Source organism: Leopardus geoffroyi, chromosome D3 (assembly GCF_018350155.1).
Source record: "Leopardus geoffroyi isolate Oge1 chromosome D3, O.geoffroyi_Oge1_pat1.0, whole genome shotgun sequence".
In the NCBI taxonomy this organism is placed as follows: domain Eukaryota; kingdom Metazoa; phylum Chordata; class Mammalia; order Carnivora; family Felidae; genus Leopardus; species Leopardus geoffroyi.
In genome coordinates this window covers 998,499-1,115,356 of record NC_059339.1, presented here as the reverse complement: position 1 = coordinate 1,115,356, position 116,858 = coordinate 998,499, and the positions used below count along the sequence as shown (strand labels likewise).

General features: G+C 58.5%; 2 protein-coding genes, 1 long non-coding RNA gene and 1 other non-coding gene across 6 annotated transcripts; 3 read left to right on the top strand and 1 right to left on the bottom strand.

The window, feature by feature from the left end:
* The first annotated feature begins 2,362 nt into the window (after positions 1-2,362).
* Positions 2,363-12,299, top strand: PUS1 (pseudouridine synthase 1). Of its 3 annotated transcripts, none has more exons than XM_045457813.1 (6): positions 2,363-2,473; positions 2,829-3,060; positions 4,027-4,164; positions 7,952-8,054; positions 10,120-10,811; positions 12,035-12,299. In XM_045457813.1, exons 2-6 carry the CDS (start codon positions 2,839-2,841, stop codon positions 12,062-12,064), a joined length of 1,185 nt encoding a protein of 394 aa, XP_045313769.1. In that variant the 5' UTR covers positions 2,363-2,473; positions 2,829-2,838; the 3' UTR covers positions 12,065-12,299. The 3 variants fall into 3 exon arrangements, with proteins under 3 accessions (XP_045313769.1, XP_045313771.1, XP_045313768.1); XM_045457815.1 differs by having other exon boundaries at positions 2,388-2,491; XM_045457812.1 differs by lacking the exon at positions 2,363-2,473 and adding an exon at positions 2,575-2,739.
* Positions 12,300-17,407: 5,108 nt separating this feature from the next.
* On the top strand, positions 17,408-116,420 carry EP400 (E1A binding protein p400). The gene is given in 55 exon segments (XM_045457784.1): positions 17,408-17,526; positions 28,847-29,010; positions 31,701-32,165; positions 32,168-33,060; positions 45,029-45,119; positions 46,654-46,761; positions 47,243-47,625; positions 49,558-49,848; positions 50,765-50,950; positions 52,887-53,027; positions 53,480-53,558; positions 54,264-54,313; positions 54,683-54,740; positions 55,460-55,549; positions 57,872-57,979; positions 58,993-59,177; positions 59,419-59,596; positions 61,983-62,119; positions 62,955-63,124; positions 63,378-63,552; positions 63,638-63,774; positions 65,836-66,022; positions 67,512-67,678; positions 69,073-69,242; positions 70,013-70,222; positions 72,040-72,204; positions 73,692-73,847; positions 75,266-75,360; positions 75,817-76,088; positions 79,362-79,564; positions 79,874-80,043; positions 81,245-81,441; positions 84,488-84,599; positions 84,773-84,916; positions 88,167-88,307; positions 88,516-88,599; positions 88,938-89,072; positions 89,291-89,335; positions 89,415-89,568; positions 89,774-90,015; positions 90,125-90,298; positions 92,146-92,282; positions 92,400-92,456; positions 95,141-95,219; positions 95,399-95,650; positions 96,622-96,667; positions 96,742-96,851; positions 101,484-101,691; positions 101,821-102,014; positions 103,570-103,788; positions 105,556-105,751; positions 106,208-106,332; positions 108,236-108,382; positions 112,665-112,742; positions 113,522-116,420. Coding segments are annotated over 53 exon segments (9,234 nt in total). The 5' UTR covers positions 17,408-17,526; positions 28,847-29,010; positions 31,701-31,735; the 3' UTR covers positions 113,795-116,420.
* Positions 80,890-81,020, top strand: LOC123588637. Its single transcript, XR_006707951.1, has one exon. It is a non-coding gene; the product is annotated as a small nucleolar RNA SNORA49 (small nucleolar RNA).
* LOC123587796 lies at positions 90,374-112,499 on the bottom strand. The gene is made up of 3 exons (XR_006707525.1): positions 110,552-112,499; positions 97,205-97,208; positions 90,374-90,384 (listed from the first exon to the last, which is right to left on the bottom strand). It is a non-coding gene; the product is annotated as an uncharacterized LOC123587796 (long non-coding RNA).
* Positions 116,421-116,858: the final 438 nt, after the last annotated feature.

Sequence of the window (116,858 nt, the reverse complement as noted above, 5' to 3'; positions counted from 1 at the left end):
GCAGAAGGTGGGGCCTGGAGGCCCGGGCCGGAGGCTCCCTGCAGACCCCTCGGTGCTGGTGGGGAAGGGGGCGGGCTGGCGGGAGCCATCCGCTCTGTGGGGCTCCTGGTATGTTAGTAACAGGAAGGAACACCCAGGGGATTAGGACAGTCAGGGCATTTTGTTGCTAAATTAGACTTCAGAGTGCCCACGCTCCCCACCAGCCCTCCCTCCGTTTCTCTGATTGTCCACACCTTGGGTGGGTGGGGGACATGTGGACCTACGAGGACACACGCCATCTCCCTGGGGCCATAGTACACGTTAGGGCCCACTTGCTGCCGTCCGTCTGTGGGTCGGACAGATGAACGAGGATGTGTATCTACCATCATGGCATCACACAGAGCAGCCTCACTGCCCCCTGACCCTCTGTTCTGCCCATTCCCTCCCCCCAGCCCCGGCAAACCGGGTCATTTCACTGCTGCCATAGCTTTGAGTTTTCTAGAATGTCCTAGAGTTGAAATCATATAGCCTGCAGCCTTTTCGGACTGGTTTCTTCCATTTAGTAATGCACATTTAAAGTTTCTTCACGTCTTCATGGCTCACTTCCTTCCAGCTCTGAATGTTACTCCGTTGTCTGGATGGATCACTTTATCCAGCTCCAAGTTTTAGCAGTTATAGCTAAAACTGCTATAAACATCCCCTGTGCAAGAACCTGGTGGTAAGGGGCGGGCCCAGGAGGGCTCGTCCTGGCATGCAGCAACTCTGCGGGAAGGACTGGCTCCTTTCTGTCCTAGGACCTCACGTGTCCCTGCACGTTCCGGGCACATGCACAGGGGCCCTTGGCCAGGAGGACCAGGCTCAGGCTAGCCACCGGAGCTGGTGGGGTCCGAGGAGGGAGCCGGTATGGTGGTCTGCTCCCCACACAGTGCATTGCAGGGAGCCTCTCACCTGACCTGTCACGGTGCGTACCTTCTGCCTGCTTCGCTCCTACCGGGACCCTTGGGCAGGCTCAAGGAAGGAACAGGTGCCTCCATCCTTCCCACCCGATGGCCTGGCTGGGGGCGGGCGGGGGCGGGGGGGCTCCTCAGGGGCTGCACGGGGCACAGCCTGGGGGCTTGGGCCTGCCCCTGAGACAGACCTCCACCTGGTCTGGGTCTCTGTTCCAGCACTGAGAGCCCTTGGCTCATGTGTGGCAGGGAGGCACAGCCTGCAGCCTCTGCATCCAGCCCTGCCAGGTCTGGGTTGGGTTAGTCCTGGACTCCTGTGGATGCCCTCCACCTGGGGCTGCACGGCCATCTCCTCGGTGGTGAGGGCCAGGGTGGGGCCTGTGCCCTCAGAGCTGCTAGAGCAGGGAGGGAGCATTCCCTGCAGAGGGCATCTGTGGGAGGAGGGTGGGGGTGCCCTCTGCAAAGACAGCGCAATGCTTCCTAAAGCTGCTGAGCCACTGAGTTCCCTACGTCACACATGACCGGGCCCTTCTGTCAGCCCTGGAACCTGGGGGCCCCTCTCTTCCCTCCTGCCGAGGGCGTGGGGGCTGTCCTGGGGGTTGTTCAGCACAGGTGAGCCATCCTCTGTCACCTGCATGAGCTCCTTCTCATCTTCACCTTGAAGCGTGGAGTGTGGTCCAGGAGAGACCCCTGTCAGCAACCACTAAGCCCCGCAAAACTACGAGGACCTGTGCATCCGGTTTCTTTCATTGCGGGCAGTGTTTTCAAGGTTCACTCACGTTGCGAGCGTGCGGCCGGTTCTTACGGTTCGCTTTGCACACGACACTTTTTACTTTGTGATGCCCTATTTATTTTGCCGATTGGTTGTTCCACTGTGCGTGCCCCCACTAGGACGGGAGCTTCATAGCTACTGAGCGCCTGGTCCTTCTCTTCGCTGACCCAGCGCAGGCGCTTCCTGCCGCCTCCCGAGCCCCCCGGACCGGAGATGAGGCACCTCCGCCACCGCCTCCAGCCCCCCCCCCCCCGTCCCCACAGGGCCCTACTCAAGGTTTCCCCGAGGACTGCGCTCCCTCCCCGCCCCCCCCCCCCCCCTCGTATGCCCCAAGTGCTCCCAACTGTGTCAGAACCAGCCCTGGCGCAGAGCAAACGCCTGCTACCACGGATCCGGGAGACTTGCAAAGTCTGAGGAGGCACTGGTCTGCGCACCAGGACTGCTATTGCGAGCTTCTAGGCCAGGGGCTCAGCGGGGGCCCTCTGGGGTCCCCTGGGGTCCCCCTCGGGAACGCAGGGCCCGCGGCGCTGGCTCCCTAGGGCAGGGGTGCAACCGGGATCCGAGCGTCCGCGCCCGCCCTTCTGAGCACCTGTCGGCACCTGCAGGCTCCGACGAGCCGCGCGCCGCGCTTCGCCCCGCCCTCGGGCCCTGCATCGCCCCGCCCCCGGGCCTAAGCTCCGCCCGGGGACTTTTGTCCGCGCCCGGTCGCCGTCCGCAGCGCGTTGCACTTCCGCCTTCGCCCACGTGGTCCGGCTCGGGCTCATTCCGCCGCGCCGTGAGTGGGGCCGAGCGGGTGCGCGTCCTTCTGGTTCCAGCGAGAGTGGCCGCGGCCTCCCGCACTCCGGAGGGAGAGCCGGCCGGGCGGGGCGGGAGGGTCGGGCGGGAAGGGCCGGGGAGGACCCGGGGGAGGGCCGGGGCCGGGCGCGCGCCCCCCGCCGCCCCCCGGTCGCGCATGGCGATCCGAGTCGTGCGGGCGGCGGCCGGGGCCGTGAGGAGAGCCTGCGGACCGTGCAGCCCGAGCCTGGGACCGCGTCTGCTCCGGTAATGACGGCGCGCTCGCCCGGGCCCGGTCTCCAGCCTGCGCTCCGCCGCGCGCGGCCGCGTCGCTCACGCCGTCCGTGTCTCTGCAGCTTGCCCCCCATGGCCGGGAACGTGGAGGCCCCCGCACCCGTGGGCGCCCGGCCGGAGCGCGACCCGAAGGCCCGGGGTGGCTGGCGGGGCGGGGCCAGGATCTGGGAGGAAACGGAGCAGCAGGCGAAGAAGCTCCGGAGCGCCTCGGACGCGGAGCAGCACAGGAAGCTGCCCAAGCGGAAGATCGTGCTGCTCATGGGCTATTCCGGGAAGGGCTACCACGGCATGCAGGTGTGCGGGGCCGCCGTGTGCCGGGGACAGGCAGGCAGGTCGGGTGAGTCCCCTTGGGCAGGATTTCGGTTGGAATCCAGGCGGCTCTGAGCCCTGCCCCGTCCCTGGGAGATGCCACGCTGGGGGGCTTTCACGGACCTCCCGGGCGTCCAAGGGGCCCCCTCTGCCGCTGACCATCGTGTGGCCACCGGCAAGCGATTGATTCAAACTCTTCGTGCCCTTTTCTCATCCATAGGCGGGGGGGGGGGGGGGGGGGGGGGGGGGGGGGGGGCGGCTGGAAGACTCAGTTGTCTTGTTTGTCAGATACATTGAGGGTCAGAGCCTGTGGGCAAGCAGAATTCTCTTTTCTGTGAGAATAGGAGGGCCACCTCCTTGACGTCACAGAGTCCTGCGGGCCCTGGAGTCTGGTTAGGGCAAGATCTGAGGGGCAGTATTACGGAGCTTCTCGAAGTCATGGGTGTCCTTTCTCAGCACGCATTAATACCAGGAGGTTGTTGTGCAGGCTGGTCGTGTGAACTGAAGGGTTGAGGAAAAGCTAAGGATTCCAAGTCCAGCCCTGGCTGGCAGTGTCCTGGGGTGCGCTTCTCCCTGTGTGTCCAGAGGCCTGCCTCCCTGTGGGGCTAAGACAGGGTGTCCCTCTGCACCCAGCCGCTGCAAACAGATGGGTCTCCAGCAGGAGAGGTGCTGGTTTCGGATCTGACCAGGTGGGAGGAAGCAGCGTCTCGGGTGATCCCTGCTGTTGGCTGTTTTCACCTGGCTGCCCGGGGTGGGGCGTTTCTAGAGACTGTGGGTACCCTCCGGTAACTGTCCTACCTGCCATGGGTGGGGAGTAACTGCGGTGTCCCTCCAGGGCCACAGGTGTGGACACAGCACACAGGCTCCCTGTGTGGAGCATCGCGGGCCCAGGGCTCCCACCTGTGGGCAGTGACTGAGTGAAAAAAACTGCTTTTCTATTCTTTTCTTCAGAGGAACGTTGGGTCCTCACAATTCAAGACCATCGAAGATGATTTGGTGTCTGCCCTGGTCCGGTCGGGCTGTATTCCTGAAAATCACGGTGAAGATATGAGGAAGATGTCCTTCCAGCGGTGTGCCCGCACCGACAAGGTAGGCACCGTCTCTGCGCCTCCCCCACAGGTTCGAGCAGCGCCTGAAGCTCCTGGACCGCGCTTGTCCTCGACTTCACAGCTTCGCGGCTCCCTTGTCAAGACTCACGGCTGTGAATGACCGGTGCACAAACCAGACGCGCCAAAATGGAAGGAACTGAGAAGTTCTGGAGTGTTTCCAGTCCAGGTGTGGCTGGACCTCAGTGCTCCCTGCTGCCCACACTTGGTTTGCGTCCTTTCTGTTTGTGAATCCTCCTCCCTTGTCCCTGCGGGTGGCATGGTGGCCACAACGCCTGCCTTAGATACAGGCGTCTCAGGCTTGCCAATACCTGTGGGATTGTAACATCAGATTTTCTGAAAGGGGAGAGGAAACAGGTGAAACTGGTTTTAATGGTCGGTTTTATTTGAGTCCGTATTTGCAAGATAGCCTTCTTTCAACACGTGGTCAACATAAGTACAGTTAACACAGTTCCCATTGCGTGTGTGCGTGTGTGCGCATGTGTGTGCGTTTTGGCAGTGTGCTGGGTGCTCCGTGCTCATGGCTCATCACCACCACCCTGGCCACATCTGGTGGACTGGGGAGCCTCGGTGGCCGTGGCCCGGTGCTGTCCACTCAGTCCTGAGATTGAGTCCCGCTCTGTTGTCTCATTGGCTCACGTGTCTGTCGTGGGCTCAGTCACGGCTGGCATGGCAGCTGTGCTGAGTGGTCTTGTCCTGTCGTGGGACTGGCCTGGGCAGGAGCTCCCTAAGGAGACTGGAGGGTTGCAGGGCGGGTGGGTAGGGCAGAGGGCACAGACCCCAAGCTCTTTGCTGGTAGACGTGAGACGCATAGTGTGCACCAAGCCTTTTGCCCCTGCTCCGAGACCCTGGCCCTGAGATGCCTCTGTGGCTGCCTGAGGTCACCGCGGGTCTGACACAGACACGGGTAGCTCGGGGTCCTGAGCTGCTGAATAACGCCCCCCAGGGTCCCGAGGGACCCAGATCCCCCCGGGCTTGTGCGTCAGGCCGGCGGGACCCTGGAACAGGTGCCGTTGTACAGACGGGAAAACGGAAATGGGGCCGCGGGTTCGTTTCTCGTAGGTGATGTGGAAACATTTCAGGGTCCTGGACTCCCTTATGGTTTTCCTCTTCTTTTCAACTTTTGCACTTAGGGTTCTCTGGTTGTTTTCAAGGCAGAAAACAGCAGATGTTTGCTTGAGCTGACGAAGAGCATCTCAGAGTGTGGTGCTCAATTTCCACTGTTGCTAGAGACTGCCTTGTCCGGGTGTGTTTCCTCTTACAATTTGGAGAGCCTGAAGAAACCAAACTTCTGATACTAACATCCCAACACTCGTGCCTCCAGCCCCTGGGATGAATAAATGACGACATTTTGTTGGTTTCTATTTCAGATTTTTATTTTTTTTATAGTTTTAAAAATACTTATTTGTCTTGAGAGCACGCAAGCAGAGGAGGGGCAGAGAGAGAGAGAATCCCAAGCAGGGTCCGCACTGTCAGCACAGAGCCCGATGCGGGGCTCCATCCCAGAAACCCTGAGATCCTGAACTGACCTGAAATCAAGAGTCGGACGTTTAACCAACCGAGCCATCCAGGCGCCCCTGATTTCAGATATTTAAATAAGTACCTTCGTTGAGACACAATTCACTGCTCACAGTTTGGCTACTCAAAGTGTGCGATTCAGTGGACTCGTGCGTTTGCAGAGTGGTACAGACACCCCTGCAGCTGCTGTCAGGATACTCATGTCCCTGGAAAGGAGCCCACACCCCTTGGCAGTCTCTCCTGCCCCAGCAGTGCGTCCAGAAGGTTCTCATGTCAGCATGTGACTGATACAGAAATGTAGCAGTGCGATCTGTTTTCATTCCCTTTTTTTTGTTTGTTTACTCTGGACTCCTGTCCACTTCCCTGTCCCTGCAAGAGAGCACATGGGGAGGGGCAGAAAGAGGAGACACAGGATCCCAAGCAGGCTCCCCGCTAATGGCGAGAGTCCAGTGTGGGGCCCGAACTCACAAACCGTGAGGTCGTGACCTGAGCCAAAGTCAGACGCTTAATCAACTGAGCCACACAGGCACCCCTCGTCCTTTTTTTTTTCCTGAAGACTTTATTTTATTGTAAGATTTTATTTTGAAGCAATCTCTACCTCTAATCTGGGGCTCGAACTCCCGAACCCAAGATCATGAGTCCCATGTGCTTCCAGCTGAGCCAACCGGGTGCCCCTCCTTCCCCCCCCCCCCCCCGTTTGCTTGCTTGATTTATTTAAATGTTTTTTAATGTTTTTTTTTTGGAGAGAGAAAGCGAGAGAGCGCATGAGCGGGGGAGGGGCAGTGAGAGAGAGGGAGACAGAATCAGAAGCAGGCTCCGGGTTCTGAGCCGTCAGCACAGAGCCCGACACGGGGCTCGAACTCCTGAACCTTGAGATCATGACCTGAGCTGAAGTCGGACGCTTAACCAACTGAGCCACCCAGGCGCCCCCAGCTTCCCGCTTTAAACAGAACCTTTGGAGAGTGAGTTGCAGACATTGTTCACCCTGAAATCCAGCGCCCCGGGCACCGCCTCAGTGTCCCTGTCGCTCCTGAGAACCCAACACTTACAGGATACCAATACCCGCCTGCATTGGTTTTGTTCTTGATCCAGCACCTAAACCCGGGTTCGTGCCCGGCCTGGCCTTTGAGCTCCCTTTCACCTAAAATGCCTCCTGCACCTTCCTGATGTGATGGCGTTTTGATGAATGTCCTCAATCCGGATTTGTCCGGTTGTTACGGTGGCTCAATTCGGATAAAGGTTCTGGACGGGAACGTTACACTTGCTAGAGCTGGTTTCTTCGCGTGTGTTAAGCCTTTTTGGAAAACGTGATGGGCCCACGGGTGCACGCAGCAGCGTGCGGCGAAGCGGGTGATGCTGGAGTGGACGCCCGGGTGTCTGCACTCGGGTGAGCACCCCAGAGCCCGCCCGCCCCCCAGGAGCACTCCTGTCCACTTCCCTGTCCCTGCAAGTTCTGCCGCGTTGACTCTCAGTACAGCTTTTCAGTGAAAGTGCAGAATCGGGGGGCGGGGGGGGTGCACATCTGGATCCAGTCATCTGTGCAGCTGGCACCCCTTCCCCGTCCAGTCGGTACCCCCTGCCCCGGTCCCCACAGGGTAACTGCCGTCGTGGCTTCGGTGGCGCAGTGGTCCCCCCTTGGTGGTGGAGGACACGCTCCAAGACCCTCGGGTGCCTGAACTGTGCACGGTGCGAGTCTAGCTCTGCCGGTTGCCGTGCGCGTACCCCTGCGATGGAGGGCGCGCCCCGATTCGGCCCAGCGAGGGAGGAGCAGCGGTGGCTCGGGCTCAACCAGAACCGTGCTGGCAGTGCGCCGTCCTGCGAGCCGCGTGAATGAACGGGGTCTCACGGCGCCCTGGTGTGCCACGCCACCCTCCCCGTGGGGAGGGGACGCGGGAAGTGCCCTGTGGTGAGGCGAGGGGGCGGATGGCGTGTGCGTGTGCCGGAGCGTGAGCCCCCCGCCCCCGCCACGTGCCCGAGCGAGGGTGCCCGCAGGTGCCTGGAGCAGGATGGCGGGTCTTCCTAGCTTTGCCTCGCGGTCTCCCGACTGAATCGTATCTTCTTCTTCCCCTAGTTTAGGGTCCCATCCGAGGGGGACTGTGTTTCCTACTTGCCTGCCGCGGTGCGGGTTTTGTGGGGATTGGAACTCGTTCGCACCGTTTGGGCAGCTGTGCTGCCTGCCCCTCGGTGGGTGCAGCGTCCTTTCCAAAACCGCAGCTCCCGGCCGGTGCCTGACCCCTCTGCTTCCTTTGCAGGGAGTGTCCGCGGCGGGCCAGGTCGTGTCCCTGAAGGTGTGGCTGATCGACGACATTTTAGAGAAGATCAACGGCCACCTTCCACCTCACATTCGGATACTGGGTAAGCGCTGCGCGTGCGGGGCCCTGACGTTTCACCAGGCTTCCCTGTCCTCCTGCAGGCCAGCTGCGCAGACAGACCTGGAACGACCCTTCACGTGCCGCTGCACGTGCCTCGCTTTAACCAAACGCTAGACGTGCAAGTCCCGGTTCGGGAAAGTTACAACGGGCGATCATTCCCTTTTATGACAAGCCCGGTGGGGATTTTTAGTCTGATTCTCTGCTCTTTGGTGGCCTGCACGCGCAGTTCCCGTTCGCCCTGGTGCTGGGATGGTTGGTGTAGAACTCGCCGTCTGTTTCTCTTTGTCCTGTCTGTTCTGGGTTCCCCTTTTTTTCTGTTTCTTCTTCTGGACTGACATTTTTCGTAATTCCATTTAATTAACGATCATCTCGGCTGCCCCGTTAGCTGTAACTTGCTGTGGTTCTTCAGTGGTTGCTTTGGGGCTGAGAGCGGCGGTTGTCAGACTCTGTGGAGGGCCGGGGCCGCGTGGCCCCGGGACCTCGGTCTCGGCCGCACGCGCTCCCTGACTGTACCCGCCCTACCTCCCCTGCCGGCGCCCAGGCCGAGCGGCCGTGGTGTCGTCTGTGTTCGAGCCTGCCTTGCCGCTTCCCCTCAGCCCACTTGTCGTGGGGCCCGAAAACCACAGCGGCGTGGCCCTGTCCCTTCCCTGGGCTTGGCGCCGATGGGCGTGTATGGCTCCGCCCGGACGTGCCGGCCGCCCTGCCCTGCGTGCAGCCGGCTAAATGACCGGCCGGTCGAGGTACAATCGCCAAAGGTTTAAGTATACAGGCAGGTTTAAGTATACAGTTGGGAGGTTTTGACGTACGTACCTCACGTCTGCGGAACCTTCTTGGGTGAGACCCGCCCCCCACTGCCGCTCTGCTTCCTGTCGCTGTGGGGTTCTGTCTGTGGAATCAGGCAGCACGCCTGGGGCGTGGGCGTGGGCGAGCGCGAGTCTCTTGGGCAAAGCCGCTGCGAGCTGTGGCACAAACCAGACTCTGGGCGTGAGGCGGCCAGCACCCGTCGATTGCCGAGCCCGCGTGTGCTAGCGAAGCGGGGCCCTTGTTTGTCATGGGGGGCGGGCGCTCCGCCCCCCAGGAGACGCTCCTGCGGGTGGCACCTCGTGGAGCCCATCCTCGCCAGGCCTCCCGAGGCCTCGAACAGCACGCTTCCGTGGGAGGCTCTGCGGCACCTTCCACAGACGGGCCCGTTTCGCTAAAACAAACACCGCGTCCCGTCCGGTCAGCTCAGTGGTCAGCGCTCCCTGCGTGGCATCACACACGGGGCGGCCCTGTGCACGGTGCAGCTTGGCGATGCTCGGTGTGGACGACCGTGAATTTGTAACTCAAATTCCCCCCGGAGCGGGGCACCTGGGTGGCTCGGTTGGTTGAGTGTCCGACTTCCACTCGGGTCATGATCTCACGGTTCATGGGTTCAAGCCCCAGAGCATCAGGCTCTGCGGGCAGCTCGGAGCCTGGAGCCTGCTTCGGATTCTGTGCCTCCCTCTCTCTCTGCCCCTCCCCCGCTCACGCTCTGTCTCTGTCTCTCAAAAATAATAAATAAACGTGAAAAGAAAACCTCCTCCCAGAGCAGATACAACAGCCACGCAGACGCGACCAAGAACGCGCTGGCTCCCCCACGGGACGGGTGTCTCCCACAGACCTGCTGCTTCATCCCACGATCGTTCCAGAGCATCCTGGATCTGTTTTTCTGTGGCTGGGCTTTCTAAGTTTTCTCTGTTTGTTTGTTGGTTTGTTTGTTTTTGCTGTTAAACATGCTGCTGCCTCGGTGTCTTCGCACAGAACCAACCGCTCGTAAGGGGTGGTTTCGGGTCGCGCCACGCTTCCCATCCGCAGTGTTGTGCGTCCTGTGGAGATGAGCTCCCTGCATCTTGAGGAGCCCTGGGTTTTAACACATGCCTGTGCTTTTGATGAGTGTGTGTGTGCGTGCGTGGCTGTGAGGTTGCACGCTGGGCGGGTGCAGGCTTGTGCGCGGAAGTCGGGCCGTGTGCGGTCCAGACGCTTGTCGGCGGGAAGTGTGGTCCTCATTTGCCCCTTCTCCCCTCAAGGACTGAAGAGGGTCACGGGCGGCTTCAACTCCAAGAACAAGTGTGACGCCAGGACCTACCTGTACATGCTGCCCACGTTCGCCTTCGCCCACAAGGACCACGACGTGCAGGACGAGAGCTACCGGCTGAGTGCGGACACGCTGCGGCGGGTGAACGCGCTCCTCGCCTGCTACAAGGGCACGCACAACTTCCACAACTTCACCTCGCAGAAGGGGCCCCGGGAGGCCAGCGCTCGGCGCTACATCCTGGACATGTTCTGCGAGGAGCCTTTCGTGCGGGAGGGCATGGAGTTCGCGGTGATCAAGGTGAAGGGCCAGAGCTTCATGACGCACCAGATCAGGAAGATGGTCGGCCTGGTGGTGGCCGTGATCAAGGGCTACGCCCCCGAGAGCCTGCTGGAACGCAGCTGGGGCGAGGCGAAGGTGGACGTGCCCAAGGCGCCGGGGCTCGGCCTGGTCCTGGAGCGCGTGCACTTCGACAAGTACAACCAGCGCTTTGGCAACGACGGGCTGCATGAGCCGCTGGACTGGACCCAGGAGGAGGCGGGGGTCGCGGCGTTCAAGGAGCAGCACATCTACCCCACCATCATCAGCACCGAGCGCCAGGAGCGGTCCATGGCCCGGTGGCTGGGCACCCTGCCTGTGCATGACTTCGACGCCACCGCCCACGCGGCAGCCGGCCTGGGCGCCAAGGTGGGGTGGGGACCAGGGGCTGGAGGCGGGGGCCCCGGGGCCGCCACAGGCCTTCCCTTTCGGGAGCTCGGCCGAGCTTCTAGCCTGCTCCGCACCGGTGTCCCTGTGTCCATCACGCGGACAAGCAAGCTGAGCCCCAGAGGGGGGGTCACGGGGTCACACCACTGCAGACCAGCAGAGCCGGGGCATTGGAATGGGTGGCTGGTGACCCCAAAATGTTGCTTGGTGTCCGCTCCCCGCTCTGTGCTTAGTGACCTTGGACGAAGCCTGTGCTTGGTGGCTGGCCTTCCCGTTGGTGAGAGGGAGGTGTCAGGGTGAGCCCTGCTGGGTCCTCAGCACGTGTCTGTTGTCACGCCCGCTCCCGAATGTCCCACCCGCAAGATCCTGCCGAATGTCCCACCTGCAAGATCCTGCCGGGGCCATGGCTCGGGGGGTGGCTCGTCCCTGCCAGCTGCATTTAGGAGGGGGCGTCTGTTCCAGGCCCTGGAGCTAGTGGGTCTGCGGCCGTAGGTCTCTCCCCTGCGGGGGGAGGGGTCCTGAGCCGGTGTTCTCCGGGCCGTCATCTAGGCGTCCACAGAAACACTGCTGCCTGCACGCCTGGGGTTGTAAACTGGTGCACGCAGGTGGCGTAGGCAAGGCGAGTGGGCCAGGTGTGGAAAAGCAGGTGTGCAGGTGGGGTCACAGGTGGCAGCGGTGTCTGCGTGGCGAGGGGGATGGGTGGACGCTGGCCGGCAGGAGCGCCCCTGTTCCGTCTCCCCGCCACCAGAGAGCGCCACTTCAGGTGGGGGGGGCGGTGGGCCATCTCCGGGAGAGGGCCACGTTGTGCGGGAGGGTCATGTGAGGAGGGGCGGGGAGGGCCACGTCGGGAGAGTCCCAAGTTTTTCCAAGAGAAAGTGGCATTCTGGAATTTTAAGTGAAAACTGCCACTCTAATTTGGCGGGGGGGGGTAGGAGGCGGCGCATGCGCAGATCTGATGGGGGGGTGCTGGGCCCGCCCTCTGCTCGCCATTGCTGGAACCACCTTTGGCTGCTGGCTGGCTGCACACCTTGAGAGAGACCTTCCACATCCCGTCCCTTGTTCCCCTGGGTCCCCCGCCCCCCAGGCAGGCAGGCGAGGACACGTTGGCGCTCCTCCCCGACAGGGCAGGCGGGGGGAGGGGCCCTGGTGTGGTGCGTCCCCGCGGACCGCCCCGCCCCACCCCCACTTTTGCTCTTGTTCCGCAGGCACCCAGCCCCCTGGGAGACAGCGACTGAGGCGGTGGCCGGCCCACGGGTGCAGGGCCATCTTCGCCGACCCAGGGAGCCGCGCCGCGGCCCCGCAGCCTCAGGGTCCCGAGACCTGCGTCAGGTTGGGTTCCGTCGCCGGCAGGACCTGTCGCGACTCTGTTTCCAGCTCGTGCAGTAACCGCTCACACCTCAGCACGGAAAGACACTATTTTTTTAAAAAAGCAGTTTTCTTATTAAATAAGTACAAACTTTGCCTAAGGCACCCCTTGTTTTACGTTTCTATGTGTTTTGCATCCGGAGAGGGAGGCAGTGCCGCGTGCTGTAAAGGGACAGAGTATGACGCTGGCAAGCGGAGCCCGGACCCGCGCCGAGCCCTTGGGACGGAGCTGGGCAGTGCGGCGGGGCCAGAGAAGCCGGGCAGGTGGCCCTGACCCCGGAGCTGCCCACCCGGCCTCTGCACACGGCCTTCACCCGGTCACGTCCACCCCAGTGCTGCCCACGCTCCTGCTGGGGGGACTGGGACAGAAGAGGGACAGGGCGGCCCCTCCAGGAGTGTTCCTGGCAAAAGGCCCACCAGTAGCCTTTTCTCTCGTTGGTCAAGAGCGCGTCATGCAGGCTGGTCTAACTGCAAGGGACACTGGGGGATGCATTTTACCCAGTGGTGTGCAACATGGCACGGAACACAAGTGACCTGTTAGCAAGAAGAGGGGGATCAGTTGACGGGTGGGCAGTTGGCAAGTCTGGAACAGTTCGCGTGGCGGAGGGGTGCGTTTTGTATGTGCATGCTTGTGTATGTGCGTGCATACGATGCGTGTGTACCCCTGTGTGTGTATGCACAAGTGATTGTGTGCGTGGTGCCTGTGTGTACATTCAATGTGTGCGTGTACATGATGCGTGTGCGCCCCTGTGCATGCACGTGTGATTGTGTGCTTGTGTGTGCGCGCGGTGCCCGTGTGCACGTGATGTGTGCCTGCATGTGATGCGTGTGCACTCCCGTGCGCGCACGCGTGATTGCGTGCTTGAGTGTGTGCGCGTGGCGCCCGTGTGCCCATGAGATGTGTGCATGCCTGTGATGTGTGGGGTGTGTGCATGGGCATACTTGTGCGCACAGGGGGGCTGGGCAGATATTCTTGAGGTCTTCTTGAGGGTTAATAGATGGGGTAGTTCGAGTAGGATCGGGAAGACCTTTGAGGATGCTGGTGGTGACGTGGGGAGGCCATGTGCAGAGGGTGAGTGAGGTGTGTGGGGGGCCAGGAAAGTGGTTGGGCCTCCTGCTGCCAGGTGGATGGAGGTGAGCACAGAAGGGAGGATTTGGGGCTGACTTGAGCTTAGTTTGAGCACTGATGAGCTGGGGCGATTGACAGATGGAGCCCCCGGGGAAGGTGGGTTTGGAGGACGTCTGGAGGTTGGTTTTAGGCACGTTAATGTCCCCTGTGATAGCCAGGGTTCTCTACTAAGTCATTTCTGGGGGCAGAAATTAGCCGAGTAGCTACTGGGACCTTGGGTTCTCCTGTGAAAGGACACGAGGTCTTGGTTGGAAGATCAAACCACTAGAGAAGATAACTCCCAGTTGTGACTGCAGGTAATTAGTGGGTGACCCATTTAAACCACCTTGGAGGACTCATGGGTACTGGTATTTTAAAGTAATCCATACACTTGGGGCAGCAGTGCAGAGGAGAGCGGCTGCCTTCGGTCCCTCGTTCCCAGGGCCTCTGCAGGGCCCCTGCTCCTAGTGGTTGCCGTGGCTCCTCCCAGAGAGCTCTGCATGTGTGAGCCCCTCTGACCCCTCTCTTCACACCGATGAAGGCTTACGAGGCACACTGAACTCTCACCTCGACATAGCGTGGTTTCAGAGACAGGAGCGTCTGCGTGGTCCTTGCTGGTGGCTCATCTTGTAGACGGCCCCGGGCTCCAGCCTGCTGCCGGGCGTTTGTCCGGGCATCCCTGTACCTCCTTGTCCACATGCGAGTATCCCCAGAGGCAGAATCAGCGGTCTGATGGGTCTCTGATGGCCACTTGGTTTTGATAGCTCTTGCCCTCCATGGAAGGTGTTTGACGTTGGATCCCTGCCAGTATCACATGACAGGAGCTGCCCTCTGCTCCTCCTCCAGAACCTCAGGGGAGCAAGCCTGACCTTGGGGCGAGCCTCTGACTGGGTTGCATGATCCCTGAGCGTGGGAGGCCCCAGGAAGCTAAGGTCAGAATCTGCATAGTCGGGGTATCAGATGCCAGCATTCAGATTCAAGCAGGAAAGCGGTGTTATCCCAAGGACGCAGGAAGGCAAGAACCCGCACCTCCTTTCCCTGGCCTGGCCCCTGGATGAGGCAGGCCCCAGCCGCCTGCTAGATCCCCCGTTGGCCAGCATGTGGGGTGTGCACACGAGTCAGCCACCTGGGACACGCTGGGAAGCCATTTCAGCTGTATCAAGACTGCACACGGGTTGCTGGAGGGGAGGGTGTTATGCTCTGGTTCTGTAGACTTTCTGTACAGGAAATTTGGAGCTTACAGACCGGGGGGTAAGGTGGGAGGCTCAAGGACCTGGATTTGTACTGGACCAGGTCTGGAACGGTTTCCAGAACAATACGGAACTGACCCACTGAGGCACCTTTTCCTCATGCTCCCTCTGGAGGTGGGGGGAAAGGAGTTCCCAGAGCTCCCGGCCCACGGCCACACACGTGGAGCTGCTGACAAGCTGCCCAGAGCTTTGGCCCAGGATGAGGGGTTCGTGTCAAGAAGTCACCACTGTCCACGGCTCCAAGTTGAAGGCAACCCACCACTGGGCCTCCCTTACAGGGGAGACCCAAGTTCTACAGCCCTGCTGGCAGGTAGCGAGTACAGCCAGGAGCAGTGGGAGGGACGTGGTCACCTCCCTTCTACCTCCAGTGTCACACAGATGCGGCAACAGAAGGGGGCTAACTCCGCCGGGACTCTGGCAGTGGGGGATTGTGGCAGGTACGTTGTAAGTTTCCAGCCTCACCAAGCAGGAGAGCCTCCTGAAGGTTAAAAGAGCCAGTCCCCGGGGCGCCTGGGTGGCTCAGTCAGTTAAACGTCGGACTTCGGCTCAGGTCATGATCTCACAGTTTGTGAGTTGGAGCCCCGCGTGGGGCTCTGTGCTGACAGCTCAAAGCCTGGAGCCCGCTTCGGATTCTGTGTCTCCCTCTCTCTATTCCTCCCTGACTATTGCTCTCTCTCTGTCAAAAATAAATAAATGTAAAAATAAATAAAAATTAAAAAAAAAAAAAAAAAAAAAGAGCCAGTCCCCACCCAGGCAATTCAATCTGAGGGAAGCTCTTCTTTTCCATGTGATTCTGGAACAACTGGTAAGTGCAGCTGCCCACTCTTGTCTCCTTTTTGTTATTTTTTAAATATTTATTTTGAGAGAGAGCAGGGGAGGGTCTGCGAGAGAGAAACAGAGAATCCCAAGCAGGCTCTGTACTGTCAGCACAGAGCCCGACACGGGGCTCAAACTCATGAACCATGAGATCATGACCCAAGCTGAAAAGTCGGACACTCAACCGACTGAGCCGCTCAGATGCCCCTCTTGTCTCCTTTTTATAGCCAGATTTTAGTTTTGTTTCTTCTAAGGATTTTTAGTTTAACACCAGAGGGCCTTTGCACCTGCACTTTGCCCAGGCACTTTACTGCTTTGGCCTTCATTTTTGTAAATGGGTTTTTTATTGAGATATAATTCACATACCATACACGCATCTTTTCAAAGTACACAGCTCAGTAGTTTTTAGTATATTCACAAAATTGTGCAACCATCGGCGCTACTTAATTTCACAACATTTTCATCACCCCCAAAAGGAAATCGCATGGCCGGTTGCAGTCACCCCCCACCGCCTCTCCTCAGCCTGCCGCCACCACTAACCTACTTTCCACCTCTGTGGATTTTCCCGTTCTGCACATGAAAAAAAATTTTTTTTTAATGTTTATTCTTGAGAGAGAAAGAGAGCACAAGCAGGGGTGGGACAGAGAGAGAGACACAGAATCTGATGCAGGCTCCAGGCTCCAGCCGACAGCACAGAGCCCAAGTTGGGGCTTGAACCCACAAACCGTGAGATCATGACCTGAGCCGAAGTCGGATGCTTAACTGACTGAGCCACCCAGGCGCCTCTGCACATTTTATATCAATGGAATTACACGATATGTGGCCTTCCACGTCTAGATTCTTTCGCTGGGTACTACTTTCAAGGCTCATCTATGTTGTAGCAGGTGTGCTAGACATCTGCTCCCTTTAATTGGCTGAGTAACAATCCATTGTATGGACACGGCCACATTTTATCCATTCATTTGGGTTGTTTCCATTTCTTGGCTGTAATGAGTAACACTAAGAGTATTTGTGTGCATGTTTTTGTGTGGACATGTGTTGTTAACTTTCTTGGCTATACACTAAGGGAGTGGAACCGCTGGGTCATATGTCAGCTCTGTCTTTAACTTGGAGGGGTGCCAAACTGTCTTCCGCAGAAGCCGTATCATTTGAGATCCCCGCCAGCAGCGTCCGAGGGTCCCAATTTCTGCGCATCCTCGCCAGCACTTACTTTTTCCAGGTCGTCTTAGCAAAAGAAGGGGTTTTGGTCTGGATGATGTTGAGCGAGGAGTCTGTTCTTCTGGGACATATCCACTCAAGTCTTTCTCCTGCTTAAAACTCCTTTGTCCCGGGATGCCTGGCTGGCTCCGGTCCTGGTCTCGGGGTTGTGGGTTGGAGCCCCTCACTGGGTGCAGAACTTAGTTAAAAATAAACTATGTTAGCTAACTTGACAATAAATTACGTTTAAAAAAATGGTATGAGACACAGATGTAGTCAATAAACTAATTAAAATGCAAAGAAAGAAGAAACTTTAAATTTTTTTTTTTAAGTTCAAGTTTTTGAGAGAGAGAGAGAGAGAGAGAGAGAGAGAGACAGACAGAGAGAGAGAATCCCAAGCAGCTGTCAGTGCGGAGCCAGACGGAGGGCTCAATCTCACGACCATGAGATCACAACCTGAACGGAAATCAAGAGTCGGGGTGTCAATCCACCGAGCCATCCAGGTGCCCCACAAACAAGCTCTTTAAAAATCGTTTGTTTGTTGATTGCTTGAGTTGTGAGCTCCCTGTCTGTTTTGGATCCAACTCGCTTATCAGGTGTATGCTTTGCAAATATTCTGACCCCTGCGATGCAGCGTCCCTTCTCAACAGTCTGTGGAAGCGCCAGCGTCTTGGTTCTCACGACGCGGGGTCTGGGGACGCCGCTGTAGCCCCGCCCACCCTCGGGGGCCCTCCGCCACGCCGGTCCGCCAACGGCCCGTCGGCCCGCCCCTCTCCCGACCGCTCTAGCCCTCTGGCCGTCTCGTCGCCTCCCTCCGTGCGACGTCACTTCCGGCTCGCCGTAGCGGGCGCGCCGCCGCTTCCTCCTCCCGCGGTCCCGGATGCGCCTAGCGGAGCGGCGCCGCCTCGACCGCCGCCCCCAGGCCTCAGCCGGACGCGGCCGGAGTGCGGTCCAGCCTCGGGTAGGTGAGGCCGCGGCGTGACCGGGGACGGTGGGGGTCGGGGTCGGGAGTCTTGCGGTTCGCGCCCGGCCTTCTTAGAGCCCTCCCCCGCCAGGGGCGTGTAGTCGGGGGCGCGCCGGGGTTGGGGGGAGCTGCCGGGAGTTGGGGGGCGCTGGCGCGGGGGCGCCGGGGGTGGAGGTGGCACTGGTTTGGCGCAGAGACGCGATACGCGGAGACGGGATCGCCGGGGGAGGGGCGCCGGGAGTCGGGCCTGGCGGGGGTGTGTGAGGGTCGCCGGGGCTGCGTGAGGGAGCGTTGGTGCGGCGCGGAGACGCGGCCCGCGGTGACGGGGCGCCGGGGTGGGTGGGGGGCGCTGGCGCGGCGCAGAGATGGGGCCCGCGGTGACGGGGCGCCGGGGAGGGCGTGGGGAGGGGGCGCAGAGGCGGGTGGCGGCGCTGGCGCAGGGAGGTGGCCCGCCGTGATGGGGCGCTGGTGCAAAGATGCGGCCTGAGGTGACTGGGCGCCCGGGCGCGTTGGGGGGCGCCGGCGCAGAGATGTGGCCCGCCGTGATGGGGAGACGGCGCCCGCACTGACGGGGCGCCCGGGTGGGTGGGGGACGCCGTGAGGGTGGAGGAGGCACTGGCGCGGCTCAGAGACCCCGGTGCCAGGCGGGGCGGCTCTCCAACCCTCACTGCAGGCAGGCCGCGGGGTCTCGCGTGGTCTCAGTTAGCTGTCGGCTTGGCTCGATTTTTGTTTGGTTCTGGAGTCTCCACGTCCGACATACTCAACAAGGATAGGCATTCCCCGGTGCACAGGTCCTCCTGCGCGAGGCGTCCCTCCTTCACGGATGTGGGAACAGGTGCAGAGGGAAAGTGACTTGTTCGAGTCCTTCTGTGGGGGACACCTGGGCCGATGCAAACCCAGCTCGTTTGGACGCGGCTGCGCGCTGCGCACTAGCGTAGTTGGAATGTTCGAGGCTCCACTGTGTAGCCAGCCCACTTGGGCTCCTCAGATGGCTCAGCCTTCTTACCGCCAGGCCTTTGCGCTGGTTGTCCCCTGTGCCTGAGCACTTTTCCACAGAGATCTGGAGCCCTCCGTCTCGACTCGGATGTCACCTGATCAGTAGAGAGGAAGGGTACAGCCGATGCTAGTGGGTGCCCATCCCTGCTGTTGTAGGTGTTTGAGTCTTTCTGTATTTTCTGATTGGTTTTTGAAGTGACACATGCAATAGAATGGTTTCGGTAACTTTTTTGAGTGGAGCCAATAAAACAGATATGCTCTCTGAACGGTTGCAGCAGATGGAAAAATATATTTTGAAACTGAATTATTCTGCCACCAAAAGATAAGCACAGTTGATGTTTTTTTAATGGCACTTTGTTCTGTCCGTGTGATTTTTTTTTTAGTAAGATCGTATAATGCAATTTTATGTGCTTTTATAAACACAGGGTGATGACACAGTGTTCCCTCCCGTGCTCGCTGCTGGTGGCGCTGTAGTGTTCACGGGCCGTTAGTTGCTCTCTCGTGTCGGATGCACCCTGGCTTGTGTGCTCTAGGCCACGGCTCTAATGTTGTCTTGTCTTGAGTTTATCTTCGCTCCGGCGTATTTTGTCACGACATACAAATCTTCCAGCCACCGTTTCTAGGTCTTAGTTTCCTCTTACGCCAGATTTAGAAAAAATCCTGTCCTTCCTGTCACCATTTTCTCTCCTCATTTGTCTCGAACCAAGTTCACTGAAGCTTTTGGTCCCACCTCGCCTCTGAAAGCGCTCCTGTTGGGGTCGCCCGAGCTGTTACGTTGCCAAGGCCCCTGTGGACAGCCTTTGACCCGGCTGCCCTTGGCTTCCTCCGAACTCTGTCTCCTGGTGGCGCTGAGACGCCACCCTGCTGGGTCTCCTACCTGGCGGGTCGCCGCCTCCAGTCGCTCTGCTGGCTCCTTCCCATCTGCCTCATTTTAAATGTTATAGCGCCTCAGGGCAGTCCCCAGGCCTCCTCGCTGGTCTGTACGGCCAGGCGATCCCTGTGTCACGGCCGTAGGTCCCACGCCAGCATCTCCTGAACGTGGAGGTCCTGCCTGGATGTTCCGGAGCCGAGTTCCACGCCACACTTGCGCTTGTGTGGAACCCGCCGCTGACACGCTGTGGCGTTTCATTTGGAGGCAGCTCCACATTTGTGGTTCCTCAGCTCAGGCCTCTGGCGTGCTTTGTTTTTCCTGCACATCCTACATGTGATCTGTCAGTACTTTCAAAGTAGAATTCAAACCCGGCTGCCCCTCACTGCCTTCTTGGCCACAGTCCCCCCTCTCTTACCTGGGTTATTCTCCTCCCTGCTTTACCCGCTCACCTGAGCTGTTCTGCAATTTCAGCAAAGCAGCCGGGTGACGTTTTTATTTTGTTTGTTTTTTTATGTTTATTTAACTTAATTTTAATTTTTTTTTTAAATTTTTTTTTTCAACATTTATTTATTTTTGGGACAGAGAGAGACAGAGCATGAACGGGGGAGGGGCAGAGAGAGAGGGAGACACAGAATCGGAAACAGGCTCCAGCCTCTGAGCCATCAGCCCAGAGCCCGACGCGGGGCTCGAACTCACGGACCGCGAGATCGTGACCTGGCTGAAGTCGGACGCTTAACCGACTGCGCCACCCAGGCGCCCCAATTTTAATTTTTTTTAATGTTTATTTTTGAGAAAGGGACAGACAGACAGAGGGGGAGGGGCAGTTAGACAGGGAGACACAGAATCCGAAACGGGCTCCAGGCTCCGAGCTGTCAGCACAGCGGAGAGCACGCGGGGCTCGAACTCGTGAACCACGAGATCGTGACCTGAGCCGAAGTCGGGCATTTAACCGACTAAGCCACCCAGGTGCCCCTGTTTGTTTATTTTAGAGAGAGAGAGAACGCGCACGTGCTGTGAGAGAGGGAGAGGGAGAATCCCAAGCAGGCTCCACGCTTTCAGTGAAGAGCCGGACACAGGGCTCAGACTCATGAACCGAGAGATCATGACCTGAGCCAGAGTCCGGCGCTTCACCGACCGGGCCACCCAGGCCCCCCCGAGTGACGTTTTAAAAACAAATCAGGGGCGTCTGGGTGGCCCGGTCGGTGAAGCGTCAGACTCCGGCTCGAGTCGTGATCTCTTGGTTGGTGAGTTCGAGCCCCGCCCCCATCGGGCTCTCTGTTGGCAGCGTGGAGCCTGCTTGGGATCCACCATCGTCCTCTCTCTGCCCCTCCCCTGCTCACGTGTGCCGTCTCTGTGTCTCTCTCTCTCTCAAAAATAAACATCAGGACAAGACCAAACAGGAGTGAGACTGTGCATCTCTTTTCTTGAAGCTCTCCGTGGTTTCCCGTCTCCCTCAGGAAAAAGAGCCAGAAGTTCTTCGGGCACTTTATGAAGTACCTGGTGACCAGGTCCTCACTGCTACTTCATGTCCCCCGCACCTTACTCCTTGTCCCCTGGCCCAGCCACACCTGGCTCCGGACCCGGGCATGCCCTGGCCCTGTGTGGAACGTCGCGCCCTTACGTGGTCTGACTCTTTCTTTTCAGAAGCCCCTCTTCAGACAGGCTTCTGTGGGACTCCGCACCTTGCCCACGTCACTCACTGTCCTTGTCCCTTACCTTGCCACAGCTTTGCTGTTGCGCTTGTCTGCCCGCTACAGCTTTGCGTGTCGCCTGTCCCCCTTCTGGGGGGGGACTCTTGTACCCCCAGTGATTCAAATAGTGTTTGGAGTAAGTGTGTAATAAATATTTATTGAGTAAACATATTAATGAACACATTTTTCTCTAAAGCAGGAGGATTTGGCAGGAACTAGGCATACGGGGGTAACGAAGGATTCCAGGGGGTGCCGAGGAATAGAATTCACACGCTTAGGAGAGGGAAACTGGCTCTTCCAAGAGGGACAGACACACGCAGGAGGTGACGCTTGATGCAGGGAGGGAGGAGGGGGAGAGAGTCAGGTGGGAGGTGGGGGGGCTTGGGGCGTTCAAGGAGAGAGTCTGTCACCTGACCCTGCATTCCACTGAGGTTGAATGTCCGGCCGCCCGTGGCATCGTCCGTAGCGCCTGTTCTGTGTGCGGGAAGTGAATTCTCTCCGTCCATCCCCCTGCCCCCATTTTTATGTCCCTGCTCTTGCACGGGAGGGAAGCTTTCCTTCTCTGTCAGGGGGTTTGTGGCTGCCCAGCGGGGCCTCTGGGGTCCGCCACTCGTCCGGCTCTTCCGGTGCCCGAGGCTCTGCAGTCCCAGAGACGGGGTCTCGCCTGGCCTGTTTCCTTCCTCAGGTTTTGGCTGCTGGTGGGAGAGCAGCACGTTCCTCAGGGAGCCTGGCTCTGCTCCTCAGCCTCCTGGAGAGGGACTGGGTGCCCGCTGCCTTCAGGGGCCGAGGTCTGGGCCTCAAGTGTTTTCTTCTGGGCCGAGTGTCCTTCCGGCCTGTATTCTCAGCCCCGCCCACTGTGATTGCTGCTTTATTTCTGGTCAGTGGAAACTTTTATCTTGTTTTGGTGCATTAGGGTAGAAATAAATTTTCTTTTCTTTTTTTTTTTTTTTTTCAACGTTTATTTATTTTTGGGACAGAGAGAGACAGAGCACGAACGGGGGAGGGGCAGAGAGAGAGAGGGAGACACAGAATCAGAAACAGGCTCCAGGCTCTGAGCCATCAGCCCAGAGCCTGACGCGGGGCTCGAACTCCCGGACCGCGAGATCGTGACCTGGCTGAAGTCGGACGCTTAACCGACTGCGCCACCCAGGCGCCCCGGGTAGAAATAAATTTTCAAAATCACTTCTGTACTGAGTGGGAGGGAAGGTCTTCGCATAACCTCACGGCCACTTCACTTGGCTTTCTGAGAATTTTGACAGATGTGGTGTCGTTTCCATAACAGTCAGGAGCCACAACAATGTCTTCACCCCAGACAGGTCCCCAGCGCTGCCAGCCTACCCAGCTCCTCCCGCCAGCCCTCGGCAGCCACTGATGTCTGTCCTTCCTGGGCTGGCAGTGTGGACGCTCTCGAGTCTGGCTTCTCTCTTGGCGCGTCGTGCGTCTGCGCCTGTCCCAGAGCTTCTTTCCTCCGTTGCCGAGCGGTGTGGCCGCACTTGAGCCACTCCCCTGCTGAAGGGTGTTTGGGTTGCGGCTAGTCCTCTAGCACGGGCAGTGCGTGAGTAATTCACGTTGTGTGACGTTCACGCGGCACGGAAGCTCTCACGGGTTGACAGAGTTCCCCTTCGCTCTTTCTCCCCGTTCTCGACGTCCTCCCCAGAACGGACCGATCGGGTGTCCGTTCCTCCGGGTTTCCTTCTGTGCATTAGAAGCGGGATCACGGCATACCCGAGGGCAGTGTTTCTCACAAGGGACTGAAAATGGGTGCTTGGGAGGAGGGTGAAAAAAATATTGGGACAGTGGTTCAGGCCTCACATAGGGTCAGGCGCTTCAGTGGATATGTGCTGTGGCTGCGGGATTAAAATTTCACAGGGGGTGTGGGGGGATTCGGAGAGAAATGTCTAAGCAGGGCCTTCAGGGGCTGCGGGTAAAAGATTGAGAAACGACGGCAGTACGGTGAGGCGGGGGCTCGCACCTTAGTGACTTGTGAGGGGAGGGACTTCTTCAGTTTGTCCGGACTTTTCCTCTCAAGCTGAGCTGGATCCTGTCTGCCTGGGGAGCACGGAGCTCTGTGCTCCGTCAGGTGAAGGACCTCCGCCACTGCCACGACTGCAGACCCTTGGCGTCCTGGCCTGTTAAGTTAGAAGGGACATGGAGGTCTCGGGCCCCGTTTCCGCGCTGTGGCACTGCGACACGACGCAGGGAATGCCACGTTGTTTTAAAACGCTGTTTAGCCTGCTTTATGACATTTGGAATTCACATACCTTAGGAATGAGTATGGAGCCTTCATCATCGGCTCTGATCAGGGCCAGAAAGAGTGAACGCTTTGTTAGTGTCTGGGACTCCGGTTACAGCCCTTGATTTTTTCCTGTAATATTTTACTGTGAAAATTTCAAAGAAACACGGAGGCCGAGAGGATTATACAGTCAACCACCAACATACCCATGACCTAGTTTCTGTTAACATTTTTCTGTGTGTGCTTTGTCACTCGTCCGTCCATCCATCTGCCTTTTAAAGTTTTGGGAAGCATTTCAAGGGAAATAAAATAAAAGCAGTGTCTACTATGTTTAAGCCTCACCCCCTCCTTTTTTTTTTTTTTTTTTTTTTAGCTTCCCCAGTGTTGCCTGTTATATCCTTTGTTTTTGTTTTTTTTTATATTTATTTTTAAGAGAGAGCGCAAGCAGGAGAGGGGCAGAGAGAGAGAGAGAGAGAGAGAGAGAGAATCTGAAGCAGGATCCAGGCTCTGAGCTGTTTGGCGCAGTCTGACATGGGGCTCGAACCCAGGAACCGTGAGATCATGACCTGAGCCGAAGTTGGATGCTGAACTGAGCCCCCCAGGTGCCCCCCCCTTGTTTTTGACGTTTACCAGGTTACTTAGGGGAGTACTAGCCGCCTGCTAGAAAGCACTTTTCCTGGGGGAGCAGAGAGCAGGGGACACTCTCTGCAGAAGGACGTTATGGAGCATGGCAGTGCTTTCTTGGGAGAAGAGGGAGGTTTCACGTGGCTGCAAATGGGTGTTTGTGGAAGGTCCTTGTGGCATAGCTGCTGCTACCGTGGGTTGGGGTTCCGTCTCCATCCTGGCCCTGGCTCTCCTTAAGCTGCTTCCTCACAGAACCGCAATGTGGTGGTGCTTGGATCTCCCAGGCCTCAGATCCGATCTGGCCCGCACCAAAGGAGTTCCTGTCCTGGCCTGTGGGGGCACAGCTCACCTGGAGCCCCAGCATCCTTCTTCACCCCGGTCTTTTTTTTTTCTCTTTAATTCTTTTTTTTTTTTTTTTTCCTCATATTTACTTGAGTGGGGGGGAGAGAGAGAGAGAGAGAAAGAGAGAGAATCTCAAGCAGGCTAGCATTGTCAGTGCAGAGCCTGACACAGGGCTTGAACTCACGAATGGTGAGATCATGACCTGAGCCAAGATCAAGAGTCAGACACTTAACCGACTGAGCCCCCCCAGGCACCCCCACCCCAGTCTTTCTTTTTTTTTTCCTTTTTTTTTTTTTTTTTTTTCCTTTTTTTTTTTTCAACATTTATTTATCTCCGGGACAGAGAGAGACAGAGCATGAACGGGGGAGGAGCAGAGAGAGAGGGAGACACAGAATCGGAAACAGGCTCCAGGCTCTGAGCCATCAGCCCAGAGCCCGACGCGGGGCTCGAACTCACAGACTGCGAGATCGTGACCTGGCTGAAGTCGGACGCCCAACCGACTGCGCCACCCAGGCGCCCCTTTTTTTCTTTTTTAAGTTTATGTATTTTGAGAGACAGAGCAGAAGAGGGGCAGGGAGACAGGGAGAGAGAGAGAATCCCAGGCAGGCTCTGTGCTGTCAGCACAGAGCCTGACGTGGGGCTTGAACTGACGAACCATGAGGTCATGAGCTGAGCCGAAACCAAGACTCGGACACTTGACTGACTGAGCCCCCCAGGCACCCCCACCCTGCTCTCTTTAAAAAAAAAAATTTTTTTTAATGTTTTTATTTTATTTTTAAGACAGAGAGAGACAGAGCATGAGTGGGGATGGAGCAGAGAGAGAGGGAGACACAGAATCCAAAGCAGGCTCCAGGCTCCGTGCTGTCAGCACAGAGCCCAACACGGGGCTCGGGCTCACAAACTATGAGATCACAGCCTGAAAGTCAGGCGCCCAATGCGACTGAGCCACCTAGGCGCCCCTCACCCTGCTTTTTTTTTTTTTTTTTAATGTTTATTTATTTTTGAGACAGAGACAGAGCATGAACAGGGGAGAGTCAGAGAGAGGGAGACACAGAATCCGAAACAGGCTCCAGGCTTCAAGCTGTCAGCACAGGGCCCGACGCGGGGCTCGAACTCACGGACTGCGAGATCATGACCTGAGCCGAAGTTGGACGCTTAACCGACTGAGCCACCCAGGCACCCCTCACCCTGCTCTTTCTTTTTTTTTTTTTTTTAAAATTTTTTTTTTTTCAACGTTTATTTATTTTTGGGACAGAGAGAGACAGAGTATGAACGGGGGAGGGGCAGAGAGAGAGGGAGACACAGAATTGGAAACAGGCTCCAGGCTCTGAGCCATCAGCCCAGAGCCCGACGCGGGGCTCGAACTCACAGACCGCGAGATCGTGACCTGGCTGAAGTCGGACGCTTAACCGACTGCGCCACCCAGGTGCCCCGAACCCTGCTCTTTCTTAACCCACTTGTGGCTGCCTGCTCGGCTCCCCGCCCCCCCCCCCCCCGCCCCCCGCTGGTTTTTAGGAGTGGGGGTTGGGTGCACATCAGCTTCTCTGTTTGTAGAGAGGCTGCGGTGAAAGGAGCAGCTTTTGCTAAACTTCATTGCCTCGATTTGTTTTTATTCTCAACGTTAACCTTAGTTTGAAATTCAAATAGCATTAAGTGAAGGTCTGACTACTCTTTCAAAGATGGATAAAGTTAAAACAGTCAGGAGCCCCTGTCCTAAAATCTCCTAGCCCTTTTACCCTTTGTCTTCTGTGGAGGCTGCTGCCTGCTTGCTGGTGTTGCGTGTCATCGTGTCCTGCCACCCTGCCCCTAGGGTCCTCCATTCTTTTTTTTTTTTTTCAACGTTTATTTATTTTTGGGACAGAGAGAGACAGAGCATGAACGGGGGAGGGGCAGAGAGAGAGGGAGACACAGAACCGGAAACAGGCTCCAGGCTCTGAGCCGTCAGCCCAGAGCCTGACGCGGGGCTCGAACTCGCGGACCGTGAGATCGTGACCTGGCTGAAGTCGGACGCTTAACCGACTGCGCCACCCAGGCGCCCCTAGGGTCCTCCATTCTTGAAGGGTGTCCTTGCTTGTGGGCCATTTCGGTAGCAGAACTAGATGTGTTTTAAGGGGAAAAGCCGTGTTTATACTGACTCCTGGTTCTCGTCCAGCAGCACGGAGTTGTTCCATCGTCCCCTGCCTTCCCTTTTCCATTGGTGACTGCGTTGTCCTTTCTAGAGTTCCATTGTTGTTTCTGTTTGTATGGCTTTTAGGGAGTTCTTCGTCTTTGTTGATTTAATTTTGCTTTTTGAAGATGTGACTCTTTCGCATGATTCTGAAGATCAAAGTGATACAAGATGGTGTGCGTAGGAGTGTCATTGTCTCTACTGCCTGTCACTCTGTCTACACCACCCTCGGCAGGTCATCAGCCTCCTTCATTTCTGGCTCATTCTTCACGAGTACCTGTTTTACATGAGCAGATGTTTATGGGACGTCAGTGCTTGTAGACTGTTGCAATGAACAGGACTAGGAAAGATGTCTTTCAAGAAAAAATTAGGTGTGTACAGATATGTGTGTATCTGGGGGCTTTTTTTGGTAGAAGACCGTGCAGGCAAGATGTATCTATGTGTCTCTGTCTTTTCCTCGTGGGCAAGGGTAGTGTTTCACACATGGTCTTTTGCACTTTGCTTATCTGACTCCGTGTTAGCCCTGCGTGAATGCACGAGAGCTTTCTCCTGCATTGGTGTGGCCGCGTGGTGCTGCGCTAAATGGAGGGACCGCATGGATTCAGCCCGTCTCTGAAACATGGATGGACGTGGAGCTTGGTCCTGATGTTTTGTGTTTACAAATAAAACTTTGTGCGGGCGTGTGGATGTGTTTTTGTACGGGAGGTGGATATTCAGGGCAAAGCGGAGTGCCGGCCTCAGTGCGTGCACGGGCACGTGCAGGTGTGCGCAGCGGCTCCAGGCCCGTTTGGGGGTCCCACAGCTCCCCGTGGCCTCCCCAGCAGGCTCGCCGCCTGGCTTCTGAACTGTTCGGTCTGGTAGATGAGAAGTGACGCTTCGCCTCAATTTTAATTGCCATTTTTTGACTAGGAGCGATGATATACAGGTGAAATGTGCTTGAAAAATGCAGCTCCGTATCCTGGAGTTGTACCTGGTTTTACTGGTTTTTTGTAATAGGAAATCTCGTCTCATAAGTAAGGGCTGGGAGCGAGTGGACGGAGTCACACCTGTAGTCCACTACTTGTGAGCAGCCTCGGAGAGGTACTCCGTGTTTTGATGGATCTCAAGGGCCAAGTCTAGGCTCGGTTTTTGCATTTGGAGTCTTGGACTGGCCCTTATTTTTAGCAGCTGGACTGTCTTCTGACACTCCGCGTCTGCCGCTCTGGGTCCTCACAGCCCATAGGGGGCGGTGAGCATGCTCTGTGCGCGGACACGGGTGGTGTTGCGGACGTTGAGAAACACTTCTCTGCAGGAACAGCAGTGCTCCCTGCGTGATGAATGGTGCCTGGCCCTGCTTTGGCCGGGGTGGGGCACCGTGACCATGGCAATAACACTGCAGAGCTACCCGAAGCGGGAGATGGCCCCGGCTGGATCTGGGGAAGTGTGGGGGCAGAGAGGGATGTGGGTTTGGGAAGGCAGCAAGGCTCATGGCTTGAGCTCCCGACCTGTTGAAGGGGAGGAAGAGGGGTTCTGATCCCTAGCCGCCTGGACTCTGGCTGATCCCGGATGGGAAGCTGGGAGTGGAGGGCGGGCAGCGGGAGCCATTCCAGGCCTAAGCAAGCGGGTTCGGAGCAGCTGCTGTAAGTGTCCGGTCTCCCGGGCCCTCCACCCACCCTCTGAAGGGATCTGGCCCGGGCACCCCTGCCCTCCACTGATAACTGGGCCCAGGCAGTATTCCTTAGAGTGGCATCTTCCTGGTGTCCAGATGTGCCCCTTTATGATGTCATTGCCGCCCTGACAGAGCAGCAGCAGGCACAGATGGGCCTGTGGCTGGCACCGTCCTGCCGGTGGCACCGGTGAGTGTTGCGTGCAGTGGTCTTGAGGGCTTGCACTCGTGGTCTAGCCTGGTGCCACTGACCTTGGCCTCCTCCTGAGCAGTGCCCACGTGGCCCATGCTTCAGGGTTGGCTCCAGCTCTTTTCTGATGGACCTTGAAAGTAGACACAGCCACCGTAAAAAAAAAAAAAAAAAAAATGTTGTTTTGCCATTGGTGGTAGCTTTGCTCTCCCTTGGGGTACCTATGGCACATTTTGGGGTAAAGCTGCTTTACGTAAGCAGTTTCTTTACATTGTAGTCGATTGGCTTTATTTCTGTATCTTGACCATAAGCTCACTGAAGTCAGGATTCACTTTTTCAAAAAGCTGAGGTGTAATTTACACGTAGCAAAGTTCACGCTTTAGCGTGTGGGCTCTGTGACTTGGGACAAACATGTTTGTGACCATCCTCACAAATCAAGTGGAGAAATGGATCCACACCCCCAAATTCCTTCCTCCTCCTCCTCTCAGGTCAGCTCCTGCCTCACCTGCAGCCCCCAGGGTCTGTCTAATCTCTGTCCCTTGGTTTTGCCCGTTCCAGGAAATCACGTCGTGTCAGTGACCTGCGGTACATGATCCTCGAGTCTGGCCGCTCCTTGGCGTCTCTCGACTGGTCCTGGTGTGGGCATGTCACTAGCTTGGTCCCTGCGTTGCTGAGGCTCCGCGTGTGGCTGCTCCAGTGCCGTGTGCCTTTGCCAGGTGAAGGTCAGTGTTTGTATTTGACATGTTTCACTGGATCACTGTGTAATTTATACTTTCAGCAGAGTGGTGGTTATATTACATATCGGTGTCTCACTGTTTTCACTTAACATGTTTGAACATTTTTCATTTTTATTACAGTCTCCATCTAGAACTTGGACACTGGATATTTCTGTTTTTTTTTTTTTTTTTTTTTTTTACTGAATTTTACTGCAACGAATATTTTCACGCACAATTTAAAAAAATAGGTCAGTTTTCTCAGGAGAGATTCCCAGAGATAGTATTACTGGGTCAAAGGTAATGGGGTCCGATGGGTTGCTTCTGCTTTCCCAGCACCATCGCCCACCCCGTTAGGCATGCTCTGGGCTCTGAGCCCTTTGAGATCTCCACTCCGTGTCCCCATCGGCCTCCCACACCCCCTAGCGGGTTGGCAGGGCGCCTGCTGTAGGACTTAACGTCTCGGCCAAGTGGGCCTGGGAGGTAGCGATTTCCATGCGTGTCGCATTCATGAGTAGTGAGGTTGGATGTTGTCCTTCCAGCTGCTTAAGCACATGTTTTTCTTTCGTGAACCTTTGTCCTTGGTTCATTTTTCTGTGGGGTTTGAGTGTTTTTCAGTTTGCAGGAGTGCTTTCTGTGATACTGGCCGTAGTCCTTTGTTGTAATTACCCCAAATAGTCATGATTGTGATGATTTACTTTTGCGTTTTAAACATCTTCAAATTGCGTGTTTTCAAATACATGTGTCTTTCCAGATACAGCTTCACCGCGTTAAGTTTAGGGACTTGAATTCTCTTCAGAGCTTTAGTAAGTATTCACTTTTGTGCTCTTTACTTATTTCCGTTTTGACTTTCCTACGTTTGGTAAAAAAACTTGGAACGTTAGCTTGTAAAGTGCTTCATTTATTTTGGCGAACGATTTGTGGTGACACTTTAAATGGGGTTTTCACCACGTGTCAGTGATCCGTTCCCCCTGACTCTTACCTTCCCCTGGTTTTGTGACTTGTGACACATGAGAGTCTGTTCCTGGCCTCTGTTTTCTTACTGCTCACTCTGGGGACGTATTGTAGGGAAGTAACCGCAACTGTGCTCCTGTGTGCGTGTTGACCCTGTAGTTCTGTCTTTGTGCCATTTCCGCACTGGTCTTTGGTGCGTGCTTACGAGGACCAGGCGCAGAAGCTCGTTCTGAGAGCAGCAGGCATGCCTGAGGCCCTTCTGCGGGGCGCCCGTCGGGGGGGGGGGCTGCTCGAAGCCTTCCTCCCTGTGACCCTGATTTCCCGTGTAGACGCGTGCTGCTGCTGGCCTGTGATCGTTGGGCTCTGTCTTCAGAGGTGCCCGCCGAGCACAGAGTGCCGTTTCTGCTGTTTCAATAGGCCCTGATTTTCAGCTTCCTCAGCCTTTCCTCGTGTAGCCGTACGTTCTGTGGCTTCTGATTGCATGTATCTGTCTACTCCAGCCGGGGCCTGGGGCTGTGGGGCACTCCACGCATATGTGTATCTTTGTCAGCTTGATAACTTCTGGTTTATGATGTTTGCATCCCTACTTTCTGTGAGATGAGCTATGAGGACGAGCGGGCCGGCCCTCTTGCTCGTTTTGGGGGGCAGGGATGGAAGGAACACCCAAGAAGCGGGGAGCCAGGTGGGAATTTCAAACCATGGAAGGATATTTCTGTGCCTGTGACCCTGGCACAGCAGGAAGCAGACAGCCGGTGGGGGGGGGAGGGGGGGGGAGCTGTGGGTGGCATCCTGTCCCTTGCAGACATAGACTCTCTAGCCGGGTCTGACTTGGGAGCACTTTGGGGTCCCACCTCACCACCTGCTCAGCCCTGTCCTGAGAGGTGACCCCCAGCGGGTGTCTTCCTCTCCCCCAGCACCTCCCTAGCTCTGTGCACGAAGCAGTTTTTGGGTGGGAGCCCTTTGAAGCCATCGTACCGGGCTCAGACAGTTTGCAAACCTCTGAGGGAGACTCTCCCCAAGCAAGGGCCCTAGTGCCCACCGTTCCCCTTCTCTCCCTGAGGTTTGAGGCATCTTCCTGTTTTGTCCTGGCTCCTGCAACAGGTCCGAGGCGAGGCTTTGGCCCCAGGCCTGGGCCCTCTCTTTCAGGAGCTTAGAAGAGAGTGTCTGTCTGATACGTAGTGGGTGCTTTGTGTGCTGGCAGTTGATGTAGCCCAGAAGTTGGTGGGGGCTGGTGGGGTGTTCTGTTCTGGTTATGGGGTGATGGCAGCATACAGCCCGCGCCTCTACTCGGCAGCGGTCATGCCTGCCGGTGAGCGGGGCGCCGTCCCTCCACCGTGTGTGGGAACAGAGAAGGGCCGCGAGGCCAGGGGAAGGCCTCTAGGGAGAAACGTACCCGTCACCAGTGCCAGTGCCGAGTTCAGATCCTGCTTGGCCTCGAGCTGGTGATGCCGGTTACCGTCCGTGGTAGCTGGTTGGGATCACCCACCTACAGCCAGGCTGTGCCCTGGCCCTGGGCACAACTGTGACCCCAAAGGACCTGCTCCTCGTCTGTGCTGAGGGACCTCAGCTCCAGTGCCGTCTCTTGCGTGGCTCGACAAGAATCTCAGACTCACTTGCGTCACGTGCCAGTGGGAGCATGCCTTCAGAATCTCTCTCTGGTGCTGCTTAACGGTGCTCGTAGTAAGTGCCGATCAGACGGTTACACTTGACTCAAGTAACTCGATTTTAACTTTGATTTTTTTCAGGAGAACCTTAAGTCGGATTAAAAAGGGGGGCGATAATGCACCATGGCAGCGGCCCTCCGAGCGTCCAGCACCAGCTGCAGAGGCCCCGGGCCTTCGCCAGCAGTGAAGAAGAGCAGCAGGCCCACCCAAATCCACCCCAGTCCCCGGCCACGCCCTTCGCGCCGTCGGCCAGCCCGTCCGCGCCTCAGTCGCCCGGCTACCAAGTGCAGCAGCTGATGAGTAGGAGTCCCGTGACCGGGCAGAACGTGAACCTCGCCCTTCAGAGCGTCGGACCAGTGGTGGGGGGAAACCCCCAGATCACGCTCGCCCCTCTGCCGCTCCCCAGCCCCACTTCTCCAGGTTTCCAGTTCAGTGCCCAGCAGAGGCGGTTTGAGCATGGCTCTCCGTCGTATATCCAGGTCACTTCGCCGCTGTCACAACAGGTGCAGACTCAGAGCCCCACCCAGCCCAGTCCCGGGCCGGGCCGGGCCTGCAGAGCGTGCGGGCAGGCACCCCCGGCCCCGGCCTGGGCCTCTGTAGCAGCAGTCCCACCGGGGGCTTCGTGGACGCCAGCGTGCTGGTGAGGCAGATGAGCTTGAGCCCGTCCGGGGGCGGGCACTTTGTGTTTCAGGAGAGCTCGGGCCTCGCCCAGATGGCTCCGGGCACCCAGGTGCAGCTGCAGCACGCGGGGGCTCCCATCGCGGTCCGAGAACGGAGACTGTCACAGCCCCACGCGCAGTCCGGGGGCACCGTCCACCACCTGGGACCTCAGAGCCCTGCGGCCGCGGGCGCGGCCAGCCTGCAGCCCCTGGCCAGCCCCGGCCACATCACCACCGCGAGCTTGCCCCCCCAGATCAGCAGTATCATCCAGGGGCAGCTGGTCCCGCAGCAGGTGCTGCAGGGGCCGCCACTGACCAGACCCCTGCTGCCCGGGGTCGGGGTCGGGGTCGGGGGGGCTTCGGCCTTTGGGATGACGTCCCCGCCGCCCCCCACGAGCCCTTCCAGGACCACGGTGGCCCCGGGCCTCTCCAGCCTTCCTCTCACGTCTGCGGGGAGCGCGGGGGTGAGGAAGGCTCCCAAGAAGTTGGAGGAGATTCCCCCGGCCTCTCAGGAGCTGGCCCAGATGCGGAAGCAGTGCCTGGACTATCACTACAGAGAGATGGAGGTGTTGAAGGAGGCCTTCAAGGAGTACCTGATTGAGTTGTTCTTCTTGCAACACCTCCAAGGGAACATGATGGACTTCTTGGCTTTTAAGAAGAAGCATTATGCTCCGTTGCAAGCTTATCTTAGGCAGAATGATTTGGACCTGGAGGAGGAGGAGGAGGAGGATGAGGAGGAGGAGGAGGAGGAGGAAGAGAAGTCTGAGGTTATCAACGACGAGGTGAGAAACGGCAGTGTAACAATTAGAGGACCATGCTACGCAGATTTGAGTCTAGGTGACTGTTGCTGACGCGTAACCTACGAGCCTGGGGTGTTTCTAGGATGTGGTCTCATCAGGATGTGATCCAGGAGTAGACCCGAAGACGTATTTTGTTGTTTCCTGAGGTGGGGGGGGGGGGTGGGGAGCAGTTCTGGATGCTGGCAGGAAGATGCAGGGTGGCCCCAGGAGCACTGCCGGTCCAGAACTGAGCACTTTCATCCAGAGAAAGGTGGTCCCGTTTCTCGAGGGCTACCGTGGCACGACCCAGCCTTCCCCTGTGCTCGGCTGGTGGCATGGGTCTTGGCCGGCACTGAAGCTAGAGGTGTGGAGACTTTCTGGCTGCTTGTCGGGGTTTCACATTTTACTCCTACTGGCCCACCTGTTAAAAACCCCACACGTGTGGTTTTTATATTTAAAAAAAAATTTTTTTTTTAACATTTATTTATCTTTGAGACAGAGAGAGACAGAGCATGAGCAGGGGAGGGTCAGAGAGAGAGGGAGACACAGAATCGGAAGCAGGCTCCAGGCTCTGAGCTGTCAGCCCAGAGCCCGATGCGGGGCTCGAACTCATGGACCGCGAGATCATGACCTGAGCCGAAGTCGGACGCCCAACCGACTGAGCCACCCAGGCGCCCCACATGTGGTTTTTAAAGAAGGGATTTGAATCACTAGGTTTTTATAGAATACCAGTCATGATTTTAAGTCACTAGGTATATTTGTGTGGTGCCTTCGTGATTAAAACATAGTTGTTACAGCAAAAAAAGTGAGAGTTTTTCAATTTTTAGATGTAGTCTTCATTTTGATAAATTAAACAGTTTTTTTTCAACGTTTATGTATTTTTGAGAGGAAGAGACAGAGTGTGAGTGGGAAAGGGGCAGAGAGAGAGAGGGAGGCACAGAATGTGAAGCAGGCTCCAGGCTCTGAGCTGTCAGCACAGAGCCTGACGCGGGGCTCGAACTCAAGAGCCGTGAGAGCACGACCCGAGCCAAAGTCGGACGCTGAGCCGACGGAGCCACCCAGGTGCCCCTTCAATTTGAGAAATTAAACTCCCATGTGTGTGCAAGTACCTATCGAGTAGGATCTCTTTCAGATAGGGAAGTTTTCGGGTGCCTGGAACGGTGCTTGGTGAATCCCCCAGTTGAGGTTTTTCATTTCCATAGTGATTGCTGAGACCCTTTTACTTGTACTTCCTGAAAAAGAAGCTGATGCAAACAGGGCAGTAGTGAGGGCTGCTGTAATGTGCTGTACTTTGTGCCTTTGTGTTGTGTAGTCTACAGTACGTTGGTGGGACTGACTTTGTTTTATGATACAGCTCAAGTAATCGAACTCATTGTCAGCTCTTCTCCTGCAAAGAAATCAGCCTTTGCTGACCAAAAGCTGGTCTCTTTGCTCTGCCGTCCTCGTTGAGATTTATGGACGTATCTGTGTGGCTTTGCCATTGTGTGTTTTCTTTTAACACCCTTTCCAGAAAGGACCATTTTTATGTTCCAAAAGTTTATATGATTGTTTTGAGGACGACACCTCTGTTGCCATGAAATAGTGAATTTCAGTTCTCTCTCTGGACTCCAGCATTGTCCGAAAGGATCAGCCCCCCCCCCCCCTTATCTATGCTAGCGAGGAAACAGTTCCCTTTTTGCACCTTCCTGCTGAGACAGACGCAGTAGGCCCCGGGGCGGCTGGCACGCAGCGCGGGTCGCCCGTTAGGGTCTCGGGGCTCTGGCGCCCGGACACCGCCTGCCGCTTCCCCGTTGACGGTTCGAAGCCGCAGAGGGTACGGGTGCCGCCCCGCGCTCAGACCGGAGACGCGCGGCCGAGTCAGGTTGTTATGTTGCGAGTCCACCGTGAGTCAGTTCGGTGTCCTTTTACGGGAGTTAATGCAAAAGCGTTCCGTTTTTAAACACCAGACGTCACCGAGCTTATCAGCGATAAAATTCTGACAAGATTTTGAGCAGTCTTAAAAATTATGTTGCCTTTTTTTCTCAAAATATCTCCTCTCAGGTAAAGGTTGTGACAGGAAAGGATGGGCAGACTGGTACTCCCGTTGCTATAGCAACCCAGCTTCCGCCAAATGTTTCTGCTGCTTTTTCATCCCAGCAGCAACCGTTTCAGGTACTTTTCGATGGTTCTCAAATGTAGCCTCATCCCAGACTTCCCTCCATCCAGATAATTTAACCTTCGATTTACTATTTGCTCTTCAGCATTTTTGTCCAGAGCCCATTCCTTATTTTTAAAAAGTTAAAAAGCCTTCCTGCATATAAGATGATAAAATTTGATAAAATTAAGTTGCATGAGTAAATGACAACACAGACCTTAACGCATCATCATTTTTTGTGTGTCGACTGTAACGCAGTGGTAGCGCCAGCATGCATGTCATTTAACACCGTCCCGTTGAATGTGTACTCAGGATTCCTTGTGCGCTGTGTTTTAAATGTTTGGTTCTTTCTTGTGTCTCCTATCTGTATTTTTAAGAACAGTGCAAAACAGAACAAGAGAAAAAAAGGTGTAAGCAGGTGGTAACTTGATGTTTTCTGCAGCCGGAAGAAACGCTGAAGGGAGACAGTCTGGAGTCATCAGGACCGTAGGCTCCGCACGGTGTCCACGGAGGGCGAACTGAGTAGCGTTAGTTGTCTGAGAACCAGATCTCTCAGTGTGCCATCGGCGATGCCAAGAACCCGAAAGCAGAGATCAGATTCTACTAGGACGGAGTGGGCGGTTCTTGGGTCTGAAAGTGCTTTCGTGTTTGTAGCGACACTGTTTTGTAAACAGTTTTTTTAGTTTTAATTTTGCTACAGTTTCAGACGTACGTGTGAGTTGCAGAAACAGTTTTTGAAAGAACTCCCTCTGTGTCCTTTACCTGGATTCCCCGGACGTGCACCTTTTGACCCTCTGTGGTGTCTTCGCTCTCTCCTCCGTGTGTCCGCACACGTTTCCCCCGGAAGTGGGTGACAGGCAGGTGCCCACGCCAGGTCATGCGCTTTTATCCCTAATACTCAGCATCTAGTAGGGACGTCGTTCCCTTGCTTAACACGGTACAGGTCGCATCAGTGCTACGACTAAGCCACAGCCCGCGTGCAGTTTTTGTCTCTTGCCTCGATGGTGTCCTTTATACAGCGGACTCTTAAACAGTGCAGGGGCACCGTCCCCCTCGCACAGTGGAAAATCCACATGCGGCTTTTGACTCCCCCAAAACTTAACTACCGAGAGCCTATTGTTGACCGGAAGCGTTACAGACGATATAAGTAGTCGACTAATATGTTCTGCGTGTTATGGGTTTTATATATCGTGTTCTTACAGTAAGCTGTAGAGGAGGAAACCCTAAGGAAGAAGAGAAAATAGTTGCAGCACTCTGCTGTCGTCAGCAATCTGCACAGACACGGGCCTGTGCAGTTCAAACCCGTGTTGTTCAAGGGTCAGCCGTAGTGGTTTTACCCTAGTCTTGGGTCATTGACAGGGCTTGGTTGTCATGTCTCCATTAATGTCGTGGCACGTCTTTAATCTGGGCTGACTCCTTGTCTTTTTCTTTCTTTTCTTTCTTTTTTTTTTTTTTTACTGTTTGTTTATTTTTAAAGCAGAGAGAGACAGAGTGCCAGCGGGGGAGGGGCAGAGAGAGAGGGAGACACAGAATCCCAAGCAGGCTCCAGGCTCTGAGCTGTCAGCACAGAGCCTGACGTGGGGCTCGAACTCACGAATCACAAGATCATGACCTGAGCTGAAGTCAGATGTTTAACCAACCGAGCCACCGAGGTGCCCTGCCGGCTCCTTGGTCTAACCCTAGGTCTTTCCTGACCTTCACCATTTTTAGTTGAGGCTGGCTGTTTTGTGGAATGTCCTTGGAGAGCAGGTTGTCTGACGTGGGCCGTGTAGTGTTGAGAGGAGTGCCGCAGAGGTGGCCCGTGCCTAGGTCACGGCTGTGTCGGGGCCGTGCGGTCCACGGTCCTGCAGCTGGTGATGCGCACTCTGACCGCTGGGGGAGGACGGCGTCCACCAGGCTTTTGCAGTGGAAGTTCTTCTCTTTCCTTTGGTAAATGGTGAGTAGTTTGGGGAAGATACTTTGAGACCGTGTAAATATCCTGTATCTCATTAAACTATCTTTCCAAAATCCGATTTCACCTTAAAGCTTGCAAAATGGATCGTCTAGCTCCGTTGTTCCTTCTGCACTTAGCAGTTGGCCATCTGCTGTTAACGGTGCGCTTTCTATATTTGTTATGTAGGTTTTTATTTTAATCAGTGGATTATGTCACTGATGGTATTTTTTTTTTAGCCTTATTTAATTCAGTGAAACTCGCTCTGTTTTGTCTCTAGTTCTGTTGAGTTTCTAGTTCTGTTCTGTTTTGTTTCTGGTTCTGTTGTGTGGCCACCATCGCGGTCCAGAAACCGCTCTGTCACCCTCTCTGAACCTTTGCTCTCTGCCTCTGTGGTTTTGCCGTTTCCAGAATGAAATCTAGAGGGAGCCCTACCGCATGTGGCTTCTGTCGCTGAGCGTCCACGCTATGCCATTTACCAGTAGTCTTTTCTCGGTTTGTTTATTCGTTCACCCTTTGAAGGACACTTGGCTTGTTTACTTAGCACAGCTGCTGTCACTGTTCGTATGCAGCCTTGTGTGTGTGTGAACCTAGGCCTTTGTGTCCTGTGGGTACGACGCAACCTCAGAGGAGGACTGCGGGGTGTTGCTGAGTGTGGGTTCGATCTCAGGAGAAGCTGCCAAAGTCACCCGGGGGGAGGGGGGCTGTTCCGTGCCGCGTTCCTGCCACCCCCCCGTGGCGGCTGGGCCCCGTATGTCCTCTCTGGTCGTGCTGACATGTGTGCAGTGGTTCCAGTTTGTGGGCTCAACTGGCCGCCTGGGTATCTTCTTTGGGAAAGTCTTGCGTTTCTTTGCCGAGTGTTGTAGTTGAATCGTGTGTGTCGCTGTCGCGTTTGAGAATTCTTTGTATCGTGAATGTGAGTTTCTTGTCAGGTACAAATTTGCACATGTTTTTCTCCTATTCTAAGGCTTATGCTTTTCTTCTTTTACACTATTTTTCACAGAGCAGAAGTTCTACATTTCGATGCACTGTTTTACCGTTTTTTTAATCTTATGGATTGTGCTTTTGGTGTCATATCTCAACTCCTGGTTCAGCCTGAGGTCACAGATATCGCCTGTGATTTCTCCTGGAAGTTGTATGGTCCACGGTCCCCTCTGAGTAAAGTTGTGGATGACGTGGCAGACGTACGCAGAGGTTCATTTCTCTGCGTGTTGATTTCCTGTTGTGCCCGGACCGTGTCGTGCACTCACTGTTCTGCTTCCCTTGCGCTGACTTTGCATCTTGGCTGAACACGAGCCGACTCTTGTCTGTGTGGGTCTCTTTCTAGACTCTTCGGTCTTCTCTTCGTGTGTGTGTTTTTCTGCCAGTGGCACGCGTTGTCGGCCACCGTAGCTTTGTAGGAAGGCTTGAAACCAGTGTGGGTTCAACTTGCATTTTTCAAAATTGGTCTGGTCATTCTCATAGAAATTTTAGAATCCGCTTTGTCGCTGTCTACGGAATTTAGATTGGGATTGTACTGAGTCTGTTGACCAGTTTGGGGAGGAGTAGTGTCTCGACCGTACTGAGCCTTCCAGTCTGGAATATGCTGTGTCTCTCTGTTTTGGTCATCTTTTGTTTTTGTCTGTGTTTTGTACTTTTCAGCATGCTGATTCCGTACCTATTTTGTTAGATTTGTAACCGAGTAGTCCAGTTTTTCTGCGGTACTGTAAATGGCAACCAAAAAAGAATTTGGGATGTTCCTTGCAAGTATATAAGAATACAGGTGATTTATTTGAACCTATGTTCCACAACCTTGCTGAACTCTTTTATTAGTTTTAGGAGCTTTTCTGTAGATTCCATGGGATTTTCTACATAGAGAATTGTGTCTGCAAAGGAGGCAAGATTTCTTTTTTCCCTGTCTATATGCCCTTTATTTATTTTTGTTTGTTTTGCCTTATTGCACCGGCAAGGGCTTCCAAATATGCTCTTAAATGGAGTAATAAGAGTAGACATTCTCACCTTCCTTCCGATCTTTGGGGGAAAGCATTTCGTTTCTCACTGGTGGGCCTGATATTTGCCTGCGGAGTTTATAGATGTCCTTCACCGGGTGGAGGGTTCTTTATGTCTAGTATTGATCACGAATGGCTGTTGAATTTTGTCAGATGCTCTTTGTGCATCTGTTCGTGTGATCATGTGATCTTTCTTCTTTGGCCCGCGAGGGTGGTGAGTTCCGTCACATCAAGGTGTAATCTGTTGGAAGGACGTGCGCAGATCCTGAGCGTTAGGGTTTGTGGGCTTTGTCAAGTGCCCGCGTTGCCCACCTCCGCTGGGCCTCCTTGTGCCTCCGCCATCGTCCGCTGCCCGTTCCCCTCCCCCTCTTCTATTACTGTGTGTTTTGATGGTCAAATGGCAGGTGATTTGGAGACCTTCAAGCTGGCCCTCGGGCGCCATTGATGTATTTGCGTCACTCTCTGAGCCCCTCCTTCCTTGCCAGCACAGAGCGTTTAAGGTTCATCCTGTGTATTCCTCGACCCAGCCCAGACTTCGTTTCTGCACGGTTCCGGTTCCTTCTGGTGGGGAATAGTAATTTGGCCCTCAGACGCGTAGGTGCTTCTTGTAACGAGTCTGACACGATCGAAGTTAAATTCTTTACGTTTGATACCGTGGGAACTTCTATCAGCAGTGTGTCTTTCCCGTTCATGCTTAGCAGAATGGAACGCATTATCGTGTTTATAGACGGGTTGATAAATGTTTGCCTGAGGATGGGGGGATGGGAAGGCAGGGAGTGCCCGTCAGCTTACGAGAAACCGGTGTGGTCTCCACAGTGACACAGATGATTAAACCACTCTCACCCACTACCACACTCACTAGGTTTCCAGAAGTGAAACTGGACAGAATCGGTTGACGTAGGTCAGTGGGATTCTCATCTACGTTTGGTGGGAATGTAGCATGGAGGTGCGTGGGAACATTTTGCGTGACCTGAAAAGGTGGACACGGGCAGACCCTTTGTCCCGTCAGCGTGCCGTGAGGAGTTCTCGAGTGTCTACACCAGAGACCAGCTACGGTAGTGTTCCCCGCAGCGCTGGTCCTAATCGCCCCCGCCTGGAAAGAACCGGATGTCCCCCGGCAGGAGCCCAGATCCGTGGATCGTTCACGTTCATACAGAGGAGTGCTGACGAGAGCCACCGGTGGGGAGGGGGGCGGCCGTGGTCCCGACGCCTGTGGGTGTGTGTGGGGCTCAGCTACACCTTATGGAGCGGAAGGGCTTACGGGAGGTTCTCTAGGAAGCAGAGCCCAAGGAGTACCTTGTGGGGAGGAGTCTGAGCTGACGGCGTCCCGGGAGGTGCACACTCGTGCACACTCGGCTCAGGTGGCGAGTCCCCAGGCGGGGCAGGGGGCAGGGGCGGCAGTCTGAGCCTCGTGAACAGCCCACGGGCGGTTGCTGTTACTACTCTTTTCAACTGCGTGTGTTCATTTTTCTCCTTTCCCTTCTCCATGTTTTATTATGAAGAACTTCAAACAGAAAAGTTGAACAGTGTTCAGTGAACAGCCATATCCCACTATTTAAATTCTCATCGATTTTACTATGCCTTTAAGGTCACATATGCATTTTGGGGTATTTTTTTGTGTGCGTGATATATCTTGTAATCAAATATTTAAGAGACTACGAGAGGAAGACCAGGGAGTCTCCAGTCTGAATTACAGGTCTTTGAGGCAAATATGACTGCGTGTCTCAGGAAACAGGAGAACGGAGTGTGTGGGAAAAGAGTTGAAATGAAAACACGTCCCTTGTTTTCTTTGGAAAAAACATCTCAGTTTGAGTTTTATTATTTACAGCCAGTGAGTTTTTATATTGTCTAATCTGTATCGACCAATGAAACGCTAGAAGTAAATTCAGAATTTTCTGTGTTGCATATGTATTAATTTGCTTCCAGAAAATGCCGAGGTAGCGCTATGGGTAAGAGGTGTCCGGTGCACAGTAATACGTACACGTGCGTGTATGTGCGCACACATGTTCACGAGAAGAACCCTTGTAAGTAGTAGCTCTCAGTGATTTTTCTGTTAGGAGGTGAATAATTGCCCATAATTCCGTCCTTCTGACACAAAGGTGTTGTATGATATACGTCAGTTGACGCGGTGTATTTACTCTCTTTCAACCAACTCTCCTCATGTTTTATTTATTTTCAGTTCTCATTTTGACAGCTCCAAACATGCCATCATTTGGAGGAACTGTAATTCACTAAACCGGTTTTCTAAGTGTAGGTTCTACCTTTGCCGTTTGGAAAAAACTCTCAGGCGCAGCATCAGTGAATCAGGAAAGTCTGTTTGTGCTGCTTGCCATGTGCCGTCACTTGGTTTTCCGCCGAGAGTGGACACGCAGCGGCTGGCGTTACTTGGCCGGGCCAGGACAGTTAAGCATTCTGAGAAGGGTTTAAGACGGAGTCTCAGGATGACTTTTCGTTATTTGCGCCCAGTTTGAGGATTTTTTTTTTTTTTCAACGTTTATTTATTTTTTTTTGGGACAGAGAGAGACAGAGCATGAACGGGGGAGGGGCAGAGAGAGAGGGAGACACAGAATCGGAAACAGGCTCCAGGCTCTGAGCCATCAGCCCAGAGCCTGACGTGGGGCTCGAACTCACGGACCGCGAGATCGTGACCTGGCTGAAGTCGGATGCTTAACTGACTGCGCCACCCAGGCGCCCCAGTTTGAGGATTTTTATAATAACCTGATCGGTTGCCAGTTAAACTCTCCAAACAAATACAGAGTTCTCAGTTTGTGTATTCATTCGCTTCTAGAAGAACTTGAGGCGTAATTCTATTAGAGCGCAGTTGTTTACAAGAGAATACGGTCTTATTATTTAGATTTTTTTAAAGCCTTCTAATTGGAGATTATTTTTCAGTGATGACGGTGTTAGAGAAAATGAATAATTACAGTCCCGTAACCTTACCCTACAGATGCTCTTGATTCTTCCGTGTGTGTCCATATCTTTATGTGTATCGTCACAAGCGTGTAGGTATAGACTGTGCAAAGGTTGGCAGCTTAGCGTGCTGCCACAGACATGCCGTTAGAAAGCACGAGTGCTTGTCCTGTCTGTGACGTCCTCGGTTTCCCTGGGCCACGGGTGAGCCCGGGGAGGCCGCCCGTGGAGCCTTGGGCTGAGAGAGCGGGAGCCGTCTCGTCCACGGCCCTCCTCGCTCCCAAGTCCTTACCCCATTCTGACTTAGTTTATGGTTGGTTGGTTGGTTGGTTGGTTGAAATTGCGTAGAAGTTTCCTCCCTGGGGACCGCCAGCTGCAATGACCTCTTCGTTTCTTCCTCAGAATAACTTGTGTGTTCCTTGCTCGGTGGCAGACCATCTTTTCCACAAGCTGCATTCCTGGTTCCCTCCATTGTTCTGTTTCTTGCCATAGCTTCTAGATTCCCTGCAAATTATGTTGTGTTCTATGGATACAGTCCGTTCTGATGTTTTCTCTTAAAATGGGGACTCATAATTCACTTCCATCAGAGACCGTCTCTTTTCTCTGTTTTCTGATTTTGTTTTCAAGAGTTCCAATAAGTGATTGCTAACTGAAATCAGGTTTGTATTTTAAACACCTCAGCTTCCTTCCCAGTAAAACGCCCACGAAGACAGCGTAAAAGGAAGCGAAGTCATTCCGAAAGCAAGAGTTGGTGGCAGTGAGGAAGCCGGGATGAGAGGGGCTGGCCCTTCCTGCCCGGGCCCATGAGGAGCACGGGTGGTTTTGTTTCATGACGTCCAGTTTTCCAGCTTCTTCGTGTAGACACGCAGCCTCCCGGCACCATTTTCCGGAGGACTTTCCATTCCCTCTGGGTGCTGTGTAGCCTTGAGGACGTGACCGGGTAGCATAAGTGCGCGTCTCCTGGGCTCTGTCCGGTTCTTGTTGTGCGCCACGCTGGTCCCCGGCCCTTTCCAGGGCCGCAGAGTCTGGTCCCCTCGTCTCCTCTCGGGACTGCTTTCAGTTCGCTGAACAGCCCACTCTGCTATCCAGTGAATTCTTACTCCAGATATTTTAGTTTTCAGTTCTGGAATCTCCATTTGGTTCTCTTAATAGTTTCTTTTTTTCTGGTCGAGATGTTTTCTTTCTGTCTCTGTGCATACTTGTTGAAGCCCTGTAGAATCCTTGCTGCTGATTCCGCTATTTGCGTTACGCGGGGTCTGTGTCCATGGACTGTATTCTGAGTGTGGCTCGTGTTTTCCTGTTACTTTGTGTTTTTGGGCGATTTTGAGTGTCATGAACGACAGGTTACAGACACTCGGGATGCTGTTAGGGTCTTCTGAGGAGCACTGACTGTTTTGCTTTCATAGTTACTGTGTTTGAATCTTAACCGTGAAAGCCTGTGTCCTGAGTGAGGGCCCCTGAAATCTCAGTGTGGTTTTGTCGGCCTGTGCTTGGCGTCTTTGTTTTGGCGTTGTCTTAGGAGAAAGCCAGAGATCAGCAAGAGAACTCGGGGCCTCCCTGTTTCCAGCCGTCTCCTGGGGTGATTCCCCCTTCCTTCCTTCTTCTGGGGCCTCCTGCTCTCTGTCCTGGTGGCCTTCAAGCCAGTGAGTCTCTGTGTGTCTGGTTCTGAGCTGCTCCGTACGGCACGCACTGGGGCCTGCCCTCCTGCCGCAGACCTCCTGGTTCCCTTCCCCTCTTGCAGGCGTCTGGTCCTATTCTCCAGGTTTATGTCTGTCGGGAGTACGTGTAGTCCAATAGGAAGCACTTGGCCGTTACTGGAGACACAATCCTCTATCGGTTTTTTTTATTTAACAACAACAACAATAGCATGTTTTTATTACAAAGGTAGTATATGTTCATTGTAGAACGTTTGGAACATTTAGAAAAGTACACACACATGCACACACACAAAGTACAAATTACCTGTAATCCTGTCCCCAGACGTAGCCACTGTTCACATATCGTGTGTTTTTCAAATCATTCTTTTCTTTCTTCTCCTTTCCTTCCTTCCTCCCCACATCTTCACTGAATGCAAATGGGGGTGCTACTGTCCCTTTGAGTCAGCCACTGCACCTTTCCCCACGGGAGGCCATGCCCTGCAGCGTGGCTGGTGCGGGCAGTGTGGGGCCCACCCTGGGACAGCAGGCCCCACAGCCCCCACAGGCCATCATGGGGCCCATGCCTTGTTCAGGGCATGTGTAACTTGGCCTTTAAAATGGTTGGCTAAGTAGAGTGGGCAGAGTTGAATTGTTAAAAAAAAAATTAGCAACTGGTGATTGGTGAACATTGTCCTTAGCATTTAGCGTCACTGCAAGGTTGGTGCAGAGATGTGAATGGCGTGGGCGCCCAGACTTGCCTGGTGCCTGTCTTGCTTGGCCAGTAGCTTTTCATTTGAACATCTTAAATCAGCCAGCCCTACGGTGTAGAACAGAGGAGTATCAAGCGGGGCGCTAACTTGCAAAAATGCCGTGTGAAGACCCAGGTTTATCAGATTGTTGTCTGTCGAGGAGGGTTTTAGGGTCATTTTCCAGGAGGAAGAAAATCGCAACCTTCCTTTTTGTTATTCAGCTTTTGTTTTTTGGGGGGGGGGTGTGAGTGATGGCAGGCAGTGTGATGGACAGGGAGGCCGAGCTGTCGGATTTAGGACTGGTGTTTCCCGACACTGGCCGGTCCTCTGCTGTCGCTGTTGGTGCAAAGCCCGCTCGTCTCTGGGGGAGTGTGGCCCTGCATTGATAGGAAACTCTGTTAAAACCAGAATAAGATCTGTCACAAGTCCTTTTTGTCCCTCCAGAGGTAAGTTAGAGCTTGAAGCTACTTGTTACATATAAATCTATGTCACACGCAGCGGGCAGATAATATGTTGGCAGAGACTAGTGAGGCCAGTGTGGAATAATCACGATAGTTCGGTTTATGCCCGTTCTCTGAGGCACCTACGTGATCAGAATCTCATGTTTTCATTTTCTTTTTCAGCAGCAAGCTCTCGCGGGGGCCCTTGTGGCAGGGGCCGGAAGTGTGGGCGAAGCGGACCCCTTTAAGAGGCAGCAGGCGGGGCCCCCAGCAGGTACGTCCCGGAGCCCGGGCCTGTGCGGCCTCAGGGACCCGTTAGCTTCCTGCTGTGGGAGGTGCAGCGTGACGGCCGCGTGAACGCCGACGCACGTGGCTTGGGTTCGTTTCTTTGTACTTTGAAGGTAATTTTGTTGTTTTGACGACGATCAGCTGAAGAGAACACTCACGTGGCTGTGTGTGTGTGCTGGGGGCGGAGGTGTGCCCGTTGGATTGGGCGTGTCTGTTTTGGTTCTCTGTGCCCTGGAAGGCTCTGAGTCCTTAAAAGGACTGCGGGTAAGGCCGTCTTATTTTTCGAGTCGTTACTCATTTTCTCATACGAAGTTTTGAGAGTTACAAAACTCCAGTTACAAAAGCCCACATTTTACGTGAAAAAGTTGGACAGTCGCGGAAGGCGTGACTCGAGTCTGCCTCTGCTGTGGCCACCTGCTGGCGGCGTCCCGCGTGCACGCACCTGAGGACGTGGAGGCGCGCGCTCTGTGACAGCTGACGACAGGGCCGTCGCTTCCTGGGCCGTCCTGTCCTGCCAGGGACCGCGCTCTCCCTGCCGGCTCTCGCCCTCGGGTGCACGGCAGGTCCTTTCCTCCTCAGACCTTTGCTGGCGCTCCCTTTCGTTACCACCTTTGTTCTTTTACGGTGAGCACAGTCGGACATCTAGTCCCAGATTGTTTTCGACGTGTCTGTCACTGTGTCTGAGGAGGAAACTCCCAGAAAGGGAATTGCTCCCTGAGAGTGTGTTGGGGGTACACACGGCCCCACGGCAGGCTCGGCCTTTTTCAGGTCCGTCTGCAGTTTCTGGCATGCTCACGTTTTGACCACTTAAAAAATTTTTTTAATGTTTATTTATTTTTGAGAGAGACAGAGCACGAGCAGGGGAGGGACAGAAAGAGGGAGACACAGAATCCGAAGCAGCTCCACACGCTGAGCTGTCAGCACAGAGCCGGATGCGGGGCTCGAATCCACGAACCGTGAGATCGTGCCCTGAGCCAAAGTCGGACACTCAACCGACTGATCCCCCCCAGGCGCCCCACATTTTGGCTTTTTTATGAAGTACGATTACTCCTTTGGTGTTTGTTAATCTGATGGGTGCAAACATCTTTTGTTTTTCTGTGGATCTCTTCAATGTAGCTTTTCATGTTTGTTAACCGTTCGTGAGTCCCCCTCTGCTCAGCTGTTCATGCTCTTTGCCGTTTTGTGTGTCCGGTGGCTGGCAGTTTTCCCACGAACTTGGAAGAGCTTTCCATGTGGCGGCCACATCAGCCTTTTGCCTGCACGTGTGCAGAACCCTCAGTCTCCAAGGATGTCACTCCCCCTTCGTTCACTCTTGTATGAGACTGCTTCTAATATTTGAAGAGTTTTAACGAAAAGAAATTCTATTTATCAACTGTACCTTTTCTGGCTTCTGGAGTTTGAGTCACATAGAGGAGGGCCTCCCTGTTCAAAGATTATAAAAACACTTACGTGTGGTTTTTCTACTACTTGCACGGTTTTATTTTTATATCAAATTGCACCTTTTCTGAAAATTATTCTAGAGCAGTCTAAGAGGCCTCGGCTTGAAGTGGGCCACCAGGGGGCAGTTTTCCAGCACCCGGGGGCGAATGCAGGCGTTCCTCTTCAGCAGCTAATGCCGACAGCTCAAGGTAAGGCCCGGCGCCAGATCTCCTGGCTCAGAAAAAGCGTGTGCAGAGGGGGGTCTTGTGGCCCAGCTTTGGGCCGGGATGCACACAGTCATGGCACACGGGGCAAGTGGTTCCTGGGGCCCGGCCACTGCTCTGAGCGCCGATCCCCGCAGGGAGAGGAGGCCCCACGGGCGTGCTCCCGGCCCTGGTGGAGCTGCCGTCTCCTCATCCTCGGGCCCCAGACACCTGCGCGCTCCTTGATCGCTGCTGCAGTAGGGACCCCGGTGACCGTTCTGTTCCGCCTGATGCTAGCTTGCGAAGGTCGAGCGCCCGTCTTTCCTCTCTCGCGGGCTCACTCCTGCCATTGGGTTTACGGGGCCAAGTTGCCGCCGGTCGGATCCCCCATCGGGAGTGTGTGATGGCCGAGGCGCGGGTCCGTGACGAGCAGCGGGTTGCTCGGGACTCCAAAGTCAGTGCTGCCGGGACTTCTCCTGTCTTGCAGGAGGGATGCCTCCTGCCCCTCAGGCCGCTCAGCTCGCCGGACAGAAGCAGAGCCAGCAGCAGTACGACCCAACCACAGGGCCTCCGGTGCAGAACGCCGCCAGCCTGCACACCCCGCCGCCGCAGCTCCCCGGCAGGCTGCCCCCGGCCGGCCTCCCCGCCGCGCCCCTCCCGCCGGCGCTGCAGTTTGCTCAACAGCCGCAGGCGGTGGAGCCCCACGCGCAGCTCCAAGTCCCGGCCAAGGCCCAGCCGCCCAGCGCCCCTGTGCCCGCGCCCCCACCCGGCCAGCTGCCTGCCCCGCCGCCGCAGCCCGTGCCGCAGGCCCCGCACACCCCGATGCCCGGGAAGGCTCAGATGCAGGTTGCCCCGCTCTCCCAGCCGCAGGTACTTGGTGGGCACCTGTCCTGTCGGTTAGAACAGGAGCAGAAGCTAAGCGTGCTCTGGGTGGGGCGTGCGCCACACCGCTGTCGCGGGGTCTGCCCGTGGCTCGCTGTCCCGCTCGGAGCCAGTCCCCCGCTCAGCGTCGTCTTACCCGGCTCTGGAACCACAGTCAGGTTGTTGAAACACCAGAGAACAGAACAGCTTTGGTTGCTGGTTGCGGTTTAGTGGGAGCTCAGAGGGCCGCGTGGCCGTTGTCCCGGCTGACGTGGCCAGTGGTGTGGGAAGGGTGCTGTGGTAGCGCCGGCCGGGCCTGCTGCTGGGCCCTCTGCGGTGCTCTGCGCTCCGTGAACCTGTGTTTGTGCTCCTCCTCCCCTGCGGGTTGCTGTTTCTGAAAAGCGTGTGGTGAACTGCTCACCGTGCCCGAGGGGCGGCAGGTCCCTGAAAGTGAGCGTGAACCACTGGGAGCACTGCGGGGAGCACTGCGGGGTGGCCGGTGGTGTTCTCAGGGAGCTGTCTTAGCGTGTATGATGGAGCCCCCTGGGAAGGCTTCCCCTCCCTCTCGCCATTTCCCTTACGAACAAGGGGGTTTCCTTGGTGGCTTTCGACTCAAATGCTTCGCGGCTGCTCGAGATTGATGGTGAGGTTTGACCTTGTGTGGAAATGGAGCGACAGCAGTCACGGCTGCTTTGTGCTCGCCGCGTGCCTGCCACTGTGTGCCTTGCGGAGCACTTCGTCAGCTCTACTTTCGTCTGCCGGGCAGCCCTTTGCCGTAGGATCTTTCTTGTCCCCGTTTTGCCATAAGAAGGCCCGAGGGGCCGCGTACCTGGGCGAGATCCCGCAGCCTGCGGCCGGAGGAGCTGCGGTCTGCACCCCGACTGCGTGCGGGGCCTCTCGTGTGGGCCCGTGTCACGGCTGCGCGCGCCTGGTGGAGGAGGGCGCTGCCTCCTGGGCAGCCGAGCCTCCCCGGGCCACCGCTTCCCTCGGAGCTTTGTGCAGGCCAGCCTCTGGGTTTGGAACACTTGGTCTCTCTGAGCCGCATGCTGAGGTTTCGCCTGGATTCCGCGACCCGCCCTTGTCGATGAAAGGATCAGCTCCTTACAGACCCCACGGAAACCTGTCCCTTGTGCCCTGGCTAGGGGCTGACGGACCTTCCCTGTGAGGGCCCCAAACGGCAGGGGGGAGAACACGTCAGGCCCGTGGGCTGCACGGTTTGTGCTGCAGCCTCTTTCCCCCGCCGTGGATGCTGAGTGGCCCCCGAGCACGCACGTGAGGGCCGTGGCCGGACCTCCAGCGCCTTCTCCCCACACGGTGCGGCCGGCGGCGGGAGGACGCTGGAGGCCCGCGCCTGCTTGGGTGCGGTGTTGCGGTCTGTGTCTTCCCGGGTTCCAGCGTGTAAATGTGGCGCATTGGCAGCCGTCGGCGCTCGGCCCTCTTAGGCTGTGCCGGCGCCTTGCCCACCCTGCTCCCGGCGCCCCCATGGAATTCCCGCATGAACTGGGCTTTGTCTTCGGTCCGGGAGGAGGGCCCTCTGGTTGCACACGCTTTGACGTACGGAGAGGGTGTCTCACCCGACAGCCTGCCTGCCATGACAGGGGCACAGGAGATTTGTATTTGCTTTCCAGAAAAAGGGTGCAAGGCGACCACTGGGTGGTTTTTAGTTTAGAAGAATCTTATACGATTAATCCTAAAAAAAACCCATAAAACGGGAGAAAGTGCTAGAAAAGGTAAAAACCAAAAGAAGCTCCCGTGGGATAGCCAGCGCGTGAAAGCCCACCTGTGACGTGCTGTGTGTGTTTGTGTGCATGTGTGTGTGTGCGCACACGTGTGGGGCTCGTTCGCACTCCCGCAGGAGGGGCTCCGGCACACTCGCCGATGTGGGCGCACGAGCAGGGCTCAAGTCTCCTCTTCACTCCCGGCCTGTTTTCTGCCCGCCAGGCGGTGGCGTCCACAAGACCACCCGTGGACCCCGCCCAGCCTTGTCAGCGGCCCCCACCAGCTGCCTCTTCTACCTCGTCCCTCGCTCCCGCCAGCAGCTCTGGCCCGTCGCCAGCACGGGCCTCCACAGGGAACAGACCCTCCTCGGCAGCCAGCAAGTCACTGTCTCCAGTCACCTCCCGGTCCCCAGGGGCAGCCGTGTCAGCACCCCCGAAACCGCAGAGCCCAGCTCAGAACGCCGCCCCGCCCCAGGACAGCTCTCAGGATAAGCTGGCAGAACAGATAGCACTGGTAAGTGCGCTTAAAACCATCTCAAGAAGATTGTGAAATGTGTTCCAATTTGTGAAGCGCATTTGATTTTAATTTCTAAGGATGCGGCAGTTTGAAACTGAGCGCTTGGCAGTGAGGACGGTCGAACATAGTTTGTGGTCGGTTAGAAACCAAGGTTACAAGCAGGTTGTCTTTTTTTGCGTGTTTAAAAAACTTTCTTTAATGTTTATTTCTGGGAGAGACAGAGTGTGAGCAAGGGGGTTGGGGGGTGGGGGGAGGGCAGAAAAAGAGGGAGACACAGAATCCGAAGCAGACTCCGGGCTCTGAGCCTGACGCGGGGCTTGAACCCACGAACCGTGAGATCGTGACCTGAGCCGAAGTCGGACGCCCAACCGACTGAGCCTCCCAGGCGCCCCTCGCGGAGGTCGGCTCGGGAGAGAAGGTCCATTCTGTGCCGACATCACAGCCTGTGCTCGCTGTGGGCTGCGGGTGAGGGTCAGGAGGGCTGCCCAGGACGGCGTGGCCGTGGCCCAGCGCCTAGTTAGCACTTGCCGTTTGTGGGGTGACTAAGCGGTGGTGTTGTTAGACTTTGTCAGGGGAATCTAACCCGTCAGAGTTGGCAGGATGCCGCCGCCCCGGTGCTGCCGGCTGTCCTCTGTCAACCCTGTGGCCCTGTGTGGCCAGTCTTAGGCGATCGGTTTCTCCCCTCCCCGGTGGTTTTGGAGCAAGGGCCAGACGTGTGTCGTGTCCCTTGTAAGCGCTCTGACGCGAGCGTTGGCCTGTGCCTTGTGTCCTTGATTCTGGGATGGGGCGGGAGCCTTCGACCCTCGTGTCCAGTCTTGTCTTTCTTGCTGAGGCTTCGTGGACGCGGGGTCAGAATTAGCGGAGTTCGCTTCTGATCATGTGCCGGACGCCCCCTCCCCTGCGCTCCCGGCAGGAGAACCAGATCCATCAGCGCATCGCAGATTTGAGGAAAGAAGGCCTGTGGTCCCTCCGGCGACTGCCCAAACTGCAGGAGGCCCCGCGCCCCAAGTCGCACTGGGACTACCTGCTGGAGGAGATGCAGTGGATGGCCACGGACTTCGCCCAGGAGCGGAGGTGGAAGATGGCCGCGGCCAGGAAGGTGGGCGAGGCCCGGCGGCCGCATGGCCCGGCTCGAGTATGCCGCCGTGCGTGGTGGCACCTGGACCGGGTCTCGGAGGGGGCCGGCTCCTTCGCGTGAGGAACGTTTTGCTGTTGTCTGGAAAGCGACTGCCCTGTGGCTTCTTCCCGAGGGGCCGTCTTGGGAGTCCCGGTTGGATGGCCAGGGGCCAACGCGGTCTCCCGTGGCTCTGGGATTCGCGGAACGGGATGTAGGTTCCCTTTGTGGCCGGTCTGTCCCGGCACTTGGAGCGAGGATGCCCGGGGTGAAGCGGGGTGGGCGCCAAGCAGGCTCAGGGTCGGGAGTGGGCAGAGGCTGGTGAGTTGGTGGGCAGCTTGGGTCCCGGCCCTGCCTGGTCTTGTGGTCTGGTGTCCCCCCCCGGTTCTGGCGGAGGGCGGGTCTCCTCCTCACCAGTTCCAGAGCAGGCACCCCGTCCTGGGGCGCCGCCAGTAGAAGGCATTGCCGGTACTGGGAGTGTGGACAGGGACCAGAAATGTTAGGTCTCTGCATACGAGGCAGCTGTGTCCTTGCTCACGCGTAAGTGGCACCGGGCCCTGCTCTCACGCTGCCGCATCACCGTCTGTCCCTCAGGGCCAAGCTGTTCCCTTCTTCCCGCGCCCTCAGGCCTGGGGGGTGGTCCTGTGTGCCCTGCTGTTCACCTCCGTCCCCTCTGCTGTCCCCACGTAGGTTTGGTAGAGAGAACCCGAGAGCTTTGGAAACAGTGGGATGTGAGCATAAAAGGTCTTGAGTCTCGTTAATGGAATTTCAGGGAAACCTGACTGCTCCTTGGGCACATCTCACAGAGGAGGGTGGGCCTGAGCGTGTGGGCACCAGGTGGATGGGGCAGGTGGCAAGCCACGGAGCCCTGCGCTGTGGCTACGTGCTGCCCCTCTCACACGGCCCCGTGCCGAGGGTGTGATCAGACCAGGATGTCGCCCCGAGGAGTCTGTGTGTGGGTGGCCATCTGCAGTGTCCAGCTGGCCCCCAGCTTGGGGTCCCACAGCCGGGCGTGCTGCGGCTCGTAGTGTGTCTGTTTCAGGTTCCTTATCGGCACCTTTACTTTTTTTTAACGTTTGTTCATTTTGAGAGAGAGAGAGAGGGTGCAGGCGAGAGTGCGCCCGCGTGTGAGTGAGCTCACATGGCAAGCAGGAGGGGGAGAGGGAGAATCCCAAGCAGGCTTCACGCTGTCAGCACAGAGCCTGACGTGGGGCTCGATCCCACAAAGTGTGAGATCATGACCTGGGCTGGAATCAAGAGTTGGGTGCCCAACCCACTGAGCCACCCAGGTGCCCCTCTCAGCACCTTTTTCGAGGACTGCTGGGATGATGTAAGAGCATTTGTTCTAGAAAGCAGTTTGGGATTTAAAGCAAAAGCCTCGAAAAATATGAATCACCTCCCCCCAGCATGTTTCGTGCCTTGCAATTAAATACATCTTGCTGGGGCGCCTGGGTGGCTCAGTCGGTTAGGCATCCAACTCTTAATTGGGGCTCAGGTCATGATCTCAAGGTTTGTGGGATCGAGCCCCACGTTGGACTCTGTGCTGACAACTTTCTCCCCTCTCTCAAATGACTAAACGTTTAAAATACATGAGTGTATGTTGCTGCACTCGTGCAGCGGAAGGGATGCTTTTGTTACAAACGTTACTCCACGTTTGGTGGGAAGGTGTGAATCGCATGTCAGATGACGAAAGAAGGCTGTAACACAATTTGGCGTTCTTTCTGGAGAAAAATAAGCGTGGTTAGCAAACGGCACTTTGTGGACAGTCAAGTGGGGTGTCAGCGGGGTTTTTGCTGGTGCCGTGTGTGCCCCGTGCTCTCAGATCAGACAGAATGTGTGAGCTCCCAGCTGAGAAGTTCCTGCGCTGTGCGGACGCGCCTCCTGGGGCGTGACTCCAGGCTCTTGACCTTTCGTTTGCTAGCTCGTCAGGACTGTGCTGCGCCATCATGAGGAGAAGCAGCTTCGTGAGGAAAGGGGAAGGAAGGAGGAGCAGAACCGATTGAGACGAATTGCTGCCTCGACTGCCAGGGAAATAGAGTGCTTTTGGTCAAATATTGAACAGGTGAATCCTGAAATTTAAACGAAGTTTAAGTTAAACCTGACAGCACCGACTGTGCCTTCCGAGCACGCCTGACCGAGTGGCCCAGAGACCCAGGCGGGGAGAGCCCGCGGCGTGGTTGGCCGTGAGCGTGAGCGCACGGGCCCTCGTCTGCCGCCGTGGGTGCCGTGTGCTTCGCGGGGCTCCGAGGGGCTCTGCGGCGCTGCCGGCGCGTCCATTAGCGTGGGCGCTGTCCCGGGAGACGGCTCCGCCTCGCTTCCCGTCGCGGGCAGCGGGGCTCTCGCCACCTGGTGGGACGCGGGCAGTGGGCGGCTGCAGAGCGCCCGCAGCGCTGCGCCGAGAGCTCGGTCGTCAAGTGCCTCGGGGGGAGGTTGGGACGGCTGTGCTGTCAGACGCTGTGGCAGGACCTCCAGAAGCCCCCTCAGTGCCGTCTGTGTCCCGCTCTTTGTGCCTAGGTCGTGGAGGTAAAACTGCGAGTGGAATTGGAGGAGAGAAGGAAGAAGGCCTTAAATTTGCAGAAGGTTCCCAGGAGAGGTAGGACTCTCTTTAAAAGTCTTCACCGTTCCCGGCGCCGCGCTGGGACCCCGCCGGCCCGCTGCTGGCCGACGTGGCGGCACCCAGGGCGCTTGCACATTGGTCTGAGCATCTGCTCAGCCCGACACTACACGTCTGCCTGCGTGGCCGCTCTGCAGCTTAGCTCAACGCTCTGAGGCACCCCCGGGCTGGTCCGCTTTTGGGGTGCTCTCGGGATTGAGGGTCTGAGCCAGTCACCTGGGGCTAGGCCCGGACACTGGGCTGAGTTCTCCAAGGCACTCGCCCCCGGTGGGGCCACGCTGTGGCTGCTGGGGGGTCTCCGCGGCGCTCAGAAGCGGCTGCCCTGTCATCGGGCACTGGCAGATGCGGCTGCCCTGGGGGGCAGGGTGGCACGGGTGGCGTGACGGCCCTCCTCCTGTTGATGAGGAAGTCGAGGCAGAGCGGTGGCCTCTGCTCAGTCCTACGGCCGTTAAGATTGTAGAAATCACAGAAGACAGGCTTTGCCACCTAGCCTCCCTGTCCCTCTCCAGATCAGAGACGTCCGGAGAGCGGCCAGCGCACTTTGTAGGTACAGGGGTGCGGGCTGGCTCCCAGAAGCAAGGAGCGGAACTCACTCCTGCTGTCTTCCTCCCGTGGGGAGGTGGCAACAGGGTGCAGCCTGCACAGGCAGTGTCAGTGAGAGCGACTCATGTTCCCTGTCTCTAGGAAAAGAGTCGAGACCTAAGGGGCTTGATGTTTTGCCAGAAGCTTTCCTGGTAAGTTGAGGAGGGCTGCTGTACGGGGTGAGAGTGTGGAAGCCGTGCGCGTGAGACGTGGTGCCTGGGGTTCCTCCTCTTGTCTGGAGAAACGTGGACGCCTGCGTAGCGTGCCCTTCTGTTCAGAGTCGGTTCACTTTGGGGAAGATAAATGGTTCTTCTCCTTGTTAGGCTCCCATGGGGTGTTGATCTGGGGACATGGGAAGACGCAGGTGGGACTGTGGGGTTAGTGTCACCTACCTGCTGCCCAGCGCCTTTCCTGTGCCCAGACTGCTTGTCCTGGGCTCACCAGGGCCTTCCCGGGAGCACGCGAAATGGACGTTTCTGCTTCGGTGTCCTATTCTTTGTGAATTTTATTCTGTGTTTCAGGAGTCAGCACTGTCTGGAAGGAAAAGAAAAGCTAGCACATCCCTGACCGATGACGAAGGTCTGTTCCCCGGTACTCTCTTCGCCGTCTGTGTGACGAGCCCTCAGACTGCAGGCCAGGGGCATCCTCAGTGTAGTCAGGGTGCCCGGTGGCCCAGTGACTTGTGTCACAGGACCAGGCGCCTTGGAGGGTGGGGGAGGGGACGGTGGAGGAGGCAGAGTGCAGGACCTTTTGTGGATAGTTCGTTTGCGCGGAGGAGCCAGCTGGGAAGGGCGGAAGCTGGTGGAGAGAAAGCGTCGGCCAGTGACAAGGCCCCAGGGGGGCTCGTGTGCGGGTGGCGGGTGGGCCCGCAGCCACCCAGAGCCTGCCTCTGTTGGGGGTGAGTTGCGGGGTTCACGGAACAGCAGGCTGGGCAGTGGCTGACTGTCGTCTGAAACGGGCGATGACAAACGCAGAGCGACCCCGAGCAGCAGGCTGGTGGGTTCTGCGGCGGGGTCAGCCGACAGACGAAAAGTGTGACGTCGCTCCGTGTGCCGCTGGGGAGGTCTGTCGTGTAATGAACCGGGCTGTGTTTCGCAGCCCGAGGAGGGAGGTGAAGTGCGGTCCCTGGGTTCCTGCTCACTGAGGAAGCCTGCGCTCGCTCGCCTACCTCGAGGGGTGGAAAGGCCCAGCTCTCTGCTGGCTGGGCGAGACGGTGGCGGAGCCTGGTAGCGTCTCGTGAGCAGGTGGGAAGACGCCAGGAGGTCTGTTTCCCTGACACCTGGTGGGGGCCGTTTCAGTGGAGGACGAGGAGGAGACCATAGAAGAGGAAGAAGCCAACGAGGGGGCCGTGGACCACCAGGCGGAGCTGTCCAATTTGGCCAAAGAAGGTAGGCCTTGAGCGTGGTGCTGGGGGCGCTCAGGGCGCCGGAAAATGCACGGAAGTGCGTGTAAAATCGTGTGAGACCAGCGACCCGCCGGGAAGCACGCTGTGTGCCGGCGTGGGGGTCCCGCCGGGCAGCCTCGGCCCCGCTCGCCCCTGCCGTCTGCACACGCCGCCCGGCTCGCTTGCGGGACCGTGCGTAAATGGCATCGCGCGCCGGGCCTGTCGCTTCTTCGCCCAGCTCCTCCGTTCCCGGGCCTGTCCGGTGCTCGTGTGCCGCTTACGCCTCACGGGCTCTCCCTGCCGAGCCACGGCCCCGGGCGCGAACATGTCACTGACTCCCTGCTGCGTGCTGCCGGGCGTTCCGCTTGTCCCCCGTTCTGCCTCCGCGCGCTGCGGGAGCGCCCCCGTGGCCCATGCCCACGCACGGGAGGCGGGTTGGCCGGTGCGCACCACGGTCCGCCGTGCAAGGCCGGCCGGGCTTGGGCTGCGGGTTCCTTCCAAGCCCCTCATGTCAGGGCGCCGGACGCTGTCCCGCCGGGGTGCTTCTGCCGAGCCGGTGGGCTCCTCTTTTCCGTTTTGGTTTTGGGCTTCCTTTCTCTGTCATCTTGTGGGTGGTGTTTGTTTATGGCACACGTGCGTCCTTCGTGGTTACTGTGCCGTGGGCACCTCCTGGCTCGTGTGTCTTCATTCTCCTCATGGGACCTTCTGAAGAACAGGCATTCTAAATCTTGGCGCACTTGAATTTATCTGCTTTCAAAAACCCTGTTTTAGCCTCAGGATCACGAGGACGTCTCCCTGTTTGTCTACAAGGTTCTGATTTTAGTTACGTGTTGATGTCTTTGAACCGTCAAGAATAGCATCTGTCTGTTGTGTGAAGACTGCGATTTTTTTTTTTTTTTTTTTTTTAAATCCCAAAACAGATCACAGCTGTCCTGGCGCCCTTTGCCAAGCGGGTCCTTGCTAGCCGGTTGTCCCAGTCTGCTCAGCCCACTCCCCTGCCCCGGCCCTGTGCTCCCTCTGAGAACCAGCTCCCCTGCCCCCCCCACCCCGTACCCCCCGTGAAAACTGGCCCCCGTCGCCCCCCGGCTCCGTGCCCACTCTGAGAGCCACCTGGCTCCCTCCCCGCATCCTTCTCAGGGCAGCCTCGGCTGTCTCCGGCTGATTTAGGGTACGCCTCTGATTGGCTCATCAGGCTTCAGAGGAAAATTGGTTGGGAATTTTGATACGAACGTAGTTGAGCCGGCGGGTGATGGCGGAGAACTGCATCCTTACCAAGTTGAGCGTTTCTAACCTCTGATTGTGGCGCGTCCCCGATCACACAGGTCTCGGTCAGGAGCTGCCGGGCACGTTTTACGATTGCGTGTTTTTTGTTAGATTTATTTCTAGGCGTCTTAACCTTTTTTGAAGTTGCAGCGAGGAATGCGTTTGTTGGCGTTGGGAGAGCCGCGGCCGCGTGACAGGATGTGACGTGCAGCGGCTCCGCCCGGCTCACGATCGCTCCATGGCGCGTTCCCTTCCCCGCCGCGGTGCGACCACTCTTCCTGGGGAGTCTCCGCCCCGTCTTTTCTCCTCCTGCAGTGGCACACAGAGTCGGGGGGGCTGGTGCCGGGCGCCCTGGCTCACTCGCGGTCCTAAGTGGCAGCGCCTCGCTCCACCGCGCAGTCAGGCGCTCTGGCTCTTCTCGCGTCTCCCCGGTTCCCTTCCCGCATCCTTGCTGCCGTGGCTTTCTGAGCTCGGTGTCACCTATAGCTCGGAGTCCGTGTTGGTGCCGCACCGTGGCGCCTCTGCCAGCGTGGGTGGGTCACGGGACCTGGCAGGGGTGGGGGGTGGGGTCCGTTAGGGTGAGCTCTTCCTGCAGAAGGTATCACCGCTGTTGTACCTGCTATTCAAAACGGTTTTTGCTCTATTTTTGTTTGACTTTTATTTGATGTTTCATATTTTTATGTATCGCCAGTTTTTTTCTATCAATTGTGTTTTTATAGTTACACTTACTAGTTTATAGGTTCTAGTATGTATTATTTTAGAAATTTAAAAATTTTTTTATGAATAAAAGTTGAGTTTCTTAGTCTCATTTCAAAGATTCTCATTTTTATAAAGAAAAGTGTCTTAGAGCTCGTGTCAGTAATGGGCAACAGTTACTCTTTGGAAAACATCAATGTGTCTTTAGAAAGTATGTATTTTTTTCCAAGGAGGTAAAGCCAAGAAGCGGAGAACCTGTGAAGAAGGCCCTTTCCCCTTTGCCGCGGCCCTCCCTCTGCATCTTCTTCCCAACTGCCTGTCACCCCTGATGTAAACTAACCCCTCTTCTCCCCGCAATCCTTTCCAGCCGAATTGCCCTTAATCGATTTGATGAAGTTGTACGAAGGAGCTTTCCTGCCCAGTTTCCAGTGGCCGCAGCCGAAGCCTGACAGTGAGGAGGCGAGTGAAGAAGAAGGTCTGTGTTCAACCTTTAAAAAACTGAAAAACTGAGCCTTAAAGCAAAAGCCAAAACACGTAGGGGTTTGAGTTGCCTTCGTTTTCTTTTACTCTGATGGAAGAAAAAGTTGCAAGTGTGTTTGACGTATAATTTTCTGTTGATGTGGTTTTGTTAAACTTTATGCTGTATTTAGCTTATTTATCTTGAGAGAGAGAGAGAGCGAGCGAGCGCGTGCAGGCTGGGGAGGAGCAGAGAGAGAGGGAGAGAGAATCCCTAGCAGGCTCTGCACTGTCAGCATAGAGCCCTACATGGGGCTCGATCCCACCACCTGTGAGATCGTGACCTATGCAGAAATCAAGAGTCAGCCGCTTAACTGACTGAGCCACCCAAGCCCCACTGTTTTTATTTATTAACTTGGTAAGATTTCAGAATACCCGATCGAGTTGTGAACAGCATAGAAATATTTTTCTCAGATTTGTAAAAGTCATTGTTTTATAGGCTTAGAATTCATCATATATATTCAGGCTACGCTAGTTTTGACTTTTTTTCAGTTTTATTAGACATTCCGAACAAACACACAGGCTGCACCAAAAAAAAGCCTACTTTGTCTTATTTTCATTCTACTTGCTCTGATCCACAGATACGGATTCCCGTGAGCAGAGAGGCTAGGGGTGGGCAGGACCAGAGGGAGGGCTGGTGGCCTCCTTGCTTGCTGAGTTTCCCTTTCTTGGTGGTGGGGGATGATCACTAAGCCCTTAGATACCTGTAAATCTGGTGACGCCACCTCCTAGTCGCTACAGAGACCTTCATTCTCCGTTTTCACGCAACAGCTTTCCAGAGTGGTTCTACAGCTGGTAGCGTCCTAGGAATTTCTACCCACGTATTTGGTCGGTGTTGTTAGGTAGTAGAACGGATCGAAGACAAAACATCTACTGCATTTGAAGTATTTGGATTCTGTCAGCTCGTTCCCTTTTTATTCTTTCCATCATAAAACTCTCGCAGCGGCTACAGACCCGTTTTTCTGTTCACAGATGTGGAAGACTGCCCGGCTGAGAGCCGGAAGGACGTGGTTCTCATCGACTCGCTGTTCATCATGGACCAGTTTAAGGCTGCGGAGAGAATGACTATCGGGAACCCTCACACAAAGGACATCGCGGAGGTGACCGCTGTGGCCGAAGCTGTCCTGCCCAAGGGCAGTGCCCGGGTCAGCCCCACGGTGAGGCACCGAGCTGCCCCCCGGGGGCGGTGTCTTGGTGAGGCCGAGAAAAGGCCGCGACTTCCCTGTAACTGTTCCAGATGCAGAGGTTGGCTGTCAGGCAGAGCGAACACTGCTCTTGCTTCCCTAGGTCTCCTCTGTGGTCCTCCTGTAGGCCCACCGAACGACTGATTTGACTTCACTGCGGAGAAAAGTGTCTAACGGGTAGTTTGAGGAGTATTTGGCCTGTGTGTTGCTGCAGGTGAAGTTGAACGCCCCATCTCTGTTGTATGGCGTGCTCAGAGATTACCAGAAGATCGGCCTGGACTGGCTGGCCAAGCTCTACCGGAAGAGCCTCAATGGTATATTGGCAGACGAAGCCGGGCTTGGTAAAACTGTGCAGATCATTGCTTTTTTTGCCCACCTGGCTTGCAACGAAGGTAAGATTTTGTTGTTTTGAGGACCGTGTATTCGCTAAGACCGACGGTGGGCAGTGCGTCGGGCTGGAGGGTGGGGAGTGTGGCCTGTCTTCCCCTGCTCCACTGCCTTGCGCTCCGGTCCAGGACCCAAGAGACCAGGGCTCAGAAATACGCGTCGTCTGAACAAGCAGAAAACTCGTTTGCGGTCCGCGCTAGATTGAGCAACTCACTGTACCTCAAAATCTGACACGGTGACGACCCACTGGACCGGGTGACCCCTGTGTCCCCCGCCAGTCGGGACCCGTGCCTTCCCTGGGCTGCGGTGCCTGCACCCCTGCCTCCCGACTGGGCCTGCTGCCTGGCAGTGCCTCTGCTCCCCTGCCTGAGTTCCTCAGGGAGCGGCTCACGGGCCTGGTGAGGGTTCGGGGGCCGGACCACGGCGGAGACCCCGGCCGCTTCCTCACGCCTGACTCTTTGGACTCAGACGTCACCAGTCAGGCCCCGCGGCCTCTGTAGCAGCACGTTCAGGGGCCGGCCCCCACTCACTACTCTCCACCTGGCCTGTGGGTCAGGAGCTTTCTTGTCCCCAGCTCTGTGCCTTTGAGGGGGCTGTAGAAGGGCACGTGCCTGGTGTCTTTAACATAGGACAGGGGCTTACATACAAGTGAGTCTGGGACAAACAGCGTGGTGGTCACGGGCACTAACCCCCCCCCATGCAGACAAAAACCCGTGTGTAACTTTGACTTCCCTAAAACTTCACTGAGGATATAGTTAACCGTTGATCGGGGGCTGAACCTACGAACAGACGACCAACGCTTATTTTGTGCATATGTTACGCAGCGTGTTATTAATGATAAAGTGAGCTAGAGGAAAGAAAACGTCAAGGACATCATCAGGAAGAGGAAACAAAGTATCATGTGTGTTGAGAAAGATCCGTGTGTGAGTATGTGAACCTGTGTGGTTCACGCTCAGTTCACACTCATGTTGTTCCCGGGTCGGCTGTAGTGTTTCTCTTGGAAAGGAAATGTTCTGATTCCAGACTAAACGGGGCTCCTGGATAGCGGAGCAGACATGTTCTCTTCCTCTTCACGGACCTTTGGAAGCCAGGAGGAGGCTCATTAAATTAGGGAGGTGGCGTCCTGCCGTGGGGCGCATGGAGACCTGGGGGGATGCGGGTGTGGACAGGGCTTGTTCCCTCCACTCGGGGTGGTCCCCCCGCCCCGTCTGCCTGCTTGTGGTGCACTCCCCTCACCACCACTAGTACACGCCTGTTCTTTGCCCTGTGTTTGGAAAGATTGATCCAGCTCAGTCAGGTTTTAAATACAAACGGATCGACGTCAGGGCTCCTTCCTTTCTCGCATTAATCGGTTCTGGATTTTGCCCCAGCTCCAGAGTCTCCAGCTCTCAGGTTCTGATAGCCCGCTTCCCCCTCAGCACGCCACCTGGCCTCGCTCTCTGGGCGTTGAGGTGAAAGGGGTGTTGGTTACCATGTTTGTAATAGTAAGAAATTGGAAGCAGACAGCGCTTCCAAAAACGGGCTTTTGTTCCATCGGCTGAACGAACGAACGGATCAGTCAGTCCTTTGCACGCTCGGCGTTCGCGTGGCGCCTGTGCTGCTGCGGGCGCTGGGCTGTGCGGGAAGGGCAGCAGTGAGCTGCAGTGAGCGCCCGCCCTGGGCGCCTGCAGAAAACCAGAAGTGCAACTGTATTCTGAATGCGGGTCTCTTAAAAGCTCTTGGTTCTCGCGGTGGGGAAGGGCACCCGGGGTTGACGTGCGTCTCTCCTCCTGGAGCGCGCCTGGCGCAGAGCTTTTATCCACTTCTGTGATTTCTTCGCGAAGCGGTCGTTTGCATTCTCATTCACCTTCCTCTTGGGCGGATCTTCTCGGAACCGGAGGGGACACTGTGCACGGGGCGAGCACCGGTTGCAGACATGCGCGCTGCATGCCGTTTTCTCGAGTCTTCTGTTTCCGCCTTCTGACCTGGTTTGTGTTTCGTTTGTAGCACGGAAGTTGGCGTTTGTCACGTACGTGTTATTCTAATACTTGAAAACGTTATTCGGAGGACCGAGCGGAAGCGGAGGGTTTGGGGCAGTCCAGTAGCCGGGCCGGGTCCGCACACGCCTCTCGTGTCCTGAGCAGGGTCCCCGTACAGGAGAGCTCTGCCCTGCGCCCGCAGTGCGCTCACTCTACCCGGTCCTCCTTCGGCAGCTCCCTGTCGAGTCTCCCCAGTCCAGGGGCACTGGCTGAGCGGGGGGGGGGGACGCCTGTGCGTCATGCCCGGGCACTTTGTGCGCGTGCCTGCCGTGCTTCCGTGCTCGGCACGGCGCCGGGTGCCTGCTTTCTGTTACAAAAAAAGGGTGAGGCTTTCTGTTACAGACGAAGGTTCTGTCTCTCCTCTCTCACATAGGCAATTGGGGCCCTCATCTCGTGGTCGTGAGGGGCTGTAGCATCCTCAAGTGGGAGCTCGAGCTGAAGCGCTGGTGTCCCGGGCTCAAAACCCTCTTGTACGTGGGCAGCCACCGAGAGCTGAGAGCAAAGAGACAGGTAGGTGGGTGGATGCGTGGAGTACGTCGCACAGGAGGGTCTCCGTCTGTGCGGAAGGCAGATTTTGGGGTGTCAGGCGAGCCTTCTGGCGATTCCTGATTTGGAGCCCCCTAAACGCACAGATGCCCCGTGAGGAAAGCCCCCGGGCGAACGGGCACCCTCGTGCCCGGAATCGGGGGCCGTCCCTTCCCTGCTGCCTGCACGCCCCTGAGCAGCGTAAGCCCAGCGAGAACTTGTGCCACGCACGCCCTGATGCGCGTGTGGTAAATGCTCACCGGGCTCTGCCGACAACGCGGGCCAGCTGCCGGGACACCTGCCCTGTGCCGTCTGGCACCGGATCCTGAGTGAAAGTGTACTAGACGGCACTCTCACTGAAGCTGACACGCTGCCTCGTTGTCAGACCATGACGTTGAGTAGTAGTTACTGGAAGAGTGAGTATTCTGGGATGTATTCACGTACCGTCGCTGGTCGTTAGCTCATTTTTGAAAAGCCTGTGACGCAGTCAGTTGCGGTGCGGACATGCGGACGGCCCGTGACATTTTCCGTGCGGTGTCCCCACGGATGATGGAACAGCTGGTTTCCCTCCATGGTTCTCCGTGGTGACCCGTCTTCCGGGACCGGTTGTTAACGCCTCAGAGCAGCTTCTCGGGTTGTGTCTGCAGTACGGTCGCTCCCAGAGGAAGAGCCCGGGAGGACCTGTGCCGTGTGCCGTGTGCCGTAGCGGCCGGCGGTCCGGAGGAGCGGGGTGGCGGGATGGGGCGGCGGCACGGGAGGCGCCGTGCGGGCCGTCTTCCCGCAGGGGAGGCGTGCTCGCGGCCGGGTTCTTGTGCCACAGGAGTGGACGGAGCCCAACAGCTTCAACGTGTGCGTCGCGCCCTACAAGCACTTCTTCAGGGGCTACGCGTCCTTCACGCGGGTGCGGTGGAGGTGCCTGGTCATCGACGAGATGCAGCGCGTCAAGGGCATGACTGAGAGGCACTGGGAGGCCGTGTTCACCCTGAAGAGGTGGGACCCGCCCCCGCTCCCGCCCCAGGGTTCTGGTCGCCGTGCCCGTGACGCGAAGCAGGCCGGCGGGTGCGGTCAGCTGCACGGGGGTTCCCTTCGCCCTGATGGGCGTGTGGGGCCGCGGGTCCCGAGGCGCTCGTGTCGTCCGGTCCGTCCCCGGGGCGCGCACTTACCCGGACTCCGTGACCCCGCCCTGCCTTTCCTCTCGCGTCCTCGGGGGCGGCGAGGGCTCAGCCGTGGCCTGTGCTCGCAGCCAGCAGCGCCTGCTCCTGATGGACGCGCCGCCGCACAACACCTTCCTGGAGCTGTGGACCATGGTGCACTTCCTCATCCCCGGCGTCTCCAGGCCCTACCTGCACCCGCCGCTCAAGGCCCCGAGCGAGGAGAACCAGGACTACTACCACAAAGTGGTCATCCGCCTGCACCGGGTGGGCGCCGTGGGCCGGGGGGGGGAGGGCGGCGAGGGAGACGACGGGAGGGAGACGACGCAGCGTGCTCTCGTGTCTCGTCCAGGTGACCCAGCCCTTCATCCTGAGGAGGACGAAGAGGGACGTGGAGAAGCAGCTGACGAGGAAGTACGAGCACGTGCTCAAGTGCCGGCTGTCGAGCCGGCAGAAGGCCCTGTACGAGGACGTGATCCTACAGCCCGGGTGAGCGGGCCCCCGGCCGAGAGGGCGCGCGGCCTGCACCCCGTGCCCTCCCTGCTCCCCGGGCTCACGGCAGAGGCCGGCGAGGCACGCGCGCTCCGACTGGGCGGCTCGGTCTGTGACGGCCCGAGGGGACAGGTGGTGACCGGGGTGCCGCCCTGAGGCTGCGCATGCGGGTCTCGGTGGGGCTCAGGGGGCCCAGCGGGGCACGGTGTCCCCGTGAGACCGTTGTGCGCGCCACGTCCTCGCCAGCAGAGTCTTCAGGATGGCGTCTGCGTGCAGCTTGTTCTCCCGGGCTGGTTCTGGAAAAACCCGAGGCCGGAACGTAAGCATGCGTTCTTGCGCCCCGGGACAAGGTCTTAGTCCCTGACGGGTGGCATCGGTGATGCTGCAGGGGAGAGGAGGAGCCGCAGAGTCCTCCTGCCCCGGCCGTGCCCCGGGGACCGGCCACCTTCTTTCGCGTCCGGCAGCTCCTCTCTCGGGTGTGACTTCGGGTTACGGAGAGCGGGGTCCATGGAGGGCGCTGTCACGCCCGCGGGGGGAGACCCGTCCTTCTCTGTGGGGCTCCCCTGGCATTCCTTCACCGGCAGCAGACGGTGCCCTCAGGACGTCTGGGCCGTGGGCGTGCTGGGCTCGCCTTGGCGGGGGTGGCGCCGGTCCTGCCTGCGGACGTGGGAGGATGGCGACTGCAGACCTGGGCTGTGGCGTGGCTCCTGCTCCTCGTAGAGCAGTGGGAAGTGACTCTTCCTCTTCGTGTCCGTGGACCTCTTCTTCCCTGAATCTGTCCAGTCACACGGGAGGCGTCGAGCACACCTGTGGCCAACCCCACTTTAGCTCCCGATGACGGACGTGCCTCGTTGCACGTTGACGCGACGGTCTGGGGTCCTCGAGCGGGCTCTGAGCTTTGCTCTGGTCACTCGGCGGCAGGCCGGGTCTCAGTTCTTGCCGTCTTCCGGTGCGCCCTCCCCTCGGCAGACCTCGTCTCCCCCTCTTTCCTGGGGGCCCTGCACACCTGCCCGTGTGAGCCTCTTCCGCTCCAGGGCTTTATTTCCGGGGTCCTGGGCCTCGCTTGTGCTTCGGCATTTTCTTCTGAGATACGTCCCTCGTACCGGCCCTCGTGTAGACAGGGGGCGCCTTACACGTTCTCCTCCCCCTCTCCAGACTCTGCTCTCCGGAGCCCGGCTTGCAGACCGTGTACCTGTCCCTGTCCCTGCCCGGCCGCTTTGCTGGGGCCCGTTTCTTTGTGGCCGAGAGCGGCTCGTGTGGGGTTCTGCTGACTTCCAGCACAGCCCGCCAGCTGGCCACGTTCTCCCGCGGCCGCTTCGGTTATCCCTTGAGGGATATATCCTTGAGCGCCCGGTCTCGTGAGGGCGTCCCCAGAGCACCTTTTGTCTAGACTTCCCTGTCCTCGGACGCAGTAGCCCATCACCCCGATGCCCATCTGGAAGTCTGGCATCCTCCCTGCCACTTCTTGTCCTCTGTCTTGTTGCCTCTGCTCCCGGGTCTCTGAGGACCAGCCTGCCCTCCATTCGGTCTCCACGGCTCCTTCCCACACCTCCTGGGGACACCGCGCCCTCTTCCTCACCCTGGGGGTCTCCAGCCACTGTGTTTCCCACATGGGCCTGGCCTGGCCTGCGGTTGGCCTGTGTGTCTGCCTTCATGGCTGCAGGGCCAGGGCTGCTGTCCCACCTGGGGGGCCCTTCCTCCCCCGGGTCGGGTGCTCTCGCCCTGGTGCCTGCCCTTGCTTTACGGCACTCGTGACTGTGGGGGCAGAAACACATCAACCGCTGCCCATTTAGAGTGTCATTCTCCCCTGGGAGGGGTGGCTGGGACAGCTGTGTGCCCATTCAACCCTCCCTCCTGGCGCTCTGCCTCCCGGCTGGTTTCAAGGGAACGGTGAGTGGCTCTGAGAGTCCTGACTGCCTGGAGGACAGTTGGGACGTGAGTGTTCCGGGGGGACTGCTCACCCAGACCTGGCGAGGACGTGCCGGCTGTGCTCCTGCGGTCAGCAGTGTCCATGGCGCCCACACTAATGCCCGTGCTGGTGTTTCTTCCCGAGAGCAGGACACAGGAGGCGCTGAAGAGCGGGCACTTCGTGGATGTGCTGAGCATCCTGCTGAGGCTGCAGCGTATCTGCAACCACCCGGGGCTGGTGGAGCCGCGGCTCCCGGAGTCGTCCTACACGGCGGGGCCCTTGCGGTACCGCTCCGCCTCCCTCGTTCTCCAGGCACTCGACGGAGACTCCCGGAAGGTCTGTGTCCGCTCGACACCCGCAGCAGGCGCCCTGTGCGCAGCACTGGGGCTGGGAGGTTGCTTTCGGCGTGCTCGGCCCGCGCTGGGGACTCGCCTTCCCCTGATGCACGGTCTGCGCCCTGGGTCGGCCCGGGAGGGACGAGCCCGTGGCTTGACGGCTGCAGAGGAGGGGCTCCTAGCGCCACGTGCGCTCTTGGGCCGTTTGCAGGGAACTCAGGGCACCACTACGGGTGCCCGTTGGGGATGCACGCTGGCGTCTCCTAGGCGAGCGCCTGTCACGCGCCGTCTCACGCCTCGGGTGGGTCCTGTGCCCGCGTGTGTGTGTTTGCGGGAACCTGGCGTTCTCCGCGTGCCCCCCACCCCACGCGCTGGCTGGGGGGCTTTGGGCTGAGTCTCCCTTGGTGGGGGGCGGGGAGGGGCGTGACCGTGCCCTTCCTGTGTGCGCTGTGTGTGTGGGATCCACGGGAAGAACCTGACGCTGTGCCTGGTGTCCCAAGAGCTTGGTGTAGGTCACATTTTACCATTTTCTCTCCCTTGTTCAGTGAGCACTGAGGCCTGCTAGGGGCCAAGCAGTTTTCTAATCACTGAACAGCAGCGAGCAAGACGCCAGCACCCGGTCTGCTTCCATCTTTTGTGTCTGGCTCGCTTCGCCGAGCGTACTGCTTTCAGAGTTCATCCGTCTTGTGGCGCACGTCAGAATTTCCTTCCTGCTCGAGGCTGAATCGTATTCCCTCTGCAGGTGGAGCGCGGGCTGCTCACCTGGTCGTCCGTTAAGGGACGCTTAGCTTACCTCCACGGTTTGCCCGCCGTGAGTCGTGTTACTGTGGATGCTCAAGGAGCAGCTTTGTGTGGACGCAGATTTTGTGTTTCTCGGGCACGCGTCTAGGTGTGCGGTTGTGGGGCCACGTGGCTCCTCCGCGTTAACCTTTTGAGGAGCGGCCAGGCTGTTGGCACATCCCCCTGTGTGTTTGAGGGTGCGGGGGGCTCTCCGGCACCTGCTGTCCATTCCCCTTGTCGACGTCGCGATGGGCACGAGGCCGTGTTTCCTCATTAGAGCACAGGTGAGGGGGTCTGCCCCCAGCTGGAGACTGAGGCCGTGCTCCCGCCTGTGCAATGCGTGTCTCCAGGGCTCCAGACCGAGCGGTGTGGCACGCACCCACCTCCGCTTCCCCGGTGCGCATGGTTCTCTGCCCGAAGGCTCCCCTTCTCGATGAGGGCTGGCACTCACGCTGTCTGGTCTCTCTCTCTCCTCTGCTGAGTCCGTTCTGTTCCTCAGCACTGTCTTCTCCATTCCCACTGGCACTTGAGATGGTCTTAACGGCGGGGAAACTGAGGCATGCTGGGGTCCGGTGGCCCACCTGAGCCTCGGAGTAGCTTCAGGGAGCCTCCCGGGGAGCGTGGCCACCTGGGCCTGGCAGTCCTGTTTGAGACGTGCCTGGGTTCCCATCTTTCTCCTGCCTCGTGGAGCAAAACTTTTTTTTTTCTAGGAAGCGGATCTCTCTGTATTTGATCTTATCGGTTTGGAGAATAAAATGACCCGCCACGAAGCGGAACTGCTGTGTAAGAAGAAGGTGACGCGGAAACTCATGGAGGAGCTGTTCGCCGCACCGCTCCCGTCGGGCAGGCCGGCGGCTCTCAGACTGAAGCCCAGCAGGTGTGTGGCGTGAAGCGCTGCCTCCTCACCAAAGCCCTTGCTTGGGTCCGGGCCGGCCCCCGATCAGCCATCGGGTCGGTGATGCGCCCCCCCCCCCCCCGCCGAAGGGCCCAGCCCCATCGCCCCTCAGGATGCCTGCTGTGGGTCCACACGAGGACCCGAAGGTGGCTGGGGATGAAACAGCCACGGGATGAGGATCCTCTCACTGGGTCGCCTGCTTCTGGAAGCTGGCCTGGCATCCTTAGTGTCTGTGGGGGCAGCTTGTGCACGTGGCATGCGTGGGCAGTCCGTACCCCCGGGCAGGGCAGGGCGGTGTGGCCCTTTGCTCTCCTAAGAACAACCTGGTGGCGGTTCAGCAGCATTGGGACGTGGGAGGGGACCGTGTGGAGAGGAGGTCGGGGCGGGAGGTCAGGCTGGATCTGCCCAGCGCGTACCGTGGTGGCCGCTGTTTGGGACAGAGGGTGCACCGTGGGCAGTGTGTGGTCGGGGGGGGACGTGGGGGTGGGCAGAGGGCTCCGCCCCTGGCCGCGGCACAAGGACCCCTGAAGAACATCTGAGTTGATTTTGCAGGTGCCGCGTGGCTGGGAGGGGCAGGACATGTTAGATGATGAAGTGGAAGCAAGTGGTTTAAGATGCGCTAAATCTAGCAAGTTGGAAATCCGCGAAATCTTCTACTCGGGCGGCAGATGAGAAAGAAGCGAGAAAACAGGGAGCTTAGCAAGAAAGGGACCAGTTCTGCAAAATGGCACCTGTTCTCGTTGCCTGTGGTGCACGTGCCTCCCTGGGCACCCGGAGCCCGCCCCCCTCCGCCCCCCCCCGCCCCCCTCCGCCCCCCCCCGCCCCCCTCCCTTAAATACACGACGGGCCAGCAGAGCTGCCGTCCTCGGGGGCCAGCCCGGCTTCGTTTCGTGGCTTTCTGTTGGCTGCCTCCAGCTCTTACGTTGCACAGGGGTGTAAGCGTCTAGGATTTGCGTGGTTACGGTCTTCCAGGCAAAAGGGACGTGAAGAACACATCGCGTGTGGTGGCTGTGGGAGAGGTCCCCTGTTGTGGTTTCATCCCCGTCGCCTCCAAGGCGCCCTGGCTGCTTCCACCGTGACCTGTGCTGCCTTGTCACTTGACTGTTGGAGGTGGCTCCCCCGAGCCCCTGCTCCGCTCACACTGCAAGCAGTAGCGTTGAGGCTTTTGAACGTTAGATGCACACGTTCACCGTGTCCCCCAGCCTCAGGGTAGACGGTGCCACTTTGTGTGCTGAGGGTGGTCGATGCCTCCCCGCCCCTGTGCTGAGCTGCTCGTTCCAGCCGCACCGGGAGTGGACCCTCGCCATCTCGGGGCAGGGCAGGGGGGTGGGGCGCGGGCCCTCCGTGTCTCAGCGGCACACACGCCTTCTCGCCAGGTTGTTTCAGCCAGTGCAGTACGGCCAGAAGCCCGAGGGTCGCACCGTGGCTTTCCCCAGCGTGCACCCGCCCAGGACGGCGGCTTCCGCCGCGGCCACCGCCGCTCCGCAGGGCCACGTGCGAGGACGGCCACCGATTGCTACGTTCTCTGCAAATCCGGATGCGAAAGGTAGGCCTCGTGTGCTGGCGCGCCCTCGGTGAGACCGCGGCTCTCTGTGGATGTGCTTCCTCGGCTTCCCCTGCCCCTCTGCATGGGCGGCCGTGGCTCTGGACGGGAACGGGCCGCCTGCTTCCGCTCTGCGGAGGACCTCGCGTAGCTCGCTCGTGACTTTCAGGCTTTTTGGTTTGTTGAAACTGGAGTTTCTCCCCCGCAACCCCCCCCCCCCCCCCCCGCCAACCCCGAACAAGACATCGCGGTGTCAGTCAAGTCACTGTGGGCGTGCTGACGCACATGTGCCCTGGAGAAGGCTCTCAGCCATGCGGGGAAGCGTGGGTCCAGGGTTGTGTGTGACACCTCAGGAAGGCCGCTCGTGCTCGGGGTCGCTTCCGTGGCCCGACTGTCGCCATAAAGAAGGGGCGGGTCAGCTGGCAGGAGGCGACTGTCGGTGTTGCAGCTGTAGTCACTGGGTCCTCAGCGTCTGGCCAGGGCTCACGGCTGCACTCGTGCTGGGGTGGGGGGGGGGGGTGGGCTCCTGTGGGACCAGCCGACCCCTGGCACCCCGTGTCCTGTGGCAGCAGACCTCGGCAACCAGCGCACAGCGGACACAAAGTTAGGGTTCTCTCACCCCGTAGGCCGCACCCCGCCCTCTCTGCAGGGAGGGTTTCTCCCTCCAGAGACGGTAGATGTTTGCTTTGCTCCTTCGAGACTCGGGTTTGAAAACACTGCGTTTCGTGAAGAACCTCTAACGGCTTTGCACAAACCAACCTTATCGATTGCAGTGGCGGCAGCCCCGTTTCAGACCTCCCAGGCCTCCGCCGGCGCGCCGAGACCGCCCGCCTCGACCTCCAGCGCAGCACCTAGCGCGGCCCATCCTGCGAAACCGCGGGCCCCGCCCCCGCCCCCGCCCCAGGCCCCCCCGCACCCGGCCGGGCAGAGCGCGCTGCCTCCGGGGCTGGTGCTCACCTCGCAGGCCCAGGCGCGCCTGCCCAGTAAGTGGCCTCGCCCCTCCCGTCCCGCCGCGTCCGGTCAGCGTGTGTCAGGAGCCTTGCCGTCCCCTCTGTCTCCCTGACCCCGTGCCCGGGTGCTGCCTTTCTCGCCACGCTGTCGTTTCTGGCCCTGAGTGTGCGGGGCCCGCGTCCAGGGCCCGGGCCTCCCCCTTCCTTTTGCCCGACCCCCCTGCCCCCCTTCCCCCCCGCCCCCCCCCCCAACCCCCCACCGGGTGTCGGCTCTGCTTCCGTCCTGCGCGTGCTCTGCTGCTGTGCCGGTGGCCCCGCTCCTGCTCCGCACCGGCCGGGGGCTCGCTCCCTCGGCCGCAGGGCTCAGCCCGTGAAGCGGGTGGCACCAGAGCGACAGCACGGAGGGCACTGGTGGCGGTTGCCGAAAACCAGCCTGGTTTTTACTCTCGCTTAGTGTCACCTTGAAGCCTGGCGTGAGTTACTGCTCAGCTGAGGCATCTTGTAATGATTTGGTGATGGAAATGTCACGATGTTACTTAATTTCCTTAGAACGGTTTATCGTGTTCGGTGTCGTTAACCCATTTCCAAATCTTGCACGCGTCCCTGCTCATCGTGCTGTGGGATGCGTCCTAACTGAGACAGTCGTAGGCATCATCGTTTCTCACACGCCCCGTGAGCACTTGGTGTGTGGGTGCAGCCAGTGTCGAGACCTCTCTGGGAAGCTGGGCGAGGGCACGTCGTGAGGAGGCCCCCAGTTCAGCTAGTCCCTCGTGACGAGGCCTCGTTCCGCTGCCAGCACATAGAGCGGCTGTCTTGGCGAGCCGCCTGAGGGAGGGACATTTCCGTTTGTCGGGGCCAGGCGTGCGGGGGGCCGTGCCACAGGAGCTGAGCTCGGGCAGAGTCCCCCGCCGCCCTCCTCTTTGCATGGAGCAGGGCCGGGCGTCCTGTCCACACACACTTCTCCGCGCCTCCTCCTGTCCCTCCTCTTCGCTGCTTTCCGGGGGCAGGACGTTCTCCTCCTCTTCCGCTAACTGTTCTCTGTACGGTGTCGCTAATCGTTCTGCCGTGGGCTTCCTTGGGGGCAGCGGTTAGTGTCCATCATCGACCACCGGGGGTCGGAGCCCCGTGCGCCCCGTGCCCGTTCACTGCCCGAGGGCAGCACCTCCCTGAGTTGGGTGCACAGGACTGTGTCCGAGTTACGTTTTCAGAGCCCGTGTTCTAAGCAGTGTCGAGTCTGGCATTTTTCAATCAACGTTCTGGATCGAATCCTACAGTCTAGTTCCAGTGAGCGTGAAGCTTTATACTTAACGCTACATTTGTGCGACGTATGTATGTCCTCACATGCATTCCCCAGTCGTGCAAACGTTGTGGGTGTCCTGGAAGCTAGTTACCAGCTCTCTTACGCTTGCAGGGGCGCAGTCGTGTGCCGCTGTGGACTGAATCGGACACATCCTTCTTCACGTTTTGAAAGTTCTCTGAAGAGGTTGATGTTAGAGTTTCACAGTGTATTACGAGTAGATTTCTGCCATATTTGACGTTTGCTACTCTTTGGTTGGTTACGGAGAAAAGTAAAACATTTCTCGGTAGTTTCGTTATTATATTAATATCTGATAATTTAAAATCTCTACCAGTTATAATTAAATAAGTTAACCATCGAGATCCAATGTTAGTTTTAACTTCTGTTTTCTATAAAAATATTTTCTGGAAGCGTTAGAAAGCAATACATAAGAGACATTTCTGTGACACTTCAGTGAACCACAGACGGTGGTTCTAGACCACAAGCGGTCGTCATTGGAAGAGTTGCAAGTTTCCCAGAGGCTTTAATCCCCTTTTCCTCTGCATTTCCGCAGGTGGGGAGGTGGTCAAAATAGCGCAGCTGGCGTCCCTGGCGGGACCGCAGAGCCGAGTTGCCCAGCCAGAGACCCCCGTGACGCTGCAGTTCCAAGGGAACAAGTTCACCTTGTCGCATAGCCAGCTGCGGCAGCTCACGGCCGGCCAGCCCCTGCAGCTGCAAGGTAAGGGCCTGCTGCCCGTGGTGACCGCAGACAGCTCTCCTGTCAGCCCGGGCCCCCCCTCCCGTCCCAGACTGCCGCTGGGACTCGGAGGAGCTCACGTCCGACACTAGGCGGCCTTCGTGAGTCCTTCGTTGTGGGGTGTTCAGGGCACTGGCCGGGTAACACCAAAGCACGTGCTTGCCTGGAGGTGAGGCACGCTCTGTCGCTGATCTGGGTTTTTTTGGAGGGGGGGTTTGTTTTTGTCATTGTTTTTTTGATAAAATACGCTCTTTGGAAACGTTCCCTTTTGTTTTTTGTTTTTTGTTTTTTGGTTTTTTTTTTACACTTATATTACCATTTTTTAAGTAAGTTCTACGCCCAACGTGGGCCTTGAACTCACGACCCTGAGATCAAGAGTCGCATGCGCTACTGACTGAGCCAGCCAGGTGCCCCAAATAGTCCCTATTTTAAAAATCAAAATGAAAATATCTGTTACTTTCTAATTTTGGCATGAAATAAATCGTCCTAATGCCACCAAAGAACTAGCAATTTACGTAGAAGTTACCTTCTTTCATATACAGGTTTTATGGCATTGACTCCCAGACCAAAGCCCCCCAGGCCCTTGTCTGAATGGACGTGTTCCTATGGTAACTTCTCCGTGCAGAGAACGAGGGGTGTAGTCTGAGGGGCACGCGAGGATTAGCCCGAAATGACCACGTGGCAGCAGCTCAGAGTCTGAGTCCCCCTTGCCCGTGGGTCCCGGCCACAGGTGGCGCCTGCAGCGGCCTCCTGGGACGAGGTGACCCTTGTCAGCCAGGGTTGGGGCGCTCCGTATGGGCGCTGGATGGTCAGGCGCGGGTTGGCAGAGCGGAGCCCCAGGAAGCCTGCAGAAAAGACGCCGCTTGATTGGGCTTCATTCGCTCTTCTTTTCGGTTTTCTGGCCAGAAGGGCAAGGCTGTCTGGCAGTGCCTCCAGCGTGTTGGAGCACAACGTGGGGCCGCTCCTCCAGAGTGAAAGACGTCAGAGAGTCACACAAAAGGCCGCGTGTGGCAAGCCCCTTAACCAGTGAGGAGAGCTGCGGCATTTGGGCCAGAAACCGTCTTTAGCGGTTTCTTCATCGCGCTTTCCGGACTGGCAAGCACCGGCGTGGGATCCGGGGGCTGGGGCTCGCCCCGTGAGTCGTGTGGGTCCTCAGGCTGGTGGGACACACCTTCGTGGACACCTGTTGCACCGCTGCGAGTCAGGAGCCGCATAGATGAGAGGAGTGTTTTCTTGACTTTGAGCAAAAGCGACTTTGCTCCTTCTGGTGTTCGTTCGTCGTAAATGAGATGTTCTCGTTGTTTCTCTAGTAACTAAACTCTGCGTTGCCTCATTGGGAGTAAATTTGATTTTGGATTCAGTGTTTTGCTTCATTTGTTCCCCCGTGTTTGGAAGTGAGCGTGGCCGGGAGGGAGAGGCGTGCACGGCCTGCGGCTGATGCCTCCCGCCGTCCGTGTGATTGATTGCAGGCAGCGTCCTCCAGATCGTATCCGCCCCCGGCCAGTCCTACCTGCGGCCTCCAGGCCCCGTGGTGATGCAGACCATGTCTCAGGCGGGCGCCCTCAACGCCCTGGGAAGCAAGCCCCCGGCGGGCGGCCCGGGCCCTGCACCCGTGACACCGCCAGGTAGGGTGCTCGGAGCGGGAAGACTTGGCTTCCGGAGCTTCTTTCTGTGCGACTATGCTTCCAAGTTAACCGGAAGGTGTCTGTGGTTTCCGCCTGTGGCGCCTCCGAGCCCGAGTCTGCTGGTGAGCGTCTCCGGTTTTCACAGACAGGCCGCCAGCAGCCTGGGTTGTTTTCGTGCTCTTTCCCCGCACAGCTGTCTGTGGAGTGTGACCAGTCTCCACTCAACCTCAGATTTTTTCTTTCTGTTCTAACGAGAGGCTTGAAATCATGAGAAATTTTGCCTGTCAACGTCACAAGTACGTTTAGTGAACATGCTTGAATTTCCCCTGGGACCGGTGATGGACCAGGATTCAGGCCCTTCTCTGCCTGGCCTGTCCTTGGCCTGCTTCCCCCCAGGGTCCTGCTGTCCTGGACATACTCATCTTCCTGTGGTCTGAGGCGGCCGAGCAGGCAGTCCGGCAGGGACCCCTCCCGGACCCACGGCCCTTGTCCCTGCTCAGCGCCGGTCTCTGTGTTGTCTGTGCCGAGACTGGGTGGGGTCTCTGTCCCCGCTCCCTGTCAGGCCCCGTAGTGGGGTCTGGAGGAGACCGCGGGGCTGGTGGCATTTGCGCATCCCCGCCGCGGCAGGTGTCCCCACCTGTGGCTGGTGCTGTTTCCCAGGCCTCCCTCGCCTTCCAGAACTCACTCCTGTCCCCTGTCCCCACAGGGCAGTCGCCCCCACCACACTCTTGTGCCCAGTGCCTGCCCCTGCCCCATCCCCTGAAGTGGCTTTTTTTTTTTTTTAGTTTTTTTTTTTTAAGGTTTTATTTGAGAGAGAGGGAAAGTAAGTAGAGGGGGAGGGGCAGAGAGAGAGGGAGGCACAGAATCCAAAGCAGGTTCCAGGCTCCGAGCTGTCAGCACAGAGCCCAATGTGGGGCTCGAACCCGAGAACCGTGAGGTCATGACCCGAGCCAAAGTCAGACGCTTAACCGACTGAGCCACCCAGGCGCCCCAAGGTGGCTGTCTTATCCCAGGTCGCTGTCAGTCTTCAGTGCCCCCCGTGCAAAGTCCCTGTCGGGATGTGCCGCGTGGCCTGGCTGACGGGGGCGGGCTGGTGGGGCGCAGATCCATCCAGCCTCAGTTTGGAGAGACAGGGTGGTGCTGGCTCCCTGCCTGGGGGCATGCAGGTGAACAGAGTCCCAGGGCATGCGTGCATCGTCACAGTGAGGATGACCACAGGTCTCCAGTGTGGGTGCCGCCTCTGGACACCCTGGGGGCTCTCCACACCATGCCGTTCAGCTCAGACGGGGGCCAGAGAGTGGGGGCTTTGCTGACGGCCCCAGAGGATGTGACACACTGCATAGAGCGAGCTGCTGGGGGAGGGGGTCCGCCGAGCCACCAGGAGCTCTGTTTTCCGACCCGTCCCTCTTGCTTTGCAGTTGGTGCGCCTGGGCGAGTGGCAGTCAACCCCCTGGCCACAGGAGAACCTGGCATGGCCTCAAAAGCGGCCTCCCCCGTCGGAGGGCCGGCCCAGGTATGGCGGGGCGGCTGGCGCCCGTGCTACGTGGCTGCCCGCGGGCCCCTCTTCACGCAGAAGTCGTTTCTCAGAAGCTACTTGGGGGGTGGTGGGGAGGCATGGTTTTTAACAGTGTCATCGGTATACATGCGTTCGAAAGCACATCGTCTCAATTTCAGAACTTGATTTTGTGAATACGTTTCGTAACAGATGAAACTGGGTCTTGTGATTCCAGAAATCACATTTCACGTTTTCCATGCTCCTCTGTCCGTCTTCTGGGCGTCAGAAATGCTCACCACGTTGGAGGAGAAGTGCACCCATCGGTTCTGCCTCCTTGCTGTTGCTTTTTGCCGCAGGATGGGCCGTGGGCGTCTCCGAGGACTGGCGTGTGGGAGGGACGCCGCAGGGCTTGGTGAGACCAGGCACCGGGCTTGCTGCTCTTCAGTGGCCGTTTTTGCCCTGTTTCCCATGAAGGAGGAGAAGACCAGACTTCTGAAGGAGCGACTGGACCAGATCTACTTGGTCAACGAGCGACGCTGCTCTCGAGTTCCCGTCTACGGCAGAGATCTGTTGCGGATTTGTTCTGTGGTCGGCGGAGAACAGGCACCTTGGCTCAGGGCTTCTGACAGCGGTCACCAGAAAGGGGCCGGGCCGGCCAGCGGTCACTCCTCACCCTCAAGCGGTCAGAGGGACCTGGTTTTGACACTGACCCAACGGCAAGCCTGCCTGCAGGACGTCATCGACAGGTGGGGCAACCTCTGTGTGTGCTTGCAGTCTGCTCCCCGAGACGGGCTTCCCAGGTGCCCCCAGCGGAGCGTGTCTGCCCCCCCGCCTCCCCGCTTCGTGGCTGTTGGTTTCTCCACGAACTGTCCCTCGGAAAGTCTGTTGAGAAATCATTTCCGGGGTCTCTGGCTCCGGCATCAGTCTGTCTCTTCACCTTCCGGGAAGGTGTGTGTCCTCGGGGTGCTCTCTTCTCCCTTAGGTTCCAGGCCTGTCCCCAGGGCAGCGTCCGGGTCGACGTGGGCTGGCCTGGGTGCAGAGCCACAGCACCGACCACAGCCTGGCTGTGGGGGGACTGTCCCCTGTGGCAGTGAGGAGGTTTCTCTGTTGTGCTCCCTTACGTAACATTTTACTCAAAAGCCACATGGAAAACGTAACGTTGCTTGACAGGAAGTGTGTGTTTGAGATCGAAACTCAGAAAAGAGCTATCGAAGAGAACACAATCACCCAGTTGCTGTGTGCACGGCCCCCTGGCCCCAGCCCGCAACTCTGCTTCCTCCGCCCCACCTCCGCTTCCTCCGCAGCCAGCAGGGGGGCTTGGCCCATTTGCGCTCCATCCCCTGCTTTGAGGGCTTGTCCGGTCCCACCCGGGCGCGAGTCTTCTCTCCCTCCCGCTCTGTCCGTGGGGCCGGGCGCAGGCCTCATGGTCACCGCGTGTTTCCAGCGGGGACGCGGTGACCTCCAGCAGCCTGGCTCGGGTCGGCTGTGCGGTCTCACCGCCCTGAAACCCCCTGCGCTCTGCCTGTCCGCCCCTCCCCTCAGAGCCCACCGGCCCCTTGGCTGCCCCGCCCTGCGTCCAGCAGTGGTGAGCGACCGCCCCGCTGCCCCCGTCCTCGTCACACTTCCGTGGCCGGCGTAGTGGGCTCGGGTCGCTCTGACGGGCGTGCGGTGGCGTCTCACGGGGGCCGTAATCTGCGCTTCCCTGAGGGTGTGCGACACGGAGCCTCTCTTCGTGGCTTTTTGCCGCGTTCTGCGGAGAGGTGTCCGTTGAGGTCTTTGGCCCGTCTGGTAAACGGGTTGCTCATCTTCTCGTTGTGTTTTAAGGGTTGTGTGTGTGTTAGGACCGCAGTCCTTCATCAGCCGTGTCTCTCACAGACATCTTGTCTATGGCTCGTCTCCTCGTGACGCTGGCTTTCGCAGGGCAGACTGGTTTTAGCGGAGCCCAGCTGTGTCTCCTCTCGTGGTCACGCCTTTGGGGTTGGACCTGCAAAGTCCTGGCCAGCCCCGGTCACCCGGGCTCCCCCTGCGTCATTCTGCAGGGGTGTCCCTGTCTGCGTCTCCTATTTACATCTACAGTCGGAGCTGAGCGAGTGCCAGTGAAGGGACTGGGTCTGTGTCTAGATTCAGTCTTCCCCAACCCACACACCTGCAGGGGAAGTGTTGTGGAAAGTCTTAAGATGCACACGAGCTAAAGAACGCAGCGAGTCCCATGCTCCCGGAGCCCGTCCTCGGCAGCTGTCAGCGTCTGCCCAGTCTCGAGTCACACGTCTGCTGCCCCGGAGCAAGGCCGTCCTGAGACAGGTTCCAGACAAACATGATTTTGTCGTGCTCTGAAAGCAACACGGTCGCCTGATCACAGCTAAAAAAGGAGCCGTTCCTGATGTTATTAAGTGCGTATTGAGCCTTCTCATTTTTGGTTGTCTCCTAAATCCTGTCTGTGTAGTTCAAGTCCGAATCTTGGCAGGGAGGTGCTCAGCGGTCGACAACTCTCTCTCTCGTGTGTCTTCCTTTTTTTTTTTTTTTTTTTTTTTTTAATTTTTTGTTTAACGTTTATTCATTTTTGAGAGACAGAGACAGAGCATGAGTCGGGGAGGGGCAGAGGGAGAGGGAGACACAGAATCCTAAGAAGGCTCCAGGCTCCGAGCTGTCAGCACAGAGCCCGACGCGGGCTCAAACTCACAAACTGCGAGATCGTGACCTGGGCCGAAGTCGGACGCTCAACCGCATGAGCCCCCCAGGTGCCCCTGTCTTGTGTCTTCTGATCGGGTTCTGTCGCTTCCTCTTCTTTTTCCCCCCGCTGTGGACTGTTGGTTGAGGAGACCTGGGGGTTTGCCCTGTAGGACTTCGCACAGTCTGTATTTGGCGATGGTTCCTCGAGGTGTAACTGGACGTGTTACTTTGTTCTCTGTCTCGTCTGTAAATTGCTCGATCCAGAGGCTTGATCAAGCGTACGTGGGTTGTTGCTTTGGGGTTTTTGTTTGTGAGAACGGGGGTGACCGTGAGTCCCGTTAGGAAACACGGGGTGTGCGATGCGTGTGTTTGCACACGGCTGTTGCTTGTTCCAGCAGCTTTGTCGCGAGAAGGTCTTTGCTCCATTGGGAGTGCTCAGGGGACTGTGCTGGCGTCTCTGGAGGTTCTGTCCTGTCCTCAGCACCATGGTGGCATCCTCTCCATCCCTGTGGCTTTGCAGTGAGACTTGGTGTTGGGAGGCGTCCCTCCTCCAGCTTTGTTCTTGTTTGGTGTCATGCGGGCTCTTCTGGTCGCTGCGTGCCCACGCTGACCTGGGGCCCAGGGTGCGGGCTGTCTGCAGACTGGCCGGCTGAGGTTTGCTTTGGGATCGTGCTGAGCCTTTAGGTCAGGAGCAGACGTGCTAGTCCTGTGGGCTCTTCCGACCGATGAACGTGGAATTGCTTTCCGTTGTTTTAGCTCTTTGATTTTGTCCATCAGGGTTTTGTTGATGGATGGCATTTTTGTTTACACACACTTGGTGGCAAGTCCGGGACATTCATCTGGAGCTGCCCTCCCGGCGCGGGTGGCCTCCGGAGCCCGGAGGGGTGGCACATGGCTGCTCTCTGCAGGGCCCTCTTCCTGCTGCGTCTGGCTTCCCTCCTGGTGGCACGGTGGCTCTACGGGCTCTGGGGGTCCCATCCCCTCCCCCAGCCATCCAGGAGACATGGCACCTGCATCCCCAGATGGACACGTGTACTTCATAGAGAATGGGCCGTCCCTGTTCCTGCTCCTGCGACCTCGGGGTGCCCTGCACTGCTTGTTTCCGTCCGGGGGGCCCTCATTGGCCGGCACTGGAGGGACCCACTCCCATGGTTGCTGTGACGGGTGGTGTGGGCCAGCAGCCATGTCACCCCCGTGGGGACTACAATTAGGCACTCTGGCTTCTCTGGCAACTCACTCTTAGAAGGTTCTGCCCACTTCCTTCTTGAGCCTTTGCTTCCTGGGACAGGTGCTGCCCGGTAGGGGCGCTGTGGGCACCACGTGTGATGCGTGTACTTTCTGCTTCTCAGGGTGGTGTGTGTGATCCCTCCGGTGGTGGCCGCGCCCCCCTCCTTGTGGGTGGCGAGGCCGCCGTCCCTCTACAGCCACAGGATGAGGGTCCTGAGGCACTGCCTGCGAGAGCACACGGCTCCCTACGCGCAGCAGCTGCAGCGCATGACGGCCCTGCGCTCCCTGCGGTTTCCCGAGCTGAGATTGGTGCAGTTTGACTCAGGTACGAGAAGGCTCCCTTTTGCTCTGCTCCTTGGTTTCGGTTTCGGTTGCGTTTATTTTAAGAGCGTGTGTGAGCGAGTGGGGGAGGGCGGTGAGGGTGGGTGGGGGGAGGAGACTCTCCAGCAGGCTCCACCGGCAGTGCAGAGCCCAGCGCGGGGCTCGATCTCACCAGCTTGAGATCGTAACCTGAGTGGAGATCGAGAGTCGGACGCTCCGCCGACCGAGCTGCCGAGGCGCCCCAGCTCTGTTCGTGAGGTGGGGTTCCCTTGCCCTGGGTCGTGAGAGACTCTTGATGGCGTCAATTTCATAGGCAAGCTGGAAGCTTTAGCCATCTTACTTCAGAAGTTGAAATCCGAAGGACGTCGAGTGCTGATCTTGTCGCAGATGGTTCTCATGTTGGACATTTTGGAAATGTTCTTGAACTTCCATTATCTCACCTATATCAGAATCGATGAAAACGCCAACAGTGAGCAGCGGCAGGTAAGGCAGAAAAGATCTTCTCTGTTACAGCTTATGCTTCAGCGTCGTTAACCGGTTTCGCCAGTCTCCGCCCTGGTTTCTCAGAGCCGTGGCGGCCCTTTAGTAGGTCTTTAGCACGTACACGCCGTTACTGGCTGTCTCAGCGTCAGGACAGGCGGCCTGCGGTCACGAAGAGCGGGTTGGTGGGCTCCAGGAAGCAGCGGGGCGTGGAGGTGCGGGCGCGGTCCCAACGCGGCGCACCCAGCGAGTGCCGTCTCGCGCGGCGTGCCCCTCCGTTACTCGCCAGGCCGGCTAAGCGTGTGTTGCTACAGCGGGCTCAGTGAGACAGACGTGCTCGCGTGCTCCCGGCGGGCGTGAGGCCGCGCGGCTCTGCAGGAGACGGGTCGACAGTGTGGGCGTGCGCCTGCCCGGGTAATTCCGGGTAGAGGGCTCAGCCCTTCAGCGCCTCACTCCCCTCCAGAGCGGCACGCGCGTCCAGCCGTGCGATGGGTCGGCAGATCGCGTGTGTACCGTGGTGCTTGGTGGTGTCGTGAGCACGCGCTGTCCCCCGTGGGCTGGACGACCAGGTCGTCATCAGAGCGTTCGGAACGGGAGTCGGGAGCACGGGAGAACGTTCCCGGGCGCTGGAAGGCCTGCCGCCGGATCGTGGAACGTGTCGGCCTCTTCGCGTGCTCCTGCACCCACGGGACTTTCTGCCTGTGCGCACGCTCGCTGAGGAGGGCCTAGGAGGAGACGTGGCGCGGTGTTAACCGGCAAGGTTTTCTGGCGGCGATGTCACAGGTCACACGTGGAATCTCTGGGAAGAAGAGGGGTCCCCGTGGTGGTCTCTCTGGGCCCGTCTCCCCGCTCCCTCAGCCTTACTCCGGAGCCTTTTGCCGTGAAGTGCTCCGGCATTGCCTGAGGGTACAGGACCGAGCACACGTCCCTCCCCAGGAAGACTCTGTGTTCTCGTGGGGCCCACGGGTTGAGCTGACAGTGCCCGTCAGGTGGAGTCAGACATCTTCCTCGTCGTAAAAAAGCGAGGCTCGGTGTCCCGTGAGGAGTGTGCGGAGAGGTTTGTGGTGAGCGGTGGCCGTGTGCACGTGGCAGGAGCCGGGACGACCGGGCGCTGGCTTCTAGCTGGCCGATGTCAGAGCGCGCCCACGGCATCCGGCGTTTGCCGGGGGGGGGGGGCTGACCCCAACATCTCACTTCATCTCAGGAACTGATGAGGAGTTTCAACAGAGACAGGCGGATTTTCTGTGCCATTCTGTCGACTCACAGCCGCGCCACGGGCGTGAGCCTGGTGGAGGCCGACGCGGTGGTGTTCTACGACAACGACCTGAACCCCGTGATGGACGCCAAGGCCCAGGAGTGGTGCGAGAGGATCGGGAGGCGCAAAGACGTCCACATCTACAGGTGAGGGCGGCGGTTGCCGTCAGCAAGCCGCCGAGCCCGGGGCGCGGGAGGTGCGGGGGCAGAAGCACCACATGGAGCTCGAGCGCCCGCTGCGGCTCGCACCCCGCGGTTCTGCTGTGGCCTTTGTTTTTTCTAGCGAGTTTATCTTGAGAGCAAGCGCGCGAGCACGCGCGAGAGGGGAAGGGGCAGAGAGAATCCTAAGCCGGCTCCACGCTCCGTGCAGAGCCCAACGCGGGGCTCCTTCCCAGTGACCCCCGGATCGTGACCTGAGCTGAAATCAGAGTCGGGTGCTCGGCTGGCCGAGCCACCGGGCGCTCCTTGTTTTCTCTAAGGCACTTTTCTGCTCGTGCTGCTGCGTTTTCTCTATGCCCGTTTGCTCAGTTTGTAATCTGCTTGCTCAAGATCATGACGGGGTTAGTTGCTTCGACGTAACGCGCTGTCCACGCCGTCCGTCCTAAGTAGACACGCCGCACCTCTTCTCGAGGGCCTGCGAGTTTCTCAGTTACCGTCAGGTGTGTCTGTCCTAGGACGGCTGCGGTATTCGTTACCCTCAAACGTGAGTTGTAACCGGCCAAAGCGGGAACGGAGGGAAGTGGAGAAGGTTCTACTCTGTATCCCTAAACTCCCGGCCGCATTTATCATACTTGCGTAGTGACAAGCGTCTGCGTCCCGTCGCGCGTCCTAGGCCGGGTGCGCCGGCACGCGACGGCCTTTCTCGGGTGCCCTGCCGCGTGTGTGCCGGCGTGCCTGCAGTGGCGGCCTGTGCACGGCGGTGGCGTGTGCGTGGCGCCGGTGTGCAGCCCCGTGGGGGCGGCCGGCCCGGGACTCGAGCCCGAGCCTGTGCCTGTAGCCTTGGCCGAAGCGGTCCTCCCGAGGCGGACGTTAAGGAGCCGTGTGATGCTTCTGAAAGTCCGTGAGCAGGTGCCGCTTTTACAGGTCTCGTCCCTGTAGGAGATAGAAGCGGACCACGTTTTGGCGGACGTCTCTCGACGTCTTTTTAACGTTTTCCGTGGCTCTTGCCAGCAGTCTCGTGTGTGAATCCCGTTTCTCTCATCGGCATCGGGAGCCTGTCTCCGTGCTGGTAAACGTCAGCTCGGTGCACCGTGTGCGTGTTGCGTGAGTGACGTTTTCCTGGGTGATCCTTTCCTTGTCATCGGCCCTGCGGCGGTCGTTAGCCAGAAACGGGAGAACCGTTTTACTCTCGGTAACCGTCATCCGTGAACAGTCTGGAGCAGTCTTGGCAGCAAAGGTGCAGAGTGTGTAAGGACTGAGAATAAAACCAAGACGCGGTAAGACACGAGTAGCAGGCTGTGCTGTGTCCTGGGACAGAAACACCTGGTGCATAAAAACGTGCTTTCCCCAGAGCAGTGTTGAAAAGTAACACAGTTTTAACCAAAGCCGTGGTCGTGTTTGCCTGTATTTGTTGCACGCATGTGCACACGCAGTTGGATGAGGTCAGTCGGTTTTAAAGTACATTTGGAGGGCGCCTGGGTGGCTCAGTCGGTTGAGTGTCCGGCTTCGGCTCGGGTCATGATCTCACGTTCCGTGGGATCGAGCCCCGTGTCGGGCTCTGTGCTGACAGCTCAGAGCCTGGAGCCTGCTTCAGATTCTGTGTCTCCCTCTCTCTGACCCTCCCTCGTTCATGCTCTTTCTGTCTCTCTCAAAAATAAATAAAAATGTCTAAAAAAATAAATAAAGTTCATTTGGAGGGAAAGCTGATAACAGCCAACAGATATGCTAACGAGGGTTGCAGCAGAGAGGTGCGGGAGGAGGGAAGCAGTGAACGGTGCAGGTGTGAGCCTGCGGTGGGGGGGGGGGGGGGGGGCGTCCAGCCTCATGGGAGCCTGTTCATTTAGTACATGCTGCTGACACTGTGCTGACCACGAGAAAGGTGCCTGCTTTATGGCCAGAACACCACCCCCAGGGCTAAGCACGGAGGCGTGGAAGTGAGATGGTGGTCGGGATAGTTGAAGGGACGGTATCTGTGGCTTGAAGGGATAATTTTCGCCGGACAGGGAGCTCAGAAGGAAGGAAAGATAGACATATTTGACTGCAGTCAAATGAAAACTTCAGTTTTGGGTTTGTCAAAAGATACCATAGCAAAGCTGATGCCCAGATAACAGACTGGGGGGATCGTTTGCAATCTCATAGCAGACAGCGGGTCGGATAGCTCTGACAAGGTGAGAAGTAAAGGAGCCTTTATTCAAGAAAGGCTGGGGGGTGGGGCGGGGACCTGAGAATCCAAACCAACCATTCCAGCTGCCCACACGTGTGGCGGGACGGGCTTGGCAGGCGGAGGTCCGGTGGCCGCCTGTGTGATGGCCGTCCTCACGCACCCAGATGGGAGGCAGCGGTGGGCGAAGCTGCTGGCGGTGCTGGTGAAGGCAGCTCCCACCCGGAGTGAGGAGTGGGGTCGTTGCTCTGTTTGGACAGCGATTTATCGAGGTCTGCTGAGCGGAAGGTTGTGCGTGCCCTCTGTTCCCAGCCTTACCCTCCAGGGGACCCCTGTGGTGCAGGCCGTTACTGTAGCTTGTTTACATAGCACCAAGCGGGAACCAGCATATGCCCGTGCCCAGAGTACAGCCGTACCCTGGCCGTCGAACAGCCACCGGAACCATTGCGGGGGGGGGGGGGGGTCGTCCCTGCAGCACGTCACTCAGGAAGGAAGCATAGTGTAGAGAAGTGTGCGGGGCAGCAGACACGGCCCGCCGTTGCGTGTGCACATGACCGTGTGAGCGTGCTCGCCAGGCTGTCGGCGCTGGGGGGTTGGGTGCTCCGTGTGAGGTCCCTCTGGGGGACCCAGGAGGACTTTTCTAGGTGGAGGCTGGAGGGGAAGAGGACAGAAGGGACCGCAGTCACGGAGGCGCGGGACCCTGTGCGGCAGGGGAGCAGACACGGGAGAGGTGGCCTTGGCCACCGTGTTCAGGCACGCCCCGAGCACGTGCACAGCCTTCCAGCCCCTGCCGAGCACCCGCACCCCAGCCGCTCGTGGTGTCGTGCTTCCCGGTGGCCCCGTGCTCATCGTAAGTGTGTGTCTGTCTCGTAGGCTTGTGAGCGGCAATTCCATCGAGGAGAAGCTGTTGAAAAATGGAACCAAAGACTTGATCCGAGAAGTAGCCGCTCAGGGCAACGATTATTCCATGGCGTTCCTGACGCAGGTACCCGTCACTGGTGTGTGGTCCTCGCGCCTGCCACCTGGTGACGGGGCACGTGGGTTCACCACGGACGGGTGAGGGGTCGCCGGGCGGTTTCCCTGGTGACGCGGTCTGGCGCTCCGGTCAGGCACCGATGCGGGTCCCGTGTTGGACGCTAACATGTGTCTCGTGCACAGCGTACCATCCAGGAGCTGTTTGAGGTGTGCTCTCCCACGGACGACGCTGGCTTCCCGGTGAAGGCAGAGGAGTTTGTCGTCCTTTCTCAGGAACCTTCTGCCACGGAAATCATCGCGCCCAAAATTGCAAGACCTTTCATTGAGGTGAGGACAGATCCTCCTGGAGGTGACCCGGGACGTGCCCTGCCCGCTCTGTGGGCCCCCTCGCTTGGCCCCGGCGCACCCCTCCTGCCTGCTTTCTTTCCCTTGCAGGCGCTTGGGCTGGAAAAGCAGCGAAAGGGAGCAGCGGAGAGGGTGGGGCCTCAGGCCCATGCTGCCCAGCTCAGCAGCCATCCCTGTGCCCCTCAGCTCCTCTGCTCTTCCCAAGCCACACTGCCTCCCCCAGGCCGCAGCCGGCCGTTCGGTCTGCCCGTCCCCACGGTCTGCAGTCCCAGCCCCTCTGACAGGTGCCCCGTGTGTGCGAGCATAAAACGCACACCTGATTCTGGGGACAGTGCAAAGGAGAGCATAAACGGTCTCGTTCATACCTTTTAATGTTGCTTACCGTTGAAATGGTAGTATCTGTGTATACTGGGCTGAATACGTTTTTAACTTAGCTGGAGGTTTCAGATGGCGCACGCGGCTCATGTGCTGCTGCTTTCAGGTGGTGCTGCTGTGTAGACCCCTTACAGACCTGGGGCCACGTCCCCGCCCCCCCCCCCCCCCCCCCCGCCCTGCCTCGCGCAGTGGTCTTGCTGCAGCACCCCTGGGCGCCCCCTCCCCTTGGCCCATCTTGGGAGGCCGTCCCCTGCTCCCCTCCTTCCTGGGTGTTGGTTTCCAGGCTCTCGACCTCGGAGGGACCCCCGTGTCCTGGGCCTCTTCCCGCCCTTGCCTGCGATGTAAAGTACACCGGTTCCCTTGTGGGGGCTCTCCGCCTGTGTTCCCATCCTTGTGCCCTTGGTGCCCTGAGAAATTTCCACTTGGTTATTGAGAAGTAATAAACGTGTGTGTTAAATCCTCAAGAGCTTGTAACGGAAGCAAGCGCCCCGCCCCGGGAACCCCCCCACCCCCCCGCCCCTGCTCAGAGACAAGCACTGTGTGCGGTTCCGGGAGTTTCCTACATATGATGTCCCCTGCGGGGACACCTTATAACTCTTCATCTGGGGGACAGATAGATTGACCCCATTCTCTCAAAGGTAGGGGTTATTTGCACAAGGTTAAAAAAGAAAAACAGCATGAAAGAAAATAGATCCTGTCCATGAGGTAACCGTCTCGGCATTAAAACTCTTGATTGTGTCCTGGGAGAAAAACGAGGCGGGAAAGCGTGTGTGCGAGAAACATGGTGTTTCGGGTGCCGTTGGCTTGGGGACATGTGCGTGCCGCTCCGTGCGGTGCACAGGCTGACGCACACTTGCTGTTGAAATGTCCTTGTTGGACGTCTTGCTGTGCGTTGGCTGTGTTCCAGGTGGCAGGGATCTAGTGTTGAGTAAAAGACCCGGTCTCCCCTCCCCACGGAGCTTGCATCCCGGGAGAGGAGAGACTGAAGCACGCAGGCTCTCCCTGCCGAGGCAGAGGGCCCTGTGCAGGGCGGCTGATGCCCGGTGAGGAGTGCCACGGGCAGAGGGGCGGCCGGGGGTCAGGAAGGGGGTGAGGGGTGAGGGCGGTGAGGCCTCCCGGCTCTGTGCTGAGTCTGGGTCGTGGGGGCCAGGGCGCAGGCTGATGGGAGCGGCATGGCCCCGTGAGAGCAAGAGGTGCCGGGGGGGCTTTTGAAGGTGAAATGAGCGTGGGGTCTGGGGGAGGCCCCTGCCGTCGGTGTGCTGGGGCGAGCAGCCGGCACCTTGGGCTTCCCGGCACCTCTCCAGTGGGCGTGGTGCTCTTCCGGGGACTGGTGCGGGAACATGGCTCTCCGTGGAAGTTGTGATAAAGTACGAGAATGTATGGCAGGTGTGCACGTCATAAAGAGCTTGAGAGGGTGCTACGGGGGAGGCACCCCGGGGACCGCCTGCCTCCTCACCACTCCTGTCCCTGAGGGCGGCTCGCCCTTCTGACCCTTGACCACCCTGGTGCCTGTGTGGGCCTGGCCTCTGGTTCTGGGTCACAGTGGTTCCCGTGTCTCCCAGTGATCGTGACTTCATCAGGTCCACTGTGGGACCGTGTGACTGTGTTTTGAGCCCCGCATCTGTATTTTTCTCCGTGTCTCTTGGCAGACACCCTAACTGCATCTTGGGGTGGGGCCCCTGGGTCATCAGTGAGCACGTGACTAGCAGGTGCCACTGGCGGTTTTCCAGACTGGCCGAGCCGACCTATGCTCTGTTGGCTGCATGGGACCTGAGGCGTGGGGGTGTTGTTCCGGCCACGTGCTGGCGGATGTGGGCCGTGTCTCTGGTGGTGTGTCGCTGCTGTCAGCCCATGAATTTGTGGACCTCCGTGTGCTCCCTGGCAGGGCAGGCACTTTTTTGTGAAGCGCCTGTTCGTGTCCTTCTCCCTTTTTTGTGTTAACTGGGTTATTTCTTTTTCTTAATGGTTTGTTGGCACTTTTTACGTGCTCTGGGTGAATCTGTAAAATACCTTTGTGCATTCTGTGGTTTGCTCGTCTTTCAATGAGCAGAAACCCTGGGTCCTGAAGCCAACCAGTAGCCCGTCTTTATCATGGTTGGGGCTTAAAAAACGTTCTCTTTACCCTGGGTCGTTTTACCCTGGGTCGTCTGGACGTCCTCTTTCGTTTTCCTGTAGATGCTTCAGTGGTCTTCATATTTAGATGTGCGGTCTGGAATGATTTCTGTATTGTGTGAGGTCAGATAACATTTTAAACTGCAGATTTTGCCAGATTGCCAAGAAAAGAGGTTATACAGTCGGTAATCGATACCCCGAAACCAGAGGCTGTGGGCTCATGTCCGATGCACCAGCATGCCCATCCACACCCACCCCTGTCAGGCGTGAGCTCCTGGGTGTGGGAAGGCACCTCCTTCCTCTTGCTTGGTTTCTTGATCTGTGGTGATGCTGACCGTCTCACACGCCTGTCGTCTGCGTTACCTTTTCCGTGGGCTTGGTTTTGGCAGCTGCGGCGTAGGGTTGTTTGTCCCCCGTTCGTGCTGTGGAAGGGTTGTCGTTCATCTGAGCTGTGGCCGTGCCGGGTGCCGGTTGTGAGGTTGAACGAGGTGCCCCGCGCTTCTGTGTTCTCAGGGCCGGGGAGCTTTGTGGCGCGGCAGCGCTCGGCCCTTCGCTGGGGCTTGCTGTCCGCCATGGCCGTGAGCCGCTCGTGTTCGTTGCCCTCCTCCGTCACGCTTAGTTTTCCGTCACCGCAGGGAGGCTCCGTGTGCGGCACAGGCGCGTCGGCATTTATGCGGGGCCGCTCTTTTTCAAAATGCTTTTATTTAAAAACACCTGAAAGTAATTTAAACGATAATTTGTTCAGGCCCTCAAGAGTATCGAGTACCTGGAGGACGATGCCCAGAAACCCGAGGAGGAAGCGGTGCCAGGGTCGCCCGACGGCGACGGCCCAGGGTGGAAGGAAGAGCCGTCGCAGCTGGAGGAGTTAGCAGACTTTATGGAACAGGTCTGGACGCTGTCTCCTCTGTGCTCCCCCTCACTTAGTTTCCGGACACCTAGACGTTTCAGTGCTTGACCCTTTCATGACGCTTTCCGCTGTCACTGTGACAAAGAACGATCCTTTTCTCGATCCAGGTGTTGGCGGGGGGTTATATAAGGACCTTCACCTTTTTGATTTGCTGTTAACTCCGTTCAAAACGTGATTTTTGAAACAGCTCACACCTATTGAAAAGTATGCCCTGAATTACCTGGAGTTATTCCACACGCCCGCTGGCCCGGAGAAGGAGGGCAACGGCGAGGTAAGGGCAGGTGGGCGGGCTTCTGGTCCCACCACCCACGAGGGCCTCGGCTTCAGAGGCAAATTCAGCCTGAAGTAAAGTGACTTGCCAGGAAGTCAGGGAATGAAAATCCAACCCACCGGTGTGGAAAGAGACAAAAAGGAAGTCTTGGGAAACCCCAGGGAACGCTTCTCATTCGACCGGAAGTCGCTTGATGCCGGCTGGGTCGGAGGGCTAGGTGTTGGGGGCGGGGAGGGGTCCAGAGAGCCCGCGGCCGGAGAGGGGCTCGGCCGGTGACGCGGCGAGCCGGGCCGCGGCATCGGGAGTCCCAGAGCCCCCGTGTGCGGTCTCCCCGCCAGGACGCCGTGCTGACCGCCGTGACGGAGTGGGAGGCGCGGAATGCCAGGGCCCAGCGGGAGAGGGAGGCGCGGGCGCTACAGGAGCAGGAGCACGAGGAGCTCCTCACCTACACGAGGGAGGACGCCTACAGTGCGGTACGCGGGGCGCGGGCTGCGGGGCGCTGCTGCCGGGCCGGGCCCTCCTCTGTTCCCGTGGCCGCTGCGGGAGGCCTGACCCACGGCTGCAGGTGTCCGCTTCCCGCGGGCTTCTCCCCGAGTGCGGTCAGGGCGACATCACGGGCGCAGGGTAGACGGTTGGTGGCCTGTGGCTGCGTCTCGGACCGGGTCGCCCTGAGCCTGCCCCTCACCCGCAGGAGTACGTCTGTGAAGGTGCCGACGGGCAGATGGAGGTCATGCCGGTGAGTGCCGGTGCCCCTGTGCGTCGGGGCGGCTGCCCTCCCGGAGCCGCACGGCTCAGGCTCTCCCTCCTGTGCGCAGCTCTGGACGCCGCCCACGCCCCCCCAGGACGACAACGACATCTACGTGGACCCGGTCCTGTGTCTCACGTACGAGAGCACGCCCATCCCGGAGTCCAAGCTGCCTCCCGTGTACGTGAGGAAGGAGCGCAGGCGCCACCGCACGGACCCGTCAGGTGCGCCCCGCGGCCGCGCTGGCGTGTCTTGGCTTGTGCTCACGGCTGGGGAGGAGCCCCCGTGGCCCCGCTTGGCGTGGAAGCGGGAGGGCGGGTCCGTCTCCGCCAGCGGCTCCGTGGTCACCGCCCCGCCCCGTTCCTGCCCCTCGCCCGCAGAGGCGCGGTCTCTCGTCGGCCGCCTGGCTGACGAAGGCCCTCCGTGCAGTCGCAGGCAGGAAGAAGAAGCAGCGCCACGGGGAGCCCGTCGTCCCTCCGCGCTCGCTGTTCGACCGCGCGACGCCCGGCATGTTGAAAATGCGGCGGGAAGGGAAGGAGCAGAAGAAGAACATTCTGTTGAAGCAGCAGACGCAGTTTGCCAAGCCTCTGCCAACGTTTGCCAAACCCACGGCCGAGTCGGGCCCGGACAACCCCGAGTGGCTCATCAGCGAGGACTGGGCGCTGCTGCAGGTGAGCGCGGGGCCCCTCTGGTCCACATCCCGTCGCCGTGCTCCCTCAGGAGGGCGCGCGAACCGGCCAGTGGGTCTCGCTGACCCGTGTCGCCTGGAACGTCCTCTAGGCCGTGAAGCAGCTCCTGGAGCTACCTCTGAACCTCGCCATCGTGTCCCCGGCCCACACGCCCAACTGGGACCTCGTCAGCGACGTGGTCAACTCCTGCAGCCGCATCTACCGCTCTTCCAAGCAGTGCCGGAGCCGCTACGAGAACGTACTCATTCCGAGGGAGGAGGGCAAGGTGAGCGCCCACCCCTGCTCCCCACCCCCCCTTGCACCCACGGGACTCCAGCGCCCGGCTCCACGGAGCCTGGCGAGGTGGGTCGCCTGCGCCGTCCCTGGCGCACACCCACGGCTCCGCCTTCACGGCCGCCGTCGGTGCGGGCCACGGTCCCACACCTGGAAAGTTCTGTGTGCCGTCCGCAAGCTTGGCCCACCTTCGTCTCTTTTCCTTTCCTTTCCTGAGAAGGTGTCGGGTGAACTCGAGAGCCTTTCTTTGGCTCCGTTGGCTCTACCTCAAGAGTCTGTCGGTGTCTTCCCCGCCGTGTCGTTGCCGTGCTCCCACCGGGCCTGTTGGCTGCCACGGTGGCAGGACCGGCTCTGGACCCCCGTCCCGCCGACCGTGCATGGCACGTGCCGAACGCACAGCAGCCAGGTGCTTGGCATCTTTCCTGAGAAGCCGGCCGTGGCGGCGGCCTGACCTCTCCCCACCCTACCCCCAAGAGCCGGCTGTGCGGACGAGCGTCCGCCTGCATGCTTTTTCTCGTTCCTTGAGCCGAGCGGGCTTCTTTCCGTCACCTGCTGTCTTCGCCACCTCCCGTCTTGCCGCTCGCCCGTCTGCCTCCCGTCTGCCTCCCTTCCGGAGAACGTCCCAAGGCCTGCGCCCACGCTGACCCCACAGGGCACGTGCGGCAGAGGCCCGCGCGGTCCTCGGATGAAGGGTGAAGATCACTCCATCGTCTCCGTGTTCGTTTTCCCAGAAACGTTCGTCTCAGGGCATTCGTTTGCTTTTTGTTTAAGAACAAAAAAAGCAAGTGTTTTTCACAGCACCTGTGGTGCCTTCACCGACGAGACCTCACACAATCTCGTGTTTGGTCTGATGTGTTGGAAGCGCTACAGCCGTAGCGTTAACGCGGGAAACACGATGCTGACGCTTTACTTTCCTCTGTCACACGTGAAGTTAACCCCTAGGAGAAGACAAAACACGTGTCGGGCACGAAGGTGACGTTCCAAACGAACCGTAGGCAGCGTGTGGAGGGCCACGTGTGGGGTGCAGACTCCGCCTGGAGGGTGGCGCTCACAGACGCGGGGCGGCGGCGGCGGCGTGTTGGGCGCAGCCGGGTGGGAGCGGAGCCCCTTCACCACCTGCCACGGCCGCTGGTGTTCTCGTGACGTACCTGGTCCCCAGCCTGCTCTGCCTTTCTTCCTTCCCTGTACGGTGACGTGGGAGATGAGGTCCCGCATTCGGGGCCTTCCCGCGCCCGTCTTGTCGTTCTGGCTTTCCTCTGATGCCGCCCTGCTCGATTTAATGGCGTCACTCAGACGACGCAGGGAGGTGCCCGTGCACCGCGTCTCCCAGCACGGCGCTTACTGTGTAGGGGTCTCAGTTCCCATCCCACACGCAGTGTCTGACTCCCGGTGGCAGGGCGGTCAGAGCCTGGAGCCGCAGAGGACGGTCCCAGAGAGCTCTGCTTGGTTTAACTGTAGGACACGTGAAGGGGAAGGTCGCCAGCCACACACAGTGCCGGAAGCCCCCGAGAACAGGCTCAGGCACCCGCACGCGCCTCTCCCCTCTGTGCGTGCGGGCGGAGGTCTGCCGTGGGGGCAGCCACACCGGCCCCGCCTCACGCGACGCATGCGACCGCGGGCGCCTTGCCCAGCGGCTGTCCCAGCGGAAGGGGAGTCCTCCCTCCGCGGGGCTCACACGAGCAGGCGCGTGGAGAGGCCTGGAGAGGCCTGAGGACCCGCAGCCGGCGGGTGGCAGTGCCGCCTCGGGAAGGAGGACCCGCGCGCGATCTGGGAGGCCTAGCGCCAGGCCTCCGAATCAGCCGCCGCCCGCCTGACGCGCTGCCCTCAATTTTGTCTCAGAGTAAGAACAACCGTCCCCTGCGCACGGGCCAGATGTACGCCCAGGACGAGAACGCCACGCACACCCAGCTGTACACGAGCCACTTCGACCTGATGAAGATGACGGCCGGGAAGAGGAGCCCCCCCATCAAGCCTCTGTATGCTCCCCGAGCTCCCCTTTCCGCCCGTGATGGAGCCAGCGTGCGCGGCCTGCCGCGAGCGTCCTCCCGCAGGCGGTCCTCGCTGGTAACCGTCGTCTCCTTTCTGTGCTGCAGGCTCGGCATGAATCCCTTTCAGAAAAACCCCAAGCACGCCTCCGTGTTGGCAGAAAGGTATTTTTGTATCTGTGACACGTTTTCGTCATGTGAAATGTCTTTGTTTTCACGTTCCCTTCGACTCAGCGCGGTCAGTGAATCGTGCAGACGACGCGTCCGGGCGGTGGCTGGTTATCTCCAGCGACTGCCCGCGTGGCGTTCTCGTGACAAGGGCCTGTCCCTGCCTGCAGCCTGCGGGGTACGCTGGCGGACGGGCAGGGCAGCGAGAGAGGCTTTGTCCTCTCTCAGCCATACCCGCCTCTATCCTGGCACACGTCGTGTTCTGCCTGGAAAGTACCCCGGGCGTCGGGGTGAGTGTACCTGCTCTGTGAGTGAGCAAAAGAGAACAAAGGACGGACCGAAGGGTGGGCAGGGAGACGCGCGGTTACGAGTAAGCAGGGGCGGTGAGGCCACGTCGGGGTCTGAGTGCCGGCCGGCCGGGTGTTCGGCGTAGGCTCCCCTTGCTTTCCGAGCGTTGGACGGTTTACGACGAGGGAGCACGTGTCTAGATGAAGCCTGGGTGCCCACCTGGGCCCAGCCTTCCTGGTTGTCCAGGCGACGGTCTGCAGCATACCACGGGCCCTGCTTCCTCCTTACCCGCTGTCAGCGTGGTCCCGAGCTGGCCCGTCTCCCCTGAGACCCCGGCGGCCCGTCCTGGCCGCTCTGTGGGCCTGGCCTCCGCAGGATGCTCCCCGCCTCCTGGTCCCGGGACGGTTTCCCAGAATGTCCACGTGGCTGGTGCCTGGGCCCCCCCTCGCACACCACCTTTCCCCCTTTGCCGACAGACCGTGGTCCTTTGTGTTTCTTCACGGTGCAGACCGCCTCTGCCTTCTGTACTCGAGTTATGTAGCACCCGTGTGTCTGTGGACGTAGGGGTTCTGGGGTCTGGGTTACAGAGCTGGCACACGGTATGTGTTTGTAGATTAAATTAGCAGATTAATCCCCGCGATGGACCATTTACTGACACGCTGTGTGCCTGGCACTGTGCTGGGCCCAGCGGTTCGTCAGCGAGCAGAAGGGCACGTTCTTAACTTGTTTGTTGTGCCTGCAAGACACAAACTCAGACCGATCTTTTTTTTTTTTTTTTTTTTTTTAATTTTTTTTTTTTTCAACGTTTATTTATTTTTGGGACAGAGAGAGACAGAGCATGAACGGGGGAGGGGCAGAGAGAGAGGGAGACACAGAATCCGAAACAGGCTCCAGGCTCTGAGCTATCAGCACAGAGCCCGACGCGGGGCTCGAACTCACGGACCGCGAGATCGTGACCTGGCTGAAGTCGGACGCTTAACCGACTGCGCCACCCAGGCGCCCCCAAACTCAGACCGATCTTATGGAGGTGGAAGGTCTGTCCCACAGACAGACGGCACGAAACAGCCCGGCAGAGGGGACCGGGGGTGTTCCTGCTGGATGTTGCTCCGATGCGAGGGCGTGTCAGGTCACCCATCGTGGGGCTGAGGGAGACGGGTTACGAGGCAGGTCTGCAGGACGAGCACAAGGGGGCCCGGGTGGCTCCGAGATAGGGGAGCGGGGCAAGCGGGGAGGTGGGCATTTTGGGGGCGCCCGGGCGGACGAGATTGTTCAGTGTGAAAGCCTGGCTGGGGTGAGGCAAGCACTGGCCTGGGTGTCTTGGGGGCTCAAGTTAGTTTCTGTGTCTGGCTCAGGTCAGAGGAACGGGCCCCATGTAGACAGGGCTAGAAGGTGGGGGTGAGGGGAGAGGAGAGGCCGGCATGTGGGCCCGCAGCTGGCTGTCCTCTCGGAGTCTTGTGGCAGCCGAGGGTGAGGGTCCGCAAGGAGCGCGGGCCGGGCCAGCGGCCCAGGGGGAGGACGAGCTGTGGGGGCCCTGCCTGGAGCCGGCTGGTCCAGGGAGCCCTGTGTGCAGGAGGGACCACCGCCAGAGGAAGGCCCAGGTGATCACGTGAGAGCAGGGGCAGGGCGGTGGGATCTGGTGAGACGTCCCGAGCGGGCTGGCACGAGCATGGGGGCGGTGAGGGGCTGACGTGCAGGGGACCCGATAGGTGCGGCACGGCCCGGGCCCTGCTAGGGAAGGCCCAGAAACGGGGACGGCGTCCGTGAGGCTTGAAACAAAGCTGGACTCTCTGTGACAGGCGTCGAGGAGATGGGGAGGGAATAGGAACTGGGGGGCGCCCCCCCAGGAGCAAGGCTCAGGATGGGGAGGGCTCTGAGGGGGCCCACCCTCCCCCTGGGCTCCCCTTGGGCTCCCCCTGGGCTCCCCCTGGGCTTTGCCGGTCAGCCTGGAGCCGTTGGGAGGCCAGCCGGGGGTGTTGGCGGCGCTAGGCCCTGATGTTAGTTGTCGTGGACACAGGGGCATCTGGAGGGCCAGAGTGGGGCCTGAGGACACAGGGCTACTGATGGCTCTGCTGGTTGGGGGAGGGGAGGCCCAGCCTGGAGCAGGTGGTTAGCCCTGGGGCGCACGCACACGTTTCAGTCCCCCGACGTACCGGGCGCTGTACCGGCTGCCGCTGTGGTAGACCGGACCTGCCTCCTGGAAGGTTCTCTGTGGAATGGGAACGGGAGACGTGGTCTCGGACGATTCCTGCAGCTTTTTTTCTTGCGAGGGGGCTTGACCACAGCGGCCTCCTGGCACCTGGCTGCTCGGGTGGTGAGAGCCCCCTGCCTTTCTGGAGTACTCCGCTCCCCCCGAGCGTGTCTGTTTATCTTCCTCATCTGCTCTTGTGTTTCAGCGGCATCAACTATGACAAACCGCTGCCTCCCATTCAGGTTGCATCTCTTCGAGCAGAGCGTATCGCCAAAGAGAAGAAGGTGTGGATGCCGGGGCCCCCGGGTGGGGCCAGGGTGGGGGGCGTGGGGGGCGGGCTCCTCCCCACGGCGCCTCTCCTCTCCTCTCCTCTCCTCTCTCCTCCCCTCTCCTCTCCTCTCTCCTCCCCTCTTCTCTCCTCTCCTCTCCTCTCTCCTCTCTCCTCTCCTCTCCGCCTCTGCAGGCGTTGGCCGATCAGCAGAAGGCGCAGCAGCCGCCTGTGGCGCAGCCCCCGCCGCCCCCACCGCAGCCGCAGCCCCCGCCGCCCCAGCAGCCGCCCCCGCCTCTGCCCCAGCCCCAGGCAGCGGGTGGCCAGCAGCCCCCGGGGCCACCGGCCGTCCAGCCGCAGGCCCAGGCGCAGCCCCAGGCACAGCCCGCGCAGCCCCCGCCGAAGGTGCCCCCGGCCATCACGACAGTGGGCAGCGCCGCCGTGCTGGTGAGGGGACACCTCTCCCTGGAGACGGGGTCAGTGCGGAGGGTCTGTTTAGACACAAGCACGGCTCACTCAGGAGGCGGAAGGCCCAGCTTTGCCCCGGCAGGAGCGTGCGGCCACAGGGGGCGCCCTCAGCCGCGCTCCGCCCGCGCTGGGCTCCGCGGCTGGGCTGTTGGGCAGGGTAGGAGGTGGAGGCAGCCGGGAAGTTTGGGGCTGGGCCGAGTGAGGTGTCGCTGTGAGGTCGGGCCACGGAGGCACGGGGACCATTGGTGTCACCGTGCAGACTCCCTTGTCCCGACCCTCGCGCCTCGCCTCGGTGCCCGTGTGGGCGTGTTCCCTCACACACGTGCACATGGGTCTTGGTGCCCGTCAGGGAGAGGGGTACAGTGACGCACGGAACAGGGAAAGAAAGGCTGACTCGTGATCCCACACGTCCTGTGCTGCTGTCATTGTGCCCCGGTGTGCTCCTCACCGTGTGCGCCCGCACGGCCTGTCCCCATGCGGTGTGGACGCTGGAGTCACACATGGGGAGAATGCCTGGACCTTTCTGGGAAGCGCCACTGCCGGGCGTGGGGGTCGTGGGTCCTCGTCTGTAGCTGCGTCCGCTGCAGTGGGCTTGTTGCGTGACCTGGACGGTTCCTCCGTCAGAAAGCTCACTCGCTCATGGAGCCCCTGCTCCCGTGGCCCCAAGGGCGCAGTGGTGGGTGGTTGGGGAGGGACTCTGTGTGCGGCCCTTGTGATGGCAGTCTGTGGGGAGAGAGTGGGCAGCAGCTAGCACGGAGCCTCGGGCTTGGCGATTGTGGGGGTCGGGACGGCTGGTGTGGCCGGGGCCCCGGAGGAAGGGGGCAGGAGTCGGCCGTGGGGCTGTGGAACCAGGCATGCGTTTGGATGATTCCGATGAAGTGGAAACACTCGGAGGTTTTACGCAGGGAAGAACTTGTCCTGAAATCCAGATGCTTTTCTGTTTTCAGCAGGCGGGAGCCATTAAAACGTCCGTCACGGGGACAAGCATGCCCACAGGTAAGGGGTCCGAGACGCCCCCATGAGAATTCCCTGCATCCCCGTGCTTCTGCCTCACAGGTCTCTCCCCCCAGGCACAGTGAGTGGAAACGTCATCGTGAACACCATCGCGGGTGTCCCTGCCGCCACCTTCCAGTCAATTAATAAGCGTCTTGCTTCACCCGTGGCACCGGGAGCCCTGACCGTGAGTTGTCCCTGCGCACGGGTACCTTCGGTGGCACGTGAGACTTAGGACCCCGTGGAATTTGTTTGTATTTATTTATCGTTTTAAAGTAACCTCTACACTGAATGTGGGGATCAAACTCACAGTCCCAAGATCAGGAGCTGTACTGACTAAGCCAGGGGTTGCCCCAAAAGTTGTTTGCTTTTTAAAGAAATATCCCAGTGGGGCAGAAAGTACCGACCCAGCTTGAATTTCCTAAGATGATGGGAGTGTTCAGGGAACGGCGTCCGCGGTGTGCTTGCTGAGGGCGTGTGTTGAAGTCCCTGTAGCGGTTGTGGGAGGAGAAAGGCGGGTCGTGAGGCTGGGTCGCAGACTCCACTGACGGGGGCGCCTCATGTACCATGACAGGTTTGCTTGGGGGGACGTGGGGCCGCAGAGAGGGCCACTCTTGGGGGAACCGTACGGGGGGGCACGCGAGGGCCAGGTGGGGTGCGAAGCGCAGGAGGCGTGGTCCGCTCGTGGGGCGGCCAGACCTGTGCATGGGAAGCGGGCAGAGGGAAAGCCGTGGGGCCGTGAGACCCTCTGAGCGCAGAACCGGGAGACCTTGCACTCACCAAGACACACGCCGTGTCTGGCCACCTCCTTGCCCCTGGTGCTTCACTGTAAATGACAAAAATAAACGAGACTGAGGAGGCTCAACTTACATCTCCGTTTCCAGTTTAGTCCCGTATCCAAGGACAGCACGTGCCCTGCGCGAGCAGTGCTCTGACAAGTAGAGTATCATCCCTCTTGGTTTTGAAAGTGTCTCCTATGACAGGTGCTGCTGTAGCGATCGAGACGAGGTGGCGGTGGCAGGGCAGGTACAGCTCCGCAGAATGGGGTACCGAGTCTAGAAAGAGACCCCCGTACGCTTGGGCGTTGGTTTCCATGGAGAGCGCCAGAGGATCACAAGGGGAGAGCCTGGTCTTCTCAACGAGTGGCGCTGGGAGGCCTGCGAGACCACGAGCCGGGCCCCCGCCGGGTACGAGGAGTCACCCGAGGTGATCGTACACCCAAACGTAAAACCCAAAACAGAAGGACCCGTACACGGAAACCCTGGGAGAACAGCTTTGCTCCCTTGCTTTGGACGGAGACCGAAAGTTAGCCTTTGTGAAAGTCAACATCTGGTGCCTGAAATATATTAAGAAAATGGAAAGCTTGGAAAGTGCTTGTTGGCCACGTGTGATAAAGGACCGGTTTGTAGATTGAATGAGGAGTCTGCAGTAAGAAAACAATTTCAGACAGCAGACCACAGATCTGAGCAGTCACCTCCCCGAAGAAGCAGGGACAACAGGCGTGGACAGGGGTTGGACGTTGTTAGTCCTCAGGGAAAAGCAGGCGAAGGGCCCAGTGAGGTGTGCCGGCGCGTGTCTCTGAGCGCGGCTTTAGAAACCAGACCTGGCCGCCCGCCTGGAGCTCACGCTGCTGATGGCGGAGTCTTAGCTTCGTGTGGGAAATGCGGAAGGCGGCCTGCCGCACAGCCTCGCACCTCCACGCCTAGGATTTCCCCCAGGGAAGCGAAAGCACGCTTCTGCACGGAAAGCCTGAGTGTGTGTGCAGGGGGCTTCGTTCATAGTCACTCGGAGAGGAAGCGACCCCAGGACTTTCAGCCGTGAATGGATGGGAGGGCCCGCTGGCACGTCCGCTCCCTCTAGGAACACCCCGCCGTGCACAGTGGGCTGCTGGCCCGCGTGACAAGGTTTGCCAGTGAGCAGCATTTCAGAAGGCCTCACGTTTAAATAACGTGGGAAAGGCAAAACGGTAGAGACAGGAGACAGTACGATCTGTATCTAGATTGCGGTGGCTGCTTGGCCACATGCACCTGTGAACACTCATAGGTCCGTGTACCGGAAACGGGAGAGTTGTACTGTCTGTACTACGGCATAAATGAGAAGTTTTTCTAACGTATCGTTTAGGATTATTTTACTTATTTTTCTTTATGCTTTGCAATAAAGCACTTTTGATTTAGTGTCTTAATAAATAACAGTGGCCAGTGGCTGGGCGTGTGGCATTACGAATGTCCTGCGTGGCCAGTAGCACTCCTGGTGTGAGGGTGGACACCCAAGTCGTTGCACTCGTTCTGTTTTGAAAAAGACCCGTTTCTACATTTGACGTTTATAGGAGGTAAAGTAGTCCATCCGTGACGTGTTTTTTGAGTAGCTCTCAGAGACGAGGTACTTTTTGTGGCGACGTGGGAGTAGAAATTGGAGTCCCACACGGCGTACTTCCCAGGGCTCTGAGAGTCCTGCGGCGGGACCGCCCAAGAGGGATAGGTACCAGGGAGGCCTCTCTGAGCTTCCAGAGGACGGGACGACATCGTCCATGCATGCGACTCTTCAGCACTGGGAAGGCATGTACGGGGCCCGGCGGGTGGTTCTGTTCAGGGGGCACAAACAGACGTCTGAACAGAGGCAGGAATCCCCCTCCCAGAGGGGCCCTGCGCGCTCGCACCGTGGGACGTTGAGCTCACTGGTCTTAGGGTTTGTGTGTCCGGCTGAAGGATATGGGTTTGTTCACCGGCAGCTGGGAGCCCTGGGAAGTGCCTGAGCAGAGGTGTGCTCTAGGACAGTTCCCGTGACGCTGCATGTGTCGCAGAATGGGACCCGAGAAGAAAAGGGCAGAGGGAGGACCGTCTCGAAGTCCAGGAACGGGCTTCTCTTTCTGGTAATGAGGTCAGGCCTGTTACTTACACTGCTCTCTAATGAAATGCATCAGAACCATTGGATACAGAAGACTCATCATCTCTTTAAAAGTTTTAAGGAGCTGACGAAAAATGTATTCGGGCAAAGTCTAAGGAGGAAGAAATGCAGAGAAACTGCACCGACGTGGTGTCTGCCTTGCGGTGCCTCTTACCCGTGTCGCCAGACAGGGGACCCCATGTGAGCCTGAGGCTCGCTCACCCCTGGGGTGTCTGGACAGAGGTGCTGACCCCGTGAGCCGGGAGCCCGGCGGCTCTTCCCGGGACGCGCGGCCGAGCCAGAAGTGAACCCCAGCTTCCCTCCACCCTCGTGCTGCCTGCAGGGGCGGCGCAGGGTGGGGCCTCTCTCCCTCCAGAGTTGGAGCCACAAGTCTGTTCTCTGTCAGCCGGAGGACAGTAGTCAAGTTTTAGGGCAAAGTTGTGGATTTCCAACTGTGCAGGGGCTTTGGCGCCTGTGGCCCCCACACCCGTCCGAGGTTCACCATAGAGAACGTCTGGGAATGAGAAATATGGTTACCAGGATTGAAAAAAAGAAAAACTCTGGTAACGGGCTACAGTGTGTTTACACACAGTTGGGAGAATTAGCTGGAAGAGGAGTCCCGCCCAGTGCCGTGTGGGCGACAGCAGGGAGTGCGTGGAAGAGAGCGCGTGAGGCTGCAGACCGGGAGCCTGTGGTGCATCAGAATCCAGACAGGGAGGAGGGCGGGCAAAGGCAGCATTTGAGGATGCGAGTTTTCCAGAACTGAGCGACGGCACTGATCCGTACTTACAGAAATCCCGACCGGTCCCCATGCAGCCCGATGTGGGACCACGGGACGGAGCCCGCGCCCGCACGGGGCCGGCCGCAGAGGGACGTGAAAGTAGCCCGAGCCCGGCACGCCGCCTCCGGGGGTGGTTTCCTTCTCGCCGGCCGTGAGGCCGGGAGCTGCTGGGACGACACGATGAGCTAGTGACGGTGACCACCACCTCTGGTATTCCATCTCCTCCGGAAATACCTTGAAGAACGAGGGTAACGTAGCATTCCCAGAAGACAGGTCCCAGCCGGTGGGCCCTTGCCGAATGAAACACGCTTGAGGCAGAAGGCGGCTGTTGACAGACGGAAGGTGTGAGGAACGAGGCAGACGCCGACCCGACAGCGACTCCGCGCGGGGCCAACAGCAGGGACCACGCGCGGGGCCGGCGGCGTGTGAGTCAGCGGGGGACCGAGGTGCTGGAAACGCTCTGCGGTCTCTCAGGAGGAGCACGGTGTGACGCCTTTGAGGAAACTCTAGCAAGTGTTCACGGGGTAATTTTAGCGGAGCCACCAGAGGAATACGAGCGTGACTCCCGTGCTCGGGAGGGGAGAGCAGGAGAGAGACGTGCTGTGAGGGAAGGCGGGAGAGCAGGGTCGAGGCGCGTGGAGCCGGACGGCTGCCCGGGAAGCACAGAGCGTGGTGCCGGGTCCGCGCGCGGGGATGGGGACGGGGCGGCCGTCCGCACCGAGGGGCCGGCAGGGACCAGGGGAGTCAGTGGGGCATGCCCACTGCTCGTGGCGGGACGCGGGCGGCCGTGGCTCGGAGGGTCCATGTGTGGGGCGCAGGGAGCGGCAGCGCCTGTGCGGGGGCGGGAGAAGCTCGGTGTGTCTGGGGAGTGAGCGCCGTCGTCTGGAGGATGGCCCAAACCTCACAGTGTCCCGGGGACAAGAGTCTTTGAGGACAGCGGGGACGGGAGCACCGGCGTCTCAGACTGGTTTTCTGTGGTTAACCGACCCGCTTTAGTGGAACTCGCTCCGTCGGCACGTTCAGCCTGTCAAGCCGCTGAGATCCGGAAAGCGCTCCATTTTCTTGGGTTCAGAGATTGGGGTCCTCTGCCTCCCACGACCGAGAAAAGAGAAAAGCGCCGAGTGACCTGACGGCCTCCCCCGTCGCCTCTTGCAGACCTCCGGAGGCCCTGCTCCCGCCCAGGTGGTCCACACCCAGCCGCGAGCGGTCGGCTCCCCGGCCACGGCCTCGTCCGACCTGGTGTCCCTGGCACCCACCCAGAGCGTTCGCGCGGTTACCTCTGTGACAGCCTCGGCCGTGGTCACTACCAGCCTGACCCCGGTGCAGACCCCGACCCGGTCTTTGGTGACTCAGGTGTCCCAAGGTAAAGGCGGGTTCGGTTTCCCGTGTGACCCTTCTCACCGTTAAACCGAGCCGGGACCTCGAGCGGTCGTTTGTCACGGGAGGAGGGGAGGGCCGTGTGCGTGCGAGGTCTGACGGAGCCCCTCTCCAGCCGCAGGGGTGCAGCTGCCCGGGAAGGCCATCACGCCCGCACACTTCCAGCTGCTCAGGCAGCAGCAGCAGCAGCAGCAGCAGCAGCAGCCGCAGCCACCGCCACCGCCGCCGCCCTCCCAGGTGCAGGTTCCGCAGATCCAGGGCCAGGCCCAGTCGCCGGCGCAGATCAAAGCTGTCGGCAAGCTGACCCCGGTGAGTATCTGGCAGGAAACCGCACGCACGCCATCTGATGCCTCGCGTTGTCATTTAATTCCAAGTGTGTTTTGCACGGATCCGCTGTGGTCTTTGGGGGAAGTGTGCTTGTCTCGTCTTTAACAACCACTCTCCGTACGGTGCCCCCCCACGGTCGTGTGAGCGGCCTGGTCACAGCGCTCTGGAGACGTGTCTTCCCGCTCGCTTTCTGGCGCTGTGTGCCGCAGTTCAGGCTCCGAAGTAGAGGTTCCGTCCCCAGCCAGAGAAAATGGTGACGCGTAGCACATGTGCGGTGTTGTTCCTCAAAGTGATTTGAGTCCTGACGTTCCTGATTTTTGCCGCTCTGCACCACCTGTGCAATCGTGTACAAAAATACGTTCACTTTGAAGGGAGATACTGTATCTGCCACATTGGAAAAGCGCCATTGCTTGGCACGGGTAGTGAGTAGAGAGACAGAACTGCTAGAAACAAGACAGTGTTTTAGAGTTCCAGCTAGTTCCCAGGCCTGCCACAGTAAGTACCTGACCTTGGGCCTGCCCTTTTCGCTTGCCGAGGGACAAGAGGGCATGCCGGGGCGGGGGGCGGTGTGCAAGCCCTCAGCTGAGGCTCCACTAGTGAGGCCCCAGGCGCACCAGAGAAAGGACGAGCCACCTGATAACAGCATTCACACTCGATCATAGCCAGAAGGCCCAGAAGTGATCCCAGAGAAAGCACTCAGTTCCTGTCGCGCCAGCCACGTGTCAGGGGCTCTGTGACTACCAAATGGGACAGCCCGGGTCTAGAACATGGCCGTTACTGCAGAAGTCTGGGGGACGGCCCTTAAATTAGAAAGTTAGTGGGCCCAGCTCCCTCTCCCCACCCCACCGCACTGCCTTCCCTCCTCCCCATGTCCTGCTTCTCCCCAGGACACGAGGGCCTGCCCACTGCTGCCAGGGCCTCCCGATCACTCACTTGTTTGCCTGTGCCTGGGCACAGCCTGCCCTCTCTGAGGTCGATTTCAGAGTTGTCGTCATTGTCCCCATGTAGACACAAATCTGATAGGAATTACACAGCATAAGTTCTCTAAAAAGAAAATTGACTCCTTAAAATAGTTTTTGGGCTGTTTTGGCATCTTAATGTTTTAACTTAAAGGCATGAGACTTCTTTATCGATTGTATTCATTTGGAGACACTTAGAACAAAAAGTTGAGAGCTGATGCACGTCTCCTAATAAACTTTAGAAGTTCAAAAAGGATTACGATTTATAGACTTTAAAAATTTTATAGGCTACGGATTTAAGGTCGCTTGTTTGCGAGTGAGAGAAACCAAGAAATTTTGCTGTGAATTCACTCATCTGTCAGAATTACTGTTTCTAGTTTGCGTCAATAATGCTAGTTTTTAATAAAAGAACATTTTTAAAAAATGTCAGAAAGCCCCTAGATTATGGTTTGCATATTGCGTATTAGCAACTGTCTACCTCGGTGTTTAATGGATAGTTCAACGGTAACTTGAAACCAAGATTTATGGATTTGGAATGCGGCTAATATTGATGAAAAGCTACTTTATCTGGGTTTTAGGAACATCTGATCAAAATGCAGAAGCAGAAACTGCAGCTGCCCCAGCAGGCCCCCCCACCGCAGGCCCCGCCAGGGCCCCCACAGCCCGCCACACAAGTGCAAGTGCAGGCCCCGCCACCCACGCCGCAGCAGAGCCCCCAGCTGGCCACGGTCACGGCCCCGCGGCCCGGAGCCCTGCTCACGGGCACCACCGTGGCCAACCTCCAGGTGGCCCGGCTCGTAAGTTCCAGTTGATGCATTTGTTTTTCCGAGGCAATGTCTTTGAACGTTTACGTGGACTGTTACTGCTTGCTCAGGCCGACGCTAGGCGTTCTGGCGGGCCTCCTAGGAAAGCGATAGGTGCGCTTCCCTCCCCACGCCGCCCAGAGCTTTGGCGGGCGGGGCAGCTGGAGGAGGCGGGGAGTGAGCCAGACGATGCAGGGAGGGCCAGGCTCTGTTGGGGACGAGGCCCATGTCGGGAGGTGGGCGAGGCCTGAAAACCAGGCTCTGGTGTCCCTGTGCTTTGTCGGCCCAGAGACTCTGGAGGTTTCTGAAGGGGAGCAGAAAGTCGCAGTGAAATCAGCGTCTGGGAAGAGGAGTGAGATTCGGCAAGAGCGGGTCTCATGTGCTGTGGGCCAGACACTGTCCCATCAGGCGAGCCTGTGTCCTGCTTGGGGAGCCCCCCGTTCTGGCCCTAGTGACCGCTAACGGCAGGGACCCTGCTCCGGGCCAGGCGCCGCCCTAGGCCCTGGACCTCTCACGTGATCAGTGCTCACAGGCTGCTGCTGAGGCAGGAGTAGGGGGGTTTGAGTGTGCACTCAACTGTGCAGGTGGGCAGACTGAGGCCCACAGCTCAGGTAACTTGCCCAAATCGTACTGCTAGTCGCCTGCCACTGGGCGGCTCGGGCTGGGTGCTCAGGCTCTGCTGTGTGTGTGCCTCACGCCTGCTCTAAGGCCGCAAGACGGGTGGGAGTGGACAGGAACCGGGAAGGCAAGTGTGGTTCTGCCTGTATTCACAAGAAACGTTAAGTTCAAACAAGAGTGGGGATCACGTGTGGTGGCCAGGGTGTAGGGAAGGCGGCACGTGCCCCCTGCAGGGTCGCCGGAGGGAGATCGGCTCCGACTCTGGGGGGAGTTCCAGTGATTCGGCCAAAAGCTGCTCACCAGTTTACCTCGGGGACCTGTGTCTGTTCCCTCTAAAGAACTAGTAGGAGGAGTACCACGTGCCGGGCGCACAATCCTGTCGTTTCGGGCGTGTTAGAGGAGGGACGTAGGTCCCCCTTAACTGGGGACTTTACCAAATAGCGCAGTGGCGTCCCACTCGTTGGGACAGCACGCAGCTTTGGACGATGATGTGGCAAAAGGCAGAGAAACCGACCACAAGCTACGTGCAAGTCGTCCCGCTTGCACACTTTCACAGCAAGTCACGAAGGTGAGAACGTCTCACGGGCTCAACGCTGGTTTTCACACCCACGTGTGTGTAGGTTTAGGGTTAGCCGAGTGCTTGCACGGGTGAAGTGGATCTGTTTTCCTTTCCGAAGATGCAACATAATCGACGAGCACTCGGTAGCAGCGTGATGACTGAGTAGCAACAGGTGGGATCCGTGGGAGAGCTTTCTGGAAGAGTGTGGCAGGGGCCACAGGAGGGGGCGGCAGGCCGGCCTTCAGTCGTAGCGGAAGGAGCGGGAGACGGCTTGTGTAGCAGACGCTGCAGGCCGGGGCTCCTCCGGGGATCGGGGGCGGAGAGGCACAGGTGCGAGCTGCGTGGCAGGGTCTGATCGCGAGCGTGGGTGTGCAGCACGTGGGGCTCATGGAGCCCCCGTCCCCGCGCTCGCCGGTGGCAGGTCAAGCGTAGATGAGCCCACGCCCCCGTACGTGCCTTCAGCCGACAACCACTTTTCACTTTGTGAATCGTTTCCCACCGCTTGGCCTCTTGTGGGGAAATGTTTGCACAGACGCGTGCCGTCCCGAACATCTCTGGACTCTCCCATTATTTTCATTGTTTAGACCCGGGTTCCCCCTTCGCAGCTGCAGGCGCAAGGGCAGATGCAGGCTCAGGCGCCCCAGCCGGCCCAGGTGGCGCTGGCGAAGCCTCCGGTGGTGTCCGTGCCTGCGGCCGTGGTCTCCTCGCCGGGTGTGACGACCCTGCCCATGAACGTTGCCGGGATCAGTGTGGCCATCGGGCAGCCGCAGAAAGCCGCAGGTGCCTGTCTTGTGTGGCCCCTCGCCCTCCCCCCCGCCCCCCCCCCCCCCCCGTTGCGCTTAGAGCCTCGAGCGGGGCCAGCGCGTCCTCTGGCACGATGGCCACCCGCCCTGGCGGCTTCCGTGCTGGACGCCCACGTCGAGCATGTCAGGGCAATGCACCTTCAGCCGGAGTGCCCCTCGGCTTCCCAAGTACAAGGTTTGGCCTTTCATTTAACCATTAACGTTCTGAGCTCCCCATATCTTTACGTGAACGTCCTCATGAGCCCAGAAACCACGTAAGCGTACCCGTGGGGTGGCCGCGTTTGTCCCGCACAGATCCCGCGTGAGGTTTTCTACAGGGACGGCGTCAGTCTGAACCACCCAGCGGCTCGGGGAGATGCAGGGAGCTTCAGGGAAGCCCCGAGACCCGCATCCCTCCTGAGCTCTGTGACTGAGGACTTGGTCGTGTTCACAGGACAGACGGTCGTGGCCCAGCCCGTGCACGTCCAGCAGCTGCTGAAGCTGAAGCAGCAAGCCGTGCAGCAGCAGAAAGCCATCCAGCCACAGGCTGCCCCGGGCCCAGCGGCTGTCCAGCAGAAGGTACTGGCTTCCTGCGGGGATTCTCCCGCCACCCTGTCTCCGCGCCGAGCCGGGCCCTGCCGCCGGGCACGGTGTGCGCGTGGGACGGGAGGGTCCTGTGAGCCTCGCCTCGCCTCGCCGCCTGACGACCCCGTGCCCATGCACTCAGGCTGCACGGGGGTCTCGGGGTAGGAGCTGCTGTGAGGCCTCCCGGGGAGAATGTGGTTACGGGACGGGGAGCCCCGGGTGCCAGGAGCCTGCGGGGAGCTGGGAAGCGGGCTGTGGAATTGCACGGCTGGGAAAGGGCCGGAAGGATTCAGGGGTGGAGGTGTAGCTCTCCGTGTGTGAGTGCCTGGCCCCCCAGTGTACGGGGCAGACCTTATGCTCAGATGAGCCAGGCAGGGGCCGTGTCCTCGTGTGTTTGTACACGCGTGCGTGCGTGCCGTGAGGGGAGTGACGAGCTGAGGGGAGAGGGGCCTGCCGGAAGGAGCGCTGTCCGCGTCTCGCCGACTCACAAGTGTGCGAGCACGTAGCTCTGAGCTGATTCGGGTCCCCAGGCTGTGCGCTCTGCAGGCGCCCCACTGACAGGAAGCGAGAGTGAGGTGCTGGGCTGCTCTGCGTACTCACTGGTAGCTCGCAGCCCGACGTGTAGGCGATGACGCTGGTTCTCCGAGTGCGTGTCAGACCCGCTGTTTTCCTGCACGGGAGCGGCTGTCGCTCCGGTGTCGGATTTCAGGGCAGGGCTGCGCTTGTCACCCGGAGGAAACTGAGGCTCAGAGAAAGGACATGACTTGCTCAGAGTCGCAGAGCTGACCGTCGGACCGCAGGGTCCCGCGTGCGGCACACGCGTCAGATGGACGGCTCTTCCCGGAGTGTCGCCGTCCCGCTTGCGGGGGCCTGCTGGGGGTGGAGATCCCGCCTGCCCCTGACCCCGTAGTGTCTGTGGGGACGGCAGAGGGAAGGGGCCGCGCCGGCCAGGGGCGTGGTTAGGGCGTGCCAGGGCAGACACGTTCGGGAGGGTGGAGGGGGCGTGGGTGGGGGGGTGGGGGTGATGGCTCAGGCAAGAGCCATCCTGGCAGCAGCCACTCCACGTGCCAGATGTGTGCCCTCGGGACCTCTTGCCCCTTCCTCCCGGGTGGGTGGAGCCGTTGGCCTTTGAGAAAGGTATGTCTCGTTGATTGCAGAGCCACACCCACCGCCGGGGCAGTGTCTCCCCTGTGGCAGACACTTTGAGGAGGAGACACTCCGAGTCCCCTCCCTGGTCCTTTCGGGCCATCCTGGGACTCGGCTCCATAGGCATGCAGGGCGGGGCCGCTCGCAGAGCCGGCCACGCTGGGAGGCACTGGTGCCAGGATGCCGAGGACACCGTGGTCGGGCCTGTGTCATTGTAGGGTTGGCGTACCTTGGGGCGGGGAAGAGGGGCGGGGGGCCTTAGCTGTAGCGTCGGTCTGATGTTCGTGTGGCTCGAAAGACTAAAGAATACCGTGGGTGGCCACGGCCTCCTAAACCAACCGTGTAGACTGTGTGCACGGCCTGGGGAACAGTCCTAGCTCTTCTGGCAGAGAAAACTAGAAATGAGATTAAACCTGCAAAGGTCATGCGTGTAGGTGTCTCGCCCTTTATGCCAAGTGGTTTTGGGTACGTGCCCAAATCGTAAAATTAGATTCAGGAAATTGTAGGCGGGTGTTTTTTGTATCGTGGTCAAGTTCACTCACTGACGTGAGGACGGACACGACGCCGGGCGTACAGATGGTGTAAAGGTGAGCCCCAGCCTGGTCTCCCAGGGGACTTGGGCACGGCCGGTGACACACAGGCGGGGCCGTGCCGGGAGCATGGGCTGGGGGTGCCGGGGGCCCTCCCCGCTGGCCCCGAGGAGGCAACGCCCGGCCTCGCCTGGCTCTGACCTAGGGCCGTCTCTCTCCAGATCGCCGCACAGCAGATCGCTGCTCAGGGCCAGCCACAGAAGGTCACCTATGCCACCCAGCCAGCCCTCAAGACCCAGTTTCTTACCACACCCATGTCCCAGGCCCAGAAGCTGGCCGGGGCTCAGCAGGTGCAGACCCAGATCCAGGTGAGCGGCAGCGCGTATGCGGAGACTGCGCAACACCACCGGGCGCGCACGGGCTGGTCGGATGCGTGGGGTGCGGAGTGACCGCCGGCGGATATCCCGAAGGCCGCACGATGGGCCTCTGCTCCTCGGAGGTGGCCGTGCCCTGACGTGCCTCGCTGGCTTTGCCGCCTGTGGGGTCGCAGCAGTGTGGCTTGGGGGCCGTGCTGAGGTCACGTTCCGGGGACATCCTTCATGCCTGTGAGGCTCCTCCGGGAGTTAGCGGTCAGCTTCCTGCTTCACGCATCCACACGCGCCATCACTCAGCTGCCGTCGGCCGTGTGGGCTGCTCCTGGCTTCGCCGCCGGCCCATGGCTGCTTTACAGAAGGTGGCAGGAGCCGCAGAGACGCGTGCCGGGCCTCAGCAGGGGGGCTGCTTCGCACATGTGAGCCGCGCACGTGGCCACCCGGGGTGGGGGAGCAGTGCTGTGGGGGGTGCGCGTCCATCGGGCTTCTGCAGCGGTCCCAGCCCCCCGGGCCTCCTCCTGGCCTCGGCTTGCCGGCGTGCCGCCGTGTCCCTCTGGCGGCTGCCGCGGCTCCGCCTGTCAGGACCCCGTGGACCGGCGGCTCTCGTCTTCTGTGAGCCACTGCCCGTTCCCGTGCTCTCCCAGCGCTGCTCCCACCCTGGCTGTTAGCCCTCGGGGCTCTGTACTGTTGCTGTCGGCGCCCAATCTTTGCACTCACGGTGTGGTGTCTCCGGATGAGCGAAAGTTCTTAACTTTAACGTGTCGGGACTCGTCGGTCTTCCTGTTTGTGAATCGCGCTTTCTGTGTCTTGCTTAAGAAACCCTTCCCAGACGTCCCGACGTTCCTTTCCCGTATCTTCTACAAACCTCGTAGTTTTTCATTCACACTTAGGTTTTTAACCTTGTTGGAGTTGTTTTCTCCGGGTGATAGACAAACAGGGATTCATTTTCATTTTCCCGTTAGAACACCCCGTTGCTTTCGGCACTACTTTCCCCCGACCCGTCGCGTGGTACCGGCATAAGCGGTGCCTTCTCCGGCACCGCGCTCTGTGTCCGTCCCTCGGGCTGCGGAGAGAGGCTCGGCATCCGGGAGGCAGAGCCCCCACCTCGTCCCGCTGGGAACATCCTGCTGCTCTTGGCTCTCTGTGCTTCCCAGTTCGAGTCAGCTGGTGCAGTTGACACGCCACAGCCACAGCTGTTGGAATTCTCGCTGGAACCGCTCGCTTTGGCACACGCGCTAGAATTAGCGGGGTGCGGCATTCCTGGACTCTGCGGATGAATCTGGGGGGAGCTGACGTCTCTGCAGCTCGACTGGAGATTCACCAGCGTCACGTGTCTTTTGTCGTTTAACTTCTTTAATGCCCTTTAACTAGGCTTTCTGGCTTTTTTCAGGAAGGCCGTATCTCTCGTATCGGATTTGTTCCTACTTAATGAACATTTCTGATGCTTTTGTAGTCATGTGTTTCTGAGTCTCTGTTTTCTGTCTGTGCCTTGCACAATCTCTGTACCTTGACCTTTGAATCCGGATGCCTCCATCAAGCCCTGTTCCTTCGACAGTCCATCCGTGGTCTCCTGCGCTTCCTTTGTCCCCCGGCACATGGCCCGCACAGAGTGGTGGCTGGAGCCTTGCTCTTCCCCTGCCCTTTTCTTCCTGCTTTGTTGTGCCCGTGAGGCCGCAGAGGCCCCGACAGAGTGGACGGGAGGCTCAGCCGTATCTGTTCACGTGATCATCTTTGCAAGGTCTGATTTGTTAAATCATCCTTCATTAGAGCAAGACAATTTTCTTCTTCACCTAGTTTGCTAGAAATTTTGTTCCCTTTTTTTTGTGGCGTTTTAAAAGTGTTTTTAGAGGCTCTTCTTCCCTTGGTGATCCCTCCCAGTCTCGACGCCCCAGTCCTGTCTCTGTGCCCATGACTCCAGATTCACACCTGCAGCCGATTGCTACTCCTGTTCCAGACTCTGGTCCTAACTGCCTTTGGACAGGTCCCCGAAGACGTGTGGCCTCTGCGGGGCCTTGGCCTCACCTGACCTTCGGCCTCGCCTGGGCCAAACCCACAGCAGCTGTCCTTTCTTGATCGCACACTCCAGACCCAGTCCGCCAGTGATTCTGGCTCTCTGGCAGTGTCGGGCACGGTTGTCAGGCCATCCTGTCACTGGGTCAAGTTTACTACTTCTGCGTCCTTACCGATGCCCGTCCTGTCAGTTACTGCACAGATGTGTTAAAAGTCTCTCACTCTGGTTGTGCACTTCTCCTTATGTTTTTTTCCATTTTTGCTTTTTTTCTTTTTTAATGTTTATTTTTGAGGGAGACAGAGCGTGAGTGGGGGAGGGACAGAGGGAGAGAGGGAGACACAGAATCTGAAGCAGGCTCCGGGCTCTGAGCTGTCAGCCTGGAGCCCGACACAGGGCTTGAACCCACAGACCGTGAGGTCATGACCTGAGCTGAAGTTGCACACTTAAACCGACTGAGCCACTCAGGTGCCCCTCCGTTTTTGCTCTTTATATTAGATCCCTTATTAGCTACGTTTAAATTAAGGATTTTAATTTTATGTCTCTGCTGCTATTGTTTCGGTGACTGTGTTCATAGTAGTTACCTTCTTGTGAGCCAGCTCCTTGAAGCCCGTCTTTGGGATTGCTTTGAGCTCTGGGTTGCAGGCCGATTCCTGCTCCTGCTGGGCTCCCGGGGGCTCCGCCAGGGCCAGATCCGCTGTGGCTTGAGGGTCGGTGTCCCTCGGGTAATGTCAGTTGGGTTCTGCGCCTGGGTCCCCTCCCCCGCCAGCACCAGGGCCTCAGGCGGTGCACTTCCTCGCAGATCCCCTCCCGGTGACGGAACCACAGTGGGGCCTCACTGACCATGGATCTGAACTCGGCCCTTTGTCTGCCGCGCCCCTGGCGACCGTGAGAATCCCCCGCGGGGCCTCCTCACGGAGCACGTGCTCTCAGGGTGTGAGCGCCTCCGCCCATCACTCTGGGTGCCACCGTGGCCGCGGTTTGGGACCGGGACTTCCTCGCCTCTTGCGAGTTCATGGACGCATTTAAGATGTGTCCGTGTCACCCACAGGGTCTCCGTGTTTCGTGGTGTGCCCACAGAGTCCCGGCCCGCTGTGTGCAAGTGGGGCCCTCATCCAACTGCCCGAGTCTTTGTTTCTGGTCAGCGCTGCGGAGGACTTGGGCGCGTTCGTTGTCCCAGCAAATCCTGTGACGATTTTTAATACAGTGAACTAGTGTGTGCTCTCCGCGTAATTTCACGTTTTATAATGAGAACCAGCGTTTACTTGGAGCTCTGTCATTTACAAGTGTGTCACGAAATTTCACATTTGCTCCAGAATTGTCTCAGAAAAGACTTAATTTCATCCCTGTTCTATGAGTTAGAACAGGCAGCAGTGTCCCGGCCCGGCCCCCAGCAGCTGCCCACTCAGGAGCCTGATCTGCCTCTGAACCGACAGCCCCGGGTAGACCCAAGTGGTCAGAATCCTCTTTCTGCCTCGGGACAGCCACGTACGCACGTGGCGGAACATTTGCGAAAGGCAGTGGCGGGGTGGGAAGCGGCACTTTGTCGGGAAGGGAGATCTCAGTCGTGATTGAGAAGAATATGGCAGCGTGATGAAATGTCGGTGCATCGTGGGAACAGGCTGAGCCTTAGCTGCAGTGGGGGTGCCCTCCCGGGACATTGCCCAGGCTCGAAGAAGGGACTCTTCCGAGAACTCTGGAGACGCTAAACTATTTCCTTCTGTCCTCGATTTACTTCTCTTACATAAACTCTCCCATACAAACAGTTCTTAGTAAAAGAAAAAACGTGGCTGAGACCCGAGACCAGGAGAAGCTGCTAGTTAGACCCGCTTGCAGCTTGCGGAGGCGGGCACGGTCCCCCTGCAGCGTGGTAAGCGGGGTCTCTCAGGCTCCAGGTGAGCAATCTGAGAGGGGCTCTTCTGGGTCACTTGGATGCTGTTCTGCTTTTGCTTTTTTTTGTTGTTGACATTTACTTACTTTTGAGAGAGAGAGAGAGGGAGCGCGCGTATGAGCACGAGAGAGGGACGGGCAGAGAGAGGAAGACAGGATGTGAAGCCGGCTCTGCAGTGACACCCCGACGTGGGGCTCAAACCCATGAACTGTGAGGTCAGGACCTGAGCCGAAGTCGGACGCTTAACCGACTCAGCCTGCCCAGGGCGCCCCTGTTTTTGCTTTTATTAAGAGCTGAAGGAAAGAAAGGGGGAGCAAACTCTCTTTCTGTGCATATGTTCTTTTGAATTCTGCATTTGGCTTTTCTTTGTTTTGTCGAAGGTTGCCAAACTCCCTCAAGTCGTCCAGCAGCAGACGCCCGTGGCCAGCATCCAGCAGGTCGCCTCTGCTTCCCAGCAGGTAGGACCCACAGACGCACAGCCCTCTGGGGGGTCTCACGCCAACTTCTCAGTAAACTTCATGTTTCCGTTTAGGGAGGTTCTTGGTTTTCGTTGTGAGAAAGTAGAATGTTAACAGAATCGCTTTCGATTTTCATAATTCAGAAAAAATTCACTTCGGGGAGGATTCTTGAAACCCTTAGGCCAGCAGGACAAAGCTGAACGTACGTGTTCGGTTCAGAAATCAGGGGCTTATTCTAGGGTCACTGCTTCACTGGTGACTTCAGATACACCTACAGGCCGAAGCCCCCATACCTTAGTTTTAGGGAAACACTGAAAGAAAACTGTTTGCTCGCAGTGACTTTGGGTCCTAGAAGGGTAAGGACTGCTGGGGACAGTGGTGACCCTTGTCACCTAACCATCAGGCTCCTGCCTTTGTATCTGTTGCTACCAAATGCGGCCGTACAAAGCAGTGCTTTAGCGAAGTGTCATTCGAAGTCACGCGGGCGTGTGGATTTCAAGGAACCAGCTAGTCTGAAGAGCTGATCCCGCCACCAGCGCCCCGTCGTCAGCCTTCGCCTGAGAGCAGCAGTGGTTTCATTCGGTGGCTTTTTTCCCTGCTTTTGTGCAGTCGGAAACCAGAGTGCATCCTTGGATCCGTCACGTGGTTTCACGTTTCACAAAAGCACTGGTGCTAATTAGGCCTCGCACCCCCTCCCCACCCCCAAGGACCTTTTGTCGGTCACGTCAGTAGACCTGTGTTTTCTAGGCCGCGCGTGTTTTCTAACTGTTCTGGCTCAGGCTTCCCCGCAGACCGTGACCCTCACCCAGGCGCCCGCGGCCGGGCAGCAGGTGCAGATGATCCCCACGGTGACGGCGACGGCGCAGGTGGTGCAGCAGAAGCTCATGCAGCAGCAAGTTGTGACGACCGCGGCGGCCCAGCTGCAGAGCCCCGGCGTCCCCAACCCGGCCCAGGTGCCAGCCAGCTCCGACAGCCCAAGCCAGCAGCCCAAGCTACAGATGAGGGTCCCCGCCGTGAGGCTAAAGACGCCCACCAAGCCTCCATGCCCCTAGTCCCGAGAGCGGGGCGGCCTCAGGGCGGGTCGCCGTGCCCCGCGCCCCCAGCCAGAGGCGGGTAGACTGTCTGTCGTTGAACCTGGGGACGATGTCATTTGAGATGTGCCGCACCTGCGGAGTTCTCCTTGAAGCGGAGCAGCGTGATCATTTCCTCCTGCTGCGCCGCCCCCGCCCCTGTAGTATGTCGCCGGTCAAAAAAGTGACAGTGGCGATTCTACCTTCCAGTTTCTCCTCGAGAGCAGTAGCACTGGGTCTTGAGGCCATTTAGAACCTCCGTTAGCGCGCCGTGTCTCACGCATCACGGTAGCCGCGTGGAGTGCGCGGTGGGTCGTAAAACACTTCTGAAGCTGAACCGTGGTCTCTGACCGCGTCTGCCTCCACGCGGGGCTGCACACCTAACTGAGGACCCGCTCCGGTCCTTGGAGAGGAGACAGACCGCCTGACGCAGCGCAGCTCAGACCCGAGAGGCCCAGGGTGCTCTCTTCTCTCCCTCCTGAGAGGGGGCCTGTTCGGACGTTTTCGGGACGTTTTCACCACTGACCCCCATCGAGCACATTCGTGAAGTGTTCCCACGGTGTCGGCCGGATACCGTCTGCGGTGGAACTTCCATTCCAAAGAGCGGCCCGTGTGGCCTCCCACAGGCCCTGCCCACAGCGTGACCGGTGTCCGTCCCGGCACTTCCAGGACACTTCCCGCTCGTGGAGGAAGCCCGTGCTTGGACTCCACGCGCTGCGGCGGCTCCGGCAGGCTTTGTGAGGCTCCGGTCTCGAACTGGTTTGGGGCCCGGAGCGCTCAGTGCGGGCGGGGGCCCGGTGAGAGCAGGGGTGCCTGGCATCGCCCCCCTCGCTTTCCTGCCCGTCCCGGGTGTGGTCTGCCGCCGCGGGAGACCTCCTCGAGCACGGTGACTTCTTCGCGAGCCTGTAGGCGTTGCCTGCCGAAGCGGCCACGGTCCACTCTTCACCCTGGGCTCGCGGCAGGTTCCATTGCCCGCCGTGCCGGGGTCTCGTCCGTGAGCGCCTGCGCTCCTCGCGGTTCTGTGGAAAGCAGAGAACCTTCTGTGCGGTATTTGGGGGCGAGGGGGTGGTACAGCTGAGGGGCAAAGGGGAGGCCCCGTGTGTGCCTCTGTTTCATTTTTGTACTACAGTGAGAAAGCAGGAATTTTTGCAGTGGGCTCGGTCGGCTGATGACCTGTGCTCACCTGGCCGTTTTCACCCCAGCAGAAGCACCCGCTCGGGGACCGCCTCTCTGCTCTGTCTCCGTGCCTCTTTTATGTCACTCGGTCCAGGAAATCCGGTTGTCTTAGGTCTGTGTGGGCATCCTGAGGGCTTTGACCTGCTAATTTCGCGTGTTCTCCCCTCGTTGTACCACTTGAAGTGACACAAAGGAAAGCGGCCCGTATGTTTTTGTTGCCATTCAGTGTACGTGGACGGTAATACGGGGGCATTTACCGAAGCAAGGAGGCAGCTCGTTGTTGAGCTCTGGGTGGGAATTTGGAAAGGGACTTAGCGTTTCGGTTAACTCGAATGTATCCAAAGAGCCCTCTACTCTTGTTTTCTTACAACCACGCTTGTTGGTTCAGGTGTGGCAGGCGCCGTCAGGAGGGACCACAGGGTGCTGGGGGCGCTCTGTGCATGCTCCTTCTGTGCGTGCGGAGGGGATTCCTGCCCCTCTTCGTCCCCAGCCGTGCCCCAGAGCCCCCTTGTCTTGTCGCAGCTCCTCCTCCGCACGCCCGGTCCGTGTTCCCCTCGCCCTTCGTGGTGCTGGCAGTCTGCATCTGGAGCAGGTGGTGGCTGCACCTGTTGGGGCGTCCCCGAGGCGGGGCTGCCCGGATGGCGGTCCTCTGTTAGTCTGGACACCAGGACAGGATTCGGAGCGTCGCTCAGGACTGACCTGGGGTTCAGAGCGTTCGTGGCGTGGAGCCCCCGCCCTTTTCTCAGTGCGTGACAGGAGTCTCTCGTCTCTGAGGGGGTCTCCTTCGCGGGTCCCCTCACGCAGAATACAGAGCAGGAGACGTGTTACTTCTCTTTTCCTTAGACGTCACCAGCAGCCCCGCAGCCCCCAGTGGTCATTCCAGTAAACCTCCTCCTCCCGGTGTGTAGTTTCTCGGTCTTCTGTCGTGAAGGTTCACTGTCCGTGTTTCAGAACTGAGTACCGGTGGGGGGGGGGGGGGTTGCGCAGACCTCAGGTGGTTCTGTGAGCGGAATCCCGCACTGCCCGGGAGCCGGGTTCTTGCCTGGCCCGTAGTGACCGAGAACGACGGCAGCCAGAGCGCTGTCACGCTCCACCCGGCCGCCACGGGGCGCAGTTCCCCATATCCTTTACGAAGAGACGTTCACTCCAGTTAAGGGCGGGAGGCTGTGTCTAAGACCCCGTGGGGAGCGGGAAGCCGGACCCCACGCTTGGCCGGATTCGATGCCTGTTGAGGCAGGGCTTTCCCATTTGAGGTCTCCACCATCTTCCGTTTCCTGTGTGACCAGACAGCTGTCGTGTTGTAAAATATAAAGCGGGAAGACTGAGATTGTAAGTATTTTGTAAACATGACCATTTGTACTTGAATAGTAGGATTTTAAAAAGGGCACCGTATCCCGCCAAACAAAAGGTGTAATAAAATGACCTTTTTATACGTTTGCTCGTTTTCTCTTTCATAGAAAACTAGTATTCTCGTTAAAATAAGACGCTAGCCGTGTCTGTTACGTCTGTGTGAAGAAGAAACAAAGGGAAACGCGGGGTCGGAGGCAGAGGCCTGCCCGCGCCGCCGAAGGAGCCGAGCTCCCTCGGCGGTTCTCAGCGAAGGTCACGCTCTCTCTGCGGAGGCCGACCGCGCCCACCGGCCCTGTGTGCAGACGGCCCGCACGCGTTACTTTTCTTTATCATCTCTTTTGCTTTTAGATTACCTTGTTTTGTCGTAGTTAAAAAAAAAGTTGATTACAAAAAATAATAATCTACTTTTTTATAAAAAAAACGCATAACTTCATACAAAGCTCAGATGGTTATTTTTGGTATCTTTTCTTCCACTGCAGAAGCGAGGGCAGGCTCCTGCGGTGTCACCTGCATCCACAGA

Excerpts from the sequence above, each read along its gene's own strand:
- PUS1 (XM_045457812.1), top strand. The coding sequence starts at position 2,651 with ATGGCGATCCGAGTCGTGCGGGCGGCGGCCGGGGCCGTGAGGAGAGCC. Across the intron at positions 2,740-2,828 it reads CTGGGACCGCGTCTGCTCCG|CTTGCCCCCCATGGCCGGGA; the intron begins GTAATGACGGCG and ends GTGTCTCTGCAG. Across the intron at positions 3,061-4,026 it reads AGGGCTACCACGGCATGCAG|AGGAACGTTGGGTCCTCACA; the intron begins GTGTGCGGGGCC and ends TCTTTTCTTCAG.